This window comes from Sapajus apella, unplaced genomic scaffold, assembly GCF_009761245.1.
Source record: "Sapajus apella isolate SASKATOON/1434 unplaced genomic scaffold, GSC_monkey_1.0 scaffold1, whole genome shotgun sequence".
In the NCBI taxonomy this organism is placed as follows: Eukaryota; Metazoa; Chordata; class Mammalia; order Primates; family Cebidae; genus Sapajus; species Sapajus apella.
In genome coordinates this window covers 17095959-17240137 of record NW_022436941.1, presented here as the reverse complement: position 1 = coordinate 17240137, position 144179 = coordinate 17095959, and the positions used below count along the sequence as shown (strand labels likewise).

Here is a 144179-nt window from a genome sequence, read left to right as displayed (position 1 = left end):
TACTCTGATATTCATTAATTATTATTTTAGACACAAAAAAATAACTAGGCTATACCATGAATGGAAGTTAATGGTATCTACAAATAGTTACCAGTGATTTAGATGCAATGTCAGGGGAATTACTTTTCTAAAGGTTTGGATTTAATTCTGCTTTTTAACTTTACTTGATTTAATGTAATGGGGATAATGAAATCATGATCCCAGCATTTTAAGACTACTGGTTTAGATTTAAATTTATTTAGAATTTAAGTCCATAAATTCATTATTACCTTCAACAGATCTTTATTAAGCACTAAGTCAGGACTTGCTCTTGTACTTCAAAGACAAAGCATGGTCCCTTATGGAGCTTCCACACAGGTGGCAAATGCAGCAGAGGAGTCCCCTTCACACAGTGGCAGGTGACCGCCACTGAGTACTCACTACATGCCCTGCACAGTTTAAGTGGTTTATATGCCCTGCCTCATCACATTCTCACAATAGTTCTGTGGGGTAGGCACTGTAATCACCTGCATTTTACAGGTGTAAAAACTGAGGCATAGAGGCGTGTATTACAGGGCCCAAGGTTACTTACCTGTTGAGTGTCAGCCAGGAGTGGAATCCAGTCAGTCTTCCTTCTGAGCCACAATTAATTTTGATAATCAAATAATCTCATAGCTTGATGGAAACTTTTACATATTCCAAGAACTAAGGAGGAGAGGGCCCCATGGTACTACTAAGCATATTTGAAGGGGAAACTACCACGGTAAGAGGTTTAGCTTCCTGAGACCGGGACTGTGAAGATGGCATCTGAAAGCACAGGAAGCATGAACTAAGTGACAAGGGGCTGGAGGAGTATTTCATTTTATTTATTTTGAGACAGAGTCTCACTCTGTTGCCCAGGCTAGAGTGCAGTCGCACAATCTCGGCTCATTGTAACCTCTGCCTCCTGGGCTCAAGCGATTCTCCTGCCTCAGACTCCCATGTAGCTGGGATTACAGGGGCCCACCACCATGCCTGGCTAATTTCATATTTTTAGTAGAGATGCTAATTTCATCATGTTGGCCAGGCTAATCTCAAACTCCTGACTTCAGGTGATCTGCCTGCCTCGGCCTCCCAATGTGCTAGAATTTTTGACCCCTCTCAGGGTAGCCTGGAAAAGCAAAAGAGAGGCTTTTGATGGGAAGGAGCAAGAGGAGATTCAAGAAACTCATCCCCCCAAAAACTGACACAGATGTCTTTTTATTTCTGATTCCAGTTTAGAAAATATTTTCACATTTGCTCCCCTAGGTAATGCTTACAAACACCTAGGTTTGGCGACCTAAATTAAATTTTACTAAAGCCACAGTGACAGGAGGGGGTAAGGCTGGAACCCAAACCCAGGTATCTAAATTTCAGTTCCCATGGCCGTTCTACCAAACCACAGGGGCTCAGCAGTCCCAGGACAGAAAGGCACAAGTGACTCAAAGGTGCATATAAATCAGCAGTAATTGTGGCAACACTGCTGCCTAAAAAAATATATTTTATCTGGTTGTAAAAATGGAAGCAGAATTCAAAATCAGAGCCAGAACATAACTACCACATGAGAACGGACAGAGAACTGAACTGAAACACTGGTGTTAGGATAGGTCCCTACAACTTCAGGATGGTGCAAAGGACTACAAAATGTTTCTGCAAAAAATAATAGTGTTAGAACTCAGGGAGAAAGTCAAATAAATTTGTGTTCTTTTAAAGAGGACTATCAAAAGTTGCTTATCTAAAACATCCTATGACAGGCCAGGCGCAGTGGCTCACGCCTGTAATCCTAGCACTTTGGGAGGCCGAAGCTGGCGGACTACCTGAGCTCAGGAATTCGAGACCAGCCTGGGCAACACAGTGAAACCCCATCTCTACCAAAATACAAAAAATTAGCTGGATATGGCAGTGTGTACCTGTAGTCCTAGCTACTTGGGAGGCTGAGGCAGGCGAATCACTTGAACCTGGAAGGCAGGAAAATCGCTTGAACATGGGAGGCAGAGGTTGTAGTAAGCCAAGATTGCACCACTGCACTCCAGCCTGGGCAACAGAGCGGGACTCCATCTCGGAAAAAAAAAAATCCTATGACAGATAATGATCAGCTTAGTCTTTGTCATCTCCCAAAACGTAGAGAGTAGGCAGGATTTACACCAGCCTTGCAAACAATTCTTCATTTCTTGGAGACAAAGAAAGACCCTAAGACAAAATACCTCAAACAACAAAACTTTAGATCATTTATGCTTGCCTCTGTAATTCTAATATGATTATCTTTCCTATTCCAGACAGACCTATTTATGTTTCACCTAGATTGGTCTTAAAGTTATTTTGAAAACTTTTAAGTGTGTGTCTTGATTGTCCTAATGAAGAGCTAGCCAAGGATCAAAATTAGGCAAAAAGACAAGATCTAGCAAAATAAAACTGCAGATAATGCATAGGGGGATAATTCATAGGATAATTTAAAGCAGTCAAACTTTTTTTTTTCCAATATTGAAACAGTTTTTATTATTCTCAGTTGTCTAGCATCCATCCCAAGCAGGGGCCACTTAACACAGCTACTAATGAGCAGGATCCCTGTAAGTCAATAAACACCTGCTAAGGTTCTGGGCAGAGACAAGGAGTAAATATTAGACTGTGAACTCCCCTAATACATTATAAACTCTTTGAGGACAGCAACTCTGTTACCATCTCCTTTATGCACACTCTGGCACCCAGCATAGGATGCTTGCACAAAAAAGAGGATAAACAAATGTTTATAAGTTGTCATTGTGGTGTCTTTCTTCTTCTCTCTCCCTCCTACTTACCTTTTCATTGTCATTACTCTGTCACTGTAAAACAGTGTGTCTCTCTCCTGCTCCTTTTTTCTTGTCTTCAGTGCTTGCTTTAGTGCCTGACGGTAGATCCACAGGTAGCATTTAACCTTGCCAATGGCAAGAAGAACTAAGTCAAACAGAAATAAATATCTCTTGACTCTCTGGTGTGTTAAACCCTCACACAGGTTGATGAGAAAGATTGTAAAATCATATCTCCAGGAGATTTTTGAAAGCGCAGAATACCTGTAATGATTCAGGGGTAAAGATCTACCTTGATACATAGGTTAGCATTCTTTAAACATATACATACATACACACAGGCACACAAACACATGTTTTACTCATTATAAAAGTTATTCACGTTCATTGCAGAAAATTTATACAGCTAGGGAAGAATAAAAAAGAAAATAATCACTGCCTTTAATCACAGCATCTAAAAACAGCTACAATTTATATTTTTCTTTTATTTCTTTTTAATTTTTTCTATGGCTCTACTCACATTCATTCATTCATTCATTCAACAAATTTTCAATTGGTGCCTACCAACATTCTATGACGTAACAAACAATAAACAATCATTGTAATAAAACTTTAGTATGGTAGAGGGTATGAAGTACATGGAAAAAATAGTACAGATTAAGCAAGGTGGTCAGAGATTTTGGAACAGAGGAGAGGGGGTTATAATTTTAAATGCAGTAATCAGAAGCTTTATTGAAAAAATGACCTTTGAACAAAGACATAATTGGGATTATTTTGAATAGACTGCTATGCAATTTGCTTTGATCATATTCTTTTTAATTATACTTTAAGTTCTGGGGTACATATGCAGAACATGCAGATTTGTTACATAGGTATACATGTGCCATGGTGGTTTGCTGTACCCATCAACCCGTCATCTACATAGGTATTTCTCCTAATGCCCTCCCTCCTCTAGCCCTCCATCCCCAACAGGTGCTGGTGTGTGATGTTTCCCTCCCTGTGTCCATGTGTTCTATTGTTCAACTCCCACTTAGGAGAACATGAAGTATTTAGTTTTCTGTTCTTGTGTTAGTTTGCTGAGAATGATGGTTTCCAGCTTCATCCATGTCCCTGCAGAGGACATGAACTCATCCTTTTTTATGGCTGCATAGTATTCCATGGTGTATATGTGCCACATTTTTTTTATCCAGTCCATCATTGATGGGCATTTGGGTTAGTTCCAAGTCTTTGCTATTGTAATAGTGCCACAATAAACATACATGTGTGTGTGTCTTTATAAAAGAAGGTCATAGCATTATTCTTTTAAACGTGCATATTAGTTGCATAACGCTCTGTCTTGTGAATTGCATAATTTTATCTAACCATAAAGTTGGACATTTATATTCCATTTACTTTTCTGTGATATACAGTCTTAAATATAAGATCTCTGGAAAGTGTTCAAGTTGTGTAATTAACAGGATAAAACTAAGATTTAGCTCAGAAAATAAGAGGCAGCATCAAGATAAGAACATGTTAATTTTTTGTTCAATATGTTGGAACATTTTTCCCACTCATTGTTTATTTTTAATATGTTTATGGTATTTTTTTAAAATAACATATATTAGGGGTTTGGTTAGAATATATGTTCATTGTTGAAATTTTGGAAAACAGAAAAGCAAAGAACACTTAACATGCTCATCATGTCTCTCAGAATTAATCATTTTGACAGTTTTGTCAAAACATACTCTTAAAACTCGTATCATATTAAACATACCGTGTTATAACAATTTTGATTTAATTAGATGTGAACATTTTCTAAGTATTTTATTGGTAAAATTATATATATATATATTTAAGTATTCTTCTACTTAAAATCTAATTTTAAATAAATGTGTAATTTTTGGCCATTCTATTTTATAAGCTAAATTGTCTCACATATCACTATTATAAAATCCTTTCACATACATCATTGCACACAATCTTTATTTTCTTATATAATAAAGACATAAATCTGTCATATATGTTACAAATATTTTTTCTAGTTTGCTGTTTTCATTTTAGTTGTATTTATGTTATTTTTTGGCTTAAAGAAATTAAATCTATCAGTCCTTTCCTTAAGGGATTATTCCCTTGTCTCTATGTTTCAGAAGACCTTTAGCACCCTGAGGTTGTTTTTTATTGTTTTGTTTGGTTTAATGCTTTACCCTGGTGGGATTTATTTTGGCCTATGGTATGACATTTAGTGAACCAGCTTTCTTTGTTTTGGAATAGTTGTGGCTTGGTGAAACTTCAACAGGGCTTTCTTTTCTTTACTTTGTTATTCTGTCACTCAGGAATGATCTGACTGTTCCTTGAAACCATTTGTAACAGCGAAGGTGGTACTTCTATCAACATTCCCTACTTGGGCATAGGAAACTATGCCCAATCCATCAGGAAACTGATAGATGAAATAAGAAATGAATTGTTTCAAAGAGAAGAAATAAATACATATAATTTAAAATTTTAATGAGACATGTTAAGAAAAGATCTAAATGCATATAATTCCAGAAAAAGCTATTTAAATATAACTCAACTTCAAAGCACTGCTTCATAGCTTTGGTAAAAGATAAACTAAGACACATTAAAATTTCAAAGCGTTTACTTGAGCAAACTGTGATTCATGAATCAGACAGCACCAAACCACAAGCAGTTTGAGTTGTTCCAGAGGTAACTGAAAGGAAAGTTTTTATAGGGTGAATGCGGAAGCAAAGCAAAGCAATTATTTGATTGTTTAATGTTTGCACAATGGCCTTATTTGGAATATTCCAGTGGGTCGTTCAAAATAATATAATTAAGGCACAGTTGGCTGCCTGTGATTGGCTGAGCTTAGGTTTCATTTTCTTTTAAATTAGCCACTTACAGGAAATCAACCTAGGTTTTGGTTTGTTTACATAGGAATACAGGGTGTTAGAGCCTTACAGCCACCTCAGTCTAATGGTCTTCTATTTAACTGTTTTAGAAGCTTCTTAGGAATTGTACAAACTAGATTCACAAACTGTGGAACATTGATGTTCCAATTAGCACTTACATAATATGTTAATGAGTGCTTGCTCATTGCTCATAATAACAGGAAGAACATAATAATAACAATATATGTCATTTTACAGGTACTTACCACATACAAGGCATTTTACCAAGTACTTCAAATGTGGGATTTTATTTAATTCTCACAATACTCTAGAAGGGAAATACTATTATTATCCTTCTTTTACAGATGAGGAAATAAAGGCTTAGCAAGAGTGGAAGAAAACATTACCATTGTGAAGAGGATTTCTCAACTTTTTCTCAGCAAAATTTATTCAGTGCACTAGTAAACACTTGACTAGGGCGAAACATCCTGGTTGGATACATCTTATAGTTTAAGTCATACCTTACTAGTAACAACTATATTTGATAATGATTTGTAGTTTATAAATCATATTGACCCAACATAGTTGATGCTTAAAGCATAAACCTTTGAAGAAGGCGTGGTCTGGGTAACTGCCATTTGGACAGATGAGAAAGCAGAGGAGGTGTTAACGAGGTTAAGTAGCAGAGGTGAGACTTAAAACCGTGTCTTCTAATTCTGCCATCAATGCTTTCCCTAATGTTCCACAGTGCAGGTTTGGGGAATTTTTTTTTGGAAATTTATATGATCCAAACGTCAGACTCTCATGACTTGTTACTGTTACTGACATTATCTGACCATCTCTTTTTAGCAGCTAACATAATGTATTCTAAATTATCATTACTGTAATGATCTCAGCCAGCTAATACTTTATTACACATATTGAATATAAACTATTATGGGTGCTCTTTTAGCTAATCCATCTTTTAGTGAATTAGTTATGTAATTTAAACTTTTCTGGTTTAATATGTCTCTTGAGAAGATATAAGATTACTGTAGTGAATTATACATAAAGAATGGATGTGTCAATTGCAGTGACTAGCACAAGAATCTTGGCAGATGCTCTGATTCCCATCAGTGGGGACACCACACTGAGGAGACTGGCCAGTGCCATAGCACTGTAGGGGGCATGATCTGTAGGAAAGCTCAAATCCCTGGACAGGTTTTCCACACACCCTAGGTGTTCATGTGGAACTTTCCCATGACTAAGACAAATTAAAAGGACAGGATTAAGTTCTGGTGCTTGATTAAGTCTTCTCCAGACTTGAAAACTGCTGCCATTCTGTGTTTAAGTTTTGGTGCCAAGGTTAAGTTTTGATACTCACTAGAATTCTTCTTCAGACCAGGAAACAATGACATGGCAATGAATTAGTTCCAGTGCCATGTTTTAGTTTTGGTACTCATACATTATCCCCCAAGTGGGAAGAAACAGCAGCCTGTATATTAAGTTTCAATACTAAGTAGTGAGATATAACTGCATCAAATAACACTTGCAAAAGCTGGAAGAGGTGGCCATCTCTTCAAATGTACCAATGTAAAGACACAAGGAATGTGAAAACTCAGGGAAATATGGCATCACCAAAAGAAACCAACAAAGCTCCAGTTATTGAACCAGAAAATTTCAAGACCTATTAAATTTCTGACAATGAATTCAGAGTGATCCTCTCAAGGAATTTCAGGGTTCATAAGAAAATACAGGTTAAATACTAGATGAGATTTGGAAAAAATATAGGAATAAAATGAGAGATTTGACAAAGATGTAGAAACAATTTTTTAAAAGCAAATAGAAATCCTAAAAATAAAGAATATAATAACTGAACTGAAAAACTCATTGGAAAGCCTCAGCAGCAGTCTTGACCAAACAGAAGAAAGAATCAATGAACTCAAAGGTAAAGTATATGAAATTACTCAATCAGAAGGGTAAAAACAAACAAATAAAATCAAAACAAAACAAAAATGAGGGGACATCATCAAATAAACTAACATTTGCATAATAGAAATTCTCAAAGGAGATGAGAAAGAAAAATGCATAGAAAGCATATTCAAGAAAATAAAAGCTGAAAATTCCCCAAATCTGTAGAAAGAGGATAAGACCTAGGTGCAGTAAGCTCAGAGATTACCAATCAAATCCAATCCAAACAGGAATTACCTAAGACACATAATAATCAAATTACCAAAAATCAAAGACAATGAGCCAGGCATAGCGGTGAATGCCTGTAGTCCCAGATACTTGGAAGGCTGAAGTGAAAATATCCCTTGAGCCTAGAAGTATGAGTCCAGCCTGAACAGCATAGCAAGAGCATGTACATAAACCAAATTATTTTTGGAAATATCAAAAAGTGAAGGAACTCGCAAGATAGCTGAACAGGAACAGCTCTGGTCTGTAGTTCTCAGCGAGATCAACACAGAAGGCAGGTGATTCCTGCATTTCCAACTGAGACTCTGCTGATGATACTCAGGCAAATGGGGTCTGAAGTAGACCTCCAGCAAACTCCAGTAGACCTACAGCAGACAGGCCTGACTGTTAGAAAGAAAACTAACAAATAGAAACAAATAGTATCAACATCACCAACATAAGAGACTGAAGATAGATAAATCCAGGAACATGGGGAAAAAGAGCACAAAAAGGTTGAAAATTCCAAAAACAAAAATACCTTTTCTTCTCTAAAAAAATTACAACTTCTTGTCAGCAAGGGAACAAAACTGGTAGGAGAATGAGTTTGACAAATTGATAGAGGTAGGCTTCAGAAGGTGGGTAATAGCAAATTCCTCTGAGCTAAAGGAGCATGTTCTAACCCAATTTAAGGAAGCTAAGAACTTGGAAAAAAGGATAGATGAATTGCTAACTAGAACAACCAGCTTAGAGAGAACAGAAATGATCTGGTGGAGCTAAAAAACCCAGCACAAGAACTTTGTGAAGCATACACAAGTATCAGTAACCAAATCAATCAAGTGCAGAAAGGATATCAGAGATTAAAGATAAACTCAATGAAATAAATAGAGAAGAAAAGATTAGAGAAAAAAAGAGTGAAAAGAAATGTACAAAGCCTCCAAGATATATGGTACTATGTTGAAAGACCAAATCTGTTTGATAGGTGTACCTGAAAGTGATGGGGAGAATGGAACCAAGTTGGAAAACACTCTTCAGGATATTATCCAGGAGAACTTCCCCAACCTAGCAAGGCAGACCAACATTCAAATTCAGGAACTACAAAGAACACCACAAAGATACTCCTCGAGAATAACAACCCCAAGACACATAATCTTCAGATTCACCAGTGTTGGAATGAAGAAAAAAAATTTAAGGTCAGCCAGAGAGAAAGGTCAGGTTATCCACAAAGGGAAGCCCATCAGACTAAGAGCGGATCTCTCTGCAGAAAACCTATGAGCCAGAAGATAGTGGGGGCCAATATCCAACATTCTTTAAAAAAAGAATTTTCAACCCAGAACTTCATATCCAGCCAAACTAAGCTTCATAAGTGAAGGAGAAATAAAATCCTTTACAGACAAGCAAATGCTGAGAGATTTTGTCATCACCGGGTCTGCCGTATAAGAGCTCCTGAAGAAAGCCCTAAACGTGGAAAGGAACCACAAGTACTAGCCACTGCAAAAACATACCAAATTGTAAAGACCATTGACACTATGAAGAAAGTACATCAACTAACAAGCAAAATAACCAGCTAGCATCATAACGACAAGATCAAATGAACACATAACAATATTAACCTTAAATGTAAATGAGCTAAATGCCCCAATTAAAAGACACAGACTGGCAAATTGGATAGAGTCAAGACCCATTGGTGTGCTATATTCAGGACACCCATCTCAAATGCAAAGATACATATAGGCTCAAAATAAAGGGATGGAAGAAGATTTACCAAGCAAATAGAAAGCAAAATAAAAGCAGGGGTTGCAATCCTAGTCTCTCATAAATCACACTTTAAACCAGCAAAGATCAAAAGAGACAAAGAAGGGCATTACATAACAGTAAAGAATCAATGCAACAAGAGGAGCTAAGTATTCTAAATATATATGCACCCAATACAGGAGCACCCGGACACATAAAGCAAATTCTTAAAGACCTACAAAGAGACTTAGAGTCCCACACAATAATAGTGGGAGACTTTAACACCCCAATGTCAATATTAGACAGATTGATGAGACAGAAAATTAATATGGAGATCCAGGACTTGAACTGAGCTCTGGACCAAGTGGACCTAACAGAAATCTATAGAAACCTCCACCCTAAGTCAACAGCATATACATTCTTCTCAGCACCACATCTCACTTATTCTAAAATTGACTGCATAATTGGAAGTAAAACACTCCTCAGCAAATGCAAAAGAATGGAAATAATAACAAACAGTCTCTCAGACCACAGTGCAATAAAATTAGAACTCAGGATTAAGAAACTCACTCAAAACTGCACAACTACAGGGAAACTGAACAACCTGTTCCTGAATGACTACTGGGTGAATCATGATATTAAGGCAAAAGTAAAGATGTTCTTTGAAACCAGTGAGAACAAAGACACAACGTACCAGAATCTTTGAGACACATATAAAGCAGTGTGTAGAGGAAAATTTATAGCACTAAATGCCCACAGGAGAAAGCAGGAAAGATCTAAAATTGACACCCTAACATCACAATTAAAAGAACTAGAGAAGCAAGAGCAAACAAATTCAAAAGCCAGCAGAAGACAAGAAATAACTAAGATCAGAGTAGAACTGAAGGAGATAGAGCCAAAAAAAAAAAAAATTAAAAAAAAAAAAAACCTTTGAAAAATCAAGGAATCCAGGAGCTGCTTTTTTGAAAAGATCAACAAAATAGACCACTAGCCAGATTAATAAAAAGGAAAAGAGAGAAAAATTAAATAGATGCAATAAAAAGTGATAAGGGAGATATCACCATAATCCCCTAGAAATACAAACTACCATCAGAGAATACTATAAACTCGACTATGCCAATAAATTAGAAATCTAGAAGAAATGGAAAAATTCCTGGATACATATAGCCTCCCAAAACTAAACCAGGAAGAAGTCGAATCCCTGACTACAACAATAACATATTCTGAAATTGAGGCAGAAATTAATAGCCTACCAACCAAAAAAACTCCAGGACCAGACTATTTCACAGCCGGATTCTGCCAGATATATAAAGAGCTGGTAACATTCCTTCTAAAACTATTCCAAACAATAAAAAAATAGGGCATCCTCCCCAACTCATTTTATGGGGCAGGAATCATCCTGATACCAAAACCTGGCAGACAAACAATAAAAAAGACAAATTCAGGCCAATATTCCTGATGAACATCAAGGCAAAGTCTTCAATAAAATACTGGCAAACCGAATCAGGCAGCTCATCAAAAAGCTTATCCACCACAATCAAGTCAGCTTCATTTCTGGGATACAAGGCTGGTTCAACATATGCAAATCAATAAATGTAATCTATCACATAAACAGAACCAAAGACAAAAATCACATGATTATCTCAATAGACGTAGAAAGACCTTGGACAAAATTCAACAGATCTTCATGCTAAAAACTCTCAATAAACTAGATATTGATAAAACATATCTCAAAATAATAAGAACTATTTATGATAAACCCACAGCCAATATCATACTGAATAGGCAAAAATTGGAAGCATTCCCTTTGAAAACTGGCACAAGACAAGGATACCCTCTCTCACCGTTCCTATTCAACATAGTATTGAAGTTCTGGCCAGGGCAATCAGGCAAGAAAAAGAAATAAAGGGTATTCAAATAGGAAAAGAGGAAGTCAAGTTTTCTCTGTTTGCAGATGACATGATTGTATGTTTAGAAAACTTCATCGTCTCAGCCCAAAATCTCCTTAAGCTGATAAGCAACTTCAGCAAAGTCTCAGGATACAAAATCAATGTGCAAATATCACAAGCATTCCTATATACCAATAACAGAAAGAGATCCAAATGATGAGTGAACTCCCATTCACAATTGCTACAAAGAGAATTAATACCTAGGAATACAATTTACAAGGGATGTGAAGGACCCCTTCAAGGAGAACTACAAACCACTGCTCAAAGAAATAAGAGAGGACATAAACAAATGGAAAAACATTCCATGCTTATGGATAGGAAGAATCAATATCATGAAAATGGCCACATTGTCCAAAGTAATTTCTAGATTCAGTGCTATCTTCATCAACCTACCATTGACTTTCTTCACAGAATTGGAAAAAAACTACTTTAAATTTCATATTAAATCAAAAAAGAGCCCGCACAGCCAAGACAATCCTAAGCAAAAAGAACAAAGCTGGAGACATCATGCTACCTGACTTTAAAGTACATTATGAGGCTACAATAACCAAAACAGCATGGTGTGGGTACCAAAACAGATATATAGACTAATGGACCAGAACAGAGGCCTCAGAAATAACACCACACATCTACAACCATCTGATCTTTGACAATCCTGACAAAAGCAATGGGAAAAGGATTCCCTAAATGGTGTGGGGAAAACTGGCTAGCCGTATGTAGAAAGCTGAAACTGGATCCATTCCTAACACCTTATACAAAAATTAACTCCAGATGGATTAAAGACTTAAATGTAAGACCTAAAACCATAAACCCCCCAGAAAAAACCCTAAGAAATACCATTCAGGACAGGCATGGGCAGACTTCATGACTAAAACACCAAAAGCAATGGCAACAAAAGCCAAAATTGACAAATGGGACCTAATTAAAGAGCTTCTGCAAAACAAAAGAAAATCATCAGAGTGAACAAGCAACCTACAGAATGGGAGACAATTTTTGCAATATATCCATCTTACAAAGGGCTAATATCTGGAATCTACAAAGAACTTAAACAAATTTACAAAAAAAAAAAGAACAACCCCATCAAAACGTGGGTGAAAGACATGAACAGACATTTCTCAAAAGAAGGCATTTATGCAGCCAACAGACATATGAAAAAATGCTTATCATCACTGGTCATTAGAGAAATGCAAATCAAAACCACAATGAGATACCATCTCATGCCAGTTAGAATGGCGTTCATTAGAGTCAGGAAACAACAGATGCTGGAGAGGATATGGGGAAATAGCAACACTTTTACACTGTTGGGGAGTGTAAATTAGTTCAACCATTGTGGAAGACAGTGTAGTGTTGTGATTCCTCAAGGATCTAAAACTAGAAATACCATTTGCCCCAGCAATTCCATTACTGGGTATATACCCAAAAAAGTATACATCATTCTACTAGAAAGACACATGCACACATATGCCTATTGCGATACTGTTCACTATAGCAAAGACTTGGAACCAACCCAAATGTCCATCAATGATGGACTGGATAAAGAAAATGTGGCAAGTATACACTGTGGAATACAATGCAGCCATAAAAAAGGATGGTTCATGTCCTCTGCAGGCACATGGATGAAGCTGGAAACCATCATTCTCAGCAAACCAACACAAGAACAGAAAACCAAATACCTCATGTTCTCACTCATAGGTGGGAGTTCAACAACGAGAACAGATGGACACAGGGAGGGGAATATCACACCCTGGTGCCTGTCAAGGGGAGAGGAGTGGGGGGAGGGTTAGCATTAGGAGAAATATCTAATGTAGATGATGGGTGGATGAGTGCAGCAAACCACCATGGCACATGTATACCTGTGTAACAAATCTGCACGTTCTGCATATGTTCCCCCAAATTTAAAGTATAATAAGAAAAAATAGAACAGATATAGAAAAATAAATAAAACTTAAGAATGAAGAAAAATCAAAGACTAAGAAATAATACTAAAAGCATCAAGAAAAAAAGAAACATCACATACAACAATGCCCCAGTACAGATTTTCACAGATTCTTCATCAGAATCCTTGCAGGGCAGTAGAGAGTGGGATGATATATTCAAAGTGCTAAAAGAAAAAAAAAAACTGATAGTCAAGGATACTGTAGCCCCCCAAAAAATAGCTTTTAAACACGAAGAGTGATACAGACTTTCCCAGATGAATAAAAACTGAGGGAATGTATCAATACCATATCTGTCTTATAAAAAGTATTAAGGAGAATTCTGAAAGAAAAGAATACTTATGCATAGTAAGAAAATATCTGAATGTATAAAAAATCACTCATAAAAGTATATAGACAAATTCAGAATAATACTGTAATTGTGGTATGCAAAACATTTCTATTTTTAGTGTGAAAACTGAAGAACAAAGCTATTAAATACAATAATAGCTATAACAATTGGTTAGGAAAGAGACAATATAAAAATATGCAAACAAAAGAAATCCAAAATTCAAAATGTGAGCGTGGGGAATTGTGTTTAAGTGTAGAGTTTTTTTTTTATTTCTTTGTGCTCAAAGTTATTAGTTTAAAATGATTTGTTATGATTATGAAATATTTTTCATAAGTCTCACAGTAACCTCAAGCCAAGTATCTATAATAGATAAACTAAAAATAAATAGCATGACATGAAAACATACTACTAAAGAAAACCACATGAACACAAAGGAAGAGTAACTGACAAAAAGAAGAAAAAAGATCCCTAAAACAACCAGAAAACACATAACAAAATGCAGTAGTATGCTGGTAGGAGTGTAAATTAGTTAAACCATTGTGGAAAATGGTGTGGTGATTCCTCAAAGACCTAAAGACAGAAATATCATTGGACCTAGCAATCCCATTACTGTGTGTATACCCAAAGGAATATAAATCTTTCTATTATAAAGACACATGCACGTGTATGTTCACTACAGCACTATTCACAATAGCAACCCAATTGCCCATCAGTGACAGACTGGTTAAAGAAAATGCAGTACATATACACCACGAAATAATATGCAGCCGTAGAAAGGAATGAGCTCATGTCCTTTGCAGGGACATGGATGGAGTTGGAAGCCATTATCTTTAGGAAACTAATTCAGGAACAGAAAACCAAATATGCATTTTCTCACTTATAAGTGGGAGCTAAATGATGAGAACGCATGGACACCTAGAGGGCAACAAAACACACTGGGGCCTTTTGGAAGGTGGCAGGCGGGTGTGTGTATATATATGCACCCAACATTGGAGCACCCAAATATATAAAGCAAGTATGAATATATCTGAAGGGATAGATAAAATAAATAATAGTAAGGGACTTCAGCACCCCACTTTTAGCAATAGACAGAACATCCAGACAGAAAATCAACAAAGAAACATTAGAGCTAAACTGCAATCTAGACCAAAGGAAACTTACAGACATTTATAGAGCATTCCATCCAACAGCTGCAGAATATACATTCTTCTCAACAACATGTGGAATATTCTCTAGGACAGATCACGTGTGAGGTCAAAATAAGTCTTAACAAACTTTTAAAAGTGGAAATAATATCAAGTGTCTTTTCTGACCACAATGGAATAAAACTAGAAATTTATAACAGAAAAAACATCAGCAGTTATACAAATATGTGAAAATTAAACATCATGCTCCTGAACAACAAATGGGTCAATGAAAAACTTTAAAAGGAAATTTAAAAATTCTTGAGACAAATGAAAATGAAAACACAACATACCAAAACCTATGGGACACGGCAAAAATAGCTCTAAAAGGGCAGTTTAGAACAACAAATGCCTACATCAAAAAAGTAGAAAAATCTTAAATAAATATGGTAATTTCATACCTCATGGAACTAGAAAAACAAGAATACACAAAACCCGAAATTAGTAGAAGGAAAGAACTAATAAAGATTAAAAGATAAATGAATGAAAGAGATTTTTAAAAATACAAAAATCAACAAAACAATTAGTTGTATTTTTTAAAAGATAAACAAAATTGACAAACATTTAACTAGACTAAGAAAAAAGGAGACTCAAATAAATAAAACCAGAAGTGAAAAAGGAAACATTATAATTGATACAGAAATGCAAAGAATCGTAGGAGACTGCTATGAATAACTATATACCAACATATTGGAAAATCTAGAAGAAATTGATGGATTTCTGGACACAAACAACCTACCAAAATTGAATCATGAAGAAATAGAAAACTTGAAAAGAACAATAACGAGTAATGAGATTGAAACAGTAATGAAGACTTTCCCATCAAAGGAAAGCCCAGGATTTGATTTATCTACTTCAGCAGAAATTCTATCAAACATTTAAAGAACTAGTACCAATTTTTCTCAAACTCTTTCAGGAAACTGAAGAGAAGAGAATACTTCCAAACTCATTCTATAAGGACATTTTACAGTCTTGACCAGTAATATAGGGGAATTTCCACTACCACATTCAAGTCAATGTTTGGCAGAGTCAATCTTATTTTATCCATTCTGGCAGGTGGGAAGTAGTATCATATTGTGGTCGTTTCTTATACTTTTAAATGAAAAACCCAAAATGGTTAATAGTGATTGTTGCTTGTACATGCCGGGAATATCTTTAAAATGCTGCACAAGTATCTAAACATGCTGGTTTTCCTTTGGTGAAAATTGGTAATCACCTGTTTGGCTGACACAGGTGATGGAGGTAGACCCTTCACCCTGCAATCATTAGCTACTTTTAACTATTGAACCATGTAGTTATTATATTATTTTTGAAAAAACAAAGTTTTTTGTTAAAAGGCATGTCTGCTTTTTAAAAATCACTCAATTACTCACTGGGTCATGAACCTCCGACCTGCTCTTAGCTCAGGTAGGGCTTGTAAATTGGGGTATTCTGAGTGGGTAGAAGGCCTCTATCTTAGTTCATTCAGGCTGCTATAACAAAATGCCATTAAGTGTGCGGCTTACAAAAAAATTTATTTCTCACAGTTCTGGAGGCTGAGAAGTCTGAGATCAAGACACCAGCAGATTCTGTGTCTGGTGAGGATTCACTTTCTGGTTCTTAGAAGGCACCTTCCTCACATGGTGGAAAGGACAAGGGAGCTCTCTGGAGTTGCTTTGTAACAGTATTAATGTCATTCATGAGGGTTGTACCCTCATGACTCAATCACCTCCCAAACACCCCACCTCCTACTACCATCACATTGGGCGAGTGGGGGTCAATTTAAAAATTATAAGATCTATACATTTGGAAAGGAGACGTTATTTCTTATAAAAGATCAAAGCCTGCAGGATGGCTATGCTCAGGATGGGAAGTGTAGCCCCCAGCAGAGCCCCAAAGGCAGGCATTTCAAGGGAGGGAGGGAGAGGTAAGACAAGAATTTATGCTGAATAGATTGGCCAAGTATCTATATTCATCAGAACATAGGAGGAGCTTTGGATATTCATGAAAGGGAGTTGTGATAAGCAAACATGCATCCTCTGTTCACTCTGGGGCGGAGATTTAACATTTAAATGCATTACAGTTCAGTTCTATATGTCAAAAGGCAAAGGAGAAACAAAAAGGCACCTAAGTGTGCAACCTCTGTAAAACTGGCCAGAACCAGACTAAGGTCAATGGTCCCTTAACAGAAAAAAGTTACTGAAATCAGTCTCTTTTCCAGTCAAAGCAATAGTATGGCTTGCAGAACATAGGATCAGTTAGTCATCATCTGGCGGTGGATGAGCTGTGCTTGTTTCAGCATTGCTTCTCTAGCCCAGTACTGGTTTAGCTGCTAGAGAAAAAGAAAAACCTTGTGGTGGTTAGAACACAATTTATTCTTTAAGAGTAGGGGTGTGTGACTTAACCCTTGCCTGGCATGGCCTTAAGTCCTATTTATAACTTGGTATCTTATTGCTACAAAGAGCTCATTCTGTCAGTGTTATGATCTCCATTTTAATATTAATGCTGGTCAGTTGTTGTGTCCACACTGCAACTGGAAGGGTTATAATGAGGCATGTCTGACCTCCTGGCCAGTTAAGGTTTCTCTGGGACCCCAGAGTTGTTGGCCAAAAGGAGTGCAGTTTGGGTGGTGAGGGGGACTTAGAATTTTATTTTAGTTCTCAAGGATTAGGTTTCAACATATGAATTGGTGTGGGGGACAGACATATTCAGTCTGTGGCAACACTTCTGCTTTCAATCCAGTCCTTACCCTCCCAGAAGTCCTTAGGGAGTGTCTGGGTTGGGTAGATAGGAACCCCCCCACCAACTTCTTCCTGACTCAGTCAATTCCCATAGGCTTGAGGAGGTGGGAGAGAGGAGATGTCTTACTATCTGGCTGCCCCTGCAGTCTTCTCTTTTGGGGTTGTGGTTTCTCTAATGTACTCTTGGTAGCAGGTTCCAAGGCAGCTGACTCCTGAGTCATATGTGTGAGGTTTTGGTTGGGGTGGAGGCTAAGGAACCTGTGGAGCCTCTCTCTGACCCATTCTGTGATGTGAAACATCCAGCTCCACTTGACCTCTTCCAACCCTCCTCAGTTCTAATCCCTGGGTTGTGGGTGTGGAAACTCCCTATAGCCTCTCATTTATGGTCCTTTCTGTGGGTTCCAGCAAGTTGGCTCAGGCCCAGCTACCTTCCACAGCCTTCCTGGCCCCATGGGATCCTAAGACATCTGGTGGGGACACAGGCTGCTCCTCCGCTGTCCTTACCCTGCCATCTCTTACCAATTCTCTCCTCCCTGCTTAGGAAGCTACAATCATAAGTCCAATGCCTTAGCAGATATTCAATAGGAGAATGAAATGACAGTCTCCCTCTTCAGGGACCATCAAATGTTATGAGGAATTCCCTTAAAGCCCTTCACAGTTGGACCCTCAGTCAGGGAGAGGAGAGAGGAGGAGAGAAAAGCCCCAGCACCCTTTCCTAGGTTGACAGCTCAGAGCTCCAACAATTTAATCTTATATAGAACGCCTGAGTTAGGGGTTATAGGGATATTTCTGCTCATTCTTAGTAATCCTTGGGGATGAGTTTGCAACCAGGTATAGAGCTTTACTGTGTGTGTGTAGAGGCATGACCCTGTGCAGATGAGAGGGGTGAGAGAGGTGTGCAGGTGAGAGAACCTGTGCAGGATGGCTTTCCAGTCCAGTACTTCTCCAGTTTTAAAATGTATACAAACTCCTAGAGATCTTGTTAAACTCAGATTCAGTAAGTCTAGGTGGGGTCTGAAATTCTATATTTTAAAAATTTAGTTGCGGTAAGATACACATAATAAAATTTACCATCATAATCATTTTTCAATGTACAGTTCAGTAGTATTACGTACACACACATTGTTTTTCAACCATCACAACCATCAAATTCCAGAACTCTTTGATCTTGCAAAACTGTCATGGAAACTCTGTACCGATTAAACACTAACTCCTCATTGCCCCCTACCCGGTGCCCCATGGCAACCAGAATCTGCTTTCTATCTCTATGAATCTGACTGCTGTAGGTACCTTATATTAATGGACTCATACAGTACTTTTGTTACTGCCTTATTTCACGTAGTAAAATGCTCTCAAGATTCATCCCTGTTGTTATGTGTCATATATTTTTTTAAACTCTGCATTTTTAGCAAGCTCCCAGGTGATGCTGATGCTGTGGCCCCAAACACCACACTTTCAACAGCAAGCCCTCTATTCAGGAGGTGATTAAACATCTCTGTATTCAGCTGGAGCCAAGTCTTCAATTTGAGGGCAATAAGAAAAAACAAATTTGCTCTTTGCAGTGGTAAATTTTGTGTCAGCCTGGCTAGGCCACGGTAGCCAGATATTTGGTCAAACGCCAGCCTAGATGTCATTGTGAAGGTATTTTCTAGGTAACATTAAAATTTAAATCAGTGGGCTTTGACTAAAGCAGATTACCCTTTAAAATATGGGCGAGCGTCAGCCAATCAGCTGAAGGCTTTAAAAGCCTGAGGTCCTCTGCGGAAGAGGGAATTCTGCCTCCACACTGCCTTCAGACTCGAGCTGCAAGATGAACCCATCCCTGGCGTTCCAGATTGCCAGCTTGCCCCGCAGATTTTGGACTTGCCAGTCCCACTGTCATGTAAGTCAGTTCCTTAAAATACATCTCTCTATATATGTCTCTACAAATTCTATTGGTTATGTTACTAAGGAGGACTCTGACTAATATAGCCTCCTGGTATGGAATCTTGTACCTTCCATTATGCAACTGTAATATATGATATCATACTGTATACATTGTATTGTGTTTTGTTTTTCATTAGTGGCCATCATTAGTATATTTCTAAGATTTTCCCTTAGAGGAAGATCTAGCTCTAGTTCAGTGGGTCTCAAAGTTATTAAATTCACCTGGGGGCCTTGCTAAACCACATATTCCTGGGCCTCACCGCCAGAGTTCCTGATTCAGTAGATCTGGATTGAGGCTCAAGAATTTTATTCTCCCAAGTGTTGCTGTTGGTTCGGGGGCCACACAGAGAATTACTGCTCTAATTCTTTCATTTTAATTGCCATATGATATTCATTGTGAAATGGAATACATAATACAATATGTAAATTGTATAAAACATGGTTTATTTGTGATGGACATTTACATTATTTCTTATTTCAAAATGGTATAATAAAGATTTTAGTTTTTGTCTCAGGCATACAGATGAGCTTTTCGAAGCAGTGGTTCTCATCCCCATCAGACACAAAGTCTCCTTTTTATAACAGATATTTATAACCCTTACTATATGATCATAAAATTATTTTTTTCCTTAGATTTATTAATATGATGAAGTACTGATTTTCTAGTTGTGAAAAATCCTTGTATAACTGGTATAAATTTGATCATGGTATATTATAATTTGGGTGTGCTGCTGAATTCTGTGAGCTAGTATTTGGAACATTTTATTTAAGAACTTTGCATTGATATTCACAAACAAATGAGATAAAGCTCTAGCTCTCTAGAGCACACTCAAAGGCAGAATCTCTTTCTCATCACTTTGCCAAGCTTTGGTGTAAATATTATGCTTAGTTCGCAAAAAGTTTTTTGGGAAGCTTTTCTTATATTTTGATACTTTAGGGTAATTTAAGTAACATTTAAATAATCTACTTCCAAAGGTTTGGTAGAAATCCCCTGTGAAACCACTGGGGTTTAGACCAATTTGTAGAGGTTAGATATTTGACAACTTGTTCAATTTCTATCATTAAAATTGGTCTCTTAAACCTTTCATTAAAGTTTTAAAATTTACTCTAATTGAATAGACCAAAATAGATTTTAATAACTTGCTGTGAATCTGTTTCCTCCTTTATGATAATTTATTTTATGCACTTATACTTTTTTCTTTTTTAGTCAATTAGTTTCGGCAATAGTTTGTCAGTGTTATTTCAGAGAAGCAGTTCTTATATTCATTAGTTCCATAACTTTTGTATTTGTTTATTTATTTATTTATTTTGAAATGGAGTCTTGCTCTGTCACCCAGGCTGGAGTGCAGTGGTGCAATCTCAGTTCACTGCAACCTCTGCCTTCCAGGCTCAAGTGACTCTCTTGCCTTGGCCTCCGAAGTAGCTGGGACTATGGGCGCCTGCCACCACACCCAGCTAATTTTTGTATTTTTAGTAGAGATGTGGTTTCACCATGTTGGCCAGGCTGGTCTTAAACTCCTGACTTCAGGTGATCAGCCTGCCTCAGCTTCCCAAAGTGCTGGGATTATAGGTGTGAGCCACCACACCCAGCCCTCTAGTTCTGCTTTTATATTATTTGGGTGTACTAACTTTTTTTGAATGTTTACTTGATGTCATTTTTTTGGTAATACCAATAATCGATATTATGACTTTTCCTCTAAGTATTGTATAAGTTTGGTAATATTAAATTATTAGCATAATTTAATATTTATATTTTTGTATCCTTAAAGAAATATAATTTTATTAATTTTGATATAGGAATCCCATCTGTTTTTCAGCTTTAATTTTTTACTTTGAAATAATTAGAAATTTATAGAAAAGCTTAAAATAATTGGGATTACCAAAAATGTTAACACTTTGTCATATTTGTTTTATCATTCCCTTTTTCCATGTATAGATATGTAGAATTTTTGTTTGTGCACTTTTTAGATTAAGTAGCATACATAATGTCCCTGTAATCCTTTTACTGCCATGTGCATGTCCTCATAAGAGATATTCCCTTACATTTCCACAAAACAGTGATATTAGCCTCATTTTAAAAGTCAGAAAACTGAAGTACAGAAACTCACCTCTCCTGGAATCTTCCATCCCTCTTACAAAAATAGAATGTATGTGTGTTCTTCATCTTTCTTTTTCCTACTTACTTTCTATTTTGAGATAGCTGTGGATTCATATACACAACTGTAAGAAATCATACAGAGAAATTCTGAGTACCCTTCACCCAATCTCACCTAATAGTAACATTCTGCATAACCATAGTATAATATCACCACCAGGAAATTGACATTGATATAATCTTCCAAACTTATTCAGATTTCACGCTTTACATGTACTCTGGAGTGTGTATTTATGTATAGTTCTAGGCAAAATTTTTAAATGCTGGTAAATTAACATAAAATTTACCATTTTAACCATTTTTAAGTATAATTCAGCAGCCTTGAGTATATTCACATTATTGTGATATTGTCACAATTATTCATGCACAAAAATTTTTAAATCTTGTAATCTCTGTACTAAGAAACACTAACTCCCCATTTCTCCCTTCACAACTCCTGCAACCATCATCCCATTTTCTGTCTCTGTGAATTTGACTATTCTAGGTGTCTCATATAAGTGGAATCATTCAGTATTTGCCTTTTTGTGATTGGCTTATTTCACTTAGCGTAATGAGCTTGAGTTTCATCTGTGTTGTAGCATGTGTCAGAATTCCCTTTCTTTTAAGAAAAATATCTTGAGTTTAGGGGTAAATGTGCAGGCTTTTTACATAAGTAAATGTGTGTCCATCAGGGTGTGTTGTGCAGATTATTTCATTGCCTGTGTATTAAGCCTAGTACCAATTAGTTATTTTTCCTGGTTTTCTCCCTCCTCCCACCCTCCATTCTCCAGTAGGCCCTAGTGTTTTTTGTTGCCCTCTGTGCATCCATGTGTTCTTGTCATTTAGCTTCCACTTATAAGTGAGAACATACAATATTTGGTTTTCTGTTCCTGCATTAGTTTGCTAAAGACAATGCCTCCTAGCTCCATCCATGTCCCTGCAAAGATCTCATTATTTTTTATGGCTGCATAGTATTCCACAGGGCATATGTACCACATTGTCTTTATCCAGTCTATCACTGATGGGCATTTGGGTTGATTTCATGTCTTTGCTGTTGTGAATAGTGAGTGCTACAATGAACATTCACATGCACATGTCTTTATAATTCTCTGGGTATATACCCAGGAATGGGGTTGCTGGGTCGAATGGTATTTCTGTTTTTATGTCTTTGAGGAATCACCACACTGTATTCCACAATGGCTGAAGTAATTTACAATCCCACTAACAGCGTGTGTGTTCTTTTTTCTCCACGACCTTACCAGCATCTGTTATTTATTTATTTATTTATTTAGTAATAGCTATTCTGACTGGTATGAGTTGGTATCTCATTGTGGTTTTGATTTGCATTTCTTTAATGATTGCCAATGTTGAGCTTTTTTTTCATATGTTTGCTGGCTGTATGTATGTCTTCTTTTGGGAAGTGTCTGTTCATGTTCTTTGCCTTCTTTTTAATAGGGTTGCTTGTGTCTATTCATGTCATTTGCTCATTTTTTAATAGAGTTGTTTGTTTTCTTATAAATTTAAGGAACTTAAATTTTGTAAATTTACAAGATTGTCTTGGCTATTTAGGCTCTTTTTTAGTTCCATATGAATTTTAAAATAGTTATTTCGTAGTTCTGTGAAGAATGTCAATGGTAGTTTAATGGGAATAACATTGAACCTATAAATTGGATCTATAAATTCCTTTGGGTATTATGGCCATTTTAATGATATTGATTCTTCCTATCCATGAGCATGGAATGTTTTTCCATTTGTTTTTGTCATCTCTGATTTCTTTGAGCAGCGTTTCGTAGTTATCATTGTAGAGATATTTCACCTTTCTAGTTAGGTGTATTCCTAGGTATTTTATTCTTTTTGTGGCAGATATGAATGGGAGTTCATTCATGATTTGGCTCTTGGCTGAACTGTTGGTATATAGGAATGGTAGCCATTTTGGACATTTATTTTGTATCCTGAGACATTGCTGAAGTTTCTTGTCAGCTTAAGAAGGTTTGGGGTTTTCTAGATCTATGATCATGTCATCTGCCAACAGGAATATTTTATTTTCTCTTTTCCTATTTTAATTCCCTTTATTTCTCTCTTTTGCCTGATTGCCCTGGCCAGAACTTCCAATACTATGTTGGGTAGGAGTGGTGAGAGAGGGCATTCTTGTCTTGTGCTGGTTTTCAAGGGAAATGCTTCTAGCTTTTGCTAGAAGCATTCAGTATGGTGTTGGCTGTGGGTTTATCATAGATGGCTCTTATTATTTTCAGGTATTTTCCTTCAATATCTAGTATATTGAGAGTTTTTAACTTTAGAGGATATTGAATTTTATTAAAAGCCTTTTCTGCATCTATTAAGATAATCATGTTTTTTGTCTCTAGTTCTGTTTATGTGATAAATCACATTGATTGATTTGTGTATGTTGAACCAACATTGCATCCCAGGGATGAAGCCTACTTGATCATGGAGAGTAAGTTTTTTTATGTGCTGCTGGATTCAGTTTGCCAGTATTTTGTTGGGGATTTTTGCATAAATGTTCATCAAGGATATTGGCCTGAAGTTTTCTTTTTTTCTTATATCTCTGCCAGGTTTTGGTATTAGGATGATCCTGACTCCATACAATGAGTTAGGGAGGAGTCTCCCCTTTTTAGTGTTTTGGAATAGTTTCAGCAGAAATTATACCAGCCCTTCTTTGTACCTCTGGTAGAATTCAGCTTTGAATCCATCTGGTCCTGGGCTTTTTCTGGTTGGCAGGCTATTTATTACTGATTCAATTTCAGATCTTGTTATTGGTCTATTCACAGATTCAGTTTCTACCTGGCTCAATCTTAGTAGCGGGTGTGTGTGTGCAGGAATTTATCCATTTCTTTTAGATTTTCTAGTTTATGTGCATAGAGGTGTTCATAGTATTCACTGATGGTTGTTTGTATTTCTTTGGGGTCAGTAGTAATAGTCCCCTTGTCATTTCTGATTGTCTTTATTTGAATCATCTCTCTTCTCTTCTTTATTAATCTAGCTAGTGGTCTATATATTTATTAACTTTTTGAAAAAAAAAAAAAAAAAGCAAGCTGCTGGATTTGTCGATCTTTTGAATATGTTTTGTGTTTCTATCTCCAGTTCAGCCCTGATTATCATTTTCGCTTGTCTGCTGCTATCTTTGGGATTTGTTTGCACTTGGTTCTCTAGTTCTTTGAGTTGTGATGTTATGTTATTAACTTGAGATCTTTCTAATTTTTTGATGTGGGCATTTAGTGCTATAAATTCCCTCTTTACACTGCCTTAACTGTGTCTCAGAGATTATAGTATATTGTATATTTTTTCTCATTAATAGCAAAGAGGTTGATTTCTACCTTAATTTCATTATTTACCCACAAGTCATTCAGGAGCAGGTTATTTTTATTTCCATGTAATTGTATAGTTGTGAGTGAATTTCTTAGTGTTGAGTTCTAATTTGATTGTGCTGTGGTCCAAGAGACTGTTTCTTATGATTTTAGTTCTTTTGCATTTGCTGAGGAGTGTTTTAGTTTTGATTATGGGATTGATTTTAGAGTAAGTACCATGTGCTGATGAGAAGAATGTATATTCTATTGTTTTGAGGTAGAGAGATCTGTAGATATCCATCAGATCCATTTGATCCAGTGCTAAGTTTAGCTCCTGAATATCTTCATTAATTTTCTGTCTCAGTGATCTGCCTTATATTGTCACTGGGGTGTTAATGTCTTTCACTATTACTGTATGGGAATCCCAGTCTCTTTGAAAACCTTCAAGACTTGCTTTTTTAATCTGGGTGCTCCTGTTTAGGTGCATATATATAAGGATAGCTAGCTCTTCTTGTTGAATTAACCCTTTACTATTAGGTAATGCCCTTCTTTGTCTTTTTTGAGCTTTGTTGGTTTAAAGTCTATTTTATCAGAAACTAGGATTGCAGCCCCTGCTTTTTTCTGTTTTCTATTTGCTTGGTAGATTTTCCTTAATCCCTTTATTTTGAGCTTATGGGTGTCACTCCATGTGAGATGGGTCTCTTGAACACAACATACCAATGGATTTTGGTTCTTTATCCAGCTTGCCACTCTGTTTTTTTAATTGGGGCATTTATCCCATTTACGGTTAAGGTTAGTATTGATATGTGGGGATGTGATACTGTCATCATGATGTTAGCTGGTTATTTTGCAAACTTCTTAATTGTTTGCTTTATATTGTCACTGGTCTGTATACATCAGTGTGTCTTTGTAATGGTTGCTAACAGTGTTTCCTTTCTATATTTATTGATTCTGTTAGGAGCTCTTATAAGACAGGTCTGATGGTAAAAAATTCCCTCAGCACTTGCTTGTCTGAAAAGGCTCTTATTTCACTTTCATTTATGAAGCTTAGTTTGTCAGATATAAAATTATGGGTTGGAATTTCTTTTCTTTAAGAATGTTGAATTTTGGGTCCCAAGCTCTTCTGGCTTGTAAGATTTTCACTGAGAGGTGTGATGTTAGTCTGATAAGCTTCCCTTTATAGGTGATCTAGACTCTCCATCTGCCTTCAACATTATTTCTTATATTTCAACCTTGGAGAATCTGACGATTATGTGTCTTGGGGATGATCTTCTTAAGGAGTGTCTTACTGGGGTTCTCTGCATTTGCTGAATTTGAATGTTGGCTTGTCTAGCTGGGTTCAGGAAGTTCTCATGGATGATACACTGAAGTATGTTTTCCAAGTTGGTTCCATTCTCCCCATCTCTTTCAGGTACACCAATCAATCATAGATTCTGTCTTTTTTTTTTTTTTTTCTTTTAGACAGTCTTACTCTGTTACCCAGGCTGGAGTGCAGTGGCATGATCTCAGCTCACTGCAACCTCTACCTCCTGGGTTCAAGCGATTCTCATGCCTCAGCTTTCCAAGTACAGTAGCTGTCATTACAGGCACAAACCACCATGCCCAGCTAATTTGTGTATTCTTAGTAGAGATGGGGTTTCACCATGTTGTTCAGGCTTGTCTTGAACTACTGACCTCACGTGATCCACCCCAGCCTCCCAAAGTGCTGGGGTTACAGGCATGAGCCACCATGCCTGGCCTACCTGTCTTATTTCACAAAGACAGTTTTCAAGCTATGAGATTCTTTATTCTGCTTGGTTTATTCTGCTATTTATACTTGTAACTGTATAATAAATTCTTTTATTGTGTTTTTTAGTTATATAAGTTCAGTTACATTCTTCTTTATACTGGCTATTTTGTCTGTTCACTACTGAAAGCTTTTAGCTTCCTTGCATTGAGTTACAACATGTTTCTTTAACTCAGTGAAGTTTGTTTTTATCCATATTCTGAATTCTGCCTCTGTCATTTTAATCATCTCAGCCTCAGCACAGTTCCAAATCCTTGCTGGATAGGTGATGTGGTCATTTGGAGGAAAGAGGACACTCTGGGTTTTTGAGTTTTCAGCATTCTTGCACCGAATCTTTCTCATCTTTGTGGACTTATCTACCACCAGTCTTTGAGGTTGCTGACCTTTGGATGGGATTTTTGTTTTAACTGTCTGGGCACTTTTCCAAAGGGCTGCTGTGGTTTGCTGTGGATCTGCTCCAATCCCTAGTTACCTTAGATTTTCTAGTACCTGGAGTCATCACCAGTGAAGGCTGAAAAACAGCAGATGGCAATCTGCCTCTTCCTCTGTAAGCTCTGTCTCAAGGATCTATGGACCTGTTGCCAACCTGAACACATCTGTGGGACGTGGCTAGAGACCCCAGTTGGGAGGTCTCATCCAGTCAAGAGGATTGGGATCAGAGACCTGCTTAAAGTCACAGTATGGCCATGCTTTCATGAAGTGGTTGTGCAATGCTGGGGTACTGCTTCTTACCCCAGTGGCTTGAGCTCTCTGAAGTCTGGAGGTTGGAACAGCTAAGTTGCCCAAACAGCAAAGACGGCAGCCCACCCCTCCCTCTCAGAGCTCTGTCCCAGGAAGTTTTCAAATCTCTGTTGGCCAGAGAACAATGGCAGGAGTGGCTGGAGGGCCCAGTTGGGAGGTCCTATCCAGTGAGGAGGAATGAATCAGGGACCTACTTAAAGAAGCACTCTAGCCCTGTTTTGGTAGAGCAACTGTGCTGTGCTAGGGGAATCTCTTCCACCTGGGGTCAATCTGGACTCTCCAAAGCCCACAAAGTGGAATAGCTGTTACCCAAATGGTGAAGATGATGGTCCACACCTCCAACTGGGAATGCTGTCCTGAGGAGAATTCAAATCTCTGTCAGCTGGAGAACACCAGTACGGGTGGCTGGAGGCCCTAGATGGGAGGTTTCACCCAGTAAGGAGGAATGGGATCAGCATCCCACTTAAAGAAGCAGCCTAGTCACATTTTCATAGAGCAGTCACGCTGTGCTGGAGTATTGCTTCTGCCCTGGGCAGCATAGGCTCTCCAAAGGCCATAGGCTAGATTGTGTAAGTCACCCAAATAGCAAAAATGGTGGTCCATCCCTCCCTCTGGGAACTGCATCCCAGAAAGAATTCAAATCTCTGTCAGTGAGACAACACCAGTGGGGGTGACGGGAGGCCCTGATTGGGAGGTCACACCCAGTGAAGAAGAACGGATTGGGGACCCACTTAAAGAAACAATCTGGCCACATTTTGGTAGAGCAGCTATGCTGTGCTGGGGCAATACTATTGTCAGTGGTTGTCTGGTATTCCAAGCCGGTGGTCTTATCCTTTGAGGCACCATGGAAGTGTGGCCTTTCAAGTGTTGCTGCTCAGTACCCTGGATTCAGCCCCTTCCTTGGGGCATGTATGAAGGTCCAACCTCCTGCCTTGCTGGAGTTGCAGTTACTTTTGCTGGGAAGTCCAGAGCTGGAGTATGTAAAGCTCCTGGGCCAACGTGTGTACCTGAGTGGCTGCTTTGCTGAGACTCCATGCAGAGCTGTATGTCAGACTGAAGGCTCTGGCAGAGTGAATTCACAAGGGGCTCTCCTAAACCAAGGGTTGCAAAGGTCCATGGGAGAAGCATGGTTTCCAAGGGTTACATGGTTTCCCTGTGCAGGAGAAATTGCCTTGGTTTCATTTTGCTCCCAGATGGGCCATTATTTTGCCTTGGATTTCTTCATTCTCCATGGGTCACGTTGTTTCCTTGATTAGTCTCCATTGGTCAAGTACCTGGATATTTCAGTTGAAAATTCTATATTTACTCACCCCTTTTGTTCCTATCCATGAGAACCATGCATTGTAGCTGGTTCTAGGTGGCCATCTTGGCCCAAATCCCTCCCTCTGTTTGTAGACTAAGTACTATTCCATTGTATATATATACTACATTTTGTTCTTTCATTCATTCATCTATGGACACTTGGGTTGCTTCTATCTTTTGGCTATTGTGAATAATGCTGCTATGAATATGAGAGTATAAATATCTCTTCGAGTTCCTGCTTTCAATTATCTTGAGTATTAAAAAGATAGAAAGAAAAAAGAACAATGTTTTTCGTACTTTCTACTCAGTTGCTCAGCACAACACTTCTGTCTCAGATATGTAGGTTGGTTTTGTTTTGCTTTATTTTGTTTTTTAATAATTCCTAATGTATGTAGTACATTGAAGGTTGCAAATTATTTTCTCATATAATACATCTTTTAGTTCTGCTTTTTGGTTTTTTGTTTGTTTTTGTTTTTGTTACTTTAAGTTCTGGGATACATGTGTAGAATGTGCAGATTTCCTACATAGGTATACATGTGCCATGGTGGTTTGCTGCACCTTTCACACCATCATCTAGGTTTTAAACCCTGCATGCATTAGGTATTTATCCTAATGCTCTCCCTCTCCTTGCCCCTCACCCCCCAACAGGTCCCCTTGTGTGATGTTTCCCTCCCTGTGTTCATGTGTTCTTATTTTTCAATTCCTAATTATGAGGTGAGAACATGTCGTGGTTGGTTTTCTGTTCCTGTTTTAGTTTGCTGAGAATGATGGTTTCCGGCATCATGTCCCTGCAAAGGATGTTAACTCATTTTTTAGGGCTGTATAATATTCCATGGTGTATACTTAACACATTTTCATTATCCAGTCCATCACTGATGGGAATTTGGGTTGGTTCCAAGTCTTTTCTATTGTAAATAGCGCTGCAATAAACATACATGTTCACATGTCTTTATAGTAGAATAATTTATAATCCTTTGGGTATATACCTCATAATAGGATTGCTGGGTCAAAAGGTATTTCTGGTTCTAGATCCTTGAGAAATGGCCACACTCTCTTTCACAATGGTTGAACTAATTTACACTCACACCAACAGTGTAAAAGCGTTCCTATTTCTCCACATCCTCACCAGCATCTGTTGTTTCCTGACTTTTTAATGATCACCATTCTAACTGGCATGAAATAGTATCTCATTGTGGTTTTGATTTACATGTCTTGAATGACCAGTAATTATAAGCTTTTTTCACGTTTGTTGGTCACATAAATGTCTTATTTTGAGAAGCGTCTGTTCATATCCTTCACCCACTTTTCAATGGGGTTGTTTTCTTCTTGTAAATTTGAGTACTTTGTAGATTCTGGATATTAGACCTTTATCAGATGGCTAGATTGCAAAAATTTTCTCACATTCTGTAGGTTGCCTGTTCACTCTGATGGTAGTTTCTTTTGCTGTGCAGAAGCTCTTTAGTTTAATTAGGTCCCATTTGTCAATTTTGGCTTTTGTTGCCATTGCTTTTGGTATTTTATTTAGGAAGTCTTTGCCTATGTACTGAATGGTATTGCTCAGGTTTTCCTCTAGGGTTTTTATGGTTTGGAGTCTTATGTTTAAGTCTTTAAACCACCTCTAGTTAATTTTTATATAAGGTGTAAGGAAGGGGTACAGTTTTAGTTTTCTTTATATGACTAGCCAGTTTTCCCAAAACGATTTATTTAATAGGGAATCCTTTCCCCACTGCTTGCTTTTGTCAGTTTTGTCAAAGGTCAGATGGTTGTAGATGTGTGGTGTTATTTCTGAGGCCTCTGTTCTGTTCCATTGGTCTATATATCTGTTTTGGTACCAGTACTATTCTTTTTTTGTTACTGTAGCTTTACAGTATAGTTTGAAGTCACATAGCATGAGGCCTCCAGCTTTGTTCTTGTTGCTTAGGATTGTCTTGGCTATGCAGGCTCTTTTTTGGTTCCATATGAAATTTAAAGTATTTTTTTTTTCCAGTTCTGTGAAGAAAGTCAATGGTAGATTCGTGGAGATAGCACTGAATCTATAAATTACTTTGGGCAGTATGGCTATTTTCATGATATTGATTGTTCCTATCTATGATCATGAAATATTTTTCCATTTGTTTGTGTCCTCTCTTATTTCCTTGAGAAGGGGTTTGTAGTACTCTCGAAGAAGTTCTTCACATCATTTGTAAGCTGTATTCCTAGGTACTTAATTCTCTTTGTAGCAATTGTGAATGGGAGTTCACTCATGATTTGAATCTCTTTCTGTTATTGGTGTATAGGAACGCTTGTGATATTTGCACATTGATTTTGTATCCTGAGATTCTGCTGAAGTTGCTTATCAGCTTAAGGAGATTTTAGGTTGAGACGATGAAGTTTTCTAAATATATAATCATGTCATCTGCAAACAGAGACAATTCGACTTCTTCTTTTCCTATTTGAATACCATTTATTTCTTTTTCTTGCCTGGTTGCCCTGGCCAGAACTTCTAATACTGTGTTGAATAGGAGTGATGATAAAGGGCATCCTTGTCTTGTGCTGATTTTCAAAGGGAATGCTTCCTACTTTTGCCCACTCAGTATGATGTTGGCTGTGGATTTGTCATAAATAGCTCTTATTATTTTGAGAGACATTACATCAATACCAAGTTTATTGAGAGTTTTTAGTATGAAGGGCAGTTGAATTTTGGAGAAGGCCTTTTCTGCATCTACACAGATAATCATGTGGTTTTTGTCATTGGTTCTGTTTATGTAAGGGATTACATTTATTGATTTGTGTATGTTGAACCAGCCTTGCATTCCAGGGATGACTAGAGATTCTGTTATGTTGTGTCTGTTTTCATTGGATTCAAAGAACATCTTTATTTCTGCCTTAATATCATTATTTACCCAGTAGTCATTCGGGAGCAGGTTGTTCAGTTTCCATGTAGTTGTGCGGTTTTGAGTGAGTTTCTTCATCCTGAGTTCTAATTTGATTGTACTGTGGTCTGAGAGACTGTTATGATTTCCATTCTTTTGCATTTGCTAAGGAATATTTTACTTCCAATTATGTGGTCAATTTTAGAATAAGTACAATATGGTGCTGAGAAGAGTGTATATTCTGTTGATTTAGGGTGGAGAGTTCTGTAGCTGTCTATTAAGTCTGCTTGGTCCAGAGCTCAGTTCAAGTCCTAGATATCCTTGTTAATTTTCTGTCTCATTGATCTGTCTAATATTGACTGTGGGATGTTAAAGCCTCCCACTATTTTTGTGTGGGAGTCTAAGTCTCTGTGTAGGTCTTTAAGAACTTGCTTTATGATTCTGGGTGTTCCTGTATTGGGTGCATATATATTTAGGATAGTTAGCTCCTCTTGTTGCATTAATCCCTTTACCATTAGGTAATGCTCTTCTTTGTCTCTTTTGATCTTCGTTGGTGTAAAGTATGTTTTATCAGAGACTAGGATTGCAACCCCTGCTTTTTCTATGCTTGGTAAATCATCCTCCATCCCTTTATTTCCAGCCTATGTCTGCCTTTTTACATGAGATGGGTTTCCTCAATACAGCACACCATTGAGTCTTGACTCCTAATCCAATCTGCCAGTCTGTGTCTTTCCATTGGAGCATTTAGCCTGTTTACATTTAAGGTTAATATTTTCATATGTGAATTTGATCCTGTCTTTATGATGCTAGCTGGTTATTTTGCCCATTAGTTGATGCAGTTTCTTCATAGCATTGATTGTCTTTACAATTTGGTATGTTTTTGTAGTGGCTGGTACTGACTGTTCTTTCTCATATGTGGTGCTTCCTTCCAGAACTCTTGTAAGGCAGGCCTGGTGGTGACAAAATCTCTCAGCATTTGCTTGTGTGTAAAGGATTTTATTTCTTCTTTGCTTATGAAGCTTAGCTTGGCTGGAAATGAAATTCTTGGTTGAAAATTCTTTTCTTTAAGAATGTTGAATATTGACCACCACTCTCTTCTGGCTTGCAGGGATTCTGCCAAGAGATCCACTGTGAGTCTTATGGGCTTCCCTTTGTGGGTAACCTGACCCTTCTCTCTGGCTGCCCTTAGCAAGTTTTCCTTCATTTCAACCTTGGTGAATCTGATGATTATATGTCTTGGAGTTGCTCGTCTCGAGGAGTATCCTTGTGGTGTTCTCTGTATTTTCTGAATCTGAATTTTGGCCTGCCTTGCTAGGTTGAGGAAGTTCTTCTGGATAATGTCCTGAAGAGTATTTTCCAACTTGGATTCATCCTCCCCATCACTTTCAGGTATACCTATCAAACATAGATTAGGTCTTTTCACATAGTTCCATATTTCTTGGAGGCTTTGTTCATTCTCTTTTTTTTTTTTCCTAATTTTGTCTTCTTGCTTTATGTCATTGAATTGATCTTCAGCCTCTGATATCCTTTCTTCCACTTGATTGATTCAGCTATTGATACTTGTGTATGCTTCATGAAGTTCTTATGCTGTGTTTTTCAGCTCCATCACATCATTTATGTTCTTCTGTAGGCTGCTTATTCTAGTTATCAATTTGCCTAAACCTTTTTCCAGATTCTTAGCTTTTTTGCATTGGGTTAGAACATGCCCCTTTACCTTGGAAGAGTTTGTTATTCCCCACTTTCTGAAGCCTATTTTTGTCAGTTCATCAAACTTATTCTTTGTCCAGTTGTGTTCTCTTGCTGATGAGGAGTTATGATCCTTTGGAGGAGAAGAGGCATTCTATTTTTGGAATGTTCAGGCTTTTTATAGTGGTTTCTCCCCATCTTCATGAATTTACCTACCTTTGGTCTTTGATTTTGGTGATGCTGATATTATTTCTTTCTGTTAGTTTTCCTTTGAACAGTCAGGCCCCTCTCCTGCAGGTCTGCTGGAGTTTCCTGGAGGTCCACTCCAGATCCTGTTTGCTTGTATATCACCAGTGGAGGCTACAGAACAACAAAGATTTCTGCTTGTTCCTACCTCTGGAAGCTTTGTCCCAGAGGGACACCCACCAGATGCCAGCCAGAGCTCTCCCGTATGAGGTGTCTGTCAGCACTTACTGGGAAGTGTCTCCCAGTCTGGTTACATGGGGGGTCAGGGACCCACTTGAAGAGGCAGTTTATTCCTTATCAGAGCTTGAACACTGTGCTGGGAGAATTTGTGCTGTCTTCAGAGCTGTCAGGCAGGGATGTTTAAGTCTGCTGAAGCTCTACCCACAACTGCCTTTTCTCCCAGGTGCTCTGACCCAGGAAGCTGCAGTGAGTTCCACCCTGTTGTAACTTCTTGGTAGCTTTGTTTGCACTGTGAAGGTGAAACTGCCTACTCAAGCCTTAGCAATGGCAGATGCCACTTCCCCCACCAAGCTTGCATCCAAGGTTGACCTCAGACTGCTGTGCTAGCAGTGAGAATTTCATGCCAGTGGATTTTAGCTTGCTGGGCTCCTTGGTAATGGGAGCACTGGAGAGAATCTCCTGGTCTGAAGGTTGCAAAGATGATGGGAAAAGTGCAGTATCTGGGCTCAAATGCACCGTTTCTGCTGGTACAGCCTCTCATAGCTTCCCTTGGCTAGGAAAGGGAAATCCCCCAACCCATGTGCTACCAGGTGAAGCAATGCCCCACCTGCTTTGGCTCGCCCTCCATGGGCTGCACCCACTGTCCAACCAGTCCCAATGATATGAACTGCTTACCTCTGTTGGACATGCAGGAATCACCCACCATCTGCATCAATCTTGCTGGGAGCTGCAGACCAGAGCTGTTCCTGTTCGGCCATCTTGCTAGCTCTCCCTCATCTGTTTCTTTAATTGATTTTCTATAGGTATTTTTGTACCATAGGGATTACGTGTATATCTTAAAGTTTTTTTTCTTTTTAAAATTTTATTTCAATAGTTTTTGGGGAACAGGTCATTTTTGGCTCATGGATAAGTTCTTTAGTGGTAATTTCTGAGATTTTTGTGCACCTACCACCCAAATAGTGTACATTGTATCCAATGGGTAGTCTTTTATTCCTCACCTCCTCCTATGCTTCCCTCTGAGTCCCCAAAGTCCATCATATCATTTTTAAGCCTTGTGTCCTCATAGCTTAGCTCCTACTTATAAGTGAGGACATATGATATTTGTCCATTTCTGAGTTACTTGCCTTAGAATAATGGTCTCCAGCTCCATCCAGGTTGCTGTGAATGCCATTATTTCATTCCTTTATATGTCTGAGTAGTGTTACATGGTGTATATATACCACATTTTCTTTATCCACTCATAGGTTGATGGGCATTTAGGCTGGTTTCATATTTTTGCAACTGCAAATTGTACTGTTATAAACATGCATGTGCAAGTGTCTTTCTTATATAATGACTTCTTTTCTGGGTAGATACCCAGTAGTGGGATTGCTGGATCAAATGCTAGTTCTACTTTTAGTTCTTTTGGGAATCTCCACACTGTTTTCCATACTGGTTGTACTAGTTTACATTCGCATCAGCAGTGTAAAAGTGTTCCATCCTCACCATATCCACACCAACATCTGCTATTCTTTGATTTTGAAATTATGGCCATTCTTGCAGAAGTAATGTGGTATCTCATTGTGGTTTTAATTTGCATTTCCCTGATAATTAGTGGTGTTGGACTTTTTTTTATGTTTGTTGACTATTTGTATATCTTCTTTTGAGAATTGTATATTCATGTTCTTAGCCCACTTTTGTATGAGATCATTTGGTTCTTCCTTGCTGTTTCTTGTAGATTCTGGATATTAGTCCTTTGTCAGATGATAGTTTGTGAATATTTTCTCCCACTCTGTGGGTTGTCTGTTTATTCTGCTGATTCTTTCTTTTGCTGTGCAGATGCTTTTTAGTTTAATTAGGTCCCATCTATTTATGTTGCATTTGCATTTGGGTTCTTGGTCATAAAGTCTTTGCCTAAGCCAGTGTCTAGAAGGGTCTTTCCAAGGTTATCTTCTAGAGTTTTTATGGTTTCAGGTCTTAGACTTAAGCAGTAGATCCACCTTGAGTTAATTTTTGTATAAGGTGAGAGATGAAAACCCAGTTTCATTCTTCTACATGTGGCTTGCCAATTATCCAAGCACCATTTTTGCATATGGTGTCCTTTTCACACTTTATGCTTTTGTTTGCTTTGTCAAAGATCAGTTGGCTGTAATTATTTGTCTCTCTATTCTGTTCCATTGGTCTACATACACTTTTTTTTTTTTGAGAGATAGTCTCTGTCACCAGGCTGGAGTGCAGATCTCACCTCACTGCAACCTCCACCTCCCAGGTTCAAGCAATTCTACTACCTCAGCCTCCCAAGCAGCTGGGACTACAGGTGCATGCTACCATGACAGGCTAATATTTGTATTTTTAGTAGGGACAGTGTTCACCATGTTGACCAGGATGGTCTTGAACTCCTGACCTCGTGATCTGCCTGCCTCGGCCTCCCAAAGTCCTGGGATTACAGGTGTGAGCCACTGTACTCAGCTACATACATATTTTTATACCACTGCCATGCTGTTTTAGTAACTATACCCTTGTAGTATAGTTTGAATTTGGGCAATGTGATGTCTCCAGGTTTATTCTCTCTGCATAGTCTTTGGCTATGTAGGCTCTTTTTTTGGTCCCATATGAATTTTAGGATTGTTTTTGCCAGTTCTGTAAAAATGAGCATGGTATTTTGATGGGAATTGCATTGAATCTGTTGATTGCTTTTGGCAGTATGATCATGTTCACAATATTGATCCTACCCATCCATATGAGCATAAGATGTGTTTCTATTTTTTTGTGTCTTCAGTGATTTCTTTTCAGCAGTGGTCTGTAGTTTTCCTTGTAGACATCTTTCACCTCCTTGGTTAGGTATATTCTTAAGTATTTTATTTCATTTTTTGCAACTATTTTAAAAGGGATTGAGTTCTTGATTTGATTCTCAGGTTGGCTGGTGGTGGTGTATAGCAGTGCTGCTGATTTGTGTACATTGATTTTGTATCTTAATAAAATTAATTTATCAGATCTAGGAGCTTTTTGAATGAATCTTTAGGGTTTTCTCAGTATAAAATTATATCATTGGTGACCAGCAACAGTTTGACTTCCTCTTTACTGATTTGGATGTCCTCTATTTTTTTCTCTTGTCTGATTACTCTGGCTAGGACTTCCAGTACTATGTTGAATAGAAGTAGTGAAAGTGGGCATCCTTTTCTTGTTCCAGTTCTCAGGAGGGAATGTTTTCAACTTTTCCCTGTTTAATATAATTTTGGTGTGGGTTTGTCTTCGATAGCCTTTTTTACTTTGAGGTATGTCCCTTCTATGCCAATTTTGCTAAGTGTTTTAATCATAAAGGATGCTGGATTTTGTCAAGTGCTTATTCTGCATCTATTGAGATGATTGTATGATTTTTGTGTTTAATTCTGTTTATGTGATATATCACATTTATTACCTTGTGTATGTTAAACCATCCCTGGTATGAAATTCACTTGGTCATGATTATTATCTTTTTGATATGCTGTTGGATATTGTTAGTTAGTATTTTGTTGAGGATTTTTGCATCAGTGTTCATCATGGATATTGATCTGTAGTTTCCTTTTTTTGTTATGTCCTTTCCTCGTTCTTGGTATTAGGGTGATACTGACTTGATAAAATGATTTAGGAAGGATTTTCTCTCTCTGTACCCTTTGAAATAGTTTCAGTAAGATTGGTACCAATTCTTCTTCAAATGTCTGATAGAATTAAGCTGTGAATCCATCTTGTCCTGGACATTTTTTGTTGGCAATTTTTAAAAATTAATGTTTCAATCTCACTGCTTGTTTTTGGTGTGTTCAGAGTTTCTATTTATTCCTGATTTAATCAAAGAGCGTTCTATATTTCCAGGAATTTATTCATCTCCTCTTGCTTTTCTAGTTTGTGTGTGTAAAAGTGTTGATAGTAGCCTTGACTGATCCTTTGTATTTTTGGTAACAGTTGTAATATCTCCTATTTTATTTCTAATTGAGCTTATATGCATCTTCTCTCTTCTTGTTTAATTTTACCAGTGGTCTATCAGTTTTATTTGTCTTTTTGAATAACCAGCTTTTTGTGTCATTTATCTTTTGCATTTTTTTTGTTTCCATTTCATTTAGTTCTGCTATGGTCTTTGTTGTTGTTGTTGTTTCTGCCAAGTTTGGGTTTGGTTTGTTCCTGTTTCTCTAGCTCATTGTGGTGTGACCTGAGATTGCAAATTTGTACTCTTTCAGACTTTTTGATGTAGGCATTTAATGCTCTGAACCTTGCTTTTAGAACCATTTTTGCTGCATCCCAGAAGCTTTGATAAGTTGTGTCACTGCTATCATTTGGTTCAAATAATTTTTAAATTTTCATCTTGATTTCATTATTTACCTAAAGATCATTTAAAAGCAGATTATTTAAAATTTGCATGTATTTGTGTAGTTTTGAGGGAACCTTTTGGAGTTAATTTCCAGTTTTATTTCACTGTAGTCTGAGAGGATATTTGATATAGTTTTGATTTTTCCTAGATTAATTGAGACTTGTTTTATGGCCTATTATATGGTCTATCTTGGAGAATGTTTCATGTGCTGATGAATAGACTGTATATTCTGCAGTGGTTGGGTAGAATGTTCTGTAAATATCTATAAAGTCAATTTGTTCTAGGATATAGTTTAAGTCGTTGTTTCTCTGTTGACTTACTGCCTTGATGACCTGTCTAGTGCTGTCACTGAAATATTGAAATCCTCCACTATTATTGTGTTGCAGTCTGTCTCATTTCTTAGGCCTAGTAGTAATTGTTTTATGAATATGGGTGTTAGGTGCATATATATTTAGGATTGTAATATTTTCCCATTGGACTAATCCTTTTATCATTATATAATTTCTCCTTTGTCTTTTTTTTCCCCTCTGTTTTTGCTTTAGAGTCCTTTTTTTTTTTTTTTTTATGAGAAAAAACACCTCTTCTCACTTTCTGTTTCCATTTGCATGGAATATTTTTTTTTCACTCCTTTACCTTAAATTTCTGTGAGCCCTTATGTGTTAGGTGAGTTTCTTGGAGACAGAAGATACTTGGCTGATGGATTTTTATCCATTCTGCCTTTCTTTGTCTTTTTAAGTGAAGCATTTAGGTCATTTATTCATTTATATTCAATGTTAGTATTGAGATGTGAGATATTGTTCTATTCATCCTGCTAGTTGTTGCCTAAATACCTTGTTTTTCATTGTGTTATTGTTTCTTAGGCCCTGTGAGATTTATTCTTTAATGATGTTTTGTTTTGGTGTATTTCAGATTTTGTTTCAAGATTTAGAACTCTTTTTAGCATTTCTTCTAGTGCAGGCATGGTAGTGATAAATTCTCTGAACGTTTCTTTTTGTCTTAAAAAGACTATCTCTCCTTATTTATGAAGCTTAGTTTCGCTGGATACAAAATTCTCGATTAACAATGATTTTGTTAAAGGAGGCTATAGATAGGACCCCAATCCTTTCTGGCTGGTAAAATTTCTGCTGACAAATCTCCTGTTAATTTGATAGGTTTTCCTTTATAGATTACTTGACACTATTGTCTGACAGCTTGTAAGATTCTTTCCCTCACCTTGACTTTAGATAACCTGATGACTATGTGCCTAGGTGATGATCCATTTGCAATGAGTTTCCCAGGAATTCTTGAAGGTTCTTGTATCTGGATGTCTAGACTTCTAGCAATGCCAGGGAAGTTTTCTTCAATTATTCCAGCAAATAAGTTTTCCAAACTTTAGATTTCCCTTTTTCCTCAAGAACACCAGTTATTCTTATGTTTGGCTGTTTAACATAATCCTAAATTTCTTGGAGGCTTTGTTCAATTTTTCAATATTTTTTTCTTTGTCTCTGTCTGATTGGGTTATTTTGAAAGCCTTATCTTCAGGCTCTGAAGCTCTTTCTTCTACTTTTTCTAGTCTACTGTTGAAATTTTCCACTACATTTTTTATTTCTCTAAATGTGTCTTTCATTTCTAGAGGTCATGATTGTGTTTTCTGTATCATATATATTTCTCTGGAGAATTTTTCATCCATATCCTGTATGTTTTTAAAACTTCTTTAAATTGGTTTTCATCTTTCTTTGATCTCTTCTTGAGGAGCTTAATAATCAACCTTTTCAATTCTTTATCTGGCAATTCAGAGACTTCTTCTTGGTTTGGATCCATTGCTGGAGAGCCAGTATGATCTTTTGGGAGTTGATATGGTTTGGCTGTGTCCCCACCCAAATATCATCTTGAATTGTAGTTCCCATAATCACCAAATGTCATGGGAGGGACCTAGTGGGAGGTAAGTTAATCCTGAGGGAGGTTACCCTCATGTTGTTCTTATGATAGCAAGTGAGTTCTCATGAGATCTGATGGTTTTATTAGGAGCTTTTCCCCCTTTGCATGGCACTTCTCTCTCCTGACGCCTTGTGAAAAAGAATATGTTTGCTTCCTTTTCTGCTGTGGTTGTAAGTTTCTGAGGCCTTCTCATCCATGCAGAACTTTGAGTCAATTAAGCCTATTTCCTTTATATATTATCCATTCTCAGGTATTTCTTCATAGCTGCATAAGAACAGACTAATACAGGGGTGTTAATAGAACTCCATTTGGTCATATTATCAGAATCACTTTTCTGGTTCCTTCTCATTTTGGTCAACTATTTCTTCAAATTGTTCTTGAATTTATTTTTGACTGGACCGTGATTTTTTTCTTTGTTGTTGTTGTTTCCTTCTCAAGGACCAGATTTTAATGTTTATTTTAGCCTAATTTGAGTATTGGTGCCTGTAGGGGTGAAGACTCTGTACGAAATTCTTCGTTATAAAGAGTCTTGTCTTTATGTACTGACTTTCCCCAATGCTGCTTGCAGTAATTATATTCTTGGTGTGTGGACAAGTTCATTTTCTCCTATAGAGTTGGAATAACAGGGATCTCTTTCTCTCATGGTGTGCACTTTATTTAATTTTTTCCTGGTATTTTATTTACTGATTGATGATTCTGGATTCAGACTAGTTGGAGAGGTCACCCTGGGCAGGTACCTATTGTGGCTAAGGCAGGTAGGTTGACATAGTACCCAACAGTGGACCAAGATTGTGGCCTTGATGAAAGTGGTTGGGGGAGTGTTCAATTAGATGTTCTCAGGTTTTATCAGGGCAAAGGGTAGGAGTTACCTCAGCTCCTTTGCCAGTTCAGCAGAAAAGCTACTCATCTCAAGGCTTCACTCCTGTTCTAGTGTTTGAGCTATTCAGATCAGACAGGCACCTCTTTTCATCTCTGTGTGAGATCCTAGTCAAATAAGATACAAATCAGCCTAGTAGCATTTATTCAGGATTTTTCAGACAAGTTAGGATGTTGCAAGCAAGTTCCACCATTTTTCCTCTGTCCTGAGGGAGGCTATAGAAATTGAGTGGTTGTGCCATGCTGAACCAGGTAAGGGGTAGGGTAAACATGAACAAAATGCCACAACTTTCTGAACATTTGGAGTGTGACTTTTTCTGGATTGGGTGTTCATTTGATTGCTGCAAATCCTTGACTGGTCTCTAGAGCTCCCACAAAGCTAGTTCAGTCCATCTGTTATTGTTTACTTAGTGCTTCCATGGGAGAATAAAGGCTGGGAGCTTCCTAATTTACCATTTGCTGATGTCGCTTTAGCATAGATGTTGATAAATATTGTTTTCACCATTTATATATTGTAGAGGTTTTGTAATTTGTTTGAATTTTGATTTTCTATTTTGGACAATCAAAATTATAGACTATATATAGGTAGTTTATGATATCAGCAAAGTTTATATTTTTCTATTTTGATCTTGCTATGCAAGTATAAAGAGAACATTTAAATAATTTATAGGTTGAAGTATTGTTTTTTTTTTTTCAGGTTTTCTTACTCTAGTTTTATCAAAGACTGTAGTCTATATTTTTAGAATATTTTCTGTGGCCTAATATATGCTCATATTTTTTCTGAATATTTCAAGTAAACTTGTAAAGGTTAATTTTTTTGTTCTGAGTATAGAATGCATATCTACAAATTGTATCTTTTAATAATATTTAGGTGTTCTTTTTTAATTGTACTTTAAGTCCTGGGGTACATAGGCATGTAGGCTGCATCTATCACCTCTTTGTCTACATTAGGTATTTCTCCTAATGCTATCCCTCCCCTAAACCCCCAACCCCGAAAGGCCCCTGTGTGTGATGTTCCCCTCCTTGTGTCTTCATGTTCTCATTGTTCAACTCCCACTTATGAGAGAGAACATGCAGTGTTTGGTTTTCTGTTCTTGTGTCAGTTTACTGAGAATCATGGTTTCCAGCTTCATCCATGTCCCTGCAAAGGACATGAACTCATGCTTTTTTGTGGCTACAGAGTATTCCATGGGGTATATGTGCCACATTTGCTTTAACTAGTCTATCATTGATGGGCATTGGGTTGGTTCCAAGTCTTTGCTATTGTGAACAGTGCTGCAATAAACATACATGTGCATGTGTCTTTATAATAGAATGATTTATAATTCTTTGGGTATATACTCAGTAATGGGATTTCTGGATCAAATGATATTTCTAGTTCTAGATCCTTGAGGAATTGCCATACTGTCTTCCACCATGGTTGAACTGATGTACACTCCCACTAACAGTGTAAAAGCATTCCTATTTCTCCACATCCTCTCCAGTATCTGTTGTCTCCTGGCTTTTTAATGATCACCATTCTAACTGGCATGAGATAGTATCTCGTTGTGGTTTTGATCTGCATTTCTCTAATGACCAATGATAATGAGCTTTTTTTTCATATTTTGTTGACTGCATAAATGTTGCCTTTTGAGAAGTGTCTGTTCATATCGTTTGCCCTCTTTTTGATGGCATTGTTTGCTTTTTTCATGTAAATTTAAGTTCTTTGTAGATTCTGGATATTAGCCCTTTGTCAGATGGGTAGACTGCAAAAATTTTCTCCCCCTCTGTAGGTTGCCTGTTCACTCTGATGATAGTTTCTTTTGCTGTGCAGAGCTCTTTAGTTTAATTAGCTCCCATTTGTCAATTTTGTCTTTTGTTGCCATTGCTTTTGGTTTTCAATCATGAGGTCTTTGCCAATGCCTATGTGCTGAATGGTATTGCCTAGGTTTTCTTCTAAATTTTTTTGTGGTTTTAGGTCTTATGTTTAAGTCTTTAATCCATCTTGAGTTAATTTTCATATAAGTTGTAAGGAAGGGATCTGGTTTCAGCTCTCTGCATATGGCTAGCCAGTTTTCCCAATACCATTTATTAAAGAGGAAATCATTTCCCCATTGCTTGTTTTTGTCAGATTTGTCAAAAATCAGATGGTTGTAGGTGTGTGGTATTATTTCTGAGACCTCTGTTCTGTTCCATTCATCTATATATCTGTTTTGGTACCAGAACCATGCTGTTTTGATTACTGTAGCCTTGTAGTGTAGTTTGAAGTCAGGTAGCGTGATGCCTCCAGCTTTTTTATTTTATTTTTGCTTAGAATTGTCTTGGCTAATATTTAGATCTTCTATGTTCTTATTTATTTCTCACTCCTTTAATGCAGTGAAGGAAAGAAGCCTGCAAACAGAGAATAAGAAGTAAGAACATACAGAGAGGGTCCTCATGGTGTTAATCTCAAAGCCATTTCCACCATTCTTCATTACTGCCATTGTTTTTACGTGACAATTATTTTCTATCTGGTGCTTAGCAATTTCAAAATGGATTTCTGTCGCTTACAATAAGAACACTGAGTATGACAATATTCCAGTTCACTAATATTTTCCCTAGCTTTAATACTTGCTAGTCTGTAATTTCTCTTTCCTTCAATAGTTTGCTCTTTTCCTGTTGAATTAAATATAATTTTGTGAAGTGCCTCAAATTCCCTGTGAAAGAAAGCAAGCTATAAACCTGTACATAATATCAAATAACTCCAAATATAATATTTTTCCTTCTCTACTGCAGCTGCCATCATGATAGTCTGTGATACATAGAAAAGCTAACTCAGTTTCTGTAGTCTTTGTTTCAATATTCAAAGGAGGCTGTGATATATATTTTTAAAAGTTTACGCTTAAAATGGTTAAAATAAGCAGTTTCCAGTGGGCTGAATGCTAAGCCTCAGTAATCTGGAAAATCTACTTACATAGAAAAGTACATGCTTTAATATAGCCAAAGATGTGTCACTCTACTGACTAGTATGTTTAAAAATAAATAGAATCAAAAAGACAACCAACGGTGGTTTGACAGCTGTTATTTTAGTATTGGTATTTAAAAAACAACATCTTTATTTAGGTTTAATTGCCATAAAATAAATATGTGCCAAAAAAATAAGAGGCACTTATTTAAAGTATATAATTTGAAAATTTTGGCATGTATAAACCTGTAAAATTATCGGCTGAATAAAAATAATAAACCTATCCATTACCCATAAACTTTCCTCATGCCACTTTATAATTCCTCCATCCTGTTCATCTCCTTACCCAGCATCCCAATAGGAAACAACCACTGATCTGCTTTCTGTCACTATAAGTTAATTTTCACTTTCTAGAACTTTCTATAAATGAAAGCATACATAATATACTTATTGTTGGGCTTCTTTCACTCTATGTAATTATCCTGAAATTCTTCTATGTTGTTACATGTTATCAATAACTCATTTTTATTGAAGAGTAGTACTTAATTGTATGGAAATGCCATAGTTTACCCATTCGTCTGTTGAATAACATTTAATTTCTTTTTTTAGCTACAAAACTTTTATGAACATTCATGTCCAATTCTTTGTATGGATTATTTCCTGAGTAATACCTGAGGAAATACCTAGGAGTATTTCCTGAGTAAATACCTAGGAGTCCATGGTCAGTCTATGTAGTCTATTTAATTTTAGCCATTTTAATAGCTGGGTAGCAGTATTTCATTGTGGTTTTAACTTGCGCTTTCCTAATCAGTAAGGATGTTGAGCTTCTTTTCCTGTACTGATTGATATCCGTATATGTTTTGTAGTGAAGCATTTATTTAAATAATTTATCATTTAAAAAATTGAGCCGTTTTCTTATTGACTCTCAAAAATTCTTTATGTATTCTGGATATAAATCCTGTATCAGATATATGATTTGCAAATATATTCTTCTAGCATGGCTTGTGTTTTTGTTCTCTAATCAGTGTCCTTGAAGTGCACTGTTCTTAATTTTGATGAAGTTCTATTTATCAGTGTGCTCCTTTATGGATTGTGCTTTTGGTGTCACATGTACGAAATATTTGTCCAACCTAAAGCCACAAAGACTTTCTTCCAGAAGTTTTGTAACTTTAGATTTTACATTTAGACCTATGAACTATTTTGAGTTAACTTGTGTACATAGAGTGTAGTTGGGATCAAAGTTCAGTTTTTTACTTATGGACATCTAATTTTTCCAGGAGTATTTGTCAAAAAGACCATCCTTTCTTCACTGAATTGCCTTCGCACTTTTGTTGAAAATCAGCTGTCTATATACGTGTAGTCTTGATTACTGTAGCTTTATAAATCTTGAAATCAGGTAGTATTAGCCTTCCCACTTTTTCTTTTTGAAAGAAAAGAAAAACAAAGTGTGAAGAGTAACACGATCTGATTTCAAGATTTATACAGCTACTTCAGGTGCTTTGTGTTTCAATACAAATTTCAGAATCAGTTTCTCAATTTTTACAAAAAAGTATGCTGGGATTTTTGGTAGGGATTACAAAATGACAGCTTAATAGCTCTGACTCTTTTGACATATGAACATGGAATGTCTCTCTAGTTACTTTGGTTTTCTTTAGTTTCTCTCAACAGTGTTTTATAGTTTTCAATGTATAGATCTTTCATATTTTTGTTATATTCCTAAATATTGCATATGTCTATGGTATTGGTACTGTGTGTGACTGATATATAGAAATATGAATTATTTTTGGTTATTATACATATTGAGCTTGTATTCTTCAACCTTGCTAAATCTACTTATTAGTTCTAGAAACTTTTTGTAAATTCCATTGGATATTTTGAGATAGCCAATCATCTGTGAACAACGATAGTTTTGTGCCTATCTTTACAATCTAGAAGCCTTCAGTTTCTTTTTCTCCCTTATTTTAATGATTATGAACTTCCAATACACTATTGAATAGAGCAGATGTTCTTGTTTCTGTTTGTGATCTTTGAAGGAAAGCATCTTCCTTTCGCCATTAAGTGGGACATTAGCTGTAGGTTTTTCATAGATGTCCTCTGTCAGGTTGAGAAATTTCCTCTAAGTTTGCTGGGGAGTTTTTGTTTTAAATCAGGAATGGATATTGGATTTTGTCAAATGCTTTTTCTCACTGACCATTAATATCACTTGTCTTAGTCTGTTTGGCCTGTTATAACAAAATACAAAAGGTTGAGTAGCTTATAAGTAACAGAAATTTATTTCTTATAGTTCTAGAGGCTAAGAAATTCAAGATCAAGGTGCTGACAGACCTGGTATCTGGTGAATGTCCTCTGTCTGATGCATAGATGGTCCTTGATAGCTGTGTCATCAGGTGGGAGAAGAATGAAGGCAGCTTTCTGGGTCCTCTTTTATAAGGTCACAAATACCATTCATGAGGGCCCCCCCTTTATGATCTAATCACACCCAAAGGCCCCGCCTCCTAATACCATTACATTGGTAATTAGTTTTCAACATATGAACTTTGGGGGACACAAGCATTCAGACCACAGCATCATTTGCACTCAAAATGTCAAAACTGTTATGTTCTAGAGAGTTCACCGGACCCTGTGGATTTTAAGGCTACCTTAGAATCCAACTGAGTTTGCATATACTCACTCCCCTGTCCTTTGCTAGCCAACTTTCTTTGAGCACAGGCCTATAAATAGACTGGGGTGTTTTAGTCTCATCTTAGGCTTACCTCTGAAGTTCCCTTATGACTAGCAGATAATCTAATTTATAACAAATTGCTGCTCTGGGTCAAATAGGTTTGATAATACTTGTAGTATCAAATTTAGTATCTACTCTTAATCTGAGAAAAAGTCTCTTTTGACATAAAATGATTAACGTGTTATAATAATGCTGTGATTTGAAACTGTTTTGTGTACTGTGCATCATAGAAACTGAAGCTATCATTGGAAAGGTAGAGAAGTGAGTGTAGATAAAGGAGGGGAAGAAATCTGTTTATGTTTTATTGTTTTACTCATTGTTTGCTATTGATTACATGAAGGCAGGAGGCCCACTGACACTTTCATTATTTATTAGTAACAAAGAAACGTGTAAATCTCTTTCTAACATACCATAATGGGAAGAACAATAGTAATACTTTATACATAATTATGTAAAATTATATACTAAATAAATAGCTTCCATATAGTTGCTAAATATATACCTTTTGGTTGAATGCATGAATTTCTCAATTTATTTGATTTTAGTAAAATAAGAAGATTATTCTCTTTTATTTAGTAGAAGGGCACATCACTGGAAATTATGTCAAATGTGTATATACACTGAGGGTAGCATTAAAATATCTACTGCACAGATAGAGCAAATTTTAAATTCTGGAGACATGCCAAAACATACTAGGTTGACAATTTCATCTCTTCATATTTGCACTGCTGGGATCACAGACATACTCAGGTAGATTTGATAATGACACTGAGGTTCAAGTGATAATATGACACAAAGAATAATAGTAGAAACAGTGGAACCATATGACAATTTTATAGACTTTAGAAAGAAAAAGAAAACATAGACAAGACGAAATTTGGGCTGCAAGTTCTGTCTCTCTTCTCTGTTTCTTTCTCCTTCTCTATGTCTATTAGTCTCTCTGTCTCTCTTTCTCAGCCTCTCTTGCTCTGAGTTTCCCAAATAATCTTTTTAAGAGGAATTTGGGGTGTCATTGTTCCTGGTAAATACTTGTACACTGATAGGGAGATAGAAGAGAAAAAAAATGAGGATGATAATAGAGGAAAAGAAGGTAGGCTAAATGTGAACTTGCAAATGCAATTTTTATCGGCAAAAAAAAAAAAAGTCTGTGGGCTAAATTACTTCTGAAAACTATTTACACATCTATTTCCTATTTGATACTTTTATTTTCTTTGTGCAAATTTTACAAATTTCAGTTAGTTACCTAAATAAACTTCTGCCAGAATCCAAGAGAAGACCATTAATCTCATCTGCTAACAATGAAGCTACAACAGGAATTGAAATCTCCTTCTGCAAGGCAACAATCAAGTGAATACATCAAACCAGTCTGCTATACTGTCTTCTCTGATCTAAACAGAATGACTAAAGATGTATGCTAAATATTAATACTTCAGATTCTTGACTTACCATTTTCAGGGCCTCACATTTTGCTCATAATATGAACTGAAGTAATGCGATAATAGTCTTGAGATTCCAAATTTCAAGAAAACAGATTGAAATTTTAGTAACTAAATCTTTCTTTGCAAATTAGTCCTAGAAATGAAACTAGTGCATTAATAATGTTTTTAATAATGTTTTAAATTGAGGTTAATGCTCAGTCTATTCACTAATATGAGAACTTGTGGAAGAATTGAGCAATATACTGCAGCTTCCTAGGCATAGACTCTCACTACTGGGCTAAAATTCACTAAAATTTATAATTATGTCAAAGTAAGATTTTATAGTAAAGTTTTATTTGCTCTAGCCAAATTTTAATCTAAACTATTGGGAAAAATTCTGCACTCATCCAGTGCATCTGCATGCTTTTGACTAGCTAACATGTTAATCAAGAAAAGAGCTATGCCGTCCAACTATTAAATAAGTTGTTTGGAAAAGAAATTTGTCTACGAATATGTGAGTGAAATGTTTCCAAGAAGAAAGCATAAATGGACTCTATTTTAGTTCTCTCCTATTATGAATGACAGGTTTAACATTCTTAGAAACCTTAAGAATATAATAACATCTTTAAAAGCCTCCAGAGATTGTTGTACATTAATATATCAGAGTCAGTAAATTATTTATCTAAAAATTAATCTTCCTAAACAGATTTCCACCCCCCTTCCATTTGAAAGCTAAACTTCTGAGTCTTCACTTCAGCAACTTCGTATCTGAAGAGCCTACATCTGTAAAAACATCTCAAATGAAAACACTAAGACAACCCCCAGAGAAGCAAATAAAATGGGAATTAAGTATATAGCAGCCTTTCTACAGTTACATTCCTAACAATAGCAGATTGTAATTTGATGCCAGAGGTTATATAACAAAATCAGTGAGTGATCTAGTTCTTTTGGTTTCAGTAGAACATTTAGGTACTTAAGCAATTCTGTCTGTATTTCCCCATTTATGCCAATATGGATGGATTATGTGTCTCCCAAGTCCTGGAAGCAGAGGGCACACTGGCTAGGAAGCAGCATGACTGTACACTACAGCAAGCGGCAGAAAAAGTGTACAGTGAAACATCTAGGCTCCCAGGGATATGCTGTTAATATAGTTGCCAAAACACAAACGTCAAAGACGGATTTACATTTTCAAGTCATAATTTAAAATGACTTGGCCAGACTTTAACAATCTTACACAAACCACTTTATTGGTTAATAAGACCACTAGCCAACAGTAAGACTTACCTACCACCAAAAAATATACTAAGCCTAATTTAGGGTACTAGTAATCTGTTTTGTGTGTGTGTGTTTTTTTTTTAATTCTGTCTCCAATTTAGATCAATAGTCTGGACTATTTACCAAATGTAAAAAAATCAATTTTATTTTAAATTGTCATTAAGGATAACAAGACATAATTTTATAAAACATGAAGGCAATACAATTCTAAGTTTCAAGGAGCTACAATTTACCTTTGGAACTCAGGATTTAAATGTAGCCATTAGTTTTCACTCATTTCAGATTTTGTTAAAGCTGCTATAAACATTTAATGAAGCATCTTTGATCCATTTCTACAATCGAGGAATGACAAGATGTTATCTTCAGAAATGACTTGACAAATGACTCTTGTGCAGAAAACTTTCAGCATGAGAACACTGGGTAGGGAGATTTGAGGCAGAAGTTGAAGCAAATTTTTAAAAAACTGTAGTAAAATATATAGAACATAAAATGTACCATCTTAATTATTTTGATTGATTAATTGATTGAGATGGAGTCTCCCTCTGTTGCCCAGGCTGGAGTGCAATGGCATGATCTTGGCTCACTGCAATCTCCACCTCCCAGGTTCAAGCGATCCTCCTGCCACAGCCTCCTGAGTAGCTGGGACTACAGATGCGTGCCACCACGCTCTGCTAGTTCTTTGTATTTTTAGTTGAGATGGTTTTTCACTGTTATCCAGATGGTCTCGATCTCCTGACCTTGTGATCCGCCTCCCTCAGCCTCCCAAAGTGCTGGGATTACAGGCATGAGCCACTGCACCTGGTCATCTTAATTATTTTTAAGTGTACAATTCAGTAGAATTATTCACAGTGCTGTGCAATTATTTCCATTATTCATAATCCAGAGCTTTTTCACCATCCCAAACAGCAACTCTGGATCTATTGAACAGTAATTCCCTTCCTCCTTCCCCCACGATAGTTTTGAATTTAAAGCAAACTTTTTTTTTTTTTTTAAGTAAAAATCCAACAAACAGAACTCCTCCACTTCTATAGGGCCTGGGCAGCCAGACCACAGGGTCATAAACCTGTCAGTGAGGCCACAGGGGTGTGTTTTCCCCTGCACTTCAGCCATCAAAATTGTTTACATCTATTTTCACAGACCATATATAATCTTTTATTTTTTTATGAATTTAGCAAATATTATCTGAGTGCCTACATATGGCCGGCACTCTTTTAGTTCTAGAAGAAACTAAGATAGACCTGGTTGATGCCCTCACAGACCTCACATTCTGGTTGACACTGCTTCACTTTATCCCCAAACTCTGTAAACCATAGAAAAGTTTGCAATTTTGATGAGATACCGATGATACGACACAAGCTTTGTCAGTTACCCATTTTCAGTACCAGAATTGTTAGAACATTATCTACTTTTCACTATTATTTTTAGTCAGTGCTTTACAGGGGATGGATACAAGAGAAGTTGAACTCTATTCCCAATGGTTCATGAATCTTATGCCCTTATGTCGGCCTTCTGGATCTCTGTATCATTTCATTCAACATCTGATAAAACATCTTATAGAAACTAGTAATAGAAAAAAATCCCTTAGGTTTGCTAATATTTTCTATTTTAAATATCCAATTTGGGATTCCATTTATATGAATCCAAAATAGGCAAATGCAGAGACAGAAAGATTAGTCGTTGTGGCCAGGTGCAGTGGCTCACGCCTGTAATCTCAGCACTTTGGGAGGCCAAGGTGGGTAGATCACGAGGTCAGGAGTTTGAAACCAGCCTGGCCAATATAGCGAAACCCTGTCTCTACTAAAAATTCAAAATTTAGCCGGGTGTGGTGGTGCACACCTGTAGTCCCAGCTACTTGGGAGGCTGAGGCAGAAGAATGGTCAATTTTAAAAATTAAAAAATTAGGTATTCCATCAAGCTAGATACAATGGTACTGAGAACATATCTTTTAAGTTCATATATAGCTACCAGAGGGCCCTTCTTATAAACTATAAAAAACAGGTTAGTCCATTCTGAAGTGGCTGCAAACAAGCAATATATACTGGGGCAATCTGTGAACCCAGATTCAGGCTGGGCAGCATCTGGATAAGAAGTAGAGGAGAAAATCATCTGGTCAGATGAGACTGTCTCCCCATCAGCAAAGCCCCTAATACGTCCTTAAATTACTACTCACACATCTGCTTGAAGCAACAGGAATTCAGGTCCAGATAGAAATTACTAGGATTTATCTGCAAGGGAACTCCTATATTTATACAGACATGGTATTAGACATACCTGGTAGACATTAGACACCCCTCCTATGCAGTACCTGCCTGCCTTAAACATGGAAACTAGACTTTCTCCATGAAAAATCAGAGAAATTTTAAAGGTAAATCTTATTTCACTTTAAAATATTTGATACAAGGTCTCCTGTTATTAGGAAACGTATTCACCCAGCCATGCCTGCAACCCACTCACTGATTTAGTCATGTGGTCATACTCATTAAGTCCTAGGCAAAATCACTGTAAATACATTCTATGGCATTTACAAATGGAATGGGTATTGCTAAAAGGACTGCAGAAGAGTGTTAAGATTTCAGACTCCCCTAATTGTAAGAAAAAAATAGTATGTGAACACTTGAGGAAAAAAAGGGTCTTCTGCAATAGGAAAACTCAAACACTTTGCCCGCTCTGTTTAGAAACAAAAGTAACAGGTTGCTCAAGAACTCAGAGATGCACGCAATTATGATTTTATTTGTTAAATTACAATAGCCAAAAGAGCTTTACAGAAGGCAAAATAAACTACACATCCATTTTAGAAAAGTCCTTTTTGTTTCTTTAAATCAGAGGCCCCCTCTAGTGTTTGAAAACAGTCACAAGCAACACACAATGCAATTGAAGGTAAATAGTCAAAAAAATAATAATCTGAGGTAAAAAATAGCATTTTACCCCAGACCTTCCAAAACAAAAGGCATACTTCTGTTCCATTCAAGTGGCACAAAAATCAGTGAGAGAAAAATAGCTAATCATAATTAATATTGCAAATTCCTGCTATGATTCACAGATCCATTATCCTCTCATTCCGTAATTTATTATTTACTGCTGTTATTTTTTAGAAGATTAATACTTTGTTAATAAGAAAAAATATATATAATAAATATAGGGACTTTAATTTCCATAAAAAGAAATATATCTCATTTAAAATGACAAGAAATTAATGTTACCATATACCCTATTCTGCTTTGATGGAAGCTATTGGTAACTTCCTAAAGTATATACATAAATTTATTATATTTGGAAATCAGAACTTTTTAAACTACATATATTTTGAAATTCAACCTAATCTGTGAATTTGCTAAAACTTTTCGAGTATTCTGTAAAAGGGGCTAGAGAGCATTGCTTTGAGGAGAAACGTTGGCTCTGAAGAATATGATATAAAAGAACTCTTAGAGTTTATACAGACATGGCACTGCATAAATCCAATGACTGAATCTCGTGCACTTTTGAAAAAGACTGAAATTAGGGGGAGTAAAAAATGGTTGATTTTCACTCTATTTTTTCAGCTAATGTCTTTATGTGTCTGTTTCCATGTTCTATTACAGAGGGTTTAAGCTACAGCTAGTATTAGCATAACTGGCAAATAAATCTCTAATTTTAACAAAAGAAAACAATGCAAACTTGAGCAAGAAACCGACAGAGAAAACTATATTAAGCTAACACTTCATGTTCTTAAAAATTATGAGTACACTGGAAATTTGAAAATCCAATAGCTCTTGAAACAAATTTAATCTGCATTAACTTTATTTAAATAAATGACCAATTTGTCACCCAATATGTCATATGGCTTGTCTGTACTGATCTTTCTTTTGAAACATATCACTTGCAAATACTGTAAGTTAAGGAAAAGAGGTCATCCAAAATGTGTTAAACTGGTTACAACTGGTCTCAACTTTAAAGACATTTACATTCAAATGGAATAGGACGCAGCATTTTTAAAGTGCAAGATATAATTTTTTGGCTCAATATGAAACATTGTAGAACTGGAAATTACTGTAGTAATTTCTCCTACAACAAACTTAGTGAAAAGCTGTTTTGAAAGTTAGCCATCAGATTATAAACTATGAAAAACACTGAAAAGTCATTTAAAATGGGTATATAAAATACAAATTACAAATAAAACCAGTATGGGAGAGGTAGCATAAAGTAAATAAGATCAAATAAATACTATACAATAACATACAAAATTTTGCTTATAAAAATTGAAAATAGCATTTTAAAACATCCATTTTCCTCACTTTTGAGGGTTTTCCAATGAAATTAAAATTTAGACTTAGAGTCTCTATAAAGCTTTCCCAAATGTTATTAATTACTGGCATTGTTTTTTGCCAAAATCTCTCTGATCTGTCGGTTGAGTTCACTTATTATTCGATCGTCGTGATTATACACACCCGTTCTCATCAAAGTATCCCTTTCCTCTATTAGGCGAGTCAAATAATCACCCAAGCCTTCTTCCAATACACTGCCATGTGGGCCATCCTTTTTTCCACTTGCAATCTCTCTGGAATCCTGGTATTGTTTTTGTTCTTGTTGCCTTAACCTGAGAAGTCAAGAACAAATGCCACTCTAGCAACTGTGTTGGTTTTCTTAACAGCATAATTTAAAAACAAAATGATTCAATGGTAAAATAAGGTTTTAGTAATATTTTCAGGAAGAAAAAAACAACAACAATATTCCACTTGGCTAGTCAGAGTCTGCACATTTATAAAAGGCAACTTTAAAAACACTACTTGTTTTTCTAATTACAAAATACATAAAAACTGTAGATATTTTGGAGCTGTGTAAAGAAGAAAATAAAAATCAACTGTAATCTTACCCTAATTTGAATAATATTTTTCTTTATTTTCAAGTTTAAAAAATGCATATATGTACTTAAAATATGTATTTTCTTAAAAAAATTAATGATACTACATATGCAATGCTGTATACTACTTTTCTCATTTATACAGTAAATTTTTTATATATCCTTAAATGTTCTTCTAAATGGTTTTATAATCTCTCATTTGGGGTATCATCATTTATTCATCCTTTATTATTCATCTTTAGGTTGCTCTTAAACCTTGTTATTGTTGTTTTGGACATACATTTAAAAAATTCATTCAACAAAAATTTATTTGTGCCAAACAAGCTAAGGGGATACTGCAGTGAGTGAACCAAGAAGAAAATTCCCTACCATTATGGAGCTTATGTCTCTAATTATTTGTAGAAAGTAAAATTCTATAAATATGTGTGGTTTCAAAGGGCATATGCATGTTAAGGTTTTATATGGATATCTTCAAGTTATGTTTGTTATCATCTCATTTGTAGATGAAAAAAAGAGAGTAGATGCTGACCTGGGATTTGGGTATTTCCAATAAAATACTATTATCAAACTGTCTTGAAAATGGAGCAGTAATAATAACACTTAGTATATTTTGTTTGTTTGAGACAAAGTCTCACTCTGTCGCCCAGGCTGGAGTGCAGTGGTGCAATCACAGTTCACTGCAGCCTCGACCTCCTGGACTCAATGGATCTGCCTGCCTCAGCCTACTGAGTAGCTGGGACTATAGGCATGTGCCACCATGCCCAGCTAATTTTTGTATGCGTGTGTGTGTGTATACACATATGTATGTGTGTGTATATATACATATATACACACACACATATATATATATACATACATACACACACATATACATATATATGTGTGTGTGTGTGTATATATATATATACATATATACATATATATAAAACAGCATTTCACTATGTTCCCAGGCTGGTCTCTAACTCTTGGGCTCAAGCAATGTGCCTCCCTTGGCCTGCCAAAGTGCTGGGATTACAGGCATGAGCCACTGTACCTGGCCTACTTACTAAGTATACTTACTAAGTGATAATAAGACTAAGTTTGGACATGGAATATGTTTTAATTTAATTTAGAATGTGCAATTAGGATATAATTTTATATTTCTCTATAATAGTGGCTACAAAATTGTTTTAATTTGCAACAATTCCTAAATTTTGTCTTGATTATAAGACAAAGCAGTTAAGTCTAAGTCCCTCCTCTGAGATAGTCTTCAGAGGAAAAAAGCCACAGAGAAGCCAAAGTCTATTTCTGAATTTATACACAGGGTGAGGGGGAAGGAGAAAGATGTAGTGAGGAACAAATCCTGTTCTGATAGACCAGGATGGGCCCCAGAGGGTACACGACTGTTGGCAGTACACACTTTCATTTGCTCAGATGACCCTCTGAAACATGAAACTCCTATAATTCCTCATTAAGAAAGAAAGAAAGAAACTACAGTCCAAAGATACCAAATGTCTTTATCTGTTCCAAAACAAAAAGCTGAAATGGTGCAGGGCACTGTACTCTGGGACCTGGGTGGGAAATGGAGTGGTGAATGAGACACTGGTACCAAGTCTTTCCAAGAAATTTGAGCAATTCATGTAGATAAGGAAGGGTAGATTTCTGAAGAGTTGTTTCCTCTATGCTAATTCTTAGAGCTGCCTTGTAAGATGAGGTCCTCTAGGTAAATTAATGACACGCGATGTTAAACAATGTACAAGAAAATTAACCATTTCCCTTCTGTGCGTCATCTATCTATACATGTAGGACAAATGCAATTTTTGCACATCTGATAGATCATCTCTACCAAATCTTTAATAAATGCAATTATTAGTCATGATCACAGTAGAATTTTAGGACCTGATAGCTGAAGAAGCCCATAAAGTTGTTAAAGGAAACTTTTAGAACATTCCTGACAACTGCTGCTCTGGACTCTACAAGCACACTCTCTGCCACTAGGAACATACTACTTTGTAGAACTGCTCTAACTAGAAAGTTCCTTCTTATATTGAACTTGGTATGCCTCTTTACATTTTCAATTGGCTATGATACTGCCTAAGAGGAGAAGCCCATTTACTTCTTAATATGGTAGCCCTCCAGATATCTGAAGACAGCTATCGACCACTTTTCCCAAGAGTTCTCCAAGTTCAATATCCCTCACTCTCCTAACCACTTCTTGGATGGCATGATATATTGCCCCTTACTGACCTGGTCATATTCCATTAGAAGCTCTCTAGGTAGCTGATTTCCCTTAAATTGTGTTGCACATTGGTGAGAACATCCCAGAGGTGATTTACCAGCACTGAATACTGAACACTACTTCTATGAATGTCCCTAACTGCACTGACTCTTTGGCAGCCAAATCAAACAATTATTAGTGGCCACATACATCTTCCTGAGCTGTTTCACATGAACTGTTTTACGTCTTATCTATCACTTAAGTGATTTGTCTTACTGCTTATACACAGGATTCTGCTTTTGTCCTCTCTCTATATATTATATATATTATATTTTAAGCTCTGTGGTACATATGCAGAATGTGCAGGTTTTTTACATAGGTATACATGCGCCATGGTGGTCTGCTACATACATCACCACTTTGTCTACATTATGTGTTTCTCCTAATGCTATCCTTCTCCTAACCCCCCAGCCCCGAAAGGCCCCAGTGTGTGATGTCCCCCTCCTTGTGTCTTCATGTTCTCATTGTTCAACTCCGACTTATGAGTGAGAACATGCGGTGTTTGGTTTTCTGTTCTTGTGTCAGTTTGCTGAGAATCATGGTTTCCAGCTTCATCCATGTCCCTGCAAAGGACACGAACTCATCCTTTTTTATGGCTGCATAGTATTCCATGGGGTAAATGTGCCACATTTTAACTAGTCTATCCTTATGGGCATTTGGATTGGTTCCAAGACTTTACTATTGTGAACAGTGCTGCAATAAACATATATGTGCATGTGTCTTTATAACAGAATGATTTATAATTCTTCAGGTATATACCCAGTAATGGGATTGCTGGATCAAATGGTATTTCTAGTTCTAGATCCTTGAGGAATTGCCATACTGTCTTCCACCATGGTTGAACTGATTTACACTCCCACCAACAGTGCAAAAGTGTTTCTATTTCTCCACATCCTCTCCAGCATCTGTTGTCTCCTGACTTTTTTAACGATCAGCATTCTAACTAGCATGAGATAGTATCTCATTGTGGTTTTGATTTGCATTTCTCCAATGACCAGTGATGATGAGCTTTTTTTCATGTTTTGTTGGCTGCATAAATGTCTCTTTTTGAGAACAGTCTCTTCATGTCCTTTGCCAACTTTTTAGTGGGTTTTTTTTTTCTTGTAAATTTGTTTACATTCTTTGTAGATTCTGGATATTAGCCCTTTGTTGGATGGAGACATTGCAAAAAAATTTCTCCCCCTCAGTAGGTTGCCTGTTCACTCTGATGATAGTTTCCTTTGCTGTGCAGAAGCTCTTTAATTTAATTAGCTCCCATTTGTCAATTTTGGCTTTTGTTGCCATTGCTTTTGGTGTTTTAGTTATGAAGTCTTTGCCCATGCCTATGTCCTGAATGGTATTGCCTAGGTTTTCTTCTAGGGTTTTTATGGCTTTTGGTCTTATGTTTAACTCTTTAACCTATCTTGAGTTAAAGACTCATCTTGAGTCACAGTTCACTGCAACCTCAGCCTCCTGGGCTCAGTGGATCTGTCTGCCTCAGCCTTCCGAGTAGCTGGGACTACAGGCACATGCCACAATGCCCAGCTAATTTTGTGTGTGTGTGTGTGTGGGGGGGGGTAGTTTTGTAGAGATGGCGTTTCACTATGTTTACCAGGCTGGTCTGTAACTCCTGGGCTCAATGGATCTTTAATCCATCTTTAATGCAAGATGGATTAAAGACTTAAACTGTATAGCGTGTAAGGAAGTGATCCAGTTTCAGCTTTCTGCATATGGCTAGCCAGTTTTCCCAACACCATTTATTAAATAGGGAATCCTTTCCCCATTGCTTGTTTTTGTCAGTTTTGTCAAAGATCAGATGGTTGTAGATGTGTGGCATTATTTCTGAGGCCTCTGTTTTGTTCCATTGGTCTGTATATCTATTTTGGTACCAGTATCATGCTGCTTTGATTACTGCAGTCTTGCAGTATAGTTCGAAGACAGGTAGCATGATGCCTCCAGCTTTGTTCTTTTTGCTTAGGATTGTCTTGGCTATATGGGCTCTTTTTTGGTTCCATATGAAATTGAAAGTAGTTTTTCCTAATTCTCTGAAGAAAGTCAATGGTAGCTTGATGGGGATAACATTGAATCTATAAATTACTTTCACGATGTTGATTCCTCCTAACCATGAGCATGGAATGTTTTTCCATTTATTTGTGTCCTTATCTCCTTGAGAAGGGGTTTTTAGTTCTCCTTTGAAGAGGTCCTTCACATCCCTTGTAAGTTGTATTCATAGGTATTTTATTCTCTTTGTAGCAATTGTGAATGGGATTTCACTCATAATTTGGCTGTTTGTTTGTCTGTTACTGGTGTATTGGAATGCTTGTGATTTTTGCACGTTGATTTTGTATCCTAAGACTTTGCTGAAGTTGCTTTTCAGCTTAACTAGATTTTGGGCTGAGATGATGGGGTCTTCTAAATATACAATCATGTTATCTGCAAACAGAGACAATCTGACTTCCTCTTTTCCTAATTGAATACCCTTTATTTCTTTCTCTTGCCTGACTGCCCTGGCCAGAACTTCCAATACTATGTTGAATAGGAGTGATGAGACAGGGCATCCTTGTCTCATGCTGGTTTTCAAAGAGAATGTGCCCAGTTTTTATTCATTCAGTATGATACTGGCTGAAGGCTTGTCACAAAAAGCTCTTATTATTTTGAAATACATTCCATTAATACTTAGTTTATTGAGAGTTTTTAGCATGAAGGGCTATTGAATTTTGTCAAAGGCCTTCTCTGCATCTATTGAGATAACCTTGTGGTTTTTGTCACTGGTTCTGTTTATGCGATGGATTACATTTATTGATTTGTGTATGTTGAACCAGGCTTGTATCCCAGGGTTGAAGCTGAATTGATTGTCATGGACAAGCTTTTTGATGTGCTGCTAGATTCAGTTTGCCAGTATTTTATTGAGGATTTTCACATCGATGTTCATCAGGGATATTGGCCTGACATTTTCTTTTTCTGTTGTGTCTCTGCCAGGTTTTGGTATCAGGAAGATGCTGGCCTCATAAAATGAGTTAGGGAGGATTCCCTCTTTTTCTATTATTTGGAATAGTTTCAGAAGGAAGGGTACCAGCTTCTCTTTGTGCCCTCTGGTAGAATTCGGCTGTGAAACTGTCTGGTCCTGGACTTTTTTGGTTGGTAGGCCATTAATTGCTGCCTCAGTTTCAGAACTTGCTATTGGTCTATTCAAGGATTCGACTTCTTCCTGGTTTAGTCTTGGGAGGATGTAAGTGTCCTGGAATTTATCCATTTCTTCTAGATTTTCTAGTATATTTGCGTAGAGGTGTTTATAGTATTCTCTGATGGTAGATTGTATTTCTGTGGGATTGATGGTGATATCCCCTTTATCATTTTTTCTATATCTATTTGATTCTTCTCTCTTTATTAATCTGGCTAGCGGTCTATCTATTTTGTTGATCTTTTCAAAAAACAAGCTCCTGGATTCAATGATTTTTTTGAAGGGATTTTTGTGTGTCTGTCTTCTTCAGTTCTGCTCTGATCTTAGTTATTTCTTGTGCTAGCTTTTGCATTTGTTTGCTCTTGCTTCTCTAGTTCTTTTAATTGTCATGTTAGGGTGTTGATTTTAGATCTTTCCTGCTTTCTCTTGTGGACATTTAGTGCTATAAATTTCCCTCTATATGCTGCTTTAAATGTGCAGAGATTCTGGTATGTTGTGTTCATTCTCATTGGATTCAAAGAACATCTATTTCTGCCTTCATTTCGTTATTTATCCAGCAGTCATTTAGGAACAGATTGTTCAGTTTCCATGCAGCTATATGGTTTTGAGTGAATTTCTTAATCCTGAGTTCTAATTTTATTGCACTGTGGTCTGAGAGACTGTGTGTTGATTTCCATTCCTTTGCATTTGCTGAGGAGTGTTTTACTCTCAATTATATGGTCAATTTTAGAATAAGGGTGATGTGGTGCTGAGAAGAATGTAAATTCTGTTGATTTGGGGTGGAGAGTTCTGTAGATGTGTATTAGGTCCACTTGGTCCAGAGCTGAGTTCAAGTACTGGATATCCTTGCTAATTTTCTGTCACATTGATCTGTCTAATAATGATAGTGGGGTGTTAAAGTCTCCCACTAATATTGTGTGGGAGTCTAAGTCTCTTTGTAGGTCATTAAGGACTTGTGTTATGAATCCAGGTGTTCCTGTATTGGGTGCATATATATTTAGGACGGTTAGCTCTTCTTGTTGCATTGATCCTTTTACCATTATATTATGCCCTTCTTTATCTCTTTGGTCTTTGTTGTTTTAAAGTCTGTTTTATCAGAGACTAGGATTGCAACCCTTGCTTTTTATTTGCTTTTCTTTTGCTTGGTAAATCTTGCTCCCTCCCTTTATTTTGACCCTATGTGTGTCTTTGCACGTGAGATGGGTCTCCTAAATACAGCACACCAATGAATCTTGGCCCTTTATCCAATTTGCCATTCTGTGTCTTTTAATTGGGGAGTTTAGCCCATTTACATTTAAGGTTAATATTGTTATATGTGAATTTGATCCTGCCATTATGATGCTAGCTGTTTATTTTGCTCGTTAGTTGATGCAGTTTCTTCAAAGCAACAACGGTCTTTATAATTTGGTACGTTTTTGCAGTGGCTGGTACCAGTTGTTCTTTTCCATATTTAGTGCTTCCTTCCAGAGCTCTTGTAAGGCAGGCCCCGTGGTGACACAATTTCTTAGCATTTGCTTGTCTGTAAAGGATTTTATGTCTCCTTCACTTATGAAGCTTAGTTTGTCTGGATCTGAAATTCTGGGCTGAAAATTATTTTCTTTAAGAATGTCGAATTTTGACCACCACTCTCTTCTGGCTTGTAGGGTTTCTGCTGAGAGATCTGCTGAGTCTGATGGGCTTCCCTTTGTGGATAACCTGACCTTTCTCTCTGGCTGCACTTAGCATTTTTTCCTTGATTTCAACCTTGGTCAATCTTACGATTATGTGTCTCGGGACTGCTCTTTTTGAAGAGTATCTTTGTGGTGTTCTCTGTATTTCCTGAATTTGAATGTTGGCCTGCCTTGCTAGTTTGGGGAATTTCTCCTGGATAATATCCTGAAAAGTGTTTTCCAACGTGGTTCCATTCTCCCCGTCATTTTCAGGTACACTGATCAAATGTAGATTTGGTCATTCCATGTAATCTCGTATTTCTTGGAGGATTTGTTCGTCTCTTTTCACTCTTTTTTCTCTAGTCTTCTTGCTTCATTTCATTGAGTTCATCTTCAATCTCTGATATCCTTTCTTCTGCTTGATCGATTTGGCTGTTGAAGCTTATGTATGCTTCATTAAGTTCTTGTGCTGTGTTTTTCAGCTCCATCAGTTTGTTTATGTTCTTCCCTTAATACACTATTCTAGTTAACAATTTGTCTAACCTTTTTTCAAGGTTTTTAGCTTTCTTGCATTGGGTTAGAACATGCTCCTTTAGCTTGGAGAAGTTTGTTATTATCCACCTTCTGAAACCTGCTTCTGTCATTTCATCAAAATCATTCTCTATCCAGTTTTGTTCCCTTGCTGGCGAGGAGTTATGATCCCTTAGAGGAGAAGAGGCATTCTGGTTTTTGGGATTTTCAGCCTTTTTGGTCTCTAATTTATTTAATCTTGTTGGTTTCAGTTCTCTCAGAAGCATAATTTATTAATTAATATTTATTAAGATAATATTTAGTAATATTCAATTGTGTATGATCTATGAATTTGATAGGCAATATGGATATCTTTAAGCCACCAAAACAGTACTTATCAAACAGCAGGAGCTAAATAGATACTTGCTAAACTGGAACCAAAAAAGTGCTAAATATGACAGCAAAATTTTAGAAGGCAAGGAAATTACAATTCATTAATTTGTAATGTCTTCCAAGTCTACAACATTGTAGATACCAAGTAAGTATTTGCTGAATAAATGAGAATAAAAGTACTATGGATTGAGCCCTGTTAAGCATGGTACTTAGAGCTGACCTTTTACAACTGGTATTTCTTCAATTATCTTTTAAATACAGTTTTAATTCAGCTAGGAACCCACTTAATATAGTGATCACATTTTTCTCTACTTCATACATGGAGATAATCATAAGACACTGTGTCAAATGTAATGTGTATGCTCTAACTGTGTTCCTGCTAAATTCACATGCTGAAGCCCTAACCTCCAATGTGATGGTATTTAGAGATGGACCTTTGGGAGATAATCAGGTTTAGATCAGGCCATGAGGGTGAACTCTCATCATGGGATTAGTGCTCTCGTAAGAAGAGACACCAGAGAGATGACACAGTGAGAAGGTGGCCCTCTAAAACCAACCACACTGGCACCATGATCTTTGACTTCTAGCCTCTAGTACGGTGAGAAAATAAACTTCTGTTTAAGCTACCCAATCTATGGAATTTTTTTAAATCAGTCCAAGTTAACTAAAACTGCACTTTCCTCAAACAAAAATATACTAGACCCTCGATAAACTAAGCTAAAAAGTCTTCTCCCAAAACCACCCTCCAAAAAGACTAGAGCTCATTTTTATGCTGCTTCTTTGTGATTACTTTTCTAACATGAAACACTGTTGAAGCTGTGATTACGATGAACACAGCACTCAGAGAAGCCCAATGTAGCATAGTAGTTAAAAATACAGTCTCTGGAATCAGATCTGAACTCCATATGACTTTGAATAATCTTAAATTTAAGCTTTAATTTTCAATCTCTTCATCTCTAAAATGGTGAAAATATCTTTCTCACAAAGTAGCTTTGAAGATTTTAAAAAAATGAGCTGAGCAATGTAAGACATTTAAAACAGCTCTTGACACAAAGTATGGGCTCACTAAGAGCTAATGTTACAGATATTAATAATATAACTAAATTTGAAATTTCTTATACTTTATATAATTCAAGACTCAGTTTAATAGTAGCAATAATCCTGAAATCATCACACAAAAATAAATTTTAAAGTACTAATCCTATAAATGGACACAGGAGAGCTGAATGGACTTTCCATAGCTGTATTCATAGCAAAAAAAAAAAAAAAAAAAAGTTTAATGATCTTTGTCATAGATTTTCTTTTCTTTCTTTTTAAATTTGACACAAGGTCTCACTCTGTCACCCAAGCTGTCGCCAAGCTGGAGTGCAGTGTGACATGATCATAGTTCACTGCAGCCTGGAACTCTTGGGCTCAAAGGATCCTCCCACCAGCCTCTCAGAGTGCTAGGATTACAGGCATGAGCCACAGTGCCCTGCTGCCATAGATTTTCTATTTTATATGTCTGCTACATTTTATATATTTTTATATATGATTTACTTTATCCTTGGGATACCTGAAGTTGTACCTTCCCTGAACCAAACTTTAGTTTTTGAAAGAAACACTCTTTTAGTTATAATACCTGTTCAATTCATTTCTTATATCCAACAATTCTTGCTGCTCAGTTTTTACTGTATCTTTTTCCTCGGCAGCCAGGTAACGAAGTCTCATCTGTTCCAATTCTTCCTGCTGTTTTTTAAGACGAGCCATTTGGCTTTCTTGCTCCCTCTTGAAAGAAACAAAGAAACAAGTCATATACCTAACATTAGGAACAAATACTTCATCTGATTTGCCTTATGATTATAATCCTATTTGACAACACCCATGATATAGCCACACACTATCAATTTTTTTTTTTTTGAGTACAAAGTCTCACTGTCTTGCCCAGGCTGGAATGCACTGGCTATTCACAGGAGCAACCAAGAACACTAGGGCCTCAGACTGCTAGGTTCAAGGAATCCTCCTGCTTCAGCCTCAGGGCCCAAGTGAGCCCAGGGCATGTGCCAACCCTTGCACTGCTAATTTTATGAGTTACATATTATCCAGAAATACCCAGGTAGGTTTTCTCTAAACACTCTATTACTTCTTTTACTATAAGTCATAATCCTTCATCAATCAGTGAATGATATTAGCTGAATATCACAGGACAAAGAGGCTGCTGTCAATACAATGAACTGCCAAAAGGCTAGTGGTAAGAGCAGCACCTGAGAAAACCATTACACAAGGATGTACCTAGAAAAATTCAATAATTGTCCCTGCACAAATTGCTAATTTCACTCTCACTTCAGTAAATATGCCTCTCCACTCTGTTCTCCAGGCTCACATAAAAACCTATACACATATATTTTTAAACAAAAATGAAAACAAACAATACACTCTAGTTTGCATTTTTTAAATATGTTTAACAATTCTTCAGGTCAACAGATAGTCTTTTAAAATAAATGTGTAACACTCCACAGAATAGATATTCCATGACTTATTCAACCACTTTCTCAGTAACAGACACTTCTGCTACTACAAACAATGCTGTTAATAGGACACCCTGTCATCTATTACACAGTCAGCTCAGGAATCCTTAAATCATTTTCTTTTGTTTAAGAGAGAACCCCAAAGTGGGAGGGCTGGGTCAATAGGTTTTTGTTAACTATTTTTTTTAAAGTATTTATTTAATTGCAACAAACAAAAAACTGCCAAATGACAAGGTACATTTTGATATATTTTCACAAAGTAGACCTCTCACATACCCATCATCCAGATCAGACTGCCAGAACCCCAGAAGTCTGTGTCTCCTCCCAGTCACTAACCACTCACCCTTTCCCAAAGATAGCTACTACCCTAATTTTAACAACAGAAATAAGTTTTGAACTTAATATATAATCTGTACAGTATGAATTTGTGTCAGGGTTCTTTCATTTAACATTGTTTTTGTGACTCATTCTATGTAGTTAATCATTTACATTATCACACAGCATTCCATTGAATGAATATACAATTTATTCATTTCACTGCTGAAGGACACTGGGCAGTTTCCAGTTTTTAATTATAAATAATGCTGATGTGAAGATTTTATACATGTCCTTTGGAATACATTTGTATCCATTCCCACTGGATATATACATAGGCTTCAAATTGAGTGGTCAGAGGATATGAGAATTACAACAGCATTAGTAAATACTGGTTTTAGTATCCCTTATCTGAAATGCTTGGGGCCATAAGTGTTTTGATTTTGAAATATTTGCATATACACAATGAGATGTTGGGGATGGGACCGTCTAAACATGAAATTCATTTATGTTTCACATGCACTTTGTATACACAGCCTGAAGGTAATTTTACACAATGTTTTAAATAATTCTGTATGAGTTGTCACATAAAGTCAGGTGTAGAATTTTCCACTTGTGGTATCCTGTCAGGGCTCAAAAAGTTCAGATTTTGAGGCATTTCAGATTAGGGATGTTCACAGATTAGGAATGTTCAACCTGTATTTCCAAACAGTTTGCAAAGTAGTCATATCAATTCATACTTCCACTTGAGCATTCCAGGGCCCTATATTCTTGCCGACACTTGGTAAAGTCATTTTTTTTTTTTTCATTTTAGCCATTTGACAGGTTAGCTAGCAGTATCTCATTGTGATTTTTATCTTGTACTGTTCAAAGACCAGTGAGGTTGAACACATTTTAATGGTTTTAAGGGCATTTAGATATCTTTCTTTATAAAGTTCCTATTTAAACTTTTGGTTGTCCATCATCTGTTACTGATGTTTATAAATACTGGATAAGTCCTTTGTCAATTATATAAATTACAAGTATTTCTCACTAGTCTTTGTCATGTCTTTTCACTCCTTTAATGCTGTTTTTAATAAAACATCAGATTTTTCTGTCTATCCCTTTTTGGTTAGTGCTCTTTCCTATTTTGGACATTTTTGCCAGTCTCAGTCTTGAAGATATTCTTTTATGTTACCCTCTTAAGTTTCATTTTTTCCCCCATATAGAGCTCAAACTGACCTAGCAACATTTACTGAAAAACACCTCTTCTCTTGTTCCTTGGTAGTTATCATCTGTCACATATCACCTTTGTCCATGTATGTTTTTGTCCTGGATGCTCTAAACTGATCTATTTATTCTGGCACTAACACTACACTGTTTTAATTACTGTAACTCTTGTAACAATGTCTTAATATATGGTAGTGTATGTTCTTCTACCTTTGGCTATTCTTCGAAATTATTTTAATTATTTTTGGCTGTTACATTTCCATACAAATTTCGATTTCTAAGGCTAAAAGAAAAACTTGCTGAAATTTTTATGATACTGAATCTACAGATCAATCTGGCCAAAACTAGTATCTTTAAAATATTGATTCTTCAATCAATGAAATAGTTTTCTGCTCAAATTATGTAGATCTTAACTTTTGATAATAGTTGACAGTTCTCTATATGCTAAGACATATTTCTTTGATTGTACTGCTAGATATTTGATTTTAGATGCTAATGTAAATTGTAGAGCTTTAAAATTTTCATTTCCTAATTACCTGTAGTAGAGAAATAACATTGATTTTTTACATATTGACTTTGTTTCCAGCAAACTTGCTAAACCCACTTATTCCTAATAGGTCACTGTAGATACTTTTTAGCTTTCTAAATACATCAGTGTTATCTGCAAATAAGAGTAGTTTTATTTATTCCTTTCCAAATGATACACTTTCTTTTGCTTGCCCTATTACATTGGCTAGAACATCTCTAATACAATGTTGAAATGGTAATAGAGGGCATCTTTCTCTCATTTCTGATCTCAGGGGAAAGTTTCATTCAGAATTTTTTTATAGGCTTTATGTAAAAACTCCTTATTAGATTAACAAGTTTCTTGTCTAGTCTTAGGTTTTTAAGTATTACCATGAATAGGTATGACTTTTTCTGCAGCTATTGATAAGATTTTCTTCTCCTTTACTCTTTTAATGTGGTAAATAACCAACCTTACATCTGTTTAGTAAATAAACTTGGTTGTGATGCTTACAAGCTTAATATCTTAAACATGCATCTTTAATGTTTTAAAAGACTGACCAATTAATTTTGTCCTTGTAATATCCTGGTAAGCTTTTAGGATCAAGATTATGTTAGTCTCATTAAAAAAAAAGTGAGAAATGTTTGCCACTTCTTGTTTTCTAAAATTTTGTGTAAGACTAGTGTTATTTCTTCTTAAAATGTTTACTAAAATTCAAATGTAAAGATATATGGGTCTGAAGCCTTCTTTGTGGGCAGTTTTTTTTATTACAGATTCAATTTCTCTAATAGCTATAAGACTATTACTATTTTTTGTTTCTTAGTGTGTCAGTTTTGGAAGTTCTTTTTTCAAATTCAACATGAAATTGTTCATACTATCCTCTTACCTCTCTAAATGTCTTTGGGATCCGTAGTCCTGTCTCTTTTCTCAATTCCTGATATGGGTAGTTACTGTCTATTCTTTTTGCCCTTGAATACTTGTTAAGGGGGAGGGTTCCTTTCAAAGACCTGACTTTTGGCTTAATTGATTTTTATTGTACATTTTCCCCCATTTCATTAATTTCTATTCATTTCCTTGCTTCCACTTTAATTTCTTGTTCTTCTACTGAGTTTTTGAAAGGAATATTTAGAGAGCAGATTTATTCTTGACTTCTTTTCTAAACACAACTGTGCTTACACATTTCTAAGCATGGCTTTCACCAAATCCCACACTTTGATATGTCATATGTACACTATTTTTCACTTCAAAATATTTTCTAATTTTACTGTAGTCTCCAGTTTACCATGGGTTACGAGAAGTATACTACATAATATTCACTCATTTGGGGACATTTCCTTTGATCTTTTTATTTCTAGCTTAATGTCACTGTGGTCAGAGAACATATTCTCAATTACAGTCTTCTGGACTGTGTTGACAATTGTAGTTTAATCCAGCATATGAGCAACTTGGCTAAATGTTCTGTGTGCAGTAGAAAATAGTGTATATTTTGAATTTTTTGGATGAAATGTTCTAGAATATAACAATGGTTGTGTTGCTCAAATCTTCTACATTATTACTTATTTTCAGTCTGTTTGCGCCATAAGTTTTCAGGAGAGTTAGGGTAAAATCTTTAATCATTATTATAGATTTACCTATTTCTCTTTTTAGTTATATTGATTTTTTTCTTTATATAATTTGTTGCTGTGTTACCAGGTACATACAAATGTAGAACTGTTGCCATCTTCCAGGTAGATTAACCCCCTTTTATAATTATGAAAACTCTTGACCTACAATAAAATACCTCTCACCCTAAAGTCTGGTTTGCCTAATATAAGTACTGCTAGACCAGCTTTCTCTTACTTTGTATTATTGTAGTATATATTTTCCTTATGTTAGAATTCAACGATCCTATGTTATTATATTTAAAATGTATCCCTTACAAAACATATTGTGGACTTTTTAAAATTCAATTTTTAAATATCTGTCTTGAATGAGAGCGTTTGGTCCACTTATATTTAAAGCAATTGGTGATATGATATGTATAGATTTGAATCTTTCCATCTTATGATTTTCTACTCATTCCATCTATGTTCCTTCTTCTCTTTACTTTTAATCAAATATTTTGCCATTCAATTTTCACCCTCTATCTTCTTACGGATTCATTTTTTAGCTCTTCTTTTAGAAATATGTATCCCTCACTTAAAATCTAATTAGGACTTTTATAACTTCAGATAATGCAACATATTTTAAGCATTTCACTCTCTCTCTTCATATTTTTGTCATAAATTTTATGTATATTTTTAAATCAACAAATATTATTTTCCTACAACCAATATCCATTTACAGTTTGCCTATAAATGATATTTAATTTCCATTGTTCTTCACTCTTCTGCATTTCAACTTCTGCATTTCAAAATTTTCATTTTGGATTATTCTTCTTCTGCCTGGCGAACTCAAGTATTTCTTTTGCTTCAAATTTGCCATGACAAATTCTGCCAATTTTTGTCAGTCTGAAGTCTTTCATTTATGAAGAACACTTTTACTGGGTAACAAAATTTTAGTTCAGCAATTATTTTCTTTAGTACTTTAGGGATGCTATTTCACTGTCTTACAAATTCCTTTACTTTTGTGAAAAAGTAATCTGTGAGTCTTATCATTGCTCCTTTGAAGGCAATGTATCTGTCCACCCCTGCCCCCAACAGCTTTTAGGGTTTTTCTTTGCTTTTTGTCAGTTTTGCCCTGATGCATCTAGGTAGGTTTACTTTGTTATTTATCCTGCTTGCAGTTCATAGATATTTTTGAATCTATGAATTGATATCTTTTTGACTTTTGGAAAATTCTTAGCCAGCATCTCTTTAAATATTCCCTTCTCCCCACTCTTTCTCCAATTACACATAAGATAGTCTCAAAAGATATCACTTCTCTAATATATTTCTTCATCATATCACCTATTTTCTCGAGTATAATGATGGTAGTATTTCAAACTTCTTGTCTGATATTCTAAAATCTGAATTACACTTGTTGATTAAATTCTACTGAGCATAAGACATAAACAGGCACTCCACAGATGAAGAAATGTAAGTGGCATGGCAAAACCCTGTCTCTACAAAAAGAAAAAATTATAAAAATTAGCTACACATGGTGATATGTACCTGTAGTCCCAGATACTTGGGAGGCTGAGGTAGATAACCTAAGCCTAGGAGGTCGAGGCTGCAGTGAACTGTGAATGCTCCACTGCATTCCAAACTGGGTGACAGAGTGAGACCTTGTCTCAAAAACAAACATATGAAAAGATGCTCAAAGTTATTAGTCACTAGAGGAATGAAAATTTAAGCCACAATGTGACAGATACTATTTGGGGCCAATCAAACTGAAAAATCTAAGACATCAGACAATAGCCAATTGTTGGCAAAAATGTGAAGAACAGGAACAATTATATGCTACTACTGGGAATTGCAAATTAGTATAACCACTTTAGAAGATAATTATGTAATATTTAGTGCAGCTGAAGAAATGAAAGTCCCCTAGTACCAGAAATGCTACTTTTAGATATAAACACTAGAGAAACTCTTTACAGTTACTAATACATTCAGCATTCTTGTATCCTGGATAAAACATGTCCACTGAAAGAAGACTGGAAAAATTGCGCAATATTTACAGAGAATGATTCTATGTATATTAAAGTTCAAAACATACAAAACTAAGCCATGCTGTTTGCAAATAGACTTTTAATATATCTTATGTCACAAAATTATGACAAAAAGCAAAGGAATAATAAATACCCAATTCATGATAGTGGTTACCTCTAGAAAGAGAAGATACAGTTGAGAAAGGGACACAGAGAGCTTCCAAAGCATTCATAATGCTGTTTCTTAAACTAGGAGGCAGGTGGAAAGAGTAGCAGAACCTTCTTTGACATGTATATTTCATTTTAAAGTTATTTAAAAAGAAAAAAAGAAACATATCTGGACAAAAACAAACCAAACTGTCTTCTTTGGCTGAGGAGAGGATAAGATGTGATTTGTAGTGTTTATGTTATATGGTGTTGCAAAATTGGCTTTTTAAAAAATTTTTATAATGAGTATGACTGCAAGCAGAAGTAATAAAAGTTGATTATTAGCTTTATGTTACTCTGTAAAACTAAGTTTTTGATAAAATTTAACATTTTCTAAAATAAGAAAATTGTTTAAATGCTTTGAATTTTTAATCAAGTATAGGGCATTAATAATAATCACACACACACACACACACACACACACACACACAATTAGAGGTTAGTGAAAGAAGTCCTCTCCAGTGCCAGGTGCTCTGGGTTAAAGTCTCCTCAATCAAGTGAGTATAATCTTTATTTTGCCTTGGCTGCCTATAAATCCAGAGAGGAGATGTAAACATACATACACTAGACTAAACAGCGGCTAAAAAGTGGCCACTAGTTACTCTCCCACTCACACATACCATGTAAGTCTGTGGGAAAAAACTTACAACTAAACTAAGGAACTCAAGTAAAGTTTTCTGAAAATAACCCAGAGCTGACAAGTCAGTAGGAGGGCCTGGATGGTTTCAAGACACAGTTTTTAACCAAGACTTGGACCTCCAACTGTTTTCTTAAACAAAGATTTACATCCCATCCTTGGCTAAATTACGTATAAATTAATCAAATTAATTACTCAGAGCGGATAAGCAAGCGGCTGGACAAGATAGTGCTAATGTCAGCCAATGAAGTCTGTGTTGTTTTAACTAAATATATCAGCTCAGTTTTAAACAGATCTACTGTGCACAAATATGGTAAGGGACCCACACTCCTTCCCAAAACATTAGTTCTCTTTCCTGTCCTGGAAACAAACAAACCTACTTTGAAAATATCTGACATAAAATTGTTACATTTTCTACAACAAACACATACTTCATAACAATGCTTCATTTATTGTTTATAAAGTTGTAGGTTTTATTCTGCTTACATAATGATATTCTAACATGTCAAGAAATGTTTTTAAGTAAATATGCAAACATGTTATCATTTAGAGCACAAGTAGGAAAGCAAACAACTTCACTTGAGTATTTGTAGACCAGTGCCATTCAAGTATTTGTTTTGGTTTTAAAATATTTCCACAGTATATCAAAGAAAAAAAAAAAAAGGAAACTAAATTACCTCTTACAAGTCTAACAAGTAGAACTTTTAACTTTGTCCCATGATAGCAAACTTAAGAGTATCACTTCCTTGTCTTCTAAATCAGGACTCATTTTATGTTATGCTTATTTATATTTTACAGCTGTTGCCTTCCCAGTTACCAAAGAATAAAAAAGCTTACCACTGGGAGAAGACTTTTGTGGTTGTGAATCAAAAGAAAAAGTTTTTTCTAAATAATTAGGTTACATTTTTTAATTCACAAATTGACTATCCTAGGTCACCTCTGAGTAATGGAAATCTCTGTTTAAACATTCTTCTGGCAATGGGCATCAAGCATTAGGTCTTATTTCCAAGCTTTACCAGCTGGGTTTTGTCATTAACATTTATTAACAAACTAAGATATGGCTTTCACCGTCTAATCCGTACTACACAAATGTTTTGTATGGCCCTCCAGAGGGTTTTGATGTGACAAATTACTGGCAGAGATTACAGCCCCGTGGCTATTCACCAGAGGCAATGTAAAATTAACATGGTACTAATCCAATTTAAACAAGAAGTTACACAAACAATCTTCTGAACAAAATTAGATAGACGATTCCAAAATTACATTCAAGCACAATAAATGTGTTTTTAATAAAAAGTTGAAGGAAAAAATTCTGAATTTTCACACACATGAAATGTGCCAATTTGATGAAGTTATTAATTTTAATCTTACTAAAACAGTTAGTGGCAGAGCCCAATTCACTATGGTAATACCAAGGTCTATTACTTTTCTTCTTAAAGTGTTGCATCTCAGGTTAGTCTGCAGAACATCAATGATTCCTAGTGACCTCAAAATTTGGTTACAGTGTTGTCCCTAAAGCAGAAAGTTTTGTGGGATAAGGATTAAAATTGGTTTGGAATGAAAAAGCAATGAACATCTCTGCACTCGAAGAAGTTTTCTTTCACAGATTGTAAGTTTCAGAGTTGAACCACTAATTTAACACTTTTTTTCCTTTTCTTTACACTTACAGTAACTCAAGTCAAAGAAGGTATCTGAATGTTTGTGATATCCTCCTTATTAGCATCAAATAGCTAAAATTACTTTGCAATGCTTTTTGGGCAAGAGGGTAGGAAATATACAAGAAGAAGGTAAAATAGAAAATGGATTAAATGGAAAGATCCAGAAGATAACAAAAGTGTATGAGGATGTGTGTGTTAGAAAGGAGGGATTCTTGCATTGGAGCCTTTCACACTGAATCTTCTTTTAAAATAGACTACTTCAATACCACAGTGTAAAACTAATCAAAACCCAGGAATTTGGGGGATTCTATTCAGAACATTGTTTACTTATATTTTTTGAAACTAACTCAAATGGTGAAAAACTTAAAGAATGTAATCTATAATAGACATATATGAACATGACAAGGTAAAAAGTTCTTGCACAGATACTTCTCAATAAAAAACATGTCAATTATAATGAAATTCCGTTTCAATAGTTAATGATTATTCAGTTCCCTATAGAAAATGCCCTAAGCAATAGGTAACATTTTTCCACCTTTTCAGCTGATTTGGGTAATGTGTAATTGATGAATTACCATTGCTACTGTTCACTGCTCAGTTTCTTCAATGGAAGCAGTATCTTCCACTTCTTCCCCATCTATTCTCCATTTAAAAACTTGAAATGATTTCCCACCTAGAAGAGTTATTTGAAGCATTTTCTCTTTGAAATATTTCTTCCTTAGCTTTGAGTGACAAATGTGGTGATAGCCCCCAGTGATTCCTGGTTTTTCTAATACTTGCTGACTTCATTTACATTTCTTACCACCCTGCTATACTCTATCAGTCCTCCTAGGTGAACTTTAAGTTCCACATGGGATCAACTGCTATATACATAGCATCCCATCGTACGAAGCGCATAGCAGGCTCTCAATAAGCACTTGCTGAATGAAGGAAAGAATGAGTAAATGAACTAACTACAGATGTTTCTTCATCTCAATATACTCAAACTTGGAAAGTTTACCTACTAACACTCTTGCACATCTGCACATTTAGCCCTTACATATTTTTTTCTTCTGTACATTTTCTACAGAATGTCTATAATAACTATCACTGCATGAAAACATCCCCCAATTTGGCACACTCAAGAATTTTTAGTCACAAAGCCCTCTAGTAAAGCTACTGTCCAAGTAGGTCCCCACTGACTGAATGCAACACCACCACAGAACAGCTTTATGGCTAATCTCTTTTTAACAAGTTACTCACCATTTACTGAGCACATACTATGTATCAAACACTGTATTAAATAAACACTTAAAAACCACTCATTTAATTCTCAGAATAACCTGTGTGAGAAAATTTCTCGTTGTTCAAATGAAGAGACTAATCAGAGAAAGTAAATTCCCAAAGTCAGAGGTAGAACCAAAATTCAACCTAGCTCTCTTAACTCCAAAGCCATGTTCTTAACTACTATTTATGCTGCTTCTGATGGAGTTTATGTCTTGTTACTTTTAACAGCTATTCTCATCATATTTCCTTGGCCCCAATTCCACAGGGACTCCTATAATACTATATGCAACTTAACTATCTTGGCATCATGACTATGTATTAGCTGCTTCTCTCTCAAAATCACTTTCTCATTACCAGACCTGGTCTCTCTTGTGGTCAATGATGCCATTTTCCTTCTTAGGATATACCAACTCACAATGACCCCTGCCTCAATAATCTTGTCAGAGTGGCTAATTTTCTTCTTGAAATTCTTTCATTCCTTGACTTCAATGGACTGAGACCATAGTATCACGAAAGGAAAAGAGCCTGGAGCTGTATTCATCAAAAGGTTTCAATGCTAGGTCTGTCACTTAGTACCTATGTGATCACATGCAACTTAACTTCTTTCAGTCTCAGTTTCTTTATCTATTAGGCTGGTGCAAAAGTAACTGTGGTTTTTGCTGCTTTCACTTTTGCACCTTTACCATTTTACTTTTGCACCAACTGAATAAAATGGGAATAATATTACCTGCTATATAGCGATCTTTGTCAGGATTAAATGATAAATTCTGAAGGGCTTAGTGCTACCCTGGCACAAAGTAAGCCTTCGATACATACTACCTGCATCATTCTAATGATCTTCGCTTCCTCTACTTGTTATTGCCTTCATTAGCTTTCTTTTCTCTATCTTAAACGTAAGAATTCCAAGTTCTAGCTGGCACAACTTTAAACACTATCACTGCAAAGGACTCCTTTATATATAGTTTTAAGGCCAATCATTCTCCCAACAACATATCTATATTTCTAACTGGTAGCCGAATTTCATTCTGTAAAAATTAAAACATCCAATTTGCAAATCCTATCTCCTTCCCACCCTCCAAACAGCTTCTCAGTAACTATACTTCCAAAACCGGACCATACACGGAAGCTGGAGCCCTTGGCATCATATTTGACAAGACTCTTCTTGTTGCATTCCTACTGTTACGACTTAAGTTCCAGCCCTTATTGCCAGAAATGACTTAGAAAATGGGCCCTCCTCTGTTTTATAAGAACAGCCTATCCTCTCCCACTTCATGCCTCCTTGCTGTGATCATTCTATTCATTGTATTTACATTTCCCCCACTACTTTCCTAAATCACAACCAATTCCTCTACTAAAATCTTAAGTATCTATCTCCAGAGGTCTATCTCAAATAGCTCCTCTCCTATGACACCTTTCCAAATCCTATTAAATAGATGTACTTTCTCCTCCTGAGTACTCTATATGGTCTTTGTCAAGGCTCTTACTATTAGGTAGTAAATTTTATATTTATAGTTGCTTCTTCCTTATTACTAAATTGCAAGCTCTGTGATGGAGAGGCCTATGTCTTGCATATATTTACATCTGGTATAGCATTATTTTATACTTATTGTACATGTAAGACAGTGCTTTCAATACAGGAGATTCTTAGTACTACACATAATGTCTATCCTTAGTCTTGTCAGCATTTATATAATATAGTCACATGGTACATTATTTTATATTTATACATATATCTACCTGTCTTCATTTGTAATGCTTACAATCCCAACTCCTCTATCATGTATGTTAGGGCAAACTATCTACTAGTTTTTAATTCTCATGCAGACTAGTAGAACTCTATGAAAGTGGTAAACATTTAATATAATACCATAACAATGTTTAATAGTATTTGATGGTTATGGAGACATATTAAGAAAAATACAAACCTGAAAGACCCTATATGCTAAATTTCATTCAAAGGAAAACTGACCTAAATATTTTAAAGATATAATAATGGTTAGTTTATTCTAAGTTCGCTTTTCTTTAAAGAAAAGAGTTCTTTAAAGGGTTAGATTCAAAATAAAAATCTTACTCATGATTTCTTCAAATGATTAAGATCAGATATGACCAAAATTAAGATTAATTTCTTCTGACGCTAATAGCATTTGTTGATTGGTAGCAGGAAAGGAAAAAAATGTAAGAATTCAGAAAACTTCTATCAATGTTTTTAAACTTTTAAAATCATGCAAAAATTCCTGTAATTCCTTTTCTTAACTGAATTACTCTGTCTTCTTAAGAATAACATTTAAAATATATTCTTAAATTTGAGAAAATGTTCAAGTTACCCTTAAATGTTCTCATAAAAGACACTCCCAGTGGAAAGTTTAATCATAAGAAAGAAAAGAATGGTTGTTTCATAAGTGAAAGTAAAATAAATTATTCCCAGTTTCTTCTGGGGAAGGGGATAGGTGGTAATTTTTTAAAGACCTAATTGTTTCAGTTTCTAACTATAAAAAAGAAGGATCTTGCCTTTACAACATATTTTTGTAAAAGCCTCTAATCTCAAAAAATAGTAATATTCAAATGCAGACATCTGAATATAACAGATATTGCCAAACATGCGAACTTGCAAAGAAACAAGAGAAAAAGATATAAAAAGAATAAGCTATAAACTACATACCTGTTTAAGTCTGGCAAGTTCTTTCAAAGCTCGTCCCCACTGCTGCTTGTAATGTAGTTTAGACTTAGTTGCAGATTCCAACTTTCTTTCAAGTTCAACCTAACAGTGATTAAAATCATATCAAGTGAAACACTATACCACTGTGTACAACCACTGAAAGATAATATATACAAAGAGTCTGGCTTAAGAAAAGAGTTTATACAGTGTAACATACGACATCATCTAAAACTGTTATATAATTTACTATAAATATTATGGCACATGAACATTTTCTTGTTTAAAATATAGTCTTATTTTTATTGCCTAACAGTCTATCCTAAAAAGAACTGAATTAGTCTTAACCTCCAGACAGTTACTATAAATGTACTTAAACATATATATGATATAAAGATCATAGAGTGAGAAATACATTCATTTTTTACAAAAAGCAGTTCTGTTAACATTCCAATTTAACTGGCACTCTAACTCTTAGAAGCCAAATTTTCCTTTTGGAGGCCTATCTTCATATGGAATTTTGTCTTATGAAGACAGCCAGTACAGATGCTTTTATAACTATATTTTGGCAAAATCCTGGAACTCCGAAAACAGTGAAATGTTTTATCAGAAAGCAGTTTACTAAGAAACAGTACAAAGTCAAAAATATTTTAAGAATGTTAAAATAAACCAAGAGTAAGAAAAATAATGTTCCTTAATAACACACATTCTATTTTCTATTTTTCCTCAACTATATAAAGAAAAACACTAAAGTGATTCAATTAAAAATATGAATATTTATACTTGCAGCAGGCAATCTGTTGTACATGAACTGAAGCCAACTTGGCTATGTTTTGGAATGTACTCAGTGTTTCAAACCAAGTACCAAACAAATTCATGTAGCCAACAGACAGTTTTACTATTAAGTGATAATGTAATAATCTGTTTGAATTACAGTAAAACACTGTTACTCTAAACCAGACTAATTTTTACATCAAGTCTAGTTTTTCCCATACATATAGCTTCTAATGTTTTACAGAAAAACAAAAATGAAGACACTATCTGAAAATTCCAACTTCAGAAAACTCATATGAAAATAAAATGAAAAGGAAAGCAGATGGCCAAATTCCCTTCACAAAAGACCAGAACATTTTCTGCAGTAATAGATGACTACATGGAGTCAAGGTCTTTTCTGCTTTACAAATCCTTAGTGCTTGGATTTAAATGTGTTGACATTTCACAACTAGACTCAAGTATCTTAAGTTGAATAATACTGCTAAGATTATCAAAGATCATCTCTTCTACTTATGCCACACTACCTGGTCATTTAACAAGAAGCCATACCTCAAAAGAAAAGAAAAAAATATTTTTATAGCTGTGGGATAAAAGATAGTATTCAATTATACAAGCAATCATGTCCATGGGTCTTGGATACTAGATGGTCTTGTATACTTGATGAGCCCAAAAATGAGGGTTAGGCCAAAGATGAACCCAGAGGGATTATTTATACTCAATGCACCATCAGAAAAAAACTGTGGATAGATTATATCTGTTCTGCCATAATTATTAAAATAATTCACATTTGCAACGTCCCACTAATTTAAAACACATATACAGTTATAATTTCTTTATTCTTAATAAAATGTTGTAGCGAGTAAATCTGAGACACAAACCTCATTCTAATTCATTCCTATCCCCAAATCAATGATTTCTTTTTTTTTTTTAAGATACAGATGTCTATGTGATTCTAAAGAAATATATGGACCCAATTCCCAGAAAAAAATGAACACAACTAAAATTCTGATATAATTTTAAGGCATTCAAAGACCTTCAGAAGCATCTGTACTTATATTTTTCTTTAGGTTTTCTTGGTCATGATTGAGGTAATAAACCGTAAGCCAAGTTATATACTCCTGAAAGAAAAACTCAGCTCAGGACCTACAGTCCATTCAGAGGCTAGTAAAATTAAAAACACAGACTAAAATTCACTGGTTTCCAATCTCCTTATTTCTACCCTTGATATACTTACAATTCTATTTCTCTACTAGAAGTATGGCATTGTCTCTTAATCTGCTATTCCCAGGTCAATTCTGTCACAAGGAACTCTAGATTTCTCTCCTGGAATATTTTCAAATTCTATACCTTTCTATTCCTACTGCTACTTCCTTAGCCTAGGTTCTTCTCAACTCATCTTGACTGTAAGAGGTTCTCTCGTCTCTCCAGCCTCCCCAGCCTCAAATCTATTCTATCTACTAATCCTATAAAAAACACTATTAAATAAATCTACCATAGCTACTATTTATCTACAGTATTAAACCTAAACTACTCTGCTTAGGATTGAAGACATTCCAAAATATAGTATGTGTCCAACCTGTTCAACCTGCTTTCCTCAACAGGAAACCTTACTCCAACCAGGTTTATGTCCCCTGTGGCTTCCCCACTCTTTGCCCAAGTTACTTCCTGACTTGAGCCTGCTAATAATTTTTTTCCTCTGCTTACCTAAATCTTAAGGCTCAGCTCAGATTCTATCTCTACATGAAACTGTCTTAAAACTACTAGATTCCGAACACCAAATGGTGTCTATCACATTCCTTGGTGTTTGATTACTCAAGGTCATTCAGGAATGACCTTGAGTCATCTCCCTGAGTCATCTCCCAATTACCTTACAAACTCTTTAAGTGAAGCCTCAAAAGGATAATGTACTTTTTCTCTTCCTGTCTTTGATTTTTCTCTTATCTTTCCCATTTGCCCCAAGTCAGGGGTGGCATATAGTAGATACTCACCAACTATTCTTACATACATGAATTTCAGCTTGATTAAAAATATCCACATTGTTTCAATATATCTTCAGTCTTTTCAACCTCTGTAGGCCCTACTAAATTACATGCCTTCCATATTTCATTTAAAAAAAAATTTTTTAAACAGAAGGAAATAGTTTCAACATCAATATTATTTCATTTTTTACATCTCAATTATGTGTGTGTGTGTGTGTGTGTGTGTGTGTGTGTGTGTGTGTGTAGATCTCCTAGCTAAAATAAAACCATAAACTAGTATTCACTTCTTACACAATACAGGTTGAGTACCCTAATCCAAAAATCCAAAATCCAATACTTTTTAAGCATTGACATGACACATAAGTAATGCATCTCAGACTTCAGATTTTCAGATCAGGGATGCTAAACAGGTAAATACACTGCAAACATCCCAAAATTCAAAAAATCTAAAATTGGAAACACTCCTGGTCCAGAGCATTTTGGAGAAAGGATACTCAACCTGTAAAAAGAATCAAGAATTACATTTGCTAAAACTATATGTTTACGTTAACTTATTTTCACATCATTTCAGTAAAAAAAAAAAAAAAAAGGGAATATGCATATTACACTGAAAAGAATAGGTAATCAGACATAACCAGAGCTTTCAAATTAAATCAGATACTTTTAACTTGTATCTTTCTTTTTGTGCTTATCTCTTTGTCACTATTTTAAGAAATAAGATTCTGCCCTCTTCTGGCTCCAAAAAGATTTACAGAGAATTATCAGAAGAGCTGAAAAGCCTTGTTTCACTAGGCACTTAAACATGCTGGATGGAATATATTAAGTCTAAAATAGAAGCAATTAAATTATGTACTTTTCTCTCTCAATGCAAGCTCACGGTACTGCTTATACCTTTAATATGTTTAATGATTTTTATCCTTTTGGTAAAAGCATAGTTGGAAGGAATTTTTAAAAATCATTTAAAATTTATTTTTACTGTGGATATTACCTAGTCAACCAGTCTCTATTCAGAGATAAATAAGATAACACCTTTGTTACAATTTTGATTTCTGGTCTTTAAATTTCCCCAAGATAAAATGAAAGTACTCTTAGACACCCACGTAATAGATCTTGTGAAAATCGATGTGACATTATCCAATGTGTGTTTCAAATATTTCTGGTAGGTACTACAGAATTCATACTTATAAACACAGAAATACTTTAATACTTGGTTTTATCAAAAGAGAAGCGGAAAATGTCCAGCTGGATTCAAGTTTGCTGGTAGGAAAAATGAAGAGACAGCCGAAAGTGAATAAATGAAAAGACTGTCTAAATATGTAAGAAAAAGAATAAGACTGCAATTAAATCAATGTGGGGATAAATCAAGAGTACCCCAAGATAGCTTGGCAGTTAACAGGCTACAGAAACATTTACTGAGTTCAGAAACATAAGATGAAAAATATATTTCAGGGAGATGACTGAGTTTAGTTTTAGACATTCTAGGATATCTTAAAGACTGACCTCCAATGGTCCAGGAGATGGACACTATTTTCATAATACCAAAAGATGATTTTTCTTTTCCACTTTCATTCTTGTATGAATGTACACTGGAGTTTTGCAGAGGCTATGTAATGTGTAATATTACAACACAGTGAATTCAAAATCAGATATAAGAATTCAGACGTCTATTATCCAGACACTAAAGAGATTTGTAAAATAGTAAAACAATATCACTCTTCTCAATTTTTGTTTCAAGAAATAGTTATTTTTCATAAAAATGTTATATAGGTTATACACGGGTTTCCCCCCCACGCCGCCCCGCCATTTCTAATAGAGGGATTATCAATAAAGGGGCCCTGAGTCCAAAAAATTTGAGTACTGTTCTAAGGCATTCAAGAAAAGATGTTGGGTAGGCAGCTGATGGGTAGGCAGCTGAATACACAGGTCATAAGCCGGAGACAGGTCTTGTTCTCTAACACATATTTTCTGCACACTAGACGAATGATTTTTTTTTCTTAATGTAAAGATCAAGTTACTCTCCTTAAAACTCTTCAGTGGTATCTCATTATGTACTTAACTCTTTTATATACAAACACAGGATTTAAGTAAAACAATGTCCCAGGTTCTGTGCTTACCATTTTACAAATATTAAGTTTTTAATTCTGTTACTACCTCCATTTAAAAGATATGGAAATAAGTACAGAGAAATAAAGTAACTTGCCCAAGGTGAAAAAGCTAGTAAGTGGCAGAGCTAGGATTTGAACCAAGCTGATGTCACTCTTGTTCATACTGTTAACTACTATTATACTATAACTCTATTAGAATAAAAACCTAAACTCCTTGTGATGGCTTTAATGGCCCATACTTTGAATCTCATCTTGTACATTCTTCTTCCCTCACACTCTAGGATGGCCTTCATTCTCAACCTCAAACAATCCAGGCTTAGTCCCACTTCAGTTCCTTCGCAGCTATTCCCTGGACATACCTTCCATAGCTTTTCACATTGCTAGCTCCTTCTCTTCTCACAGATCCCAAATTAAAATGTTAGTTGCCTTCTCAAAGAGGCCTTCGTTAACCACCTTATGTGGAATGGTATCTATCCTGATCAGGCCAGCTACACTGCCACATTCAATATGACATCACTCTTTTTATTACTTTTATGTTTGACATAAACAAAAATGATCTTGTGTTCATTTATTTGTTTACTCCCTCTCTATAATGGATCTCCCTGAGGAATCTGTCTTGTTCAATGCAAGACTAACAATAATCCTAGGAACACAGAAGGTACTCAATAAATAGCTGGTGAAGTGATTAGCAGCAACTTAACATTTCAAAACAGTTTTGTGCCAAGATGACAACATGCCCTCTGTTAATTTTTGCTGAATAAATGAATATATGAAAATTCTGAGTAGCAAAGATGGTGCTGGTTCATAATCATGATTAACAAACGTTTACTCAGTGCTATAAGGTATAATGTATTGTCCTAAGAATCAGTAATATGAAAATAACTATAATACACTTTCTGCCTTGGAAGGTTTAGAATCGAGTTTGGATTACAGTAGTTCTGAAATATGTATAAAAAGCACACAATAAGTATTAAAAGTTCCTAAAGGAATCGAATCCACAGCCTAGTATCGGATTATAGTATCTCAACATAAGCTTTAAGGTTTTGAGAGCTGGCTTTATGAAGCTATTCCACAGTGTTTCTTTTCCTGCCGCACTTTAGCAGATACCGGACACTACTTCTCTCAAAGTACTCTTGGCTGTGATTGTTATTCTTTAGTCCATTTTTACAAACATGTAAATCTCTCACTCCCCAGTGCTTTTTTTTTTTCTTTTGAGACAAGCTCTTGCTCTGCCACCCAGGCTCAAGTGCAGTGGTGCGATCAGGGCTCACTGCAGTCTTGACCTCTCTGGGCTCAAGTGATCTACCCACCTTGGCCTCCTGAGTAGCTGGGACAACAGGTGCATGCCACCACACCCAGCTAGTGTATATTTACACACACATGTATATATTTGTGTATGTATATATACATATGTACATATATACACGTGTATGTGTGTATATCTATATATATACACATACATGTATACACATGTGTGTGTGTGTGTATATATATATATTATTTTCTGTAGAGACAGGGTTTCTCCCTGTTGCCCAGGCTGGTCTTGAACTCCTGAGCTCAAGCAATCTGCCCACCTTGGCCTCACAAAGTGCTGGGATTACAGGCATGAGCCACTGCACTCACCCTCTAGTGAGTCTACCATGGTCTTCATCAAAACTCATTTCTATTAACATCCATTATGCCAATCTTACAAACTTGGGGGTAATCTCTGACTTTTCTTACCAGATAAAATTTGAATTCTTTAACTTATCATCTAAGACCTTCCCCCAATGGCCAAAAATTACCCTTATTTCCAGCATTCTTTTATCAGCCCTATTTTATTTTGTAAACTAATACTACAGGTTCAGCATCTGTAGTCTGAAAATCCAAAATGCTCCAACATTTGAAACTTTTTGAGTGTCAACATGATGCCTGTATTAGTCTTTTCACACTGCTGGTAAAGATAAATCCAAGACTGGGAAATTTACAAAGGAAAGAGGTTTAATGGAGATCTCACAGTTCCACATGGCTGGGGAAGACTCACAATCATGGCAGAAGGCAAGGAGGAGCAAGTCACATCTTACATGAATGGCGGCAGGCAAAGAGAGAGCTGGTGCAGGCAAACTCCCATTTTTTAAAGCCATCAGATGTCATGAGACTTATTCACTATCAGGAGAACAGCAGAGGAAAGATCCACCCCCATGATTCAATTATCTCCCACCAGGTCCCTCCCACAACATGTGGGAATTATGGGAGCTACAAGATGAGATTTGGGTGGGGACACACAGCCAAACCATATCAATGCCCAAAGGAAATGCTCACCCAAGCCCTGTTGTCCAGTGAACTAGAACCACAGTGAGGATGGCCTGAAGGAAGCTGGAGAGCAGGGCTCTCTGATGGAACCATAAAAGCATTCAACTACTGCCAGAGAAAACGAAGTAGAGAATGAGGTGGAAAAAACTATCCCAGCATAGATCCAACTGCCACCCACCAGTCTGCTGCTAGTGCCCCCTGGTGGCAAGTCTATAAGAGCAAGGAAGCCTTCAATACAAAGCTGGGTAGGAAAAGATACGCAATGGCTGGCACAATTAAATCCTTAAATTTTAAAGGTAATTTTCCTATGTGTTATTTGTGCTATTTTCCTCTGAATGGTGTGTTTTTTTTAATCATGCCTAAAAATGCAAGAACACGTTGTCAAACTTAGAGTGTCTATTGCACATTATACATTTTTAATGCCTAGCACCTGACCATTCTGTTTGTGGACAATCTCAATTTAAATGATAGGTGGAACATGGCTTCCAACCACAGAAAACAAAATAGAACAACTATCCCTTCTTCCTAGCTGAGAGCTAGAGTGCAAGTCTGTGATTCAAATGAATATTCCTGTCTAGGACATTGAATCTACAGGGGTGATACATGGAGAGAATGTTCACAATGGCTACCACAAAACAAAGTTCAACAGCGTGACACTAGAATCAGATGGTAGGAAATCCAGTGACACAGCAGTGACAGTACCAACTGGAGCATCTGAAGTAGTCTGTTTTCCGACAGGATCTTGGCTATGGCTTGCCTCCCCTATCCTGCCCATATTCTGAAACTAGTTCTTCAGCCTCCTGAAAGTTTTGCAAATTCTTTCCTTACTAGAGTTAGTCAATTCTGATGTTTGCAACCAAGGACTCTAATTTGTATAAGCTACAACTGACCTAAGCCAAGAAATTCAAGTACTAATAATGTCATGTGCCTTAAATTCTCTGATGCGTTCTTATTTGACCTAAGAACACTACAGCAAAACATTATTACATTGTATACACATTACTTATTGATTTTATAAATTGATCACTGGGACTGGTTAAACTGCCCAATATTAACATGTGTACCTTTTCCAAGTTGAGAAGATTTATTTCAGACTGTAGACGGATTTCTGGTTTGTTGCTTTGCTGGTCCTTGAACTGTTGGAACTCTTTTTCCAAAATCTTATATTTATTCTCAGCATCATTAAGCTGTATTTAAAAAAATTTAGCCATTTCAAAACAATGATATGCGAAGTTTAACAGTATAGAATTCAACTCAACAGTATCTTATTTTTATTCTAAAGCACGCTCATAGTAGGAAATCTAGAAAATAAAGTATAATGAGGAAAACAAAGATCCTTAGTAATTAAAAATTCAGTAAATCAACTGATTATACAAATACTTTTGAAAGTATGAAATTTCTTATCACACTAGTATCATGAGAATGTTTTTGGTAAAACTTATATGTCAAATTTAAAAATTACCTTCAGAAATACTAACATTTTCTTTACACTTTTCTTAAGATGTCGCATATAAGAAAAAATTCAGCAAGAGACCACCAGAAGCAGAGAGAAGCAAATACATTTCAACACTAAGGCAACTCTGTCTCTCCTAGATTCCATTAGAGCAAAGTAAGTGCAAGTTCTCTGCCAATCCAGAATCAGGCCCTACACTACAGTGAAAAGAATCTCAGGAGAAAACTCTGGAATAAAAAGAGAGAGAGAGAGATTTCAGGCTAAAATTACTAGAAATCCTCAGCACATAAAGAAGGAAAAATAAACCAAGAAACTAGAAAAGCCATCAGCCTGGTTAATTAAATCAAGGAATGACTGGGAGATCCAGAGTTTCCTAAAAGAATGGTAATTTCTTGAATTTGAAGAGTTGGGGAAGAATAATCAGGAATAATAGTCTAAGCAACTGCCCAGTGTCCAAAGTACAGGGGCAAGAAGAGCTGGCAAGAATGTCTCCAGATGGTGACAAGTTTGCAGACTTTACTGGACTACTTTGAGGCCAAGAAGCCAACCCTGGCCCTTTACATATAGAGGGCCTACACAGGATTCTGGGATACAAATGGAAAGATAACATCTTTTCAGGTTCTCTCTGTACAGATGTGGTCATCCTTCCAACTCCCGAGTTCTACCTCCAGGCCTGTACCATCCCTGTTTGCTTTGAGGGGCTCCTCTGAGCCACAGGGAAGATCCTCAGGTACCCCAGTGGAGCCCTGGAACATAAAGTTTCCATAGTCAGCTCCCTGTTTCCTTTTCCCAGAGACCCCCAGCCCCCAGCAGCAGTAGTCAACCTCTTCTGACTCTGCTCCAGATTTTGAATTTAGAGACGATTAAAACCTGGATCCCAATTCTGTTTGAAAGCCAAAGAATAACATGATCATCAGTACTCTGTTGCATGACTCTTTGCTCCACCAATGTAATGAAAATTAAATGCGAAAAAAAATGAATAATCCTGACCTCCTGCCACAAAAGACTAAGCATTACAGACATGCCAGATAAATATCCAGGTAAGTAAAAATAAGCTCAATTTTAATGTAGCACTTATTGTTTTTATAGTTTGGTACTGTATGAATTTTTCAAATTCAAATACTATTACAAGTTAAGGTAATTTAAAGATTATTTGATTCAATTCCTTCATACTAACAGGTTTAAAAAAAAAAAAAACCTGAAAGTCAAAGAAGCTAAATAATTGAGGCAGCACCAGAGACCCAGTGAGCTAAGTCAGTAGCAGGGGCAAAAACTGACTTCAGACCTTTTCATCCCAGAATGTTTTCATTAAAGCAGTCAATACTTCCTGTAAAACAAAATGACAAGATAGTCTGTCTTGACTAAACATTCAAACTTCTCTTAGAACACTTTCAAAATTGAAAAAAAAAAGCCATGAAGATGTTCTTTTTGAATGAGACTTTTTTTGAAATGTGAACAAGGATTGCTAAAGATGTTTTCCAAAAACATACTACTGTGACTATCCATCATTAGATAAACCAATTCTCTCTCCCCTAAGATGTAAGACTTAACTAAATTTGAAATAGAAAATGTGTGGCAAAATGGAAATAACAATAATAAATAATTGTTATTAGGATTTATCTAGCATCTTTAGGTAATGTGGTATTCCATACATGAGAATTTTTCATATGACAGATGTTTACCTGTTTTTTAACATCCAAAGTTGAATAGAAACCTTTCTAAAGTTTCTCAATTTTCTGTTTTAAAAAAAAGCTAAGAAAATGCTAAATTTGGTAGTTTCTTCATAATTCCAGAACATTATCATAAACAATTCTTATTGTTACAATTGGGTTATAAAGCAGTTAGCTTTTAAAGCATGCTGGGCTCTTTTTCCTTTGCTAAGTGATCCATAAACTACAGTGATTTGAGTTCTGGTGCCTACTATAATCTATTTGAGCACAAATACTTTATCTTCATCAGAGCTCTCACTGACAGTGTGTTTAACTGCCCCTTCTACCAATCTAGTTAGAATTGTGCGTATAATACATGCAACATGGTCAAAGTAAGGGCCCAAAAAGCTTTTCCATATATAAAATGTGAAATGTATACAGTCATGGACTTAGCAACCTGGGCATCTTGGAAATGTCTCCTGTCCTTCCTACCCCCTTTTACTTCCCCAGGTCTTAGAACAGTGATTCAAGAACAGAGGTGTGCTTTGCGTAATTTTTCCAAAACACCAGTTCTTCCCACCAAAGTTAGTTATTCTTACATTCCTACAAAGAGGTAAACTAATTACACCATATACAAGTCTTTTTCTTTTTTTTTTTTTCCGAGACAGTGTCTTGTTCTGTTGCTCAGGCTGCAGTGCAGTGTTGTGATTACGGCTCACTGGAGCCTTGAACTCCTGGGCTTAAGTGATGCTCCCACCTCAGCCTCCTGAGTAGCTGGGACTACAGGTGTACATCACCATGCCTGGCTAATTTTTGTATGCTTTGCAGAGATGCAGTCCTGCCATGTTGCCCAGGCTGGTCTTGAACTCCTGGGGTTAAGCAATCCTCCCACCTCAGCCTCCAAAAGTGTTGGGATTACAAGTGTTAACCACTGAGCCTGGCTTTTACCTGTCTTAGACAATGTACAGACGTGTATTTCTCAAGAGCTCTCCTGGTGACTCTAATATGTGTTAAGATCCTTTTTTGTAGAAGGCTGAATCTTCCTGATAAGTGGAAGAATAGAAGCATCACTGGTGAATCCCATTACAACTGCCCACTTTCACAACTTTATCTTTTGTATTTTAAATGAGACTACCCTACTAGTAACAACCAAATTCATATTTTTACAACCACCTAAATAATGGCCCTGTGCTGCCATGGAAACTGTTCATGACAAAATTTACTGAAGACTTGGGAGGCATTCATCATACATATCTAATCTACACTGGAATTTTTCAAGAAAGATAAGCTTAATTTTTAACAGCTTGATTCTTTTTTTAGCAAATATTTATTGAGCCCCTATTATGTGCTGACAACTGGTCTGGACCCCTGGGATACAGCTTTAAACCAGAACAGTTTTTATGGAACAAACAATCTGATACTGATTAAATTATCATGCTAATGAAAATAAAAACAAACTGATATGACATATCATTAAAAAAAAAAAAGAAGAACAGGAGAATAATGTCCTATGAGACCATAAAATAAAAACTTGACCTAGACTTGGGGAGCATGAATCAGAAGATTTCTAGGAGTAGGTGATGCTTCAGCTTAAAACTAAAGGACGAATACAGTACACCAGGCCCAGAAAATGCAGCAAGCATGAAGATCCTGTGAGTGAAGCGAGCATGGCATGCCTGAGCACCTGATGGAAGAGAAGCGTGGCCAGAGTACACAGCACAAGCACAAGAGTGGGAGATGAGGCCAGCATTGTCTTGTTGCTCATAGGAAAAAGATCAGAATTGTTGCCTTGCCTAGCAACAAGTCAATGCTGAAAGGTTTTAAAGAGGAGGGTATCCAGAGTCCCAAATTTCAAAAATATCATTCTGAGTACAACATGAGGAGCAGCTAAGAGGGGCCCATCGCTGAAACAAAGAACATTTATAGGCAGAACGTCAAGAATGGAGAGAAGGACCACAATGGGTTTTAAATGCCTTTAAGACATCTGAACAGAGATGCCAAAAGGCAATCAGATATATGTGCAAGGTCTTGGATATAACCTTGGATGTGAAAGTCCCAGATGCACAAGTTGTCTGTGAAATCATGGGCATGAAATCATGAATAAGATTGTTTTTGCAGAAAGTAACTCCTGAGCTTGGAGGAAGTTAATGGCTAAATGAAGATAAGCCTGAGAAAGAGCCTGAGGGTGGCCAGAAAGGTAGAGGAAAACAGGGAGAGTGGTGGTGTGGCAGTTGAGGAGTGAATATACAAAACCAAAGACAACAGTGTTGATGATATCAATCAGTTTTACTGAATATGAGAGAGGAACCACAGACAATTCTCTCATGAAATTTGGATCTTAACTAAATTTGGTCCTTAACTGAATTTGGTTCAGTACTACATGAAGAATATCTATGTTTGCTTAAAGAAGACTTATCGGAAAAAGATTTACATTGGAAATGACCTGAAATATGTACAATTTCACACAAAATACTTAGAAAAAGAAGATCCAATGTAAAGTATATTTGAATATCAGTGCAATAAGTGTGATTAATAATCTAAATTACTGGGACTTTTATCACTTTTTATTAGTGAATTATTTCTCTTATTACTAGAATGCAAATAAACTAAGTATAAAAGATGACAAGTATGTTATCCAACCTGTTGCTGAAGGCGGTGTTTATCCTCTTCAAGCTGTTTGATTTTTAACCTTTCTAGTTCTACTTGGTGAATACAGTCCTCTTTGGCCCTACGGATAGAGTCTTGCAGTTCTTGTAGGTTCCGTTGACGTTCTGATTGCAGTTCCTTTTTTTCCCTTTGAAGCTTAAAACAAAGGTATCTTTAAGAGGTTGGCTTATTACTAGCTGCACTATACTATTCAGTATTCCAATATCTTTCTATACACTCAAATGTTCAGGATATTTACAAATTTATTTTCACATCCTTTTTAGTTATCAGAGAGTTAATGTTCAAGTGTATCAATATTATAAATTTTCAATCATTATTATTATAAACATATATAAAAATCCATGAACAATTTATATAAATTCAGTTGAAAACCCTAACCACTTAACATTTCCATTTGAATAAAACCTTCTTCATTGTGAAAGCAAATATGCCCAAGTTTCTTATTTTAGAAACTTCTGATTCTTGTCTAATCACATAGAATAGCACCTTAGTATTAGGAACAAATCTGTACTGCATTAACTTTAAACACTCTAGCATACTATTATACCTATTCTAATATATAAGGTATGCTGAACAGCAGTTTGAATAGCAGTTTTCTGTATATCTGAAAGACAATTTTCATGAAATAGAGCACAAAGTAATAAACAGTATGAATTTCATAGACTCTGAAATAAAGATATATGATAGATGAAATACCTCTGATTCTGCACTAGCAAGCTGCTGCTCTCGCTTCTCCAAGTCAATTAGAGTTTTTTGAAGTTTTCCTTCTAGAATAGTATATTCAGCCACCTAAAATAGAGTTAAAATATGTACAATTTTACGGAGAGGACTTGAGAATAGAAAAGTCACAAATTACATCTGCCAATTCAAAGAAAAAAATGTACTTTGACAAATTTGAGATAGGTGAGGGCCATCATATTTCCTCCTCCTAATCTTTTTTCTTCTCCAAGATAAACACAAATTTTAACTGCCATTCATATATTATGATCACCACATCCTCTAATATGTTAGACTTAATCTAAATTTACAGCAGACAGAGACAAAAGAGTGTTAAATTTGAGATGCATATGTAGTATAAGCAAGTAAATAGCCAAGTGCAGAGTCCAGGGAAGAAGTCAGGGATGGGGGTGTGTGCGTTGGGTGTCTTGATGTATACAATGCCAAGAGAGTGAATAAAATCATCAAAGGAGTGAGTATACAGAGAGAAGAAAAGGTGATATTTGAGGACTGGGCTCTGGGACAAGCTAATAAAGCCAACATGAGGAGTATCTAGCATGAAAATTAGGAAAGAGAGACCAGTGAAGACAGCAGAATATAACAGTAGAGAAGTGTAGTTAAAAAAAAAGTAGTCAAAGAAGCCAAGTAGAGGACATGTTTCAAAGACAAAGATAAACTGGGGTAAGGATGAGGAAGGATTGTTTGTTAAGGGAAAAACTGTTCTGGCAAGTAAGAAAATGAATTGACTAGGGAAAGCAGTAGGATTGTGAGCAGCCATGAAGACGTCTCAGCACTTGAGGTCCTACACCTCCTTGAAATCATCACTTTAACACCCATCTTTTTTCCATAACCTTTCACTGCTATTACTTTTTGGCTTTCGCTTTCTTTTATACATATTGCTTCCCTAGTCTCCTGGACTTTAGTTTCACAGTCCTCTATTCTATCCACTATACTTCCATCAGAATTATTGTTATAATTCTGAAATTATAACAATAATGAAATTATTATGAAATAAAAATTTCATTATAATGAAGTTAGAATGAAAATCTAATTATCTTAGACTATTTTATATAAAAATCTTCATTTAAAAAGTTTCTCATATTTCTACCTTTCTCAACCAGGGTTTATCATATGAACCACAAAAAACAGATGATTTAAGTATTTTCTCCATCTTCTCCTAAAATGGTACATAATCACCATTTTTTATTACCAACAATGGATCCCTTGAAGTATTAAGGGCTTCATTCTCTCAGGAAGACCTGGCTAAAAAAGCCTACAGTATCTAGTCTAAACTCTACATAGTAGATTACAAGATCATTTATACTCCAGGGCATCAATCTCTCTTACCTTATTTCTTGAGGCACATTCTTTCTTCCCCTCTTCCAAAGTCACACTACATATAATTTTCTTAATGCAGAGTCTATTTCAAACTTCTCTGCCTTTTGCTCAAGGGGCTCTCTCTGTCTAGATACCCTTTGAGTCTATCTGGCAATATCCACTAATCCTCACCAAAGTTAAAGCATGATCTTATCTACAGAACACTTCCTAATGCTCCCTTATGTAGAACTGATGTCTTCCTTCTTTGTGGGTAATGGCTGTTGGCTTCAGCTATCTGACAGACAGTCATATGTAAGACAGAATATATCTCATTTGCTCCAGAGGGCAGAACAGAAACTACATATATATTTACTCTTTCAGGTAAATTTTCAAAGTATGAAAGAAGTTATATATTGTTTTTTTTAAAAATCAGGTAAATAAAATTAAACAGAAAGGCTTACATGTAATTGACATTTAAAAAATACTCTAGTGAGAATCTCAGAATATTTAGCTTTAAAAGATTTCATACTGAAAAACAACTGGTTTTTTTTTTTTTTTACTACTGACTTGATTTCATAGTGGCTGATAAAATTTGAAAGAAAAACTGATCCCATGCAAGGTAGGATACTGTAAGACAAATGAATTAAAGTATGTGGTCTCCAAATGCACTTAGACTGAAAGAAAATGGCAAATCTCAATCTCAAATCTACCTTTACGATATGACTAATTCAAATAGTACAATCACTTATTAAGTAGGCATCATATTGTTTTCTGACTGGAGTTACAGTATTAACTAGCGGAGCTCATCATTTCAGGCTGAAAGAGTCGAAGTTGTATAAATGCAAACCAATTAAAAATTTCAACTGAAAAGATCATTATTACCAAAATTACAATAAACCAAAAATTAGTACGTTTTCACAGAAAGTTTAATTATGGCACAAATTGAATTTGTCATGGTTTTAGTAATTTTATTAACTTTTCAAATATTTCCTGATTTGAATTTTGCAGACCTCAACACTAAAATACTCTTCAACAGTACTGCAGAAAAATGGTTCAAGGATAAACTCATCTTGTCCTAAAGGCTAGGTTAAAAAATTTTTTAATTAAAATAATATTTTCCAGCTCCCCCAGATTCAATGAATATCTAATAGGAGAGGCCTGTAAATATTACTTAATATAAAACTCACTGTTAAATAACAGTTCAACTAGAATAATGTTAAAATGTATGTTAGGACTTCTACTTACTATAATTTTGGTTATCTAAACTTTCCTTAAGAATAGAGATTTTGATGTACTCTTGCGATTTTTGTGTTTCGGCTTTTTAAAAAGTTCACTGATTATTCAAGTTTTTAATGGTGAGAATTAAGTTAGAAAAAGCTGATAAGGTTATTTTAAAATCAAAGGCCTAAGTACTTCTGCTCCCACCCATAAAAGACAAATAGCTCTCCTCTATAAACACAAAATGAACAACATATATGAAACAACTGTTTTCAGACATTGGGCAACAGACAGTATGGGACAATGATCCCTAAAGGTGGGAAATAAATGAGCCAACCCCTACCATACATCTAGCTTACTGCCTGAAGACTGTGGCTCAAGGAAGGAGAACCCAACAGACACTTGCAATCTTGCTGAGCTCAGAAAATGGAATGGAGACCAGAGAGGCTGAGGCAACTAGAGTTGACAAGAGGAGGGGGTTACAGAGAGGAGGAGCACTGGAGGCCTGCCGAGCCATCCCCTCAAATCTGAAGCTGAATACTGATTAGCCACTCTAGTAAGAGTATTTCTAAAGTCCTAAAATTATTAATAGAATATTTGAAGAAAGTCTAATTGTTAGGGTTGTTTTATTTAATAACTTGAGTGTAAATTGATAAATATTAAGCTTTTGCTTTCAGGAATAAGACCAGATGGTTTCATGTTATCATTTTTTAAAATGTGATTTATTTCATAATTCTTAAAAATAGCTTAAAAGTTTGAGGCACTTTAACTTACAGATTACACTATGTAGTTTATATACATATTGAAATGTGCCATTTTCTTTTTTATACATCAGCAGGGTTTTTCTCTATTCATTTTTGTATATTCACACACACACACACACACACACACACACACACATTTTTTTAAGAAATGAGGGTCTCACTATTTTGTCCAGGCTGGTCTCAAACTCCTGGCCTCAAGCGATCCTCCCTCAGCCTCCCAAAGTGCTAGGATTACAGATGTGAGCCACAATACCTGATGTATTTTTGAATAGGTAATACATTTGCATATTTCAAAAGCACAAAATACTTTACAGTGAAAAGCCTCACTTCTACCCAGAGCCATCATTCACTTCTTCCATGCCAATATATAACCACTAAAATTAGTTATTCCTTCCAAAGACTGTCCTTAATGCGAATACAAGATATTATCATTAGTGTTCTTCCTTTTCTTCTTCATTTTTACACAAGTTGTTACCTTTTTCTTGACTAGTGATTCTCTTTCTCGGTCCCTTTTCTTCCATTCGTCTGCAAGAGCTTGCATATGAGCCAGTTCTTTCTGTTTCAGCTACAAAAGAGAGAAAAAGTCACCAAAAAACCGCAAATATTTCAAATAAATTAATCAGTTGTTGTCAGTTAAAGAACTAATGCTGATCACTAATATTTTTTTCAGGCATTCTTTTTTATTCTTTTTTTTTTTTAAAAAAAGTTGATGCCTGAAGCAAATAATACCCATTTGAGCACACTTCAAGAAAGTATAAAGCTAACAGTGGGTTGTGCTTTCTAACTTGTTTGGAGACTGATATAAGGTTCCAGGAGGGTATGCCAACTGAGGACATGCAATTTAAAGAGTAACTTTCATTCCTAATAATCATGAACAAAGTTTATAGAATTCTGAGTGGCTTCTGGCAAGTTGCCACATTTCAGGTATTTTTTGATTATCTTTTTTTTTTTTTAGATAGGGTACCTACAGAACATAGAGATTAAACCTTGCTATGGAAAAGAAAAAATATACTGAGTAGACAAAATAGATTTTTTAAAGTAACATTTAAAAAGTAACCTGATTTTCAAAAATATCCTCTTGCATCTCCTTCCACATTTCTAGCTCAAGTGCTGCTTTGTATTCTAAGGTTTCACGAGGCTCTGTCTGGATCTCTGAAGGACAGGGTGCTGGAGGAAGAGAAGATGGCTTTTGTTGTACAGCAGATACACCCTAAGATATGAACCAAAAGGCACATTTAAACACTCACACATATAGGCACATTAGATTCCTTTTAAAAAATAATTTGATGACATTCAATTATATTTACCTGAGATGAATCAGAAACAAAAATCTCACGCATTTTTACCAATCCATAATCTTCTAGAGTCACTGTGTAAGAAAGATCTGCTATCCTGTTATTTGATCTACAAATAAAATAAGAAATACCTTAAAATTCATGAAAATAGTTTCATATTATTTTTTCTTTTACTTCCCCAGTGCTTTAGTATTGGGGAGTGAGATTTTCTGCACCTAACAGTATTCTTTTTGAAAGTGCAGCAGCTTCTGTAGGCTTCCATATACATAATTTGACCATCACAAACACCCTGATAAATACATGCATACATTTACTACAAAATGACCCCTATAAGAGCTGTAAAAGGCATAAAGGTGAAATTTAAATCCTTACTGCCTACAGGTAATTACTGCTAATATGTAGTTTATTCCCTTCCTTTCTGTTTTATTTATATGTAGATATACATGCAAACATGCATGTTGACATCATACAGTTTTATCTTGTTTTCCTATTTACATCAGGGGCATTTTCTCATAACATTAATTTAAAAGTGTGATTTTTTTTTTTTTTTACTCCCTGTAAAATATACAAATGAACTTATGTAGTAAAATATACTTAATAATTCCCCTACTCTTGATTATACTGGTTATTCTGAATTCTTTCTTCTACTTTTCCTGAGATGTACATACTCATAAATATTTTAATAGACATAAGCAATGCTTCTAGGCACAATTGGCATATATGCAATACTTCTAGGATAATTATACATTAGTTTGATCATAATGAGCACCTCTTTGTATCACAGAACTGCATGTAGCCTTTGTCATTAACCAAATGAAAAACAAGAGAAAATATTAGAAGAAAATTAAAACTAAAAAACATGATTTTGTCTAAATCAAATATACTCTGCTCAAACAAAATTTGAATGAATGATTCTCACACAATTAGAACTCTTAATTAACCAACTTTTACATTTTCTTCTTCTGTCTCACAGATTTTAGAAGAAATGAATAAAGTTAAATGAAGCATTACTATATCCGACAGAAACTCCTGAGTGTATCTGAAGTTCTCACTTCAGTAAATCTCCTAAAATTTTCTGTCTACAAAGTATGGTTATCAAAGTTAATATTCATAACAAACAGGCAGCATTAAAATAGCTTCAATTATTAGTAATGTGATTATCTTCTACTTATGACAAAAAAAATGCTAATCTTTAAGGGAGATTCTTAAATAATAGTTGAAACAAAATGGCTTTGAATGAGGAGGAATAAGGAAAGACGATTCAATAATACTTTTAGATCTAAAATTTTACTGAGCCTTATTTCTTTTAGTCTTATCTTTCATATAAAGAGTACATCATATATAATGTTAAGTTACATTTTAAATTTTTATTGTTAATTTTAAAAATTATTCAACAAACATTTTACTGTATATAAAATACATTAAAAAACTCAAGTTTTTCTTTGTGGCAATGAAGTTCAGTGCATAAAAAACAATAATTATTTTAAAACTGCCTCTTACTGCCAAATATCTATAACGTCTTCAGACTTTTGATTTGAGGCAGGAGTAAAATATTTTAAGTGGAAAAACAGTCGCAGCCCTTCCCAATGCAAAATAATATAAAATACATTATAAGTTTAACCTCAAATTACAAAATAAAAAAATAGATCCTACATTTAAAATTTTCAGGCTAGAGAGAAGAGGGAAAATAATTAGCCATCTGAATATTACGATACCATAGTAGCACAGATTCTTGACTTTTGTGAGGTGAAATGGCTATCAGAAAGCTAAAGAGCAAAACGGGGTATAGCTGCCACAGGTCAGAGAAGATCAGAAAAAAGAGGTTAAGAAGTGGTGGCTGGCTAATTAGAATTCCATGAATTAAAAAGAAAAGCAAAGACCAATTCTGTGAAATGTATTACCCTTGTGCTGCTATAACAGGCACAGTTTCACTGTAAGTTTGACGCCAACACTGTTCACCACTGGAACCTAAAAAACGAGTTTTTTCTGAAGACAAGATGTTAGAAAGCTGGATTCTCGCAATTCCCAGAAGTAAATCTTTACTCATTTTATCCTTGTGCCATAGTTCAACCAGTAACGGAATCCTAAGGAAGAGAGAAACATGTGTTCATCACTATCAACTCTGACCTAAAGTCTTTTCTGAACTAAATTCTTTGAATTCCCTTAATAGAGTCAAAGGTGTTTTTTTTGTTACCTGGAATGTCATCTGACACAATGGTTAGACCAAACACTAAATTTCACAGGCAGCAAATATGAAATGATGTTTCCATCAATGACGAACCTTATATACAATGGTGGTCCCATAAGATTATATCATATTTTTACTGCATCTTTTCTGTTTAGATACACAAATACTTACCTTTGTGTTCCAACTGCCTACAGTATTCAGTACAGTCACATGCTGTGCAGGTTCGCAGTCTAGAAGCAATAGGCTATACAATCTAGCTTAGGTGCATCTAATTCTACGATGTTCACACAATGATGAAATCATCTAATGATGCATTTCTCATAATGTATCCCTGTCTTTAAGTAATGCATGACTATACTTTTTTTGTTTGTTTTTGAGACAGGTTCTCACTCTGTCACTCAGGCTGCAGTGCAGTGGCACAATCACAGCTCACTACAGCCTCAACATCCTGGGCTCAAGTGATCCTCCCGCTTCAGCCCCCCAAGTAGCTAGGACTGCAGGTGCATATCACCATGCTGGCTAACTTTTGTACTTTCTGTAGAGACAGGGTTTCGCCATTTTACCCAGGCTAGTCTCAAATTCCTGAGCTCAAAGCAATCTGCCCACCTTGGCCTCCCAAAGTGCTGGGATTACCGGTGGGAGCTACCATGGAAGGCCTACTATTATATTTTTCATACCACTTTCCATTTAATAAAAACTTTCAAATATTATTCCCACAGATGTTTAAAGTTACCCTTCATTCTTTTTAAAAAATGTATAAATTTGAATTGAGATACGCTGAGAAAGTAAAAGATGTTTCGCAGAGCTCAGATTTCTTAATTAATCCATTTCAGATAGACAGATTAATAATTCTAGTTATAGATTTTAAAAAATAGAAAAAGCAAATTTTTTCATTTAGTGAATCAACAATAAAAACGATTTAGTTCTTAATTTATTTTCCCATATTACATTAGGAAAAGGCAAGAGCATTTTTCAAAGGTCCCTCATTACATATAGTTTGTTTTCACAAGTTAGAATCACTAAATTCAGGTAAATAAGAGAGGAAAATCTAAAAAGAGTCTTTAAAATAAACCATGCAAAATCCTGTAGCAGATGCACAAATGTGTTTGAGTTTATGCATTCTCCTATAGGAATTCCTTTCTAATAAAATATCAATTTTGAAGAATTCACTTAAAATAATTAATATCATATATACACAGTATACATTACCTTAAGAAGGTATCTTGCAGCTGATGAGGCATAGTTGCAAAATCAAATGCACAGTAAGACTGAGGAAGAAACACTTCCATGTTTTTCCGAACTTCTACAGGAGGATTAGTCATAATAGGAGCTGCACTTCCAAAGAATGGATATGAGTACCTAGAATTAAAAAAAAAAAAAGAAAAAGTCTTATGGTTTACAGGTAAGATTTAGTCTGTTTTTTAGAAAAAAGTATAATATGAATATTACAAGAAAATATAACTTTTTAATAGAAACATGGTAGAAATACCAATCTGCCACCTGTGTGAAAAGTTCCTTGAGGGCACATGTCCTATGTTTTTCATCTCTTCACTACTAGGGAAAAATAGGCAGTTTCTGCCATATATAAATATTCAAGAAATGCTTCTTAAATTTATTTGTAAACCTAGTTTCTTTTACACAATAGTATCCTGATTTTTTATGAGATAAAAAGCCCTTAGTTAACTACAAAAGGACGCATTCATGGTAATCTGGTAATCATGTTAATCTTGCAAAAATGCAAGCAATTCAAATATATTATGGATGAATCAGAGAGTGACATAACACTGTTTCTCCCTTTCATCACAAAGTCATGCTAGATTAAATGGAAGAATGCTTGACTACTGATAAACTTACCTTGTATTTAAAGCCAAATATAAAGATATTATGATACTCATTTAAATTTAATCCTGTATCTTGTTATTCATATATGAGAACTAAAATTTTAAAATTACTAGTAAAAACTGTTTTCCAACAAGAAGAATCCTATGTATTCACCCAATTCCTATATTTACTATCCATTTAAATCAATTCATCTCAGAGAAAGTTAAATGCCCTGGAGTTTCAACTCCCTACACTTAACACCACGCTACAGGATTTAGTGATTAAAAAAAAAACACACACACACATATTAAAGGAAGTCTTGCAGATGAGAAACTTCAAATACCAGTGTTACCAAACAAATTCCATGACACAGTTGCAAACTACAAATTCATAGCAATACAGAACATGGTATGAAAATTTATCATAAAATTTATCAAACAGAGAAAGTTAAATAGCCAGCATTTTTAAAGGGCCTTAAAATAATTCAAAGACAGAACGATTAGTCCTTATCAAGTGAATTCCATGAAGAGTGTTAAGTGGATTGTAACTATTTATTTCCTCAACTTTTGCAAATGCTAATGCTTGTTCCAAAGAAATGTATGAGTTGCTAACTACCCCAAACTAAACACATTATATTTAATTTATATCTCCAGCATAAAAGTCTATAAAAACATAACATCATTAAAAACAAATTATTGTGTAAAACTACTTCACTGACATATATATATGAAATATCTAAAATTCTTTATCTATAACAGTGTAGACACATTCCACTTACAGCTGATTAAGTATGGTTTTTCATTCATATCTATGAAATGTGGGTGTTGGGAATATAAGCTCCCATTATAATTCAGTTTTATAGAAAAATCAGATAATGTACTCCCATTGTTTTGACCAGTAACACCTTTTTCCAGAAAAAAAGCACTTTTAAAGAGGCACTGTACTTTAAATGGCATATAACATATATTTATCATAATACATATAATAGGTGTTGTATTACTTAGAATAAATTATCATAAATGCCTACAATTATTATACCAGAATAGATAAGACAGTTACCTCTTATACTACCAGTGCCACCCTGGTTTGAATTCAAAGTCATTAGGATATAGCCTTACCCCCTTTGAGTCCACTGATTTAACAAACGTTATAACTTCTTTGGTGACATTTCTTTCTCTGCAATTCCCCAAAAAGGGGAAAGTCCTTTCTCTTCAGAAAATAATACTTTGAAACAAAATCAAATCACACCTTAATATACAGTTGATTGGAAAACCAATCTCCAAGGCAAGTATACTCCTTAAGTCTATTGAAAAGCAAAAATGATGTGATGTTGCTGGAACAGCAATCTTCTGTCCTGAAGCTACTTCGGAAGCATTGGATGTAGTTACTGGCTGGGCCAGTGACACAGGTACAGAAGAACCGGCTAAAATGAACATAAAATAAAAAAAAAAAACATACTTGCTAAAAGTTTCTCTTAAATTGTACAAATAATTTAAGGCTATCATCTCATTTACCTTTAAGCAGAAATTGGGCTATTTTGTCTCATGAACATATGAATTGAGGTATAAGTGTCTTAAAAGTAACTCGCACAAAATAACCCAGGTTTCAATTTCCATTCTAGAATTGTATGAAAAAAGAGCTTACTCTGAATACATATAGAAAACGTACAGAACCAATAGAGAAATATATATGATAGCAGCCTAGCAGGCACTAGCTTATTTCCAAAAGGCACATTAACTTAACATTTGAAGGGTTGTATATGAGGCTTACTGAGATATCACGACATCACCTTTTTAAAGTAGTTTTGGCTATTTTAGGCATATTTAAAATAGTCTAATAGAAAGCTAAAACTTAAATAGATGGCCAACCCTATTATAGATCGAGAGATACTTGGTGAGTGGTCTAAGTCACACAGCTACTCAGTGACAGAGATTTAATTTACACCAAAGATGTCTAACTCCTAATCCACTACTACTTACACTACTAACTATAGCGGCAATAGATGAAAAAAATTTATTAAATCAGATAAACACAAATTCTCAGGCTCTCCCTTATCTTTAGGATCAAAAATGGCTATTATGAGTTTACTATAAGAGGCAGTTAATAACTGTTTTCTCCAAAATTCAAGATATTTAAGAATTTAACCATTTAAAAAATCTATTTGCAATAACTATATTCTTCAATGTCTATTCAATAGGATATTTCCAGTGTACAAGTAAAATAAAAAATTCTCTTACCTTAATTTAGTGAATTCTATTTTGAAGTTAGATAGATTGCAATGACTTTGCATTGAAATTTTTTATATTTCCACACACTATTGGTTCTTAACAAATCCACAATTTTTACTTATATCTCATGAAAGTTGTCATAGTCATTTTTTAGATGGTTGCAAAATGTAATACCTCAAAGATCTGTAAACAAACAAACAAAAGACCTTACCTTTTGGATTTGGTTTGGTGTCCTTATCATACTGTAAACTTTCCACTTCACTTTCTGTTGCATCATCTTTTGTTGGAGGTGACTGGTTGTGAGATGGAACAGGGGACACTCTTGGTGATTTTGGCCCAGTAAGTGTCTTCTCCTTTACTGGGGTTAAAACTTTCTTCTTTGAATGCTCTGGCTCATGTTCATTCTGGGTCTTTAATTCAATTAAAGACTAAAAACAATTTTTAAATAAAGGATAATTTGCAAAGAACTTTCCTTCACAATCAAGCAAAAAAACTTGGCGTTGTTTTTAAAAACATAAGCTTCCTTTCCCAGTTTGGATATTCCTAATCTATTTTTCTTCATAATTTGCAAATTTCCTTACAGTATCTAGGACTAGAAAAAGGAAGATGAAGAGAGGAAATATGATATCCAGAGCTGAATACCAAAATGCATCCTAATGAGTAAGAAGGGATATTTGAGAAAGGAAGTCAGGAATAGGTGTCCCTGCGAATGGTCATTCCTACTAAGGCAGTACAATGGAGAACTACATTCCTGAAAATAAAAAAGATGTCTAATATGACTTTCTTTCTCTCCTTTATTCCACTCCCCACTAAAAATATAAGTATATATATCTTTTAAACACTCATTTCAGTTTTTGTGTCTTTAATTCACAACCTGCATAAAGATCAGCTTTTTGAAAGAACAACATAAAGCTGATTCTGGGAAAAGATACAATAAAAAAAAATACATAATTAAATAAATGCTCATCTGTGTTATGAAAGCTGACTAAAGACAGTAGGAGGACTAAAAAGCACTAAGGAACAAAGGATTTTATTTTAGCTCAGGATGCGTTAACCAAAAAGATGACAGCAATGCAGATTCCTAGGTCTAAAAATGTTTTCTTTTACTGGCGTTCCTTTTCTGCCTTAGTCATTAACTGAGTTGGTGGTGAGGGAGACCATGAGTGGGTTTCCACTGTACAAGAAGACTGTCCCAAAGGCTAAGAGGGCTCTGAGTAGGATCACTTACAAACTACAACAGAAGTTACAACACTTTTCAGAAAGGTATTTTCAGAAAGGAGGTATCATATAGCACACGCCACTAATTAAGAGTAATAAATATATCCTTATGAAGATAATTCTTCTGAGGTTCAACTTTTTTAAGTAATCATGAGTGGGACTAGTGGAGCTAGGGGAATGGAAGGAGGGCCACTACTTGCCTGGGAGTCTATGCCTTCTCTCTGCAGAGCCACAGACACTCCCACAGTTGGAGCCAGCTCCACAGGAATAGGCGCAAGCTTCTGTTTGGCTCTGTTTGGAGGGTCAAGGGTAAAAGCACCCTCGACTGTGACTGGGCGCTGGTTGATTTCTGTACTGCCCTTTTTTAGTAATCCAGTTAAAGGTATTTCTGTACTTCCAAGTGACTGGTCTCCACAGCAGAGATGAATCTAATATGAAAGGGAAAATCAAAATAGGGCTTTATACTTTTCTCCTTTCTCCTAAATATCATAAACTTAATAAGAAGTTATAAAATGATTCACAGAAAGAAAATATAATACAGATTATACCTCATTGACCTGAAGTGACTAAGTAAGGAATTCTCACACATAACAGTTAAAACTGGTGATAAAACACAAATTTTACTAAAAACTCGATAATAGCTATTACCTTTTTCATTCCTTCTTTCAGTATTACATAAGCATATGTTATTGCTCTTCCTGTCTCTTTGGTGAGCTACTTTAATATTTTACTACGCAAAATGTATAACAAAATAACTAATGCATGAATTTAAACAAAAAACAAATACCTCAACATTTTTCTATTTCCATTTTATCATTAATTTAAACATAGTTTTAAAAAATAAGTTAGTGGATCAATCCTGATTTGGAATTTAAAAACCTCAAACAGTTTTTGTTTTATTCACCCCTAAGATACCTTGAGTATTTGTTTCTCTCTTTTCTTGCTTTTCAGACCTCATATTAAAAAGAGTGCTTAACAGTAAGTAAAAGAGTATCTCTGGAGTGGAATATACTGTTAATCACTGATAGCTAATTAAAAGTTCAATATTACCTACCAACTTTTGACAAGTACAAAAAAAACCTGTTCCAAATAAATGTTACATAACTTATTTTGCCTCACTATATTGAAGCCTTAGCAAACTTCTCATTTTAATAAATAATAAATACACAATCATGCTATAAAATATATTTAGCTCTAATATCATTAGTGAAAGAGTTAAGAGACAGCTGGCCACAGTGGCTCATGCCTATAATCCCAGCTCTTTGGGAGGCCGAAGTGGGCAGATCACAAGGTCAAGAGATCGAGACCATCCTGGCTAACATGGTGAAACCCTGTCTCGACTAAAAGTACAAAAAAATATTAGCTGGGCGTTGTGGCATGCGCCTGTAGTCCCAGTTACTTGGGAGGCTGAGGCAACAGAGTCGCTTAAACCCAGGAGGCGGAGGTTGCAGTGAGCCGAGATCACACCACTGCACTCCAGCCTGGATGTCAGAGACTCCATCTAAAAAAAAAGAGACCTGTAACTTAGTCTCAAAGTTATCAATTAAGGTGTAATATTTCTATGGGCTGGAGAAAAAGTATTATCATGTAAGTGTCCTCCATTAGAAACTAATAAATAAATCAACACTTTTGGTAAGGACTGATATGTTAGATACAAAATAAAATTCAAACTGCCTTTTTCTGCCTGTCATCATTTTACACAGTCTTCAGTTTTCTAAATATCTTGGGTTTAGGAGAACCATCTCTGAAATTTATTTCTACTAAAATTTCCTAATGTTTCCTCTCACCTCTTGTCCATTACTTTATTTTAAACAAATGAATATCTAACCCTATATAACACCACCCTATTTCTGTTTTATCAAAAGGAAGTGTCATAAAAGACAGAAGAGTAAGATTTACTAGGTAAAGTTAACTTATCTTTTTCATGAGACAGAGTCTTGCCCTGCTGCCTTGGCTGGAGTACAGCGGGGTGATCATAGCTGACGGCAGCCTCCAATTCCTGGACTCAAGTTATCCTTCCACCTCAGCCTCCCGAGTAGCTAAGATTACAGGCACACACCACCATATGTAAATATTTTCTTTTTTGTAGAGACATGGTCTTGTTATGTTGCCCAGGCCAGTCTTGAACTCTTGGCCTCAAGTGATCCTCCCATCTTGGCCTCTCAAAGTGCTGGGATTATAGGAATGACCTACCATGCTCAGCCACTGTTTGCTTTTAAATGGAGTCCAATTTAAAAAGAGTTCATAAAAAAATAACTCAAGTGCAAATTTTAGAAAGCTGTCTTACCTTGTTGCTTTTAAAAACAGTAAGGCACATATATTTTGAAATTGAGACTGTGATGTGCACGCCTACACCTAATATCTCTACTAACAGTAATAAAACCTTGCCTATGCCCACAGCTCTAGGCTCCAGGAATAATTTTTTATTGCAAAGGACTGATAACTGATATACCTCTTTTCTCAATTACTGGGAAGAAAGGTGTTACCTCATAAAATTCTGAAGTAACTGTAATGCCAATGACTTCATGACTCAGGATAGTACCTAAAAAAATTAGAAGACATGGCAGAAAGATAACCCCTACTACTGAAACAGAATTAAGTTTAGGTACTAACTCTAGTTTAGTTTAGGTACTAAATTAACGCATAAAACACCACCTCCAGTTAAAAACGTTTGCTGCAGTACTTACCTGTAGTTTAGACTGAAGAGCCAGGTAAACACGAAGAACTTCTATACTGCTGCGGATGCGAACCGATGCTCTCTCTGGCTCAAAGTTAGGGTTGATCAAATCATTGAAGGGTTCATTTGTAACATCATTTCCCAGTAAAGAGTAGTAAAAAAAAAACTCAGGCTGTCTTTCTGGAAGTTTCATGGTACATGGAATTAACTAAACATTTCAGGAAAAAGAAAACAGTATTACTTTCTAAACCACTAAACATGCTTGTGCATCTATTGCACTCCCAAAATATTTGCTAAAATGTTGATTTTTTATTTGATGTCTTAAAATTAACCCCTCAAATAAAATGTCTGAATTTCTGCCAAATTACTATTAAATTACTAGTTTAATTTTTTAAAGGGTTGTCTTAGAAAAGCAGAGTCTAAAATACTTTATAGATTCATGTTGTTTTAAAGTTTTCATTGCATTCAACTGGTCCATGAAAGAATATGTGAAAGTTCTAACTAGAAGAAAGAGGTTAAATATTTCAAACTGAGCTTTCCTTATTTTCACATATTTTATTTCATCTTATCCTTACTCAGCCATCAGAGGCTCTATGTTACAAATGAGAAAAGGTTTTAAAAAAATTTAATGCAGGCTATTTAATATATAACATCTTAGTTAAGGTCTCCGATAAAGTTTTTAGCTATTCTGTCAAAATTTAGAGGCCTACTAATTAACACCAAAAAAACGCCTTTTGTACCACGAGCATTACTTTTCAGAGGTGATAGTTTCATGGCTACATATGACTAAGAGATGGGATTCCTCTCCTACAAAACATAAAGTATCTTCTAACAGACCCCTAATGTTTACTAGCATATTGTTAAACAATAAGCTATAAACATTTAATGTGTTCAATAGGGGATGGCTTAAATATAATTATCATACACCATGGCTGCTAAATAATAACATACTAACTGAAAGTTATCTAAGACAGCAGTCCCTAACCATTCTGGCACCAAGGACTGGTTTCATGGAAGACAATTTTTTCACAAACAGGAGGGTGTAGGGGGAACAGTTATAGGAGGAAACAGTTCTACCTCAGATTATTAGGCATTAGATTCTCATAAGGAGCATGCAACCTAGATCCCTTCGTGCTCCTATGAAAACCTAATGCTGCCACTGATCTGACAGGAGGCAGAGCTCGGGGGATAATGCTTGCTTCTCTGCTGCTCACCTCCTGCTATGTAGCCTGGTTCCTAACAGGCCACAAACCTGTACCATTCCACAGCCTGAGGGTTGGGGATCCCTGCTCTAAGACATACTGCTGGTTTAAAAAAATTACCAAAAAAAAAAGAAAAAAAAAAAAAAACCAAATAGTTTATAGTTTATATAGTTTGTGAAAATAAACGTAGTATCCACTTAGATTACAATAGCACAATACCAGACACATAATAAATGTAAGTTATTTTAATCCCACACTGTAAAATGTATTCATGTTTAAGTGAGTAGATTTTAGTCATATGGACGTATACACATCTATGCACTTAGAATTGTTACGATCACAGATTCTGGAGTCAGATCCCAAAGCCCACTCTGGTTCCATCAATAACTTACTGTAAAGCTTTAGAAAAATTACATAATCACTGTGTGTATCCACTTGTTTTAGGGTTGTTGGTAGGATTAAAAGAGATACATAGTCATGGCTACAACAATGCCTAGCACACAGTGAGCTGTTAAGTGAGAATAGAAAATACCTGGGGAAAAACACACTATCCATAAGAGTGATTATTCTGGAAAAGTTTAGAAAAGATTTTCATTTGCTTTCACTTTCTTTCATAATCACAAAGCAATAAAACTATTAAGAAATAAAGACCCTTATATATTTCACAGTATATTTAATTCTAAGTTATTCCCATTATGGAAAGAAATTCTTTTAAAAATTCTTTATTATCCTGATATTTCAAGACTATATTTTTTTCCGACTCTTAACTTTCAATATTTAAGAAAAGAAGGAAGCAAGATTATCACTAGCCAGTCTTCCATCTCCAAACTTAATCGTCCATTCTACTAAAACTTTATAGTAACATGTGCTAAGTCATTGATTTGCATCTGAAAAGTTTTGCAAATTTGTTTATTACTAGATGCTTTCTCACACTGCCTTTGAATAAGTTGAGAGGAAAAAATTAAACAGCTAGTTTCATCCCAAACATAAAGAATGCAATTATTAAGCAGCAACACCCCACCACCCATACTCTCCTGCCCCAAGTCCCTGGAAATCACAAATCTGCTCGTAGGAACTTTTGTCTATTGTGGACGTTTCATATAAATGGAACCATACAATGTGTGGCCTTTTGTGTCTGTCTTCATTCACTTAGCATGTTTGTTTCCAACATTCCTTTATGCTGCTGCAAGTATCAGTACTTCATTCCTTTTTTTTTTTTTTTTTACTATTAAGATGGAGGTCTTGCTATGTTGTCCCAGCTGGTCTTGAACTGCTGGGACTCAAGGGATCGTCTTGGCCTCCGGCTCCTGAGTAGCTGGGATTACAGGTGTGTGCCACAACCACCCACAGGTAGTAGTACTTTGATAGCTAAATTGCATTTAATTGTGTAGATATACCAAAGTTTGTTTATCCATTCATCTGGGCATCTGTTTTCACCTTTTGATAGCCAAAAGTTTTCACCTTTTAGCTATCATGAATAGTATTGCTATAAACACTCACATACAAGTTTTTATTTGAACACCTGTTTTCAATACTTTTGGGTATAGACCTAGGAGTAGTATTGCTGGTCATGCGGTAATTCTGTTTAACATTCTGAGGAATCTATCCGGCTTAATTTTTTTATAGAGATAGCAAGAAGTCTGCCAGACATTAACTTGTATTGTTTTTTATTTAAACTAAACTGAAATAGTAATTTGTCCCAGTAAATTACCTGTATTATCAAGAACTGTATTATACTGGTTTTTAAGAGTTACAGACTCAATAGGTCAATTACCCACAGGAAACTTTACCATACAAATGTAGCTTCTCACAAACTATATGGTAGGCACCTTACTAATATTACCTCATTCCTCATGCACAACTGAAAAGATAGTACTATCACCACTATATAACTATAAAATCAAGCCTCAAAAAGATTAACTTGCCTAAGTTGAAGGTGCTAGTAAATACTGCGAATGAGATTCCAACTCAAATCTATCTTATTCCAAACTCATTAAGAGGCAAGAGAGCATTATATGGGAACAAGAGAATATTAAAACTGATCACGTGGTCAGATATACTTGGGGCATTAACTAGCTGTAAGATCTTCCCAAGACTTGGTTTCCTTATCTCTAAAATGAAAATAACTCAAGATTGTGGTAGGATTAAATACAAAATATGCAGAGTGGTGGCACAGTGTCTATTATACAGAGCATTATACAGTAATTAATCAATAAATAGGAACAATTATGCCTCCCTAAGGAGGATAAAAATGTTAAAACAGTGATTTAAAATTCAGCCAGGCATGGTGGCTCAGGCCTGTCATCCCAGCACTTTGGGATGCCAAGGTGGGAGGATCACCTGAGGTCAGGAGTTCAAGACCAGCCTGGCCAACATGGTGAAACCTCCGTCTCCACTAAAAATACAAAAACTAGCCAGACATGATGGCAGGCACCTGTAATCGCAGCCATTCAGGAGGCTGAGGCAGGAGAATCCCTTGAATTGGGGAGGTGGACGTTGCGGTGAGCCGAGATTGCACCATTGCACTTCAGCCTGGGCGACAAGGGTGAGACTCCATCTCAAAAAAATAAAATTAAAAAATAAAATGCTTTGCAAATGTGTTAACAACACAGTAAAAATACAGTACATTCCTAATTATCTAACATGTGGACAAGAGTGTTCTGATGCGGTTAATAAATAAAAAGACAATAGATATCTGGCTTTCCCTGCAACTGGAGTGGCATATTAAGCTATAACAATCCACAAGCAGAGTTGTAAGAAGAGAAGAAGAAAAATAAGGAAACCGATACAAAGGTGAAAGTACATATGTACCAGTGAGGAAAGTACAGTACCAAATTAGGAGAGAAAGAGTAAATGCTCAAAGAACACAAAGTTCTTTAATATAGTGGGCATGAATTCAGTGTGACAAAGTAAACACATTCCTGAAAAAAATCTTTATCTGATGTACCTTGCAAGTCAAATAATAATGTGGCCACTAATTGCATATTTCATTTGTGAATGTGGATTATATGGACATTTTGTTCCTTTAAGAAAGTAAATAAGGCCAGGCATGGTGGCTCACACCTATAATCCCAGTGCCTTGTGAGGCTGAGGCAGGAGGATCATTTGAGGCTAGGAGTTCGAGACCAGCCTGAGCAGCATAGAGAAACCCTGTTTCTTTAAAAAATTTAAAAATTAGCTGGGTGTGATTGCACATGCCTGTAATCTCAGATACTCAGGAGGCTGAGGCAGAGGGATCAATTGACTGTTGGAGCTCAAGGCTACAGTGAGCTATGATTATGCCAAGGCATTCCAGCCTGGGCGACAAAGACTTGTCTCTTAGGGAAAAAAGCAGGGAAGGGAATAATCTGATAAAAAATTTTACAGTCAAAAACCATATTATCTATTTTTATAAGTATTAACTATTTCCGCTACTATAGAACAACATAATGTCAAGAAAAGTAGACTTGTAAAACCAAGTTGACCACAGAGGAGGGAAAGAAAAAGGGAAGTCAACTTGAGAAAGGCAATGGAATAACAGCTACCCTTGTGCTGAGCCACTGTTGGGAAGGCAATCTACCATGAGCCCTGAGCATCCCTGCACATTCTTGCAGAGTACGCCAAGACTGCAAGGCCCGAACCACTCTTTTACTCAGACCATTTCCCAGGGTTGTTTAAGCAACTTGAGAGATAAGGTAATGTGTCTTCCTGGACAAAGACCAGGCCTGCTTACTGCTTATAATAAAAGTAGCAGGTTCCTCAAATTCAGTTTCCTCAGCTATGATAAAACCCACTAATGTGCAAAGCAATGACCTGGGCCCCTCTGTGTAGTCCCCATGGGACTTGGACTAAGGGGAACTGAAAGAAATATACCAATATTCATATTCTTGCTGTGCTGAGGGTAATAAATTCCTTTGTTTCTGATCCAGAACCTGTGTCTTCTGCTAGCATCCATGATAGTAACACCTTAATTTGTCAGTTTATAAACAAGGTAAAATAGAACCCCAAACACTATAGGCATTAAGTACTACTGGAAGAAAGTATTCCTTACATTTTAAGTTTCTCCAAAAAGTAAATTATTCACAAATCTAAAAATCCTTTCGTGTCAGTCCTTACAATGCCACACAGTACAATGGAAAATAATGTTAACTGATGGTCATTCTCCTAAATCCTGAGAGATTTAATTTATTCTCGTACAATCAAGATAATCAAAATCTATTCTTTTCCTAAATTAAAAAGTTTTCTTTCTAGTATAAAAGAAAACTGTTATGAAGTCATTTTTCAAAAGTTAAAAAAAAAAAAAAAGGTCTACCTATAAATCTTTTTAATACCTGGAAGGTAAAATGTTTTACATAATGTTTTCAAATTCTTCATTAGTCACCAATCTCATGGAAAGTCTCACCTGTTCCAACTGGGTGGCAAATGCTATGGTCACTGACATAATGAAGGAGTCAGTGCAATATTCTGCTGGTCCAATCTGATGGTAGCCTCCCTCTTCATTCAGCACTGCCACAATGTCCCTGGGGTCAAGTCCAGCCAGGATGGCAGGTACTTTACAGAGAAAAACACAATGAAACTACATTGTAGTTTGTCATAAACCATTATAAGATTTTTTAAACTGATTATATTTTTCAATTTGCTTGGTGATTTCATGAATACAGTTAATACTAATAATAATGTTTCCCTTACTTTCTTACATATTCACCAAAGTAACCTTAATTAACCAGCATTTTCTTTTCTGTACATAAAAGTAAAATTCTGAAGCAACATTTTTAAAACCTTAAGGTAACAAACCACATAGAAAAGGCATCTAACATAGATTTTACAGTGAATCTAAACTAGAAAGTGAATAAGCTAGATGTGGCTAAGAAGAAAAGTGTGAACAGGGAATGGGAGAGGTAAAAAAAAAAAAAAAAAAGCTCTAGACAGAAAGAACAGTATGTACAAGAGCACAGAAGCAAGCAAGAGAAAGCATGTGGTGAGAAAACTGAAATAGGCATAGAGTGCCAGATCACAGAGCGAGAACCGACAAACAGAAGGAGGTGGGACTGGAGAGATAAGCAGAGGCCATATCATACTGCCTTTCTGTATGTTATCCAGAAACATTTTTGGATAGTTTTCTCATAAGAGAAAATGATGAAAAATTTTTGAGAAGAAAACTGACATAATCAAATAGGCTTTAGTATGAGAAGACTGAAGAGGGACAGGGTTTTTCAAATTGATTTAAAAAAATAAAAAACATACACAACTAAAATAATAGATAATATCCAATGTCACGGAGAATTCAGGAAAGTGAGTGCTCTCAGCGTTGGCAGGTATACACTAGCATAACCTATTAGAGAGTGATGTATCAGGGCCTACCAGAATTTTACATGTGCATACCCTATAAACAAGCAATTCTTCTTCTAGGAGTTAATCCTAAAGAGTTGCGCTTACAGTAGCAGTGGCTAAAAACAGTATGATTAAGAGCACAGATATCAGAGTCACATAGAGTAAGGTTCCAATCCCAGTTCTGTCCTTCACTTGTCATATAGGGAAACTAAATCCATCTCTTTTAGTCTCCTTTTTTTTCTAGAAAGCTTTTATAGAGTTGTTGAAAGATCAAATTAAATAATGAAAGCAAAGCATTTAGCACAGCCTCCGACCCATTAATCACTTTAATAAAGGTAGCCATTATATAGTAAGGCCAATAGAGCTTAGAAGTTAAAATAAGTATGACATGTTCTCACTGACACAGAAGGGAGTTACAAACAGGTTGAAGGTGAAAACAGAATAAATCTTTAGTGTTGGAATGGAATTGAAGGTGTCAATCTGGATTGACTATATACATATTGAAGTGTCAACCTATATCTATATATAAAACAGCATCAATTCAGATATTGAATGTGAATTCAATATATATCTAGAACAACATCAATTCAGGTATCTCATTCATATATATATATGTATATATATACATATATTAATTTATATGAATATGTGTGTGTACATATATATATATATATATATATTTTTTTTTTTTAAGACAGAATCTTGCTGTGTCACCCAGGTTGGAGTGGATTTCAGCTCACTGCAACCTCCACCCCGCAGGTTCAAGCGATCTTCCTGCCTCACCTCCTGAGTAGCTGGGATTACAGACTTGTGCCACCAAGCCAGGCTAATTTTTGCATTTTTAGTAGAGACACGGTTTCACCATGTCGGCCAGGCCAGTCTCAAACTCCTGGCCTCAAGGGATCCACCTGCCTCGGCCTCCCAAAGTGCTGGGATTACAGGCGTGAGCCACTGTGCCTGGCCCTGTTCAATGTATATTGATAAATATAAGCAAAATGGTGTATATATGCTATGATTTCAGTGTGTTCCCTCCAAAACCCCCATGTTGAAATTTAATGGCTAATGTGATGGTATTACAAGATAAGGTCTTAAACAGGTGATTAGGTCAAGAGAGCTCCTCCCTAATAAATGAGATCAGGTGCCTTTATGAAAGGGCTTGGTGGAGAGAGTTCCTCTCTTGCTCTTCAGCCTTCCAATATGTGAAGATTCAGGACAAAGTCCCTCACCAGATGCCAATGCCTTGATCTTGAACTTCCCAGCCTCCAGTACTGCGAGAAATAAATGTCTGTTGTTTATAAATTGCCCAGTCTGTAGTACTCTATTACTGCAACACAAAACAGGTAAGACAGTATGTATATATATAAATGTGTGTATGTATTTATGCGTGTGTATACACACATATGCACATATTCCCTCACTTTGTCTACTGAAAGGGCCTGGGAACAGTGACACCTCAGTATCAACTAACATACCTAGCACCTAGATCTTGATTTCTAAACATCATTCTTTACTAAAAGGAAGCAGGGTTCCTTAGAGAATTGGCTGAATCCAGGGCTGAGACAGGGTAAGCACAAGATGAGCTTGGAACATCTTCTTGTACCAGAAAATATTTTTTTTAAAAGCTCAAAAAATCATGGAGACATTCAAAAGGAAACAAAAGCAACTTGAAGTGGCTGCCCAAATCTGGGAAAAATAATTAAGGGTAGTTAAATATTGTAAAACACTAAATAAAAAGAAAAAACTATAAATTCAGACTGATATAAATAAATGAATAAATTGAAGCTCTAATGAGAAATGGAATATATTCATGATTTCACATTTCTGTCCCACAAAAGAGCTATTAATTACAAAGGAAAAAAACAGTTGAGAACACTAACACACAACAGTTTAATCAAGTAATCAAAGTGAGCATCAACAGTAATGGGACAAATGAAAATCGTGCAACACCTGATGCAATGGGAAGAATGTGGCATCTCTTCTGGGATATTTCTGCCAAATGTGCATAAGCCACATCTAAAATCAGACAAACTCAAGTCATGAAACATTCTACAAATTAAGTGGCCTGCAGTCTTCAAAATTTCAAGTTCATGGAAAGATCAAGGAACTATTTCAGAATACACAGATATAACAATTAAATGTAACATCTAATTCTAAACTAAATGCCTTTCCTATAAAGTAAATTATTGGGAAAAGACAATTGGTAAAACAAAACTGGAACAAAATTAGGTGGTAGTAATGGATCCATTGATTGGATTTCATTAATGCAGTGAGGTTACATGTGTTAATACATTGAAATAAACTTCTCAGTTCTGACGGATATATCACGGTTATGTAGGAGAATGCTCTAATAAACACTCCAAATATTCAGGTGCATTAGGTAGCAAATTCCTCTCAAATAGTTCGGGGAAAAATATTCTTCTTCATAACATATTTCCAACTTTTGGGGAAGAGTGAGATTGTTTCACAACAGAAAAAATTCTTAGATTTTTTTTTTTTTTTTTTTTTTTTACTGAGGGAAAAAATAATAAAAGCTCTAGAATCTGACTTCCAAGTTTGTATCCTGACTTTACTACTTACAATTTATGCCATTTTGGCAAACAGATCACTGAAATTCAATTTGCCCATCTCGGGTTTATGGTTGAGAACACTTACATACTGCCAAAGACACATAAGCTACATCTAAAATCAGATGGCCTAGAGGCCATCCAAATGAAGATGTCCAGGAGGCAAGTGATATTTGGGTCCAAAGGCCTAAGTTGGGGTCTTTGGCACAGAAGAGTATGACTGATGCCTGGTAAATAAATAAGATTGCATTTGAAGAGTGTGTACAGAATGAGAAGATTTCTTTAATATATAAAGGTTGGGAAGGGAAGAAAAGGCTAAAAGGAAGTTAAGAAGTACTGGTAAGAGAAGTTGAGGAAAAGCAGTTATTGTTAAAATACTAAATTACAATTTCTATCTTCTCAATTCAAAAGGTAATTCTCAACTCAGAATTAAACTTTTAGGACAATACAACTATTTATAAATTCACTGAACTAAGAATATATGTGTCACGTATGTTCATCATGGCACTGTTTACAATGGCAAAGATCTGGAACCAACCCATATGCCCATCAATGATAGAATGGACAAGGAAAATGTGGCACATATACACCATGCAATACTATGCAGCTATAAAAAATGATGAGTTCGTGTCCTTTGTAGGGACATGGATGAATCTGGAAACCATCATTCTCAGCAAATTGATACAAGAACAGAAAATCAAACACCGCATGTTCCACTCATAGGCACGTGTTGAACAATGAGAACACAGGGACACAGGGAGGGGAGCATCACACACTGGGGTCTGTTGCGGGGGGTGGCCAAGGGAGGGACAGCCAGGGAGTGGGGAGGTCAGGGAAGGATAACAGGGGGAGAAATGCTAGATGTAGGTGATAAGGGGATAGAGGCAGCAAACCACATTGCCACGTGTGTACCTATGCAACAATTCTGCATGATCTGCACATGTACCCCAGAACCTAAAGTACAATTTTTAAAAAAAAGGAATATATGTGCCAATATAAACAGCACTATTAATGTTAATTTTCCACGTACGTACATCTAGGACATTCCACGCAACATGACTGAAGCATAGCAGAATACCAATTGTATAATTTCAATTTCACTATTAGTTTCTCTGACTTCCAGAAGACACTTATCTTCTTCCTCTACAGAAAAAGTTTACACAACAGATGTAATCACAAAATAGCAGAGTAGGAAAGAACTTTACAGACTATCTCATCCAATTCCATCATTTTACCTAAAAGAAAATACAGACTGTTAAACACTTAAGAAGAAATATGCAGTCTGGTACATAAAGCTTAGAAATCTTCACTTGGCCCTAATAGCAAATAAAAAGCTGAACAAACTAAAAATTAACAACTCTCCACAGATCTGTCTGAAAAGTGAGGTCTCAGGAAAATTGCTGCTCCCCAAAACCAGGGAAACAGACAGGGAGCTACAGAGAATCACAATTTTGGAACAGAAAGAACCAATGCAGGAAGTAGGAAAACCTAAACTGAGATGAACTGCTGGTAGCTTGGTGTGAACCAGCCTAAAAAATAAAAACTCCAGAGCAACCCAGTCACAAGGGGGCCCCACACTTTTGTGAGTTTTACCTCCAGGAGCTCTACCAGGTCCTCACAGTGAATATCAAAGTTCCCTCATGCTTCTGGCATAGGGAAGAGAAAAGAAACCATTCTGAAACGTGACAGAGAATTCTGTTCTTGTTAACAAGTCCCGCCCTCGAGAGAAACTATTTGCCAGAGCCTAACCTGTTCAGGTTCTATCAGAGCCTAACTGACCTCAGAGAAGGGAAATACTCAACTCCAGCTGCCTCTAGTCTTCCATGCATGGGAAGGGAATTCACAACTCCAGTCCCTCCAGGCACTGTGCCCCATCTAAGGGGAGAAAAAACTGAGAAGCAATGGTGAAGTTCAAACCCAAGGGGCACAGGTTCAGAAAACAACTGAGACCTAACCATAAGGCTATAGAATGCTTCCTCTTCCCCACTCTTGACCACTACATTACTAAAACCTATTTACAGCAGTTCCTTTTGCCCCATACATCATGTCTGATTTGCAACAAAAAATTGCAAGGTATGCTAAAAGGAAAAAAAAAAAACAGTTTGAAGAGACTAAATAAGCATCAGAGCTAAAGTCAGATATGGCAGGAATGTTGGAATTACCAAAACAGAAATTTTTTTTTAACTATGATTAATATGCCTTATAAAGCTTTAACGGAAAAAGTAGACAGCATACAATAACAGAGAGATAATAGCAGCAGAGAGATGGAAAGTGTAAGAAAAAATAAAAAAGAAATGCTAGAGACAATATAACAGAAATGAATGACTATAAGAATTGGTTTTTTAGTAGATGGGACACAGGCTGAGGAAAGAATCTTTGAGCTTGATGAGACAATAGGAATTTCCAAAACTGGAAAGTGAAGAGAAAAAAGACTGGGGGAGGAGGAAGAAAAAAAGGACAGAACAGAACATCTCAGAACTGTAACATAATTAAAAATGGTGTAATAAACACAGATTGGGGGATACCAAAAGAAAAAAGGGAGAAAGGAACAGAACGATATTTCAAGCAATAATTACTGAGATTCAGGAAGTTCAGAAAACACTGAGCTGGATAAATGCCAAAAAAACTTGCTGTTAGGCATCCCATATCAGAATATCAAAGGTAAGGAAAAAATACTGAAAGAAGCCAAACAGGAAAAAAAAATTGTAGCTCTAGGGGACCAAAGATAGAATTACATCCAACTTCTCAGAAGGCATGCAAGCAAGAAGCGTAAAGTATTGAAAACATTGAGGAAAAAAAACCCACCACCCTAAAATTCTGTGCCCAGTGAAATGATCCTTCAAAAGTGAAGGAGAAAAAAAAACTCTCAGACAAATAAAAATTGAGGGCATTTGTTGCCAGTAGACCTGAGTGCAAGAAATACTAGAAAGTTCTTCACAGACAAGAAAAATGACATGGGTCGCAAGCTCACATCTACACAAAGAAATAAACATCAGAGAATAAATGAAAGTAAAATAAAAACTTTTATTTAAATTGATCTAACAGATAAAAGGTTCTTCAATTATGTGTGTGTGTGCACATGTGTGTATTGTATGCATGTGCTCCTGTGTAACTAAAATGAAAGCAATAATACAAGGAACAAGAAGGATTAGTAATATTTTATTTTAAAATACTTACAACAACCTATGAAGCAGTATAATTTTATTTGAAAGTGGACCTTCAAAGTAAAAGCAGTATACCATTATTTGAAATTTGTAAATGTGTAGTGCAAACTGTAGGGCAACCACTAAAAAAGTAAAAAAATTAAAATTAAAAAAAAAAATAAGGAATAAGGAACAAGAGAAACAATATAAAATGCTAACAAATAAGGCTGTTATTCCCGCAACTATATTAATAATCACCTTGAACATCAATAGTTTAAAAGCACCAGTTAAAAAACAGATTGTCAGAGTGGATCAAAAAACAAGATCCAACTATATGTTATCTACAAGAAACACACTTTAAATGCAAAAAACAAATATAGACGAAAAGCTATACTAATCAAAAGTAAGTGGTAGTAGTTATATTAATTTCAGATAGAACAGACTTCAGAACCGAAGAAAGTTAATAGGGAAAGGAGGAATATTACATGATGATAAAGGGGTCAATTCTCCAAGAACACAAAATAATTTTTAATGTCAATGCACCTAACAGAGTATCAAAATACATGCAGCAAAAACCGATAGAACTGCGAGGAGAAATAATTGAATCCAACTTGGAGACTTTAACACACACTATCAAAAATGGACAGATCCAGCAGGCAGAAAATCATTAAGGACGTAGCTGAACTCAACATTATCAATCAACTGATGCAATGGACATCTATAGACCACTTCAAACAACAGCAGCAGAATATACATTCTCTCAAGCTTACATAGAAAGTTCACCAACACAGAACAATTCTGGGCCATAAAACACACCCTAATAAATTTAAGAACAGTAATCATGTCTGCTCTCAGACTACATAAACCAGAAATCAGTAACAGAGATAGCTGAAAAATCCCCAAATACTTGGAGATTAAACAACATACTTTTAAATAACACATGGGTTAAAAAGAAATCTCGAGAAATTAAAAATATCTTGAACTAAATGAAATTCAAAACACAGCAAAAATTGTGAGATGCAACGAAAGCAGTGCTTAGAGGAAGATTTATAGCATTAAATGCATATGTTTATTAGAAGAGAAGATCTAAAAATCAAACACCTAAGCTTCCACCTTGGGAAACCAGAAAAAGAAGAGCAACGAAGGTCCAAAGTAAGCAGAAGAGAATGATAAAAATTAGGGCAAATTAATGAAACTGAAGACAGGAAATCAATAGAGAAAAATTAATAAAATCAAAAGCTCGTTCTCTGAAAAGATAAATGAAATCAATAAGCCTCTAGCCAGGCTCAATAATAAAAAAAAAAGAAGAAAGAAAGGATACTAATTACCAATATCAAAAATGAAAGATGGTATCACTACAGAGCTTATGGATATTAAAATAATAAAGGAATACTATGAACAAGTCTATGCCCACAAATTTGATAATCTAGATGAAACAGACCAATTCCTTGAAAGGTATAATATGCTAAAACTCGCACAAGAGGAATTAGACAATCTGAATAGGCCTATATCTATTAGAGAAATTGAGTCAATAATCAATAACCTTCCCAAACAGAAAACACCAGGTCTAGATGTGTTGTTCACTGGTGAATTTCACCAAACATTTAAGAGAGAAATTACACCAATTCTCTATAGTCTCTTCCAGAAGATAGAAACATAGAGAATACTTCCTAACTCACTCCATGAGGCCAGCATCATCCTAATACCAAAATCAAAGACTTTACAATAAAGAAAATAAAACAAACAAAAAACACAGATCAATATCTCTCATGAATGCAAATCCAAAAATCTTCAACAAAATATTAGCAAATCAAATCCAACAGTGTGTAAAAAGAATTACAGGTCAGGCATGGTGGCTCACACCTGTAATTCTGGCACTTTGGGAGGCTGAGGTGGGAGGACCACTTGAGCCCAGGAGTTCAAGACCAGTCTGGGCAACATGGGCAGACCCCATCTCTATAAAAAGATTTTCAAAAGATGAAAAACTATACACCATGACCAAGTGGGATTTATCCCAGGTATATAAGGCTGGTTCAACATTCAAAAATCAATTAATATAATCCATCACATCAACAACCAAATGAAGAAAACAATCACATAATCTTATCAATAGATACAGAAAAAGTATTTGACAAAATCTATTATCTATTAATGATAAAAACTCTCAATAAACCAGAATTACAAGGAAACTTCCTCAAGTTAATAAAGAATACTTAAAAACCTACAGCTAACATTGCACTTAATGGTGAAAAGCCTGAAGGATTCAAGAGCAGGTACAAAACAAGGATGTCCCTTCTCACCATTCCTTTTCAACATCATACTTACAGACTTACTAACGCAAAAGAATAGGAAATAAAAAGTATACAGATTAGGAAAGAAGAAATATAATTGTCTTTGTTCACAGAGGACATGTTTATGTAAAAAATCTGTGGAAAGAATCAACAACAACAAAAAAGAATTTAAGAAAAGGCCAGGTGTGGTGGCTCACGCCTGTAATCCCAGCACTTTGGGAGGCTGAAGCAGGTTCATCAGCTGAGGTCAGTAGTTTGAGACCAGCCTGGCAAATGCAGTGAAAGCTGTTCTCTAGTAAAATACAAAAAATTAGCTAAGCATGGTGGCGTGCACCTGTAGTCCCAGCTACGTGGGAGGCTGAGGCAGGAGAACATTTGAACCTAGGAGGCGGGGGTTGAGCACAGCTGAGATCATGCCACTGCACTCCAGCTTGGGTGACAGAGTGAGACCCTTTCTCAAAAAATAAAACAAATAAAACCGCACAAGTGATTATGGCAAGGTTACAAGATACAAGATTAACACACAAAAGTCAACAGCTTTCTTACATACCAGCAATGAACAAATAAAATTTACGTGAACACTCCCAAAAATAAAGTACTTAGATATAAATTTAACAAAATATGTAAGATCTATATGAAGAAAATTATGAAACTCCAGTAAAAGAGCTCGAATAACTAAATAAACGGAGATAATGCATGTTCACAATAGGAAGACTCAATATTGTCAAGATGTCAGTTCTTCCCAACGTGTTTATCTATGGATTCAACACAATCCCAATAAAAATCCCAGTAAATTATTTTGTAGATACTGATAAACTAATTCTTAAATTTATATGGAGAAGCAAAAGAACCAGAATAGCCAATTCAATATTGAAGAAAAATAATAGAGTCAGAGACTGACAGTGACTTCAAGTCTTACTTGAAGCTACAGTAGTCAAGACAGTGTTGCACTGACAGACAAACAGATCAATGGAACATAATATAGAGACCAGAAATAGAATTACATAAGTATAGTACAGTCAACTGATCCTTGACGAAGGAGCAAAGGCAATGCAACGGAATAAAGAAAGTCTTTTCAACAAATGGTGCTGGAACTACTGGACATCTACATGCAAAAGGTAACTCTAGACATAGGCCTTACAACCTTTCTAAAAATTAACTCAGAATGTATTACAGACCTAAATATAAACTGCAAAACTATAAAAATCCTAGATGATAATAAAAGAGAAACCTAGATGGCCTTGGGTGGTGGCAACAATTTTTCAAATATACCTGCAAAGGCACAATCCATGAATGAAACAACTGATAAGCTGGACATCATTAAAATGTAAAACTTCTGCTCTGAGAAAGACAATGTCAAGAGAACGAGAAGATAAGCCACATATTGGGAAAAAATAAAATAAAAAATAAATAATAAGAAAATAAAATACATATCTGATAAAGGACTATTATCCAAAATATTCAAAGAACTCTTAAAATTCAATAAGAAAATGAACAACCCAATCAAAAAAAATGGGCCAAAGACCTGAGCGGACATCTCAAAAAAGATATACACATGGTAGGTAAGCATATGTAAACATACTCAACATCCTATGTCATTGAGGAAATGCAAACTAAAATAATAAAGCAGTACTATGATATACCTAGTAGAATGGCCAAAATTCAAAACACTACCACCACGAAATTCTGGTAAGACTATGGAGCAACAAGAATCTCATTCATTGCTGGTGGGAATGCCAAATAGCACAGCCACTTTGGAAGATAGTGTGGATATTTCTTACAGAACTAAACATACTCTTACCAGATGATCCAACAATTGCAAGCCTGGATATTTACCCAAATGAACTGAAAACTGTCCACACAAAAACCTGCACACAGATGTTTACAGCAGTTTACAGCAGCTTTATTCATAATTTCCAAAAGTTAGAAGCAACCAAGATGTCCCTTAGTAGCTGAGTGGAAAAATAAGCTGTGATACGTCCAGATAATTGAATATTACCCAGCACTCAAAAGAAAAGAGCTATCAAGCCATGCAAAGATGTGAAGTAATCTTACATACACTTAAGACTAAGGGAAAGAAACCGATCTGGAAAAGCCTACATACTATATTATTCCAACTATATGACATTCTGGAAAAGGCAAAACTATGGAGATAGTAAAAAAGATCAATAGTTGCCAAGGGGCTGGGAGCAGGGAGGGATGAATAGGTGGAGCACAGATGATTTTTAGAGTAGTGAAACTATTCTGTATGATACTATAATAATGGATACAAATTATTTACATTTGTCAAAACCCATAGAATGTACAACACCAAGAGGGAACCCTAATGTAAAGTATGGACCTCGGGTGACACTGATATGAATGATATGACATGTTCATGCATTGTAATATCACCACTCTGCTGTGGCATGTTGATAGCAAGAGAGGCTGCAAGTACGTGGGGACAGGGAGTATATAGGAGAACTCTCAGTACTCTCTGCTCAATTTTATGGTGAAACTAAAACTGCTCTAAAAAACAAAGTTTATTAATTAAAAAAGAAAAAAACATAATGGTTTTGTTAAACTACAGTTGAGTTAATAACTAGATAGCAGCATGACCATTTTGGGCTTTCCTGGACTCATCAGAGGAAGAGAACTGTCCTAAGTAGCACATTTTTAAAATGATACAAAGCTATGCTTTGTTCTATTATATATCAAATAAGGAAAAACTTTTGCTATTTCTAAGATTTGTAAACAAGAGCTAAGAGCAACAAGTGCTGCATGTGTAACAATGTCATAATATTTGTCTGATGCACAGTTTATACCCTGCATATATCTCCCTATAACACTACCTCTACCTAAAGCTCTAGTCCAAAGACGGAACTTCTCAGAGAATGTTTTTGTAGATGATGCACAAACCTTTTCCATCTCGAGGGGGAGCTCCCTTTGCTTTAAAGCTATCCACTGGTGCCTTTGTATCTGTTTCCAAAGCAATGCTTATCTGTATCTCAGACTTGAATTTGGTGTATTTATTACTCAGCAACTGGTACCATTTTGGTGCCTAGAGAATAACAAAATAACAAAATACCTAGTAGTTAATAGGGAGAAAAATGTATTGGGAAATGCTATATGATTCTAAATAAATTTCCTGTAGTTTTTCAGTACTTTATCCTCTATAAAATTTGTTTTTTCACATTTTCTCAAAACGAATTAATACTGCTTAGGAAGCCATCAACTGAATTTCCCTCTGGAAAAACTACATAGAAGTTTAGATTGTTTCCTTTGCTTGTCTTCTTATGCTTCAAGAGGTAAAATATTAAAAAGAAGAAAACGTATTTCTTTCTACCTTTCACCTTATACCCCCAATCTTACCTCATCCCTTAAACAAAAACACTACCAATTTTCTGCTTCTCTAACCTCTATCTTCTCACATTTTTAAGTTATACCTTTTCCTTTTCTTTCTGCCATAGATCTACTTTGTTCTGCTTAAATATCAATAAGCAGAGGAAAATCTTGGATGGATGGCTCATGCCTATAAGCCCAACACTTTGGAAGGCCGAGGCAGGCAGATCACTTGAGTCCCGGTGTTCAAGACGAGCCTGGGCAATATAGCAAAACGCCATCTGTCTCTACTAAAAATACAAAAAATTAGCCAGGCATGGTGGTGCATGCCTGTAATCCCAGCACCTGGGAGGCTGAGATGGGAGGATTGCTTGAGCCCGAAAAATTGAAGCTGCAGTGAGCCATGATGGTACCACTGCCCTCCAGCCTGAGCAACAGGAGGGAGACCCTGTCTCAAAAAAACAAAAAGAAAAGAAAAGAAAATCTTATTAGTGTTAACAAAGAGCATTAACAAAATACTAAAGTCAAGGCCTAATGGTGGAGTGGTTGATTACGAACCCCAGGTAATTTTAATTGATATTGAAACAAAAGCCTTCTTACAGAACGAAGCATCCTAAATTATTTGAATATCCTCACTAGAGCAACCTCAGAAATTCTAGTGTTCAAGACAACCTGAAAAATATCATGGTACATGTATTATCTGTGCAGGAGCCACTGGTCAGTGGGAACACCATTTCAATACATGGAAACAGCATTTTGTACTCTGATAATTTCCTATATAAAGATATATTAGATCGTGCTTATACTGTCTTTGTTGTGTAAAGACATAAGAAATGGTGCTTACACTGCTATTTCATATTCAAGTCAGGTTTGGTAAGTAAAATAGAATTAGGTAGACCATAGATTTAAATAAAAATCACCCTAATTTTTAAACATAAAAATGCATAATATAGTTGGTTGTGGTATTTCTGAGAACAAATATGTTATAATTTTCAATATAAGCCTGAAAGAAAGATTTCCAGCTACTGAGAGAATTCATGACTTTCTCTGTTATATAACTGAGAAAAATAAATCTGGATTTTTTGTGTGTGTTTATATTTATTTACAGAAAATCAATTTATTTTGAACTTCAAATATTGTAGTGTCCAATTGCAAATATTTATGCTGGCAAACAGGAGAGAATAGGCAATACAGCCTTTGGTTTAAATAACTAAGCCATTTCTCCCTAACTTTGATTACAAATATGTTGACAAACTGTCCTAAAGCACTAAACAAGGGGACAAAGAATGGCAAGAGTATTCACAGACATGATCTCATCCTTCAGATACCATCCTCTTAAAAGGATTTACCTTCTCTGCAACTAAACTGACTGCACAAGTGTCTTCCAGACACTTGCACGTTATAAGAGAGAAGGTGGTTAAGAGAAACATCAGGGCCCAGTCAAAGGGAAAACTAAAGAAGGAAAAACTTTTTCAGGATAAGATCTAGGGGCAGGGAGGTAACGAGTACCAAGGATGGGGGTAAAACAAGTCCTCTTTTTAAGCATTTTAAAATGTCAGTTTCTTTTAAATTATTCCAACTTTGGGATAGGCTGACCGATCAATGCTACCAGCAGCAAAAATGTTAGTAAGAGATAAATTTTTCTTCACAGAATCCCAATTTAAGATTCAAATCAAGAAAAAAGTTTAAAATAAAAGACATTGTTTTAATTTTTTTTTCCTTTTTTTCCGTAAGAAAATTATGACCCAAGACATTCAGAAAAACTGCAAGGGAGATTTCTAAAGTCAGTCACATACAAAAGGGTAAGGGGATACTTAAAAAGCCCTAAGCAGCAGCGTGTTAAGTAATAAAAGTTGCTATCACAGGAATCAGGATTCTGAGTTCTTTTCTTTGAGAGTAGGGGGGCAGAGAGGTACTCATTAGATAACATCAAGTGTGTTTTAGTAAGTTCACTTGCTCTGACGGCTATGCAAGGAGCAGAAAGCAGGGAAACCAATAAGAAGCTATTAGGATAGCCAAGGTAAGAAACAATAGTGGCTGAGGTTGGAGTGGCAGCAGTGAAAACCAGAATAGCATATGGATCAGGAGGGAAAAAAAAAACAACTGCAACAGGTGGTCATGGAGGAGGGAAAAGGAAAAATGTTAAGGAAGACTTTGTATTTCTAACTTGTGTAGCTGAAAGGAGAATGGTGACAATTCACTAAAGCAAGGAACACTGGAAGAGGACCAACCACCTTTAAAAGGAAAGTTCAGGGGTTAGGCATGTTAAGCTTCAAGTGTCCAAGCAACTTGGATACAAGTAAGTTCAGAGATTTTTTTTTTTAAAAAGACAGTTCTTGGTCAAGAAAATGATTAAAACGTTGAGATTTTCTAAATCAAATTCATAAACTAAAACATAAGAACTGCTATACTGGCCAGGTACAGTGGCTCACGCCTGTAATCCCAGCACTTTGGGAGGCCAAGGTGGGCAAATCACCTGAGGTCAGGAGTTTGAAACCAGCCTGGCCAACATGGCAAAACCCCATCCCTACTAAAAATACAAAAATTAGCCAGGCATGGTGGTAAGTGCCCATAATCCCAGCTACTTGAGAGGCTGAGGCAGGGAGAATTGCTTGAACCCAGTAAGTGAAGGTTGCAGTGAGCCAAGGTCGTGCTACTGCACTCCGGCCTGGGTGACAGCGAGACTGTCTCAAAAACAACAAAAAAAGAACTGCCATATTGGCTCAAGCCTATGATTGATCAGTATTCATGTCCTTTTCATCAATCTGATATCTACTGAAAATAATAAACTAACATAATCACTAGCAAAACATCAAAAGGGCAATACCTGCTTTGTTTCTTGAGCAGTTCTTAAATCCAGAATGATGTAACCTATAGTTTCCTTGGCTGATGTTATAGAATCCAAGGCAAAACACTGGAGTTTGATAGGAGTACGCTGCAGCCTGTAACAAAACATGATAAACAAAATGGCTTTTGTTTAATAATTAAACTTTCTGGCCGGGCGCGGTGGCTCAAGCCTGTAATCCCAGCACTTTGGGAGGCCAAGGCAGGTGGATCACAAGGTCAAAAGATCGAGACCATCCTGGTGAACATGGTGAAACCCTGTCTCTACTAAAAATACAAAAAATTCGCTGCGCATGGTGGCGCATGCCTGTAATCCCAGCTACTCAGGAGGCTGAGGCAGGAGAATTGCCTGAACCCAGGAGGCGGAGGTTGCGGTGAGCCGAGATCGCACCATTGCACTCCAGCCTGGGTAACAAGAGCGAAACTCCGTCTCAAAAAAAAAAAAAAAAAAAATTAAACTTTCTATTAATCTTGAAAATATTGTCCATTATCGAGATACTTATAATTCTGTTAAACTATATTTCATATCATCTAAAAAACTCAACAGGCAAGAACTATTAATTATATCTACAAACCTCTACATCAACTAAATAATATACAAAGCATATAAAAATCTTTTACATTCTTTCATCTAAGAAGCCATCATGTAGATCAATGTTTCTCAAGCTTCTGTAATGTATAAAACCTTCTAAAAGTAAAAAATTACCATGAACTTTCAGGACCTATTTTATTTTATACTGTAACATATATAGAATTACAAATATACATACATGCTTACAGCTCTTTTGTAGCTAAAAAACAAACAGAAATTAAATATAAATTATGAAAAATTAAATAATACAAGACATGACTATGTTCTGTAAGCACAATACTGGCTTGCACAGCGTGAGTTCTGTTTTAGCTAGGAACCCCTAAACTGCCTCATGCATTAAGCTGAATAGATTTTGCCAGTGCTTTTAACTAGTGGATTATAGAACTGCACTTGGCACAAAATTATCACTTAGAAACTCGATTTATCTGTATTTTCTCAGCCTACAACAATCAGAGTGGTGCTAACCTGGCACTAACACAATGGAAGCCCTAACAGCTCACAGCAGGACTCCATTCCAGACACCACTGAAAGGAAATCCAACACTGATATCCTCTAAGAATGCAATACTTCTTCAAATAAATCCATGGACTAACCTAGCAATAGAAGCAAATAGATTTTTCCTTGTTTTCCATTTTTAACTTTCCATTTTGATTTAGTCTAGTACTGAGAACAAGCAAGTACTAAAGTGGTAACATGTTTCCCTGAAGAAAATATATTTTCAATCCTTTAATAAATCAGAATATTGCTTTTATTGTTGTTGCCTGCTTCCAGTCATAGAGGCCATAAAATATATTTAACTTTATTTTATATACTAATAAAGTGTTTTTGTTTAAAATCAAATTAACTTAATTACAAAAATCCCTGATATAATTACTTTCATAACTTTTCATTAGATACCCCTCTGTATATCATAGGCAAGCCAGGTAAATATACAATAAGTAAATTAACAGAAATTACAATGAATTCCAACCATACTTAATACTGAATAAGTATCATCAAGGTATTTCTAGACTATCTACTGTCTTGCACATGAGGGGAAAAAAAAAACCCAAACAGCTCAGTGTAAGTATAGTAGAAAAGCTTAGGCTCTGGAGCTGGACTGGCTGGGCTCTACCACTACCAAGCTAACAGACTTAAAGCAAGTTATTAACGCTTAATATCTCAGGCATTGGTTTCCTCATCTGTAATATGGGGGAATTAAAATACCAACTTCATAGTGTTGTTCCAATATGTAACTATTATTATTGCAAAGTACTTTAAAAACTTCCTGTCACGTTAAAAAAACACTCAATAATTATAATTATTACTATGTGAGATATAAAATTATAAGTTGAACATTCCTAATTTGAAATGCTCCAAATTCTAAAATGTTGAGTGCTGACATCATGCCACAGACGGAAAATTCCATACACAAGCATTTAACACATACTTCACTTCATGAAAAAATGTATTTAAAATATTATATAAAACTACCTTTAAACTATGTGTATAATGTCAAACAAATAAATTTCATGTTTAGATTGGATCCCATCCCCAAGCCATCTTATTTTGTATATGCAGATATTCTAAAATCTGAAACACTTCTGGTCCCAAATATTTTAGATAAGGGATATTCAACCTGTATTTATTTATAACAGCCTGAAAAATAAGAAACCAATCAAGAAGCTACTATAAAATGAAAATGATAATCACCTGTGCTGATGAAGTGCTTTCCTGTCAATTTCCCAGGCTAACTCAGTAGCAAATTCTGGCTGGTCAGTGTGGTCCACAGGATCAGTAGCCAACTGTTCGCCATCAAACTTTGCTTCCACTACAAGCATGTGCTTTGGACGTTTGGGGAAATGGCGACCTGGAGAAACAAGACTATACAGATTAATCAAAAGTGTACAAAAATCAAACAGGATAATTTAGCATGTGTCTTTTGGCTTGTTTGGGTTTTTTTTGAGATGGAACATTATTCTGTCACCCAGGCTGGAGACAGTGGTGCAATCTGGGCTCACTGCAACCTCCGCCTCCCAGCTTCATGTGATTCTCCCACCTTCATGTGATTCTCCCACCTCAGCCTCCCTAGTAGCTGGGATTACAGACCCACGCCACCACACCCAGCTAATTTTTGTATTTTCAATAGAGATGGGATTTCACCATGCTGGAACTCCTGACCTCAGGTGATCTACCCACCTTGGCCTCCCAAAGTGCTGGGATTACAGGCATAAGCGAACACACGCAGCCTAGCATGGGTTTTTTAAAACTGATACCTGTTAAGCGTGGTTGACATGCATTCCATAAGCTACCTCAGTAACGCAGACCCACATATGCCCCCACTTTCATAATTCATAAGAAACATGAATCAAATGGAAAACTATAATTTATAAATTGTGCTTCTCAAACATTAGTGTGCACATGAATCACCTAGGGATCTTGTTAAAATGTAGATTGTGACTCAGTAGATTTAGGGTGGGCCTAAGATTCCACATTTCTGATAAGATCACAGGTGGTGTGAATGTTGCTGTCCTTGGTTCACACTTTGAGTAGGAATGATCTCAACATCTGGAATTAAAGTATGTGATTACACAAATTTTAGATATTACAATAGCAGTATTTAATAGACAGCAGTCATCTGAAGAGCTGGGAAATAAATTAGTAAAAACAAACTTGCCTGCATCTTAATTTTTCTGTTAACTCAGTTAAGAATACTTTCCAAATTAGCTAAAGAAAAATAGGCACATGGATTCCTTCATTCTATTCCCAAGGACAGCGTTGTATACTATCAAGAAATATTCAAATATTCTTTCTATACGTCACTTTTCATTTGTACTGCCAAACCCCATTTGTTCAATGTTTATTGAAGCCGTGTTCAAAATTAGGTATTATATCAGATGGTAGGATGCAAAAGGAGCAAAACAGAATACCTGCCCTTAAAAAACTGAGGGTCTAGTTAAGAGAAACAAACCAAAAAAACTGAAAACAGGAAGATAAAGAACATCAACAAAGAAGCACTAAGAATCTTGCACTGAGTCAACTGGTCCTCCTGTTTATAAATCTGGTAAGGTGGATCTTAGTGAAGGGCATTTTATCCACTGATTAAGTAAACAAATCCCTGCTGCTACTCACCGCATCGCTCGCTCTCAGGACCTCACACATCGCATTGCTCTCCCTCTCAGGACCTCATTTTCTGGGGCTCCAAAAGATACCTAGCTTCCCCAAATGAATGTCATATATGTCAAATGACCTATATTTTCCATATTATTATAACTAATAGCTTCCAACAGGCTTGAGAACAGAGGATGTGAAGTGGAACAAACAGGTGCCCGCCTCACTGTGGACAATGATACAGTGAGAACAGAAACTGTCTTTTTCATCCTTGAAATCTAGTACATAGCCCAAATTTTGTTCATGGTAAAAGCTTAACCATTTTCTTTTGAATAAAGGGCATGTCTAAAAGTGTAGTCAAGAAATTGCAAGTAACTCAATATAGCTGAAGGGCTAGGAAGAATACATAAGGGGAGAAGAGACTAAAAAGGTAGGCAATGAGGTCTATCACAAAGGGCGATGTATGCCATTCTAAGAAATACAGACATTACCCTTTAGGATACTGAAGGACTTTAAGAAAATCAGATTTGCATTTCAGAAAGATTATCCCCAGTTAGTAATGGAGGCAGTCTAGATATTTCTGGAAAGGAAGAAAACATTTAAGAATCAGACTACTGAAAAGATTGTTACAATAAATTACGTGGATAATGAGGGCTCCAAACCAAGGCACTCACGATGAAAACTCATTTATTTAAAAATTTGTATGCAGTATTTATGATTATTCAGAAAATAAAATCAATTATACTTGGTGACCATTTGGAAGTTAGAAATGGAGAATGAATCCAGGCTGAGGATGACTCCTAGGTTCTTGGCTTGAGGCAACAGCATGGTTATGATGAATGGAAATACAATACAAACAAAAGAGAAGAATAGTTTGGAGGGAGGACCACATGCTTGTTTTGGTTATGTTTGTCATAACAACCTAACTGACATCCTTGACTCCAGGTTCTCTTCCCTGCACACTGCTACTAAACTGAATCTAGAAAAGCATTCTCCTATTCTGGAATATATGCTAACAACCTGTTTCTTAGAATATTATTTCTAAACTGGCTTTCAAGATCCTCCAAGGCCTTTTCGGTCTAGTTGTACAAGCTCATTTCTCACCATGGTATTTCTAAATATTCACCTTCCTCTACCCTGGTCATCTTGCTGATCTTTTCAATGTTCCACCCACCATGCTCACCCTGGCACAAGCTACTTCGTTGGGAATTAAGCTGGTCAGAAAGACCTTGACTGCTAACCTTGTGAGTTTAAGCCTGAGCCTCTCATTGAAACTCTGTATTAGGAGTATTAACACACATCACACAGCTCTCCCAATTAGCTCTAACAGAGGCCTCTCTTATCACCTCATTTTCTGCTGCTCTAAAACTAGCTTCCCCATATGAATTCATATATGTCCTGGGTTGTCAGACTGGCCTGGGGTGTCCAATCACCTAGAACTCTATTGTCACATATCTAAAGCTTATTACTCAAAGAACTTCAGCCGTCCCGCCCACTCTAGCCTCAAACCTGTATTTACAGTTCATATTACATATTGTAAATATATTATACCCCAACATAGTGTGTGCTGTGACCTCCCCAAGTAGGCAGACCTCTACATCCTTGGAGGGAAAGGAGATATTTGTTTTCTCATAGCATGGTCAGTTTAAAGTCTAAAAACTGTTGTTAACCAAATTTTAAGGTTATTTCAGTCCTATGTTTTTAAACAATAAGTAATCTAACAGTTAATAGTGCTCCAACTAAGGGCTTCTGGTCAGTCAGCTCCAAAATTCAAAAATTAGGTTTACAATCTTTCCTTCGCTCTCACCCCTCACACACTGCCAGGCCTTTACAAAATACCCTCCCATGGGGGAAAAATGCAGCCAGTACTCTGCTCTGGCTCCAGATGACTCCTTCTTAACATATTATTCGCAAACTGTCCTCAATTCACCTGTTATCTCCTACGCCCCCAACTTTCTTGCAAATCTGTTCTCCAACCATGCTGAATTTAAGCAACATTTACCAAATGAATTTAATTAAGCAAGGCAAAACGTGTCTTGCTTTTTCCATACCTTAAGTGCTCTCTGCTCTTCCCTTTGCCTGGAATGCCCTTTCTTTTTTCACCCAACAAATTCGTAATCATCTGTAGGACCCCCAAAAATGTCACCTCCTCTGTTGAACCTTCCCCACTGGGGTGGTCATTCATCAGGTCTTCCACATCCTGATGAATTATTTGCTGACACATTCTCCGTGCTAAATCCTTAGCTTTTTAAAAACACGACTGTTTAATTCTTAAAATACAACAGTGTCTTGACAGTCAACGAGTTCCCAATAAACAAATGTCATTCATCCAAAACGCACTTTTTAAGGAATGTGTAATATGCCCTCTTAAGGACTGTAGTCCCCTGAGTCTTCCACCAAGAGGTGTAAAAAGAACGGCCTCCGCCCACATTTCTGCAATTGCAGGAAACCTGTATTCAAGTGAAAGCTCTTACAAGTGATATTATTGGGAACCGCTGATCAGAACGCGCCTCTCAGGAACACGTTCAGCTCATACATAAAAGCCATCGACGTGCCGCTTCTGATGAAAATCGTTTTCTCTAGGATTCTCTGGGGCTACGGCTAGTCACGCTAAATATCACTTATCCCTAATAGCTCTCCTATCCCTGGAGAGATTTTTAAATCAATTGCCTAACAGACCTCACTACGTACAACTTTGAACAAGTCTGTGGGGACCACAAAAGCACAGATGACAGGGTTCTTAAGGTTAACAAGGCCTCGGTCCCACGCTAATCTTTTAAAACTCGGGAAGCAGCAGCTGCAAAAGCAAGCCTCAGGCCGCTCGCTCACCTTCTAGGATGGACACGACGATGAGCAGTTGGTCGGATTTGGAGACCATGGTTGCGATGGGCGGTCCGGGGGCGAGGTCGGCTGGGGGGAAGTGAGGTCCGGGTGAGTCGCGGGTAACCTGGTATCCCAGGCGGGACCCCCACTGCCCGCCCCCGGTCCCTGTCCCTGACCCCGCTCCGCAGCCCGGTCCCACCGCCGACAGCTGCAGCGCGCCTGGTTCCTCTGCCCCGAGCCGCCAGCCCAGACCCTAACCCTGCCCCGACTCAAGGAAAACTCCGCTCTGTAGCCCTGCCAGTCTGCAGGCAGAGACGAGCCCGCCGCCCGAGGACCTTTTGCCGCCTGCGTAGCCGCTTTTCAAACGCCCGGGCAGCCGCAGCGGCCGCAGCCGCGCCCAGCTTCCGCCTAGCAACCAGGCCCACAGGCCCAGTGCCCTGGGGAGGTTGGAGGACAAAGGGCGATAGAGACAGAGCAGTCAAGGCTAGAACGCCCGTCAGCAAGCTTCGCCTCCCGCCCTTTTACGCTCTGTTCCAGAGCCCTAAAGAGGACGCGTTCATTACCTCACAGCGCCCTCTGCTAGCCGGACTGGGAGAGCCCGGCGACTGAGTCCGAGACCAGTTGCGCAGGCGCACATTACTGCTGTAAACGCTTCCTGAAGCCGCGTAGGCTTCAATGAGCGTGAGTGTAGCGTATTACCTGTTTTATGCCTCAGCCACAACCTGAGAGTTATATTCGCGGGAATTAAGAAAACAAAAAAACCCAGCTTAGTTGAGGTACCCAGTGTCAACATTGCTTAAAAATTAAATCACAGAAAAATAATGACTTAAATCTAAACTCTGAAGTCCCTAAATCGTGCCCACGCTGCACCTCTAATTACCGACCTTTGAAAACAAGTAGCGTCAGTACGGTAATTACTGTACTTGCTGGAGCTGACGTAAACTCTCCGAGAATTTCCAGTACCTTAGAAATTCCCCGAAAACAGAAACATTGTCACGTGGGCAAGGAAATATAAAGGTATAGGTTCTTCCGCCCCCAGATCACAAAGTAATTAGCAAAATCGAAACCAAAAATAAGGCATTGAGATGCTGCCTGCTGACTTTTTCCCCTTAACGTCTCCCGAATTCAGACCTAAGGAATGGTTCAAGACTCGTAAAGGGAACGGCCTCCTAAATACTTCTCAAATTGCAGTAAGCGTATGTTCAAGTCAAACACAAAGCTCTTTTGGAGGTTATCTAGCTCGAAACCTAAATAACCAAATTGGTTGGAGCGATTGTGGACACTCTTAAGTTTGGAAATAATTCTGCTTCAGAAAAAAAAGAGTAAATCATCATAATAGAAAAAAAAATAAAGCTGTAGAGATAGTACTAGGTAGAGGACATACCGTGGTAGTGGACAAAGAAGTTCTGGCTTCTATTGCTTTCTTGTTTTGTAAATTTAGAAGTTATTTTGATAGGAAATAATATAATATCTCGCTGTTTTCTTCTTTTATTGCTTTCTTGTTTTGTAAATTTGGAAGTTATTTCGAGAGGAAATATAATAATATAATATCTCTGTTTTCTATCGCTTTCTTGTTTTGTAAATTTAGAAGTTATTTTGAGAGCAAAAATACATTATCACTGTTGTTTTCTTCTTCTCTCCTTCTTCTTCTTTCTGATTCTTCCTTTTTATTCCTTCTTTCTTCTCTGCTTTCTGCCCAAAAGAAAAGGAGGAATATGTGGAGATTGGACTAATTACTTCTAAAGTCCTTTCAGGTCCCATCAGAGGCTTTCCTAAAATGAACCACTATTCAATATAAAATCAAAGAAATGACCTCCTTTGGATTCATCATTGAGCAATGCATTATTTTGTGGAAGATGTCAAACATACTTTAAAGAAAGCAGAATTATATACCCCAGCTTCAACAATTTCAACTTAAGACCAATCATCTTCATCTGCTGTTTATTTTGAAGGAAATCCCCAACATCACATTGATTCATCTCTTTGGATATGTACTTCTAAAAGATGAAGACTTTTTGGCCAGCCGTGATGGATCACACCTGTAATCCCAGCACTTTGGGAGGCCAGCTGAGGTGGGCGGATCACTTGAGTCAGAAGTTTGAGACCAGCCTGGCCAACATGGTGAAACTCCCAACTCTACTAAAATTACAAAAATTAGCCAGGCATGGTAGCACAGGCCTGAAATCCCAGCTACTTGGGAGGCTGAAGCACAAGGAGACTGAGGCGTGAGAATAGCTTCAACCAAAAAGCAGAGGTTGCAGTGAGCCAAGATCATGCCACTGCACTCCGGCCTGGGCGACAGAGACTCAGTCTCAAAAAAAAAAAAACCAAAAGCAAAAAAACAGATAAACACTTTTTAAAGAATCTTTAAAAATTAAATATTTAACCACAATCCCTTTATTAGACCTAATAATTAATAATAATTTCTTAATACCATTAAATATACACTGTTCAAATTTCTCTGATTGTCTAATAGTTTTTTTCAGTTGGTTTTTTCAAATCAGGATCCAAACAAGTTCCAAAATACAATGGTTGGTATGTCTCTTGTGTTTTTTAATGTATATGGTTAGGCTTTGTGCCTCCACCCAAGTCTCATCTTGAACTGTAATCCCCCCAATTCCCATGGGTCAAGGGAGAGACCAGGTGGAGGTAATTGAATTATGGGAGTGGTTTTCCCCCATACTGTTCTCCTGATAGTGTGTGAGTTCTCAGGAGATCTGATGATTTTATTAAGGGCTTTTCCCCCTTTACTCACTCACTCTTCTCCTTCCTGCTGCCTTGTGAAAAAGGTGCCTTGCTCCCCCTTTGCCTTTGCCATGACTGTAAGTTTTCTGACGCCTCCCCAGCCATGCTGAACTGTGAGTCAATTAAACCTCCTTCCTTTTAATTATTTATTTATTAATTTATTTATTTTTGAGACAGAGTCTTGCTCTGTCACCAGGCGCCAGGCTGGAGTGCTGTGGCCACAGTCTCGGCTCACTGCAACCTACGCCTCCTAGGTTCAAGCAATTCTCCAGCCTCAGCCTCCGGAGTAGCTGGGACTCCAGGTATGAGCCACCATGCCCAGCTAATTTTTGTATTTTAGTAGAGATGGGGTTTCACCATGTTGGCCAGGAGGGTCTTGATCTCTTGACCTCGTGATTCGCCCGCCTCAGCATCCCAAAGTGCTGGGATTACAGGCGTGAGCCAACCTCTTTCCCTTTTAAATTACCCAGTCTTGGGCAGTTCTTTATAATAGTATGAAAACAAACTAACACAAGTACCCCAACCTACTTTTTTTTTTTCCTTGAAATACTTTATTGAAGAAACTGGTCGTGTCTATAGAGTTTGCCATAATCTAAATTATGTTGGTATAATACCAATGTTGTGGTTTAACATACCCTCTGTTGAGAGGTCTAATAAATATGTACACATTGACAACACTTAAAGATTAGGAAACAAATTAACAACAAGCAAAGTATAATGTTATCAGTGGTGCAAGACAGTGCTTTGCATTACTGACAAAGAGAGACCCAAGTATCTCAATGGAGAGAGTACTCCAGAAGATCAGGGTTTGGGACCTACCTCTGCTATTTGCATGCCAGGTGACCTTAGGCAAATCACTTTACCTCTTTGAGCCTCAGTTTCAGCTATAAAATGATAGTATGCATGGTTCTTTAGGGCAGGACTTAAATGTGGTAAATGCCACTTAATTTTATATCAACAGTCTTACACCTTAAGTAGTAGCTGTAAAAAGAGCCAGGAACTGTCCATCAGCATACCTGTTGTTTTGCTTTAGGATATCCAGCAGCACTTAAAAACTAGATTGTAAACCATTACTGTATGCCATAGAATAGTTTCAGGTCATAAAGAATCTGACAAATTATTAACATTGGCAAAGAAACTTCTTTCACATAGTAAAGTTCACATGATTTCCTTTATTTGGATTTCCCTTCTGAAAAACATTATTACTTTTAAAATCACTTCAGCACAGCTACTGAAAAGTCACCAATTTAGTTGGCCTGATGCCTTCTTTAACAGAATGTACAAAATTAATTATATGAAATTCCTCATCTAAAAATGGAATTATAATCCTATCATCATCTGTATCTGTTTTCCGTGATCTAAATTCTTTTCATATGTGGTATTAAACAGTAGTAACTTCAGTTCTAGTATAAATTATCACATTTAAGCTTAGGTTTATGAGGGAAAGTCTTGTTATAAGTTTATAAAGTACTGTTTCAAAAATATGTAGGTAAATGCTAGTAACATATGTAATTTTTATCTGTAAGACAATATGAGATTCATTACACTATAAGCTTATAAATTTAAACTGACAGGTATTTTATTTTATTTATTTTTTGAGATGGAGTCTTGCTCTGTCACCCAGGCTGGAGTGCAGTGGTGTGATCTCAGCTCATGGCTCACTGCAACCTCTGTTTCCTGGGTTCAAGAGACTCTCCTGCTTCAGCCTCCTGACTAACTAGGATTACAGGTGCACACAGCCACTCCCAGCTAATTTTTGTATTTTCAGTAGAGACGGAGTTTCACCATGTTGGTCGGGCTGGTCTCGAATTCCTGACCTCAAGTGATTTGCTTGCCTTGGCCTCCCAAATTGCTGAGATTACAGGCGTAAGCCTCTGTACCCATCTGAAATTGACAGGTTTGATTCAAGGCTTGATTCTGAATTCATTAGTTTGTCAACCTAATAACTAATTATATTAGGTGGCTTTCTATTTCCATAATTTTCTATCAAAAAAAGAACAAAATAAAGCATTTTGACATATTTTAAGCCTTTCTCTGCTGTAGTTATTTTGTCTTTTGAAAAAACACTTTACTTTGTAGTATTTCTCCATATTTTTTCTCTTCAGCCACTTCCATGGACCACCACAGGAGGAATTATGAGCTATATTTCTCTTCCTCAGCCTCTTTCACTGTATGTACACAGATACGCACACACTTCATAAAATTTTAGGCATCACTCCCAAAGACTAATAAAATTAACACATCTGTTAAATAACTGTAGTTTGTAAAAACATGGTGCCAGACCTAACTTCAAGAGGTGCTTCTAAAATTTCCTCATTAAGAAAAAGGAATAGGAGTGAAAATGATAACTAATCCTTATCACTTAGTGTCAAGAAGACAGAACCCTTTCAATTCAGGAGGTACTGTAATTAAACCTGACAATTAATTTGGATGTATTTGATCCCTGGAAGAAGGGCCTCTAATATCTATCAAAAGAGAGGCAGGATAACCCAGTATCAAAGAGTCATATGTCCCTGGATTTCAAGTTCCATGACTTACTAGCTTTGTGACTTGGCCAAGTCACTTATCTCTGAACCTCAGTTTTTCCATCTATAAAACAGGGTGTTAGTCCTTTCCTTACATGGTTTTTGTCAGAATTAAATGGGATTACTTCTGTGAGGGGACTAGGCCACGATGAAATCTTCAAATATGGTAGCTAGTTTTATTGTTAGTGTGGAGGGATAATTTGTTGTGGGATTATTTTGAGATTTGTTCCCTTTTATTGATTCTACAAAGGTAACTGGACCCTTTATATTCCCTCACCTTGGCCTATACTTATGTTCTACTGGTGATATCCCCAAAACAGCTCCTCTCTCCCTGGCTTCTTTTAATTTTTCTGGGCACATAGTAGGTATACATATTTATGAGTTATGTGAGGTATTTTGATACAGGTCTGCAATGCATAACATCTCCCTGACTTCTGTGAAAGACCACAATGGAGCATGCCAAAGTCAAACCGTCCTGCCAGTCAGATGTGGTCAATGGCAAAGCGGGCTGGCAGGGTGAGAGCAGAAGTAGGTCACACAGCTGTCTCAAGGGGCAGCCCTGCTCTGCTCTAGCTGATCATTGCCATACAATAAAAGACAGATTTTAAGTTCCATAAGGAGATAGAATTATAGATTTTTATGTGAACTCGTCCAACTTTTAAGTGCTGGTAATTAAATTTAGTTTAAAAACAAAAAGCAGGCCAGGTACAGTGGCTCATGCCTGTAATTCCAACACTTTGTGAAGCCGAGGCAGGCAGATCACTTGAGGCCAGGAGTTTGAGACCAGCCTGGCCAACATGGCAAAACCCTGTCTCTATGAAAAGTACAAAAATTAGCTGGGCGTGTTGGCACACACCTGTAGTCCCAGCTACTCAGGAGGCTGAAGCATGAGAGTTGCTTGAACCTGGGAAGCAGAGTTGCAGTGAGCCAAGATCACATCACTGCATTCCAGCCGGGGTGATAGAGTGAGACTGTCACAAAACAAAACAAACAAACAAACGAAACCTTGCATGAGTCAAACCAACTGCTGCCAGCCACAGGTTAGTTACCTCCAGCCAAATTCATTGAGATGATTGTGTTAGGTGTCAAGGGATAAAGACAACGGTAAAGAAAAGAGATTGCCTAAAGCTAGGAAGGAATAGGATGAAGGAGGGTGTATGCAGATCAACAGTCCACTCCTTGGCAGAGCCGTGGGGAGGAGACAGATCCAGAAAGTGGCCCATGGGATTTCTAGGGAAGTGAGACCATAGGCCCTGGTTTATCATCCTTGGCATAGATTCCTAATTTGACAGACTCAGCAGATTGGTTTGTCAGTGACCAGTGAGGCAAGAGCTAGCACGGCCTCCTCTAATATTTGCTCTGTGTGAGAATTCCAGCACCTTTGCCCAATACTTTGTATGTGGAGAGGGAAGCCCTAGTGATTACTGAGATTGAATGTCCTGTTGATTGGCAGAATGAGATTGGGGTTGAATTTGAGTATAAAGAAAAGCAACATTTCTTGCACGCTCTCCTTTGTGTTGTAAGCTTCATGGGATTGCTTTAGACTGAGATGAGCGTTGAGCTACCCTGTTGTGTTGTGTGTGTCACAGTGGCTCTCCCTGAGGCAAGGTATAGAGTGTAAGGTGGGGAAATGCCCCCTAATCTGTGGAGGAAAGGCAGAGGTAGAGACATTCTGTAACTATAGCAAAGGGCTTCAGGCCAACAAAAGCTGCTGCTCAGGTTTGCTGTGAAAAAACTATACGATCGGTAAAATGACCACATTCTTGATACAGCAGACTTGTGAATGGGCTTCATTTTAGCAGTAGAGATTGGAACAGATAGTGGATGCTGGAACCCCTCTCTGTAACACTGTGACATTGAGACACACTATGTGACATTGTGGGACTTTGATTCACTTATTGTATAATGCCTGATGTGTGTGGATTTTTTTTTTCATCCAAAAAGCTTTCTTTTGACACACTGGACCCAATAGCAGAGAACGAGCTGGTGCCAGCCTACTCAGCTGTCTGGTGAAGAAATTCCCCAGGCTCTGGGTGAGTGTTTTGGCCCATAAAAGTCTGACCCCACTAAACGGTAACACAGAATCTTCTGTGCTACAAGCTATCTCTGGCACAAGGGTTCTATTTATGCTGACATTACAAGTACACCTGAAGGGTATAAAACTATCCCCTACTTCTCTGTGTTTCAAGGAACAAAATAGATAAATAAATAAATTATAACAACAGTCAGTAGCAATCCCCCTCCCCTTATAATTCCGAGGAAGTTTCTAAACATACAACCTGGGTTCAGAGAAGAGAAAAGCCTCCATCATATATTAAGCAACTGCACAAGAAGCTTCCGCAGCCAGCAGCTAGTAAGCTTAGTCACCCATTTCACAAGGAGTATAACAAAGCTCTATTCCTTGACTATTGCATCAGCCACCAAAACTGTTCTTCTTGAATTATGGTATGTGTTTCTGTTGCAAGCATAATGCTTTGAATTTGCATAAATGTGTACATTTCCAAGCAGTTTCTAGCAAGTGTAACAGTTAACAGGAAGTTGAATGGTGACTTTTATTTATTGCCTTAGTGTTATCACCTATGACCCAAAAGATGACAAAGAGGTATTGTGTCCCCCTCACTCCAAAGAACACCCAAGGAAACTAAGGCACAGATAACACTCCCAGTCTTGGTAAGAGGAGATGACACTGACTTTGCTACCTTCAGCCATCAGTTTAGCACAACCTAACTTTATATTCCTAGATGATGAGCAAAGGAGAAGTGAGCGATAAGCCTGAGGCCCTTTCTATTTAGAAGGTGGGAGCACTTCCCTTTCTTACCCCAAGCCAGGTATGGGGGCAGGTAAAGGGAAGCTCTTACAGAGATGGATGAGCTTGCTGATCAGCAGTTCACCATGAATGCTTGAGTAGAAATAAAAGAGAAAGAGAGAGAATGTGTGTGGGGGTGGGGGGGGAGAGAGAAAGAGACAGAGAGAGAGAGCTAATTGATTAGTAGACTTTGTCCAAATTTGTTGTGGCAAAAATGTTTGAGAATCCTGTGGGTGAAAAGAATATAATGGCAGGTCACTTTCAGTTATTTTGGGGTCCAAGTTGACAGGCCGCCCAGTGAGAGGACAGAAGCAGCATAACATTACCTCACAGGGAATCCAAAGTAAGAACTGATCTGGTTTCAGAAGCAGTTGAGCAGGTGTCAGAAGTCACTAAGTTATGCAGGTCTCCCAGAACAGAATATATGGCATTGGGACCGCCCCTTTCCACTCCACCATCCTGCAACATCAACTTCGGATATAACATGCGTCCCAGGAGAGACTCTATCTACGTTTAGCTGGGATCCACTTAGTATCAGCGACTGATGGATCTTGAACAGAAAAAGAGCCAAAGACAAGTGAGGAACACAGCTGCATCTGCTAAGTTAAAGATATTTGTAGTCTTTCTCCATCTGTTATCCCCAGGAAAAGGTTCCCCAAAAAAGGAGTGAAAAACATTGATCCCACTCCCTCCCAAATCCAAGTCCCTCAGGTAGAAACTTTGCTGAAACTGGAGAGGTGGGAGGAGAGGAGATTTCAAACAGATGAGATGAAATCTTAAATTAGATCAAAATGGAATGAACTGACATTTTAATAGCTGGAAGTGATCAGAAAGCTTATGGGATCTGGCAAAGTTGTGATTAAAGAACGGGAAAGGGACTCAGTGGAACATAGCTGAAAAGCAATATTTGGAGAAAAATTAAACTATTTTATATTTGTACTTGACCCAAATTCAGATTGTTGAATAACCCAATCATGCATATGACCTTCTAAGCAACACTGTGGAGGGAAAAGCAGGGGTTTTGCCATCTTTTAACAGATGAGAAAATCTGAAGTCGGACAACCTGAGCAATTTGATAACAATCAGAGCTCAGGTCTTCTGAGTGCTTGTGTTAAGCTACCCAAGTTATTCTCAAATTACCCTTAGAACATGGAGCTGTGCCAGGAAACTGGAGTAGAAACATGTCCTAGAGCAACAATATTCATCAATGGTAAGAAATTAAAACATTGTATTTATAATAAAACACATAGAAACTATGTGGATACAATACACATTTGAATGATTTTTTTAAATTTATTTATTTATGTATTTATTTTTGGAGATAGGGACTCTGTCAGCCAGGCTAGAGTTCAGTGGCATGATCAGGGTTCACTGTAGCCTCAATCTCCTAGGTTCAGATGATTCTCCCACCTCAGCCTCCCAAGTAGCTGGGACTACAGGCATGCACTGACATGACCAGCTAATTTTTAAATTTTTCTGTAGAAACGGGGTTTATCCATGTTGCCCAGGCTGGTCTCAAACTCTGGGCTCAAGCTATCCACTCACCTTGGCCTTCCAAAGTGTTGGGATTACAGACATGGGCCACTATGCCTGGCCTTGCATGATTTTTAAATGTAAAATAAAATACTTCAAAAAATTTGTTTTGGATTACATCTTTAGCCTTCAACCTGCACAAATCATGTCCATCTTAACCCTCCTCTGCACTTAAGAAGTCGCCTGGGGAAACTTTGAGAAGCTCATCACCCACATTGTTGAGCCAGACTCACATTAAAAGCTGTTTGGAATAGTGAAAAGGGAACATTTCCTAATGTCTAAGAGGAAGTAATGTGCTACTTCCACATTATGCTCCATGGGGTAGAAGAAGATTCAAGTTATTATTCCAATTACATGTTAAAATTGTTGTTACATCAGTGAATGAAATTCTTAGAAAGTTCCACTTGGATATTCTAGTTACTCTAGATACATTTGGCTGAATGTTTAACTAACAGGTACCCTTATAATTGCTGAACATTCTGTGATAACAGAATGTTAGTGCACTCTATAAGTTGTTATGAATGTGAAGTACTTTTTCTAATCTTAAAAATGATTAATATCCCAGATTAGTGAAATCAGATTTCTTTTAAAAAAAGTTTCTGGCTAAGAATCTGTAATGTCAACATTTACAGGTTCATCTTAACATTAACCAGAAAAATATAATCTTCCAAAAGTTGATAAATGTAAATTACAGTAACTTATAAAATGTGTCTGTTTTTTAATTACCATATTCCTAGTGCCTAGAAGTGTCTTGAATAAATTTATAGTAAAGACTCAATAAATTACCATTTAAAGAATAAATGAAGCTGAATTCATAACAATATTAGAACTTTACCTATACCAGTGATAGTTAGAGAGATATAATTCTTATATGTGTAGAAGACAATAATGAATACATAATTAAGTATAGGTAAAGAAATGTGACTGTGAGATTGTCTTACTCAGATTGCATTTGAAAAAATTGCCAGCCATTCTTTGATACATTAAGAAAAACATTATGATGTATTTATTTGATTTCAGAAACTTTTCGATAATATGAAAGGAAATTATTTATTGCACTGGAGAAGAGAAAGATTTACAGTAATGCTTTGGGAAAAGGCTTGAATATTAAGTTGACTATAAACATATGATTTTGGAGGGATATCAGGGATAAGGGTAAGTAGGTTAACATTGGAAAGCATGTCTAATCTACAACTGTTAAGAAGAGAAAGAAGAAAAATTGAACAACAGAAAGGAAAGGGAGGGATATAATATGAAGCTTATATGTTACATTAATGTTTTCATTGGCAGTACCACAAGAAACCTGACAACCAGAGGATATTCCATTAGGGAATGAGAGGAGGACAAAAGACAGAAAGAGGGAGGGAGGGAGAGAGGGAAGGAAGGAGAGAGGAGAAAGAGGGAGTGCATGAGGGAGAGAGGTAAGAGACAGGGAGGGAAGGGGGTTAAAAACCTAGACATCTGAAGAACTTAAACCAATACCCACTGATACAACAAGTGATATTTTCTGAATGTTTTTTGAAGTTATGTATTTGTCAGCCACTTCTACTTCTTATTTATATAACATTTATAAAGGATCAAGATATAAACTACTATAGTTTTGTCCACCATCCAGGCAGCATTTATTAACAAATTAGCTTCTGTTATCTCTATCAAGGAATATGAACACACAAAAATAATGTCTGTTCAGCAGGGTGAAATTAAAAAGATATTTTATTGGCTGAGCGCGGTGGCTCACACCTGTAATCCCAGCACTTTGGGAGGCTGAGGTGGGCAGATCATAAAGTCAGGGATTTGAGATCAGCCGAGCCAATATGGTAAAACCGCATCTCTACTAAAAATACAAAAGTTAGCCAGATATGGTGGCCAGTGCCTGCAGTCCCAGCTACTCAGAGACTGAGGCAGGAGAATCACTTGAACCTGGGAGGTGGAGGTTGCAGTGAACTGAGATCATGCCACTGCACTCCAGCCTGGAGATCATGCCACCACACTCCAGCCTGGAGATAATGCCACTGCACTGATATTTTATTATGTGTTTGTTATTATTTCCTTGTTGTGACTTTTAAGAGTTTTGATATCGTGCATCCTAAATCCTTGTTTAAATTATTGCCCTTATATTGCTAGCACAAGTGCCAATGAAGTACATTTTATTAAGTTACATGAGATAAGCATCTTGTTTCTTCACCTGTTTACCTTTCTATCCCCAGGTCCTAGAATAGTGCTTGGTATACAATAAGCATTCAATATGATATATAATAGATTTTAGCCAGTAGATGGACTGACTCTAAAACATAACCTGACATGATATATTTGAGTAATATCCTCTATTGTGAAGTTAATGAATCAAAATGTTAAATACTTTCTAGGAATATTCATTTCTTCATAATAAAATATCATAATA

The 144179-nt window shown here is 36.3% G+C and overlaps 1 protein-coding gene and 1 long non-coding RNA gene across 6 annotated transcripts; both read right to left on the bottom strand.

Moving 5' to 3' along the window:
* Positions 1-50233: 50233 nt before the first annotated feature.
* LOC116542879 lies at positions 50234-50886 on the bottom strand. Its single transcript, XR_004265403.1, has 2 exons — positions 50534-50886; positions 50234-50495 (listed from the first exon to the last, which is right to left on the bottom strand). It is a non-coding gene; the product is annotated as an uncharacterized LOC116542879 (long non-coding RNA).
* A 1074-nt stretch (positions 50887-51960) lies between these two features.
* CEP120 (centrosomal protein 120) lies at positions 51961-132771 on the bottom strand. Of its 5 annotated transcripts, none has more exons than XM_032267759.1 (22): positions 132733-132769; positions 132176-132256; positions 127949-128105; positions 125648-125762; positions 122398-122539; positions 114978-115019; positions 110573-110721; positions 105000-105197; positions 102513-102740; positions 101306-101522; positions 100115-100289; positions 98255-98404; positions 96759-96941; positions 94870-94966; positions 94620-94772; positions 94038-94127; positions 90243-90335; positions 89520-89681; positions 84842-84964; positions 76634-76732; positions 63685-63830; positions 51961-53830 (listed from the first exon to the last, which is right to left on the bottom strand). In XM_032267759.1, the coding sequence occupies exons 2-22, from the start codon at positions 132222-132224 to the stop codon at positions 53596-53598; spliced, it is 3003 nt and encodes a 1000-aa protein (XP_032123650.1). In that variant the 5' UTR covers positions 132225-132256; positions 132733-132769; the 3' UTR covers positions 51961-53595. The 5 variants fall into 5 exon arrangements, with proteins under 5 accessions (XP_032123650.1, XP_032123578.1, XP_032123809.1 ...); XM_032267687.1 differs by lacking the exon at positions 132733-132769 and adding an exon at positions 132505-132635; XM_032267918.1 differs by lacking the exon at positions 114978-115019 and having other exon boundaries at positions 132733-132771.
* Positions 132772-144179: the final 11408 nt, after the last annotated feature.

What these genes read in the sequence shown, in the direction of transcription:
- CEP120 (XM_032267759.1), bottom strand. Translation starts at nt 132,224, where the DNA reads ATGGTCTCCAAATCCGACCAACTGCTCATCGTCGTGTCCATCCTAGAA. An exon ending in CGTCGTGTCCATCCTAGAAG is followed by an intron (nt 128,106 to 132,175) that starts GTGAGCGAGCGG and finishes TTGTTTCTCCAG; the next exon opens with GTCGCCATTTCCCCAAACGT. An exon ending in AGGATATTTTTGAAAATCAG is followed by an intron (nt 94,128 to 94,619) that starts GTTACTTTTTAA and finishes TCTCTTTTGTAG; the next exon opens with CTGAAACAGAAAGAACTGGC.